We start from the raw sequence: 123,233 nt of genomic DNA on the forward strand, positions 1-123,233 counted from the left end.
CAACACTTTGGCCACCTGATGCGAAGAGCTGACTCATTTGAAAAGACCCTGATGCTGGGAAAGATTGAGGACAGGAGGAGACGGGGACGACAGAGGAAGAAATGGTGGAGGGCATCACCGACTCAATGGACATGGGTTTGGGTGAACTCCCGGAGTTGGTGATGGACAGGGAGGCCTGGTGTGCTGCGGTTCATGGGGTGGCAAACAGTCGCACAAGACTGAGCGACTGAACTGAAATGAATTCATTAGAAAAACCAGATCGAGTCTCTTAAAATAGGACTAAATTCCTCTCCCAACCGCAAAGGCAGCTTCGTTTCTCCTCTCCCAAGCTTTTCTCTCACATATTAGAAAGAAATAACTTTTGAGGTGTTAGGTTGAATCTCTGCAAGGGAAAGGGCAGACGATAAAGTAACTTTTCTAAGAGATCAGATACTTGTGTCCCGAGCATGCGGTAGTTACCAGTTGGAGGTTTGCGGACTGTACGGTGTTAAGGCTTTTCTGAGTTCAGATGTTACCGGCAGAGCTTTAGGCAGCCCACGGTCCCCTTTAAGGTCCTTGTGGACTGTTCTGGGAATGGGAGTGTTGGCCGATTCGGACGCGAGCGGCTGCTCGGCTCGCGCTCAGCCCGGTCGCTCCTCTTGGCACTTCCATTGGCCGGGACCGTTTTCAGCTCTTTGCCGCGCACGGGGAGAGCCGCGAAGCCAACAGCCGCCGGAGCCCAGCGCCCTGCTCGCGGCCCCGGACACGCCGAGCGAGGTGCCGCCTCGGGCCAACAGTCGCGGCTCCTGGCCGGCTGAGGCGGGTCGCAGCTGCTCGCGAGGGGGGATGTGGCAGGGATCGTGGTCCCCCCGCTAATGTGCGGATGGAGACTTAAGACATGGCTCTGGAGCATGAGCCACAGAGGCCGTTAAAAGACACAAACCCGATGTCTTGGAGCCAGGAGCCTAGAGGAAAGGGGCTGAATCCGGAGCTGGGCTCCGGACACCTCGGGCGGAGGAGTAGGGAGTCCCCGGGGCGGTGCCCCCGGCGCAGGTGTGGCGGCGGGCGGGTAAAGCCACGTGGTGAGACCGCGCGTGCGCCAGTGTCAGGGGCCGGGCCCGGGGAAAGACGCGGCCGCCGCTTTGCGGCACCGGCTCTCCTCCGCAATGTCCGCTGGTCGGCCGCGCGCGGAGGTGCTTCTTACAGAAAGGTAATAGTTGCATCCACTCATCCTCTCCTGAGCTCTCTCGAGGAGGGTTTCCGAGTTACGATTTAGAGAATAACTCAAGTCAGGAGATCGATGTGTCTACACTTTAGACTGAGTTCTAGTGGATAGAGGCAGATGTGCAACAGAGTACTAAAAATGTAAAATTCAAGGCCAGTAGTGAATTGGATACGTGCTGGAGCATATATGCTTCCGTTGTGGCTCAGCTGGTAAAGAATCCGCCTGCAATGGGGGAGACCTTGGTTCAATCCCTGGGTTGGGAAGATCCCCTGCAGAAGGGAAAGGCTACCCACTCCAGTATCCTGGCCTGGAGAATTCCATGGACAGCATAGTCCATGGGGTGGGTCGCAGAGAGTCGGACACGACTGAGTGACTTTCACTTAGGACGCTTTTCTCTTTAAATTTCATTTTGACCACGTGTGAAAGAGTAGCTGAAAGCAATTTGAGTGACGTTGAGGGCTTTAATGAAATAGTCACAACTGATAGAACTCTTCAGTTTTAATCCAACTAACAGTAAAAGGAAAGAATGGGTGTTATTGCGTGTGTTTGGTGGAGCGGAAGGCCACTTAGGCTTCCGTAGTTTCTTTGCTATTGTCTGAAGCAGTGCTTCCTGGATACATTCTGTGGGTTAAAGGATACTTTAATGTGGATTAAACGTAAAGAGAAGGGAGAAACCTTGCTCTCTTCCTTCCCAGTGATCTAGGCAGCAGCTACTTAGTCTAGCCTTTCCTGTACAAAACTGATACACTATTTACAGCCTAGTCATTAATGATTCCTAGGGGTTGCAGGAGACAGCTGCACTTCTGTTTCAACGAAACTTGAAAACAAAGGCGGAAAACAACATGGAGGTAAGGCTTCCTTCGTGACCTGCTATATGACTGAAGAGTCATCCCGTGATATCCTGTGAGGTACATTCCTCCCTCGCTAACCCTGGGAGATAGGTTCTAGGACACCGCGTGCACACTAAAATTCGCGGATGCTCAAGTCCTTTTTGTAAAATGGTTGTAATTCACATGGTTATTGAGGACTTAGGATGTGGCTTTAACAACTGAAGAATGGAACTTTAGTAGACTTTAAAATTAATTAAAAATATTTCATTATTGGAAAAAACGGAAGTATGTTTGGAATAACTTCGGTGAATCTTTTTAAAGGTATTTTTTTTTTGACATTCAAATACAGATAAGGCATTTCTGATTTTATCTAGAAATATTTCAGATATATTAATTATACCTTAAATCTATTAAAAATAGGCTATGAGAAGGTTGCATATTTGCATATTTTTTGAACAGCAATGCTCTAGTGCATTTTGGATTCCTTTATAAGACTGTGTGTATAAGTCAAGAAGCAACAGTTAGAGCTGGACATGGAAGAACTGATTGGTTCAAAATTGAGAAATGAGTATGACAAGACTGTATATTGTTATATCTTGCTTATTTAACTTATATACAGAGTACATCACGTGAAATACCTACCTGCATAAATCAGAAGCTGGAATCAAAATCAGTGGGAGAAATAGCAACAGTCTCAGATATACAGATGATATCACTCTAATGGCAGAGAGAAAAGAGGAACTAAAGATCCTCTTGATGAGAGTGAAAGAGGGGAGTGAAAAAGTTGGCTTGAAACTCACCATTCAAAAAACTAAGATCATGGCATCTGGTCCTGTCACTTCATGGCAAATAGAAGGGGAAAAAGTGGAAGCAGTGACCGAATTTTATTTTCTTGGGCTCCAAAATCACTGCAGATGGTGAAAGCAGCCATGAAATTAAAAGATGCTTACTCCTTGGATGAAAAGCTATGATCAACCTAGACAGCATATTAAAAAGCAGAGACATCACTTTGTTGACAAAGGTCCCTATAGTCAAAGCTATGGTTTTTCTGGTAGTTATGTACAGATGTGAGAGTTGGACCATAAAGAAGGCTGAGCACCAAAGAATTGAGGCTTTTGAATTGTGGTGCAGAAGACTCTTGAGAATCCCTTGAATTGCAAGGAGATCAGAGCAGTCAATCCTAAAGGAAATCAGTCCTGAATATTCATTGGAAGGACTAATGCTGAAGCTGAAACTCCAATACTTTGGCCACCTGATGTGAAGAGCTGACTCATTGAAAAAGACACTTGTTGGGAAAGATTGAAGGCAAGATTGAAGGCAAAGGGAGAAAGGTTCAGCAGAGGATGAGGTGGTTCGAAAGCATCACTGACTCAGTGGATATGATTTTGAATTTGAGCAAACTCTAGGAGTTAGTGAAGGACGGGGAGCCTGACATGCTAGTCCATGGGATTGCAAAGAGACAGACATGACTTAGTGACTGAAAGACACCAACAATAATTTAGGAACAACAGTAACAGTAGTTATGGATTAATCATGACATTATTTTGTAATGGGAGTCATGTCAAGGAAATTTTGACATTTGTAAAAGGAAAACTATTTAGGATTATTGCACTAAGAGCATTGCATTAAGGGAGAGAGGTGGGGCCCAACTCTATGCAATAGACAACTGGGGATACATGGCATGTGAACAGAGTAAGGGAATCAATGGATGGAAAAGAAAGGAGAACCCCATCAAGGGTATGGGGTTCTTGCTAAACCTATTTGATAGGATTCTGAAGGTGGGCCAGTGTGATCACATATTGAGGTGGGGGATGAAGTGTGTGATCAGGTATCAAGTGTGGGTGACTTTAGGATACCTGTAAAACTGTGGTAGGCCAGCCAAAGACAGGACAGGGTTCAGGAAGGTGTAGTCAAAAGAGGGCACAGTCTAACTTCAGTTTGGTTAAGGAGAGTCTTTGTCAGTTATAGACAGGTTCTAGCCTCCTGACCACCTGGACCCCAGGGTTTCCCTGGTGGTTGAGTGGTAAAGAAGCTGCCTGCCAATGCAGGATACGAAGGTTCGATCCCTAGGTCTGGAAGATCACCCAGAGAAGGAAGTGGCAACCCACTCCAGTATTCTTGCCTGGAGAATTCCATGGACAGAGGAGCCTGGTGGGCTAGAGTTGGACACAACTTAGCATGTATGCACTAGCTGGACCCTAGGCCTTGTAGTTCAGTGTGGCTAGGAAACTTATGATTGTGTTATTAAATGAATTCATAAGTAATTTTCCCTTCAGCTGACCCTGAGTTACAGGGGGCATTAAAGTCAGATAATAATTTAAAAGACATGAAAGGAGGTTTAGATGAAATGAAGTGTGGAGGAAGTACAGTGCCACCTAATCTTAGGATTTGAGGTGATTCAAGGGTCTATGTATTCTACGAAGTGGTTGGGGGAAATAAAACTTTTCTCTTATTTAATTCCTGAAGTCATGCATGATTAGAACACTTACCTTTTTTTTGTTGTTGTTGTTATTTATAAACTTTCAGTGCAATAGTGTGGTTGATGGAAACGTCGAAGAAGTTACCAGTAAGAAGGTAATTAAGTTTAATCCTCCATTATACAAACAACGTTACCAATTCGTTAAAAATTTAGTGGAGCAACATCAACCCAAGAAGGTAGGTATTTCTCTTTCCAGATATTTGCTAATAATGCCTTCTCTAATGCTTTGTCAAATAAAAATATCTTAATAAGGACCTAGCGAGTAAGTAGAGGCTATACGAGAGGACTTTTGCAAGGAGGGAAAGGGTTTGCAATAGGGAGAGCATCTGTCCTCATGGGCAAAAAGGAATTTTCTTTTATAGAGAGGAGGATGAGGAGAAGTACGATAAAAGAGTGGTGTAATTGGATAGTGGAAGGTGTGAACCCTGAAACCAGCTTATTACCTGGGAGCAGTCCTTGGCTAAATGCAGTCCAGTGTTCAGGGGCCTGGAAGGAGGAGAGAATTTGGAGACAAGTAGTCAAGGTTATCATTCTAAGCAAAGAATGGGAACACTAGGCAACATCTGTGAGTGTGGGCAAGATGGTACCTTCTGAAAACTCTTTGTGGAAATACAAAGCATGGGGGATAGGAGCACAGAGCTCAGGTAAAATTCAACATTGCAAGTTTCAGATGTGAAGGAGATCTTGACATGATACCACTGGATGTGATCTTCATGTGGTTCACATTTCTAGAGCATTTAGTCCACACATCAGGTAGACAAGTCGTGTGGACATAGATACTGTGGTTCTTTTTAACTAGATAATAATGGTGGGGGAAGGCAAGGAACACTTGGCATCCATCTGCTTTCCCTTTGTAGCAGAGGTATGTGATCAGTGTTGGCACTGGATTCTGTCTTAGTAACACTTAGTCCCTTCTGTGTCAGTGTTTGGATTTCTTTTTTTTAAAATATTTTATTTATTGATTTTGCTGTGCCAGGTCTGTCTTAGTTGCATATGGGATCCAATTCCCTGATCAGGGACCAAATCCGGGTTCCATGCATTTGGGAGCATGGAGTCTTAGTCACCGGACCACCAGGGAAGTCCAGTGTTTGGATTTCATAGGACCAGGGAAACTGGCTAGCCCAGTGAACATCTGAAGTCTGTAGGGCCAGTTACAGGCTAAAGGATAATTGACTTCTTAAGAAAACGGTAGCTTCTCTCATGAATTAAGTTAACCTCTACAGACTTCTCTCTGCTATGTGGTTTACAGTTAGTGATAGGTTTATAGTTAGTGACAGTGATCACATACCTCTGCTACGAAGGGAAAACGGATGGATGCCAAGTGATAGGGCTCATATATACTTAGTATAGTTTCAGCTCCATTCTTTCTTTATACTATTATATAGTATATATTATATACTAATACATATATAATATTTATACTGATAATGTATTAGTATATACTAATTTTTAAATAGCATATGATATACTATATTATATAGTATACTATATATTTAAAAATTAGTGCAGCTCAGTGCTTCTGTGATACGCTTTCTGTAGTTAGATTTTCCTTTTTCATTTCTGTGTTCCCCTTCTCCCACCATTCCATAAATGTGCCTGCCGCAAAGAGGAAAATTAGTGAATAACCATGGGTGTAACTCAGATGGTGTATCTTTTTGGGTGTAGGTACTTTTAAGTGTTTGTCATGAATTATCTTCATTTGCCCTTTTCATAAAGTAGAGTTCAGAAATATATAGATAACTCTCTGTGGTTAATGAAGATTATTGTGTGATTAAGAAAGTCAGATATAATAAAAATCTTAAGAATGTATATGAATATAAATTAAGGAGATTAGATTAACAGATTAGACTGTATCCTAGTATGTTTGGTCAGTATCCCTTTTTAAATCTTCAAGCTTCTCGGAGGCACAGACCCCTCTTAGAACACTTGCCTGTCATAGGTGCTGCTCCTATGCCAGGCCCCTAGAATTTACCTTGAAAACTGAATTAGTTTATTTATTTCTAATTATTTAGTTCTGCTTGTGCTGGGTCTTCACTTCTGTGTGGGCTTCTCATTGGGGTGGCTTCTCTTGTTGCAGAACACAGGCTCTAGAGTACGGGTTTAGTACTTGTGGTGCATGGGCTTAGTTGCCCCTGTGGCATGTGGTATCTTCCCAGACCAGGGATCAAATCTGTGTCCCCTGCATTGGCAGGCAGATTCTTAACCACTGGACCACCAGGGAAGTCTATGAATTAGTTTATTGCCCAAACACTGTAGTAGGTCTTGGGAAGTTAACAGGATCTATTTTTTCTCCCAGGTTTTCAATGTATCGGGTTAATTTCCTTTTTATTTTTCTACCAAAAAGATATTATGTAATTTTTCTACCAAAAAGATATTATGTAATTTTTCTACCAAAAAGATACTATGTAATTTTTCTGATACCCAACTCTTTCTGAAGAAAAAGTGCTTGATCATGTGTGATTTCTGGCTATAATGTCTTTGAAATAACATTCTTTCTCATCTACAGGTTGCAGACTTGGGGTGTGGTGATGTTTGCCTCTTAGCGATCTTAAAATACCAAAAGTGCATTGAAGAGCTTGTTGGAGTAGATATCAATGAGGGGAGACTTAAGTGGAGTGGGTAATACTGATTTCTCTAAAATAATTATGCATTAATCTATAACTATTAATTATAGTTAGATGAAGTATTTTTTTTTTCTTGGCCATGCCATGCAACTTATGAGATCTTAGTTCCCCACCCAGGGATTGAATCCAAGCCCTTGGCAGTGGAAGTTTGGATCCTAACCAATGGATTGCCAGGGAATTCCCAGATGAAGTGTTTCCTTACACCAGCTCTGTACAACTTGATTAAAAGAAGGCATTGTGGGAGCTGCAGGCTTACCAAATAGTGCCTTTACCATGACATTCATTGGTTGTATGTTGTGAATAATACCTAGATGTTCTGTTTACCTGTGTAGAAAGTATAGCCTCAGTTCAGTAATTAAAGCCGTCAAAGCATTGCAGATTCAGTTTCAAATGGCAAAGTCCAATGCTGAACACCAAGATAACTTAAAGCAGAGGATTTAAATTGCCACAGCACTGGGACAGAGGCCCAAGGCCTCCTTCAGTTTGAGTGAGTTGCTTGCTCATATATGACTTCCACAGATCGTTTTAAGAATGTTTTTCTTCTAAAGAACAAAACATTTAATATCACTGATCCAAAGTGAGGAGAGAGAACCAAAAGTATTAATAGTGAGAGCAATATCAAGTACTAAAAATCTTGTTCTTGTCGGCCATTTAAAGTCCCATGAGAGAGGAAGTTACCCTATGACCTTGTGCTTAATACAGCAAGTCATGGACACAGGCTGTGTCAGACTTAACCAGTGTAGGCAGGAGATAATTTATCAGGGGATCAGAGTTTCTGTAGCTGGTAAGATATTCTAAATAGATTATATGTGTTCGAGTGTTCCTTCTGCAATAATGCTTTGCAGGTCAAGGCTGTCCCCATGTGTAGGGGATCATCTGGATCCCCGAGAGCTGGATTTAGCGATTACCTTGTATCATGGCTCTGTTTTAGAGAAAGACTGTCGTTTGCTCGGATTTGACTTGGCAGCATGTATTGAATTGTAAGTATGAAACTGGTTCTTACTATACACATTCATTTGAAAAATATGAATTAATCAGTCTCAGTAAAGTTAGTATCCTAAATATTTGTCATAATCTGAGTTATTTGTGGAGAAAATTGCTTGTCAGTTGGGACTGGGTTTTCACTGGCTTTTTCCAACTTTTTGTTTGGAGATGATTTCAAGCTTATAGGTTAAGATACAAAATGTATAGAGTACCATGAACACCCATATCCTTTATCCTGGTTCACAGGTGAACATTTCCCTTATTTTCTTTATCTTATGTATATGTGCTCTCTTGTTGTTTCCCTCAGTCTCCCTCTCCCTCCACACATTTTTCTTCTGAACCACATAAGTGTAGGTTTTACTCTTTGCTCCTAACAAATTCAGTATTAAATAGCCAGTTCCCTTTTTGTTATTGGTGGTGCCTCATGGCTTGCAGGATTTTGGTCTCCTGACCAGGGGTTGAACCCAGGCTATGGGAGTGGAAGCACCGAGTCTTAACCACTGGACCACCAGGTGGTTCCTTGGTTCTCTTTATTTTTAATAGGAGTATTTTTCAGTTTGGGCTCTTAATGATTAGATTCCTGGAATACAGTAGAGCACTGTATTTGGGTCCTCAGGTCATTCCATCTGGAGGCACTAATGTCTGTTTGTCCCTGAGGAGGTTAATTTTGATCTCTCCAGTCAAGGTGTGTTTGTGCTTGCTTAGCTGTATAATTACTGCCTTCCAGCCCCAAATAAGCAGAATGGAGACTGCACACCATGTACATATCTTGTTATTCATCCATATTCCCCCCTAAATTTGCCTGTATTACATGGTGGTAAATATTTTCTGTGGTTTCAGTACTTCTCTGTATTTACTAGTCAGGAGCCCTCTCACCCCAGTTTATTTATCCTCAGTGTGAACTCCGGAATTCCTGTTTTTTTTTTTTAATGGATTGTGACTTACTTTATTTTGTTACTCACATCTTCCCATGATTGGTCAACAGCAGTGGAGGGTCCTTTCAAGCTGGCATCTGTGTCCTTGTGATATGTCTGGTTTTTGGTTTTTTTTTTTTTTTGAGCACTGACTTCCTGTTGTAACAAGATGTACCAAACTGGTTGTCTACTTTTCCTTCCTAATCTGCCACTTCTGGTTCTTTCAATGGGAAATGGTATTCAGAAACCAAAATAGTCTCTAAATGACCTCTTAATAGTAGTTAAGTGTCTTATTCTAGGGTCAGTTTGCCTACTGTCGTGTCCAGATTTCCAAGTGTTTAGTAATGTATTCTCTAGAGCAGTGTTTTTATTTCTTTTGTATTTCCTATTGCCTGGCACACAGTAGGTGCCTAATGTTTGAAATGACTGACGGAGAACATTGGAACATGGGTTGAAGAGCAAGGCACAGCGATCAGTGTCAGCCATGTGTAGCCTGGGTCTGAATGTCATTTTTAAGATTGAATATTCCATTGTATATATCAGTGTGCTTATTCATCATTTGTTTATTTTTAACTGCCTTTTGGCTATTGTGAAAAACGTCAGATCATGTTTCTCTTACCTGGTCTGAGAGGTCCATGGTTAGACACTGTTTTGCTAAATCAGTTAGGGAGCTACTTGCAAGTGAAACTAGGTTTCATTATATCTTTCTCACTGACCACTTTAGAATAGAACATTTTGATTCAGAAGATCTGGCGAAGTTTCCTGAAGTTGTCTTTGGGTACATGTCTCCAGCCATGATTGTCATCAGCACACCAAACTCTGAATTCAATTCCCTGTTTCCTTGTGCAGTCTTTAGAGATTCAGATCACAAATTTGAGTGGAGCAGAATGCAGTTTCAGACCTGGTGAGTTCTTAAGTGTCTTTTTTTTGTGTGTGACTACACTGGAGGTTTAAACCATATGAAATCTTAGTATCTATGGTTACCATAATATGTTATTTCTTACTTTACTCCAATAAAATTGATTCCCAAAATGCAACTTAGCATATAATCATTAAGGAACTACCACCTTTGGGCATTTATTTTCTCTGTCAAGTGTGGAAACGGTGTGTGGGCACTGGTACCTCATGTGAAGGTATCAGGAGTTATCTCCCAGAATGGCATGACAGATGGTCATGTTCTGGCAAAAGTGCAAACCCAAATAGGAGTTGGGATTATAGCCCTTCTGGTTTCCTTGTCCTTGCATGCTGTTCCATATTCTTATGGTTACTGGGAAACTGACACTGTCATTGCCTTAATGCTTTTTGCAGAAATAAGCAAACCCAGTGATATGGCCTTATGTGATGTTGTAGGAATTGCAGTTTATTTTAACTTGTAATTTTTATGTTCTGTCCTACTGGAAATGGTTGTTTTAGTTTAAAAAACCATCTTTTCTCTTTGTTTTTACTCTTAGGGCTTTAGATGTGGCCAGTCGCTACAGTTACTCGGTGGAGTTTACTGGTGTGGGAGAACCACCCACAGGAGCTGAGGATGTTGGCTATTGTACCCAGATAGGAGTCTTCCGGAAAAAAGCAGAAGCAGCTGGATTGGCTGATTTGGAGCATCATGGTGAACATGTTTATGAAGTTGTGAGTGTTCTTTGTTCTCAGAGCAAGTTCACTTACTGGGATGGTGAGATGAGTCCCCACTAGAGAGAAGTGTGAATGACGTTCTTTTGAGGAAAATCCCATGCCCCATGATCTCTCAAAGCATGTTACAGAGATGATCTGCTGGTTTCTTGGAAATACTTCTCCAGCAACTGCGCACCCCACCCCCCCAACTTTGTAATCTGTTAGGAAAGAGGAAAAACAGCAGTAGTTTCTGTGTAGCTTGATTCAGAACATGACTTGAAATTGAGTCTTGAAGCTTGTCAGACCCATTTTGTTTGAGGAGGTGTGCATGGTAAAGAATATGTTGAAGAATATCTATATGCCAGGAATTTTTGACCCTCATAATTGGGACATTCACAGTAGGTAAGGTTTCACATGTTCATATGCCTAATTGTATATACAGGTAATTCTAATGTGCTGAAAAGTTACTAGTGGTTTTGAAAATTTTTCTTCTATTCCAAGTCTTTTTTTTTGCTCCTTCAGGTTTATACAACCTCATACCCAAGTTTACAGCAGATAAATTACCGTAGACGTGTGGTGATTTATCTAGTGTACCGAGAAGTGAGCAGATTGAGACAGAAATACCAAGTGGGTTTGAGACAGCATGAATTGGAGCCTGAGTTCGTAGCCCCTGGCAACCAGACAGGAAAATTCACCTCAGACCTTCCAGTTCCAGTACTCACTGAAGATGACAAAGCCATGGAGATGGCTCCCCAACCTTTCTGTATTGAAGATAAGTTTTACGTACCCCTGCAAAGAATCATTGCTTATCCCAGGCTGGGGCACTTATGCGGTAATGTAGAGAGGCTGAGAGAGTTCCTTGGTGACGTGATTGAACTGAACTGTGATGGTTCTGCGGTGAAGGTTGACTTGAACGATTGTAGTGACTTTTGAGCCATCCTTACTTCCTGAAATTCAGGATCTTCACAATAATTGGGCTCATTTAGAATTTAAACATTGTGCAGTCATAATTGAGGTAGCTTTTCATTTTAAAATCACCTAACTTTTATGGTTTTTGGTGTGTGTGTTGACTGTTGATATTAAAGAGTTTTAAAGAAAACTGAATTATCCAGTAGTGTTTAAAACCTTTTTTCAGGGGGTAGAGCAGCTTTAAAACCTCTCCCTCCTTTGGGCTTAATTCTAACTCGTGATACTTAGCCTAAAACATATATACAATAGGAATGCAGGTATTTGAGAGAACAAAACCTCAACAGTCAAAATATTGCCCATGGTTTTTGAGTTTCGCTCTCTGGAGCTTACTGGCTGGAATTGGGGTGGTAGTAGCAGTAGGAGAAAGAGAAATATAGTTTCTTGTATTGGGCTTCCCTGGTGGCTCAGATGGTAAAGAATCTGCCTGCAATGCAGGGAACATGGGTTCGACTCCTGAGTTGGGAAGATCCCCCGGAGAGGGGAATGGCTACCCACTCCAGTATCCTTGCCTGGAGAATCCCCTGGACAGAGGAGTCTGGCAGGCTGTAGTCCATGGGGTCACAAAATCGGACATGCACGTAATAAGAAAAAAAGTTGTTTAAATGAGACATTTTTTCCTAAAGCATGGGAGTGCAGTGGTTAGCCAACCAAGTGACTGCTATACCACACAGGGACCCCTCTGCAATCATATGTCCATCCTGCCATTCCACTGTATTTCATGTGCACCCTGGGGACAAAGATGGTTGTTTGAGCTTTAGCTACCACTTGGCAACTTCCAAACCAGTGAAAAATAAAAGGGAAGGGACAGAGGGCACGTGCCAGCTGTCTGGTAAGGTTTTTTGCACTGCTCCTGATTCTTGGCCAGATGGAAGTCTCATGGCCAGGTCTTACAGCAAGGGATGCTGGGAAGTGGAGCCTTTTATTTTGGGATGCCATGTGCCCATGTGGTAGGCTTTTGCCAAGGAACTAGGGGGACAGAAGACATTGTGGCAACCTGCCACAGCTGGAATGTCCTGAAACAAGCTCTGGCTAGGCAGACTGGGTACCTGAGAAGGGCTTCCTTGGGGGGCAGGGGGAGGGCTGTAATTCTCAAGCTGAGTTTTGAAGGGTTAATAAGTAGATGGAAAATGGATTTGGTGGGGGATGGTGAGTAAAAAAAAAAGGGATTCTGGGAGAGAACACTATTAATCTGACTGTTCTATCAGATCCCCTCTATGTACTTAACACTGATTTTACTCCCGGAGGCATGCAATCTAGACTTTTGCACCCGCCCCCCCCGCCCCCCCCCCATAGGGCCCTCTGTCCTCACCTTTCTAGGCCTATGCAGCTTTCTAGGGTTTCTTTCTCATTGCTCTTCTATTAGAGCCAAGATCTTCTAGCCAAGACTCCAAAAATCTACTTTATTCAGGCTTAATGACCTCCCAGAAGTGTTTAAATGCCCATGACTGCTATGGGTGATGGGAACACGTTCCCCGCAGCTCCCCCAACCTTCTGTGGCTCCTGTACCTGCTGCCTTCTTGATTTGTCTTTACCTCCCTATCTTGATACAAGCCTTTATTTGCATGTTGAATGGTTCTAAGTTGGGGGTCAGCAAACGTTCCTCTGGGGACAGAGTAACTTTGAGTGTTGCAACGTGCCAACTGCACGAGTTGACTGGAAAAGTGAACACAATAATTCTACATGTTTTTCTGAGACCGAATGATTAAATGTCTGATTTAAAGAAAACAGCACTGGCCACCCTACTCGTATCTGCATACATGATGAGTTGCATGGTACCTCACCAGGTTCTAAGTGTCTGTGATACCCATGGAGTGTGGGTACCTGCTGAGATGCAATATAGTCTCCTCCAGCCACTCCTCAGCTACTCTTGCCTTCTGCTCGCTTTACAGTCTTGCCCAAGGGCAGCCCCCAGCTCTCTGGAAACCAGCTCCCCAGGGTGCAGTGCTGGAAGGCCTGTGGCTTTTCCTGACTACCGAGGATAATTTGCTAGGAGGTTTCTGAGAAGTGACATAATCTTATCTGAAATTTCACAATCATGTCTTACTCCCTCCCACCTCCCAATTTGTGGGCTGCATATTAGTAGGCAATTTGGTGAAGTGTTTTATATAATTTAAAAATCTTTTCATTGATGGAATTTAAAGTAAACTTCATACACTTTTTTTTTTTTTTTGGTCATGCTGCATAGCTTGTGGGATCTTGGTTCCCTGACCAGGGATAGAACCTAGGACCTCAGCAGTGAGAGCACAGAGCCCTAGCCACTGGACCACTAGGGCATTCCCTGAACTTTATTGACTTTAAACTTTATAAACCTTAAAATTTCTCCTTAATGCCTAACTTTGGAAACACCATTGGGAACCCGCTTCCTCTCAAATTCATTGCTTTTCTAAGAGAGTCCACTATTCCTTACAGAAGTCCAGTGGATAAAATATCTATTCTGATATCAATTATTTCATATAAATGGTATTATGCATTTTGATGCAGCTTTATCATTAGTAATATAAAATTCATTTTCATCTATTTGTATCCCATTCTTTTTAATGACTACATATGCTTTTTAATAAAGTGGAAATAATAGTGCAAGTTCATGCTAAAACCCAGACTGCTCATAAAGGTATAAAGAAGAAATCCCTCAACAGTTTGCGCCCAGCCCTTCCATTTCACTCCCTAGAAAACTATTAAAAGTTTTTTGTTCCCCATGAAGTACAAGTAAATTCCAGTTTTGCAAAGACTAGTGGCCTTTTAGGGAGGCAGATTTTTTTTTCTCCTAGGAAAACCATTTGAATGGGCCACACTTTTGTAACTATAAAGGCCTTAAGAATAGCAAACTTTGCTCCACGGAATTAAAGTACACTGTATGCCAGTGAAAAAGGTTGTTGTGTAGGAGGAAGAGTTTTATTTGCAGATTTGCTTGGAAAGTTACCACCACTGCCACCATCATGGCCCACCCACCAGGTTAGATGGAAATTTATGCTACCCGGTATTAGCTGGAACTTACAGGCCCTTGTTCTGAGTGAAATTTGCCTGTAATTCCTATTTGCATGGTCTGGGCAACTCCAAACCCCCTTTAAGAATTTCTGCACAGCTCACAGCACTCCCTTGTAGTGCAGTTGGGATGTGAAACAGCCCCTTCAGTATCTCAAGACATTCTACACAGCCCCAGTCTCAGCGCCCTTCCCTTAGCTTCTCACCTCCTCACCCCTCTCTCCTTCCTAACCCGTCTGTCTGCAGCATACCCAGCAGCTCATCTCTCTTTAAACTGCTCTCAAGCCTCTGGGGCTCATTTCCGTCAGGAAGTTATTCCAAATGAAAGTAATTTCTTTGATTAGAGTTTGGGTACCAACAAAATTACCTCTATATAGCTGGTAGTGTGGAGACTGAGCTGAGCAGCTGGAGGCTGGAGGCCAGGGACTGAGCGCCGCCAGCAGTGCCATGGCGGAGTCTTACCAGATTATACCTTCATGGAGCGTGCAGGTGTTAACCATGGCCAGCATGGTTTATCACTGAATGTGGTGCACATCTTTGGGGATATCCAGAAGTAGGGAATATTTAAGAGTATTGGTAAGATCTAGCAAGCCAGCTGGTAGGAGCTGGAAGTCAAATTTGTACAGTAAATGTTAATTTCACCTCTTTTGCAACTAGTTTTTGATGCCGGCCTCAGTCTAGTTATACACCTGTCTTAACTGTCAATGGCCTCTGCCTGTTTACCTGTTGGGTTCTAAGTTCCTTTTAAACTGTATGTGCTCTGTGCCAGCATTGCTGCCTACTCCACTTAATTCCTGTAATATACTGTGACCAGACCTGAAACTAGTCAAACTCTGGTCATTCTGTTCTTTCCTGGAAGTGCTGCATTGCTTCCTATTTGCACACCTCATCCCACACTCAGGTATTTTGCCTTCATTGAATCAGCTGTGTTTTCCCACTGCCATCTCTTTGTCCAGCCTTGTCCCTCTGGAATCCCTTTATCATGCTGACCTCCCAGTCTTTTCTAGGAGGAATCATGTCATTGAGCTTACTGAATCTTTGGTTAATTCCATACTAAAATCAATTTTGCCTTGTTTAAGCAGAGTATGCAATGCTTTAAAATCTTTTAAAGTGCTTGAAGTTTTTGAATTTAGTACTGAGAACACAGAAAATATGTTTTTCCTTTGGTCTTAATTCCAAAGAATATAGGAATATAGGGGAAAGAAGAGCCAAACACAGGCTCATGTGGGAGAGGCAGTTTGGAATGGAATCACTTAAGTTCAATACCAGAAGGTGGCATAGTTTTCCCACTTAAGAGTAAATGCATTCATTTGCTTTGAGGATTCCCTATAAATGCAAAAAAAATTTTTAGTTATGCCCATTTTCTTTAGATGTTCGAAGCTTTTGCTGTGCATATTCAGGAAAATCACTGCTGAAATGGTTTCAAGATCTAGCAGTGGAGTCAGTTCCTTAAGAGAAATGGTTGAAGAGACATCTCCACTTAGCTGAGCTGTAATGCATAGGGATGGGGTCTAAACTAATTCATACAGAATGATCTTTGCATTTTGTTATTACATGGTCCCTATGGAATAGAGATCACTGATTCATGGAATGTCTAAATTTAAGCCTTTTCTGTTTATGTTTCCTAAATTTGTGTTACATCTTGTGTAATGTGGGATGGGTTAGCTCTACCAAAGATTGCATATGATGCAAAGGAAAAGATAGGTTTCATTCCTTTATATCTGCTGCAACCAGTTATGTATGCTATGTATGTACAGGAAGGAAAAGGTAAAATAAGGTGAAAGAAGGGGGAGGATGTAAGGAGGAAGGGAGAAAAAAACTAGGTGTTGAGGAAAGATGGGGCAAGTCATAAGAAGGCTGGGCCTGGGAACCCCATGCCTGAGACATGGGCAAGAACGTCTGAAGGGACAGGACACAAACAGATTGGAAGAATATTGCTAAAATGAAAACACTACCCAAGGCAATCTACAGATCCAGTGCAGTTCCTAGCAAGATACCAAGGACGTTGTTCACAGAACTAGAACAAAACTTAAAAAATCTGTATGGAAAAAAAAAAGACCCAGAATTGCCAAAGCAATGCTGAGGAAAAACAGCAAAGCTGGAGGCATAACCCTCCCAGAAATCAGGTTGTACTACAGGATCAAAACAGTGTGGTATTGGCATAAAAACAGATATACAGATTAATGGAAGAGAGTAGAGCACCCAGTAATAAATCCACACAACTGTGCTAAATTAACCTTTGACAAAGGAGATGAGAATATATAATGGAGAAAATGTCTTCAACAAGCGGTGCTGTGAGAGCTGGACAGCTACATGTTAATCAATGAAAATAGAACACTCCCTCACAGCATATACAAAGATAAACTCAAAATGGTTTAAATACCTAAATTTAGGACATGATGCCATAAAACTCCTAGAAAAGAACACAGACAAAACATTCTCTGATGTACTCATAGGAATGTTTTCTTAGGCCAGTCTACCAAGGCAACAGAAGTAAAAGCAAAAATAAACAAATGGAACCTAATGAAACTTAAAAGTTATCATGCACAACAAAGAAGCGATCAATAACAAAAAGACAACCTATGGAATGGGAGAAAATATTTGCAAATGATATGACTGATAAGGGGTAAATAGCCAACATAGGTAAAGAGCTCATACTGCTGCTGCTGCTGCTAAGTCGGCTTTAGTCGTGTCCAACTCTGTGCGACCCCATAGACGGCAGCCCATCAGGCTTCTCTGTCCCTGGGATTCTCCAGGCAAGAATACCGGAGTGGGTTGCCATTTTCTTCTCCAATGCATGCATGCATGCTAAGTTGCTTCAGGCATGTCCAACTCTATGCGACCCTATGGATGGCAGCCCACCAGGACTGTCTGTCCACAGGATTCTCTAGGCAAGAATACTGGAGTGGGTTGCCATTTCTTTATCCAAAAGAGCTCATACAACTCAACATAAAAAAAAAAAAAGACAACCTGATTAAAAAATGGGTAGAAGATCTGAATATTTTCTAAAGGAGACATACAGATGGCCAAGAGGCACATGAAAAGATGCTCAATGTTGTTAATCATTGGAGAAACACAAATCAAAACCACAATGAGATAACCACCTCACACCAGTCAGAATGGTATAATTAAGAACTCAAATAACAAATGCTAGTGAGGATATAGAGAAAAGGGAACCCTTGTACACTATTGGTGGGAATGTAAATTATGTGCAGTCACAGTGAGAAAAAAATATGGCAGTTTCTCAAAAAATTAAAAACTACCATATGAACCAGCAATTCCACTCTCGGATATGTATCTGAAAAGAAAAAACGAATTTGAAAAGATATGAACCCTGATTTTCATAGCAGCATTATTTACAAGATGTGGAATCAATCTAACTGCCCATCAACAGATGAATGGATAAAGATGTGGTATATATACATTCAGTGGAACACTGCTGAGTCATAAAAACAAGATTTTGCCATTTCCAACAACATGGATGGACTTGGAGGGTATGGAGTGAAATAAGAGAATGATAAATACTGTATATTTTTACGAATCTAAAAAATAAACTAGTGAATATAACAAACAAATTTACAGATATAGAGAACTTATAGATATATACACTCACAGAAAACCAACTAGTAGTTACCAGAGGGGAGGGGAAAGAGGGGAGGGGCAAGACAGGGGTAGGAAATTATTGTTTTTTAAGTATTGTATTTATTTATTTGGCTGTGCTACATCTCGGCTGCAGCACTGGGGATCCTTGATCTTTGCTGTGGCAAGTGGGATCCAGTTTCCTGACCAGGGATCAAACCTGGGACCCCTACTTTGGAAGCTCTGAGTCCCAGCCACTGGACCACCAGGGAAGCTACGCCCCTGCCCCCCGCCCAGGGGGGTGGTTCAGGATTAAAATTTTCAAATTATTAAGTATAAAATAAGATACAGGATATATTGTACAACAGAGGGAATATAGCCAATGTTTTATAACTATAAATGGAGTATAAGCTTTAAAAATTGTTAGTCACCATGCTGTACACCTGTAATCAACCATATTGAAAGAGTCTGAGGGGACAGATGAGAGGCTCCTGCCAGGTTCCACTGTGATCCGGGACAGAGTCACCTGGATAGCCCTGTGTACTGAGGAGGAGGTCTGAGGGTCTCCCCCAGAGTAGCCATAGCCCCCCCCCCCCCCACTTCTGCCAGCAAGCAAGGTACTTTCTCCTTAACTTATGTAACCTTTCATAATCTGCACTGTCCAGGGAAGTCATGACAGTCTACATGGATCTGGGTTCAAACTCATAGTGAACCATAGTTCTTTCATTAACTTTAAATTGCTGTTATAATTTGATTATCTGCAGGGAGAATGTGTTGACGTTTTCCCTCTCTGTGAGGACATTTTAGTCAAAAAGAACAGTCTGTACAAAGGTGTGATGACCATGAGTATCATTTAAAGCCATGATTTTAACCTCTAATAGTGCCACACTTATTGACCATCTTCTGTCTTAACACTAGAGTTAAGATGTGTATGTAGATGCTACACAAAGACAAATTCTGGCTTGATCAAACACTAAGTGCTACTAAGTGGCATATTCCTAACATTAGCTTTTATGTTCTTCATCACAACCAGAAAGAGTTGGTGGTTTTATCTCCAGGCTAGATTAGAAAACAGGTTCCGAGGGGAGTTTGAATTCAAATTCAGGTCTGTCTTATTCCCAAGTCCATGCTCATGGGACTGTAGAGAAGTCTGTAAACTTGGTATACTACTTGGTCATAAATAAAGGGAAGCCCTTAGGGAGAAGTTATACACTGGTCCTCTCCCTTTGGTTTTCTTTCATTGGCAAGAATCTGGTAGATTTCTGACAGAATCTTAACTGAAATTTTAAAGGATAAACAACATTCTAAACTTTAAGATATGATTTTTATTGAACATGTGTAAGATTCACCTTTACATTACTCAAATATTTTACAATAAAAAATTAGTTTTGGTAAAAAAAACAAAAGGAAAACATTTCCTGGATTAATAGTTGGACAATTAACAAAAAATATAAATATGAAGGTCATTTTCCATGTATTAGAGATTAGAATACTAATGGAATCACTTCAATAAAATCTTATTCATAAGCATTTACATGATTACCCACAACTCTATCAACTTCCAGAGGACCGAGTAAATGTATAACAGGAAGGTGATCCCCAGAATAAGACATATCTCCAAAAAAACCAAACTGAATATACCCTAAATGTCTTCCTGTATGTGGAATTTGGTCAATGAGTATCAATAAGAGAATTCTTTGTTATATATATAGGATGAACATAAACACTTGTAAATGTGGAGTTTGCTGTCCACATAAATTAAAAATGTCGCAAATTCTGTCACATGGAGAGTAGTTAGAGATCACCCACATGACCATTTAAAATATACTGTGTATATATATTATCTTCTAGAAAGTCATATATAAGGGAATAAGGCCTTTATATCCAAAGCAGTCTTAAAACAGGTTAATATAGGCATGTTTCATCCTCTGTATTTTTAGACTTCATATTCTTTAACATCTCAGCTATTAAGACTATGAACAGTACCTAAGCCAACACATCAGTAATGGCATAACCCAATTTCAACTATAGCATAGATTATATTAACATGACGTACCATCCAGGAGAACTGACCAAACATACTTTCTGAACTGCCCCAGTTAAAGATCTGTTAAAATGCAATCCTGTCATATGAGCCCAGTCTCTTTCAGAACATTATCATATATAACGGAAGCCTAACATTTCAGAGAACTTCAGTGAAGTATTTAATAATACTATTAGCATGAACTTGCAAGTAGTCTGTTAGCATGGAAATCTTAAAATTCTAAAGATACTTCTGGATGTTTTAATATATCAAAACTCATTGACAAATGAATATGTTTTGACTGGAAGCTAGATTATTTTCCCTTCTAGCAACAAATGGGTTAAGTGGTAGACACCTGTGGCTTGTGGTTTTTATTTAAAAAACAAAAAGCACATACAGAAGAATCTAGTTTGGACAGCATTACTCTGATAGTATTTTGCTGGAATGGTTTGGTGGACTTAAGGATTCTTGGTCAAGACTTTCTCAGATTCTAAGTAACCAATCTGAATCAGTTGTCTGTATACAGAAGCCTTCACCAGCACCATTGCAAAGGGGAGTCGGCAGTCAGTGTATAAACTAATGGCCTAGGGCCTTCTCTGCCCTTTGCGACCCTTCACATCCTCTCTAATCTTGGTCACCAGCACAAGTCACAGGAAGTTCCCCCCCCAAGGTATCTAAGACACTTCATTACCTGATCAGAAATACTTAGCTTTAAAAATTTAAAAGATCATGAATCCTTTTTTCGAGGGTAAGATTAGAAAAAGAAAACGTTATACATCTGAAAATTCTCCAAGACTAGGTGGTTTAAATATTAGATTTTAATATTAAAAAAATAAAATTTGTAATATTTAAGTTAAAAATTTATTAAGTTTTCAAATTTATTTTCTAAACTCAAAACGGAACCAAAAGTGGACTTGGTATTTAATAAGCAGGTTTTTTTTGAATAGCTACATGGTTAAGATATTAATAGTACAATAGTTTAAGAAAAACTAGAAAATAAGACACATAGGTCCTTCAACAAATATTTTTGAGGACTCTAAAGAAATCTAGTTGCAAAGTATGCTGACAAAACGCAAAACAGAATAAAATAAATCCAGACTTTCACTGACTACAGAGGACACTGTCATCTTTTTTCTTCCTAATGTTTCTACTTATTAAAATAATGGTTATATTTACTGCTACATTAATCAAGATGTATCTGGTGACTGCTCAATCAAAGGCACGATTTTCAAAATCTCTCCACATTTTGTTTTTTAAAAATAATTCTCTATCATCTTAACTACCAAGAGCCAGTCTTGTATTGGGCCAAGGGCAGGTGAGGATGAGTAAGATGGGGGCAGTGTCCTAACCATGGCATCTCTTACGTATCTGAAGAACGTCCTCACGGAGCCTAACTTACAATCTAGTTTTTATAATCACTTTCAAAACTGCAAAATCATCTGTAGAGATGCCAATAAAAAATATAGAACTAATACTTTGAAAATAGAAAAATACGTTTTTAAGACGTCATACTAAATATCTCTCTAAACAGTATCTTCACATCTCTCTTAAAAACTTTGATTTTCTTCTTCCCATAATATATAATGAATGGATCATTCACCTGTTTATTCACAGACAGCAAGTCTTTACCACTTAAGGTAGTATTTTCCTTGATTAGATTAAAATGTTCAGGTCAGTGTTTTTCTTCATAACAAATCTTAATAAGAAAGGTTAACTAATAAGTGAGAAAATTCTATCTTTCAACATTCAAAATATCCCCAAATAGGGTGTTATCTCTTTAAAAAAAAATCAGAATCTATTTATAAAAGTAGTATTGACTTAATTTGGAATAGCCAATCATTGAAATATTAAAAAAAAAACCTTAACATGAATTATTAAAAAACTTTCAAACCTCTAAATTTGGGTATTAAAATAAATTTTCTTAAAAAATAATATTTTTCCCTTATTTTGCCAACATGGAAATAACTAGACCAAAGTAATTCTAACACACTACATTTCTTGAACCTGGTTTTGAAAGTTAAGGACTGGGAGTTACTGGTTCCATAGGAGCAACATTCTTTTTCAGTGACTAATTAAGTCCAACAAAACTGAGATCTTTCCACACAGAAACTGTCACGTAAGACCAGAAAAACTCTTAAGGTTTATCTGCTGTGCTATTTAACTGGATCCAGATCAGATATTCTTTCTTTAAAAGCTCTACCTGATGTATGTTGTTTTCTATTCTTGCCTCAAAATAACTAATTTCTGATGCAGCAAAGAAGAAAACGGAAAACAACAGGTCCATGTCAGTAAGGTCAAGCGGCTATCCCTTGTTCTTTATCCATTACCTCCTTGGAATGATTTTCAGTTTCATGTAAGCCTGAATCTTCAGAGAAAAGGCAGTTTTGTTTCTGACCACATCTCAATTTTCCTCCTGTTGTTCTAAAGTTTGACTCCTAAACCCAGCAGATATTATTGTTAGTTAACAGAGCTCTTACGTTAGGGCATCTTATGAAAGCTTAACATACTGAATCTTACACTTCTCTTAGTCTTTTATATCGCACTAGTGGGAATTCTGCAGCTCATCTAATATTAACAGGTAATGATACATACTGCATAATAATAGCATTATACTCATTCATGTATCTCAGACTTAAATAACACACACTTGTTTTTCAATTTATGACTGATTCGTTTAGAATTAAGCATTTTACATATTTAAACTGTAGTATAACACTTTCCCAAAGCACAAACACCCACATTTTATATCAATTATTGCATCAAGAAGAGTGAATGAATTTAGTACAATACTGTAAGGAGTATAATATGGAAGATTTCCTTCCCAGGAATTATATCTATTCTTGGCATAATTTATAGTTTAAATTATTTTCACTTCTTGTCTCGCAAACACAAAATTTAAAAGCTAGAGCCGAATCTGTTGAACATGTCTATCACAGGTTTGACACTTAAACACTAAAACTATACTCAGATGTATAGTGTTTTTTCCCACTGGATGTTTTGACAGAAAAAGCAGGCTTTTCATTATTATGTGCAGTGACCACAAAGGCCGTGTTCCTGTAAGCACACGTGGCACACTGCTCTGGTACTACCATTTCAACGTCCCTGTTGGTAGGTGTGAAAGGAGAGTGGTGGGCACCTTCAGAGGAGAAATCAGTGTTGGCTTTCCTCTTGACAGACGAACATGCTTCATTTTTTTAATAGGTTCATTTGCTCTAAGTGCTTGAATAAAGTGCCTTAATAGCTCAACTGCCCACATCTTAAACCCACAGGGAAGCTTCAGTTCACCAGCTTGACTTCTAGCGTTTGATCACAACTTGTTCATAAGCTCCAGACCCCACCCTAAAAATAGGGAAAAGACAAAACAAAACTTCAAACTTGTGAGCTGCAGTGTTTGACATTGTTCCAGTTAAACTTGTCCCCAAAGAGACAGTGCATTACACATTTTCTACTTGATTTGATATCCACAAGGCTTACAGGTATCACAGAGAGAAAGTACTTTAAGTCTCCAGTGTTTATTAACTGCTGCACTGGGATTAGTCTGGTCCCTGATCACCTCATACTTATTCCCACGTAATCTAGAAATGTTTCCAAATTCTTACTGTGTCAACATACTGTGGCAAACATGTCTATGTATAAATCCGAAATATATTGACTCTGGTGGTTCAGATCTTGCACTGAGTTAACATATGACAGTTTCTAGTAGCATTAGTAGTGTGGCGGTGTCTTTACATACTTTATTTGGAAGTGCAAAATTTATTTTAGTCAAATGCAAATGTCTTTGTAAGTGGTCCTCTTTGTAAGTGGTCCATATTGTAAATTATATCTATGTAAATGCAGATTAAAAGGGAAAATGATCTTGAAGAGGGATTTATTTCTTTATAAGCTTGGTTTGTCAGACCTCGGGTTGTCTCCTACATCTACTCTCCCCCTTTCCATGGTTTTAGCTAGGTACAGGTTGCTTGGCTTGAGAGCACATTTCCTAAACTCTTGGTCTGTAAGTGTGGCCTTGTGACTAAGTTTCCCCCCAGGGGGCATGAATGGAGACATGCCAACTTCTTCCTCATTTGCTTAAAGGGAAAATTGCCTTGAACGAGTGGCAATTTTGACAACACAGGTTAAGGAGAATGGTAAAGGATAAAACAGAAGTACCTGCATCAATGAATCACTTCTGGGGCAAATCTGTCCCTCCAGGCTGGTCATTTTATTTTGGAGTCTCTTTATTACAGCAGCTTAGCCTTTGCCCTAATATGCCAGGTACTATCTGACCTCTATTAATGAAACATGGTGAATAATAAAAGACTTAAAATTTGCAAGCTTTGTGAATAAAAGTATTAAGAAATACTTAAAGGCCTCATCAACAGATTTTCTTTTTTTGCCTTTTTTTTTTTTTGCTATTTTTGATGCACCTGGTGCCTTAGCTTTATGTTACAATGGAATAAACATGCATGTTCCTTCTATTGTTTCTTGGTCTAGGAGGATAAGGTTTGTGTGTGTGTAGTGAAGGAAAGCATACATAGCATTTATCGCAAGGTACCAAGCAAGGAGTCCAGGGCAGGTAATACTTAAAACACCCAAGCTAGGAATTCCCTGGTGGCCCAGTGGTTAGGGTTGGACTTCCCAGGTTGCGCAGTTGGTAAAGAATCCGCTGCCAATGCAGGAGATGCAAGTTTGATCCCTGGGTCTGGAAGATCCCTTGGAGAAGGGAATGGCCACCCACTCCAGTGTTCTTGCCTGGAGAATTCCATGGACAGAGGAGCCTGGTAGGCCACAGTCCACAGAGTCACAAAGAGTCAGAAAGTCAGAGTTGTGAGCACACATACTCACTCCAGTGGTTAGGACTCTGCCGACTGCATGGGTACAATTTCAGTCCCTTTTGGGGAGCTAGGATCTCACAAGCTGTGAGGTGCAGCAAAAAAACAAAAAACCAAAAACCACAAACAAAAAGCCCACCTGAACTCCCCTGATAAAAGTTTCCATAGCACTGTAAACAGGGTCTTTCTGCTGGCACTGGTTTATTTTTGGGTGAGGATCTTTCTACCCCTTCCATGATCCCTCCTGAATGAGCAGGAGGAAAGCTAAAGTGGAGGTGCATGGATGGAGGGTATCACTGCTCAAAGTTAACACCAGGCTCCAATCTCCTCACTGGTCAAGATAACAGGGGCTACCACCTGACATTTCACTCTGAGCATGCCAGAGATCAGGAAGACCAGAAGTTACTACCATGACTGGTCTCTGCCCTTAATGGCATTTTAAGAGGAAATTTTAAAATTATAAAAAATGGAAGTAGTAGTAACCACTGGTAATGGTGGTTACTAGTTCACCATGGACTGAACTGGAGTTCTCAGTTGCTTGCTCAGGGACTTCTCTTCTAACGGATTCATTCTAAAGAAGAAATAGGAACATCTTCAACAGAACACCAGTGAACACTCTTTCATGTCTGCAGATAATCAGAATTTGAAGGAACCCTGGTAAGCACCACTACACAGTGGCTTTCAGATGACCTAAAATGGTTCTGTTTCTTGAAGTGATGGAATAATAGGAACCAGACAACTGGATAGAATATATGAAACAACAGTTTTCACACATTGGACAACAGGCAGCATGGAATTGGTCCTGAGATAAGGGAAAGAAAGCAAGCAAGCCAGACAAACTGCCCCAGCATGCTTCCTGAAGCCATTTCCTTTTGGATCCTCCAAGCCTACAGTGCAGCGAGGGAGAACCCAGTACAGTGAGGTGGTCTCTTAGAGTGGAGGAATCATGTCAGAGCTCAGGGATGCCACAGACTAGAATTTGTAAGTCCAGGGTATCAGAAGAAGTGGAGAAAAATAATGGCTGGAGTACTCCCAATTTTGAAGAAAATTATAAACCCACAGATTCAAGAGGCTCAATGAACCCTAAGCAGAATACATGCAAAGAAAAACACACCAAGGCACATCACAACCAAATGCTAAAAACCAGTGACAAAGAGAAAAGCATAAAAGCAGTCAGAGATGAGAGATAAATCACAGAGGAATGGAAACAGACTACTTGACAGAAATTAAATGTCCTAAGGGCAAGCAAGGAGGTGCATGCAGGGTTCTGTAAATAGCTCTGAGCCAGCCAGGCTGTATCTGCTAGACTTATAAAGGATTACGGCAGACAGTCCTCCCCAAGTCTCTATCACTTGTCGCTCTGTTCTCTTCAATCTCACAGGTTCCCTGTTGGAACTTTGGTTCACTTGTGCCTCTTCTGTGCCCTAGGTAAATGATTCTGGTTTTATCCTGTGCTACAAGTTTATCTTACATAATATATCTAACACTAACACATTAGCTTCTCTGATGAATACCCACTATTTATGGACAGACCTATGTGTGTAAGTACCTGCTGGACAGTTCAAACAGATTAATTGCCATAGTAACTGTGAAAGACAGACCTTTAATTAGTAGGAGAGGACAGAGGATGAGAGATGGTTGGATGGCATCATCAACTCAATGGACATGAGTTTGAGCAACCTCCAGGAGTTGGTGATGGACAGGGAAGCCTGATGTGGGGGTCACAAAGAGTTGGCCACGACTGAGCAACTGAACTGAACTGATTGAGTACTAAAGTGCTTACTGCATGCCAGATTTTGTCCTAAGCATTACCGTGTCTTATATCATTTAAACAGTATAACTCTTATGAAATAGGTTGTATTATCATCACTATTTTAGATGTGAGGACACTGAGGCAGAGAGAAGTGAAGTAACTTACCAAAGACACACAGCTCATGAATGGTGGAGCTTGGGACTAAACCCAACCCAGGCAGCCCATGTGTGTTGGGGTGTGTGTGTTATTCTTCCAGGGATGCAGCTGTCTTTTTTGTAGCAAGTGAGAGATGCAATATGTCAAGATCACTAAGGCTAAGCTGGGCAATCATGGCTAAGCCAGGACAGTGGCGCTAGTGGTGAAGAATTTGCCTGCCAATGCAGGAGACATAAGAGATGCGGGTTTGATCCCTGTATTGGGAAGATTCCCTGTAGTGGGAAGTGGCAACCACTCCAGTATTCTTGCCTGGAGAATCCCCATGGACAGAGGAGCCTGGCGGGCTACAGTCCATGGGGCTGTAAAGAGTCAGACACAACTGAAGTGACTGAGCATGCATAGGAACAGAACCCATGTCTGACTCTGGCCCATTCCCTTTTCACCACGACACACTGTCCCTGATGTTCTTCAGCATGTAATATGAATCTACTTCAACCCCAATGGTCCCTTTAGGCTTCCAAGTACTGGGTGATAATATTATAACATTTGGAAGGAGGATAGGAGCCAGAATTCTTAACTACACAAAACCTTTGTATTTGGTTTTAAAGAATTAAAAGAATTCTTTAATTTAAAGAATTAAAAGCTAAATTCTTTCTCAACTAGAAATTATCTTTCTTTTCTCCGCATAACAACACAAATAGCTAGCATATATTGAGAGCTTTCTATGTGCCAGGTACTGTGTTAAACAACTTTACATCAGTGATCTAACCCTCACAAAAAGCCTGTGAGTTAGGTAACTTATTTATCATCCCCATTGTACAGGTGAGGAAACTGAGGCTTACAGGGAGGTTATTAACATTGTAAAGTCAATAGTGGTGGCCCCTGGGCAGTCTAATGAAACAGCCCATGCTTCTGAGCATTTATTAATCTGGTTGCAACAGAGTCTTTTGCTGCCGCTCCTAAATAATACAGTGAGGGCTTAGTGAGTATAATCTAAAATAATAATAGCTAGGGCTTAGTGAGTATAATCATGCCATTTATATTTTAAAACAACTCCACGAAGTACTTATATGATTGCATTTTTCAAGAGTTAAGTTCAATTGAAGTTAAATGGCTTACTCCAAAAGTGGTCTGGTTAGGATGTGAACTTGTCTCTTTAATTCAGAAATACATTTTTCTCTACCATACATATCACTGTCCTCATAAATTTTATTCTTCTATCTGTTCCCTACTACTAGACTCTGCTTGCTCCAATCTACCCTCAAAATCACGGCCAGTTACTTTTCTAAAATGCCAATCTGCCAGATCTCTGTTGAAGAATGACCAGTGGCTCCCTAGTGTATACAAGAAGGTTAAACATTCTCTTATGGCAATAGAGGCCCTTTATAACCTGTCTTAAGATACTTCCCAGCCTCATGTCTCACAACTCCATTTCACATGCCCCACCTCCTCAGAAAAACCTGTTCACTGGCAATTCTTTACATAGGTTATATTAATCATGAGCCAGTAAGGTAAAATGATTAAGTATAATGAATGGGCTTTAGACTCAAAAGAGACATGGGTGTGAGTCCTGGTTTTCCCACTAACTAGCTTTAAGGCTTTCCTTGGGTAAATTACCTTAACCTCTTTTTATCTTTTTTCCCTCTTTTAAAAAACTAATAGTGGTATTTTTTTGAGCATTGAAAGAGATAAGACTTGAATGAAATATATATATGGTGCTCAGCACATAACTAATAAATGCTCAGTAAGTACCACCTATAATTATTATATATTCACTATTATATAGTTATATATTATAATTATTATGCCTGTAAGTTCTTTCTATTTGTTCCTACCACCAGGAATATTTGTCTTCCACATACTCCCTGGCAACTGCTCACTTATTTTATTCTCCCAGTGCTCTACCAGTTCTCTACTAATACATTCTAAAAACACATCTAAGGAAATCAACAAATAAACTTACAAAATACAAATTGTATTTTGTACATACTCAGGATAAGGAAACATACTCACAGGATATGGAAAACTAAGCTACACTAAGAGCTGTAATTTTTCTCATGGAACTACTAATACTTTGCTTTCTAGACTCAATCTGATACAAACTTTGTAACTTTCATCTTCCACTCATGAACATTTAAAAAAAAAAGTCACTCTACTCTTTAGTAAGATACTCTTTGGTCTACATACCTGTTTGGAAGATGACGACTTCCAAAGGTTGTTCTTCCTCCAGGACCCACAAATAACCTTAGTCCTTCTTCTGCAAGACACATTGACAATATTTGTTATACATATGATTATTACTGTCAAATAATATTCATATTTCAATAAGTTAACATTTTACATTTCAGTTTTGTTAAAGAAATAAAAACTTGAAGAGCTACACACATGTTTTAAAACAGGCAGTTTAAAAGAAATCCTAATAGTTACTTCTCATTAACTTTCTGTAAGCTATTTTTCTTAAAGCTGAGTAAAGAAGACAGCTGTTCCTACAAATTTCCTCAAGTGGGGTTTAATTATTTCTCTTCACAACCAGTTACATAATGAAACTAAGGCCACTGTTAACTGGTCTCTAGTCACACCAGCATGAATAATTATACTTTTCAAATCGGTGGCATGTAAATTTTCAGCTTCAGTGAAAATGCTAAGGAGCGAATGAGGGACTACCACTCAACCTCCCAAACTGCAGCAGTGACCTGAGGTACTTATGCCCTGTTATGACAAAGCAGATGACGGTACCTATTATAAAGCAGACGTTGATGCATAGTTTAAAAGTACAATAAAAGCTTTCTTAAAAATTGATATTTTTAAAGTTAATTCTTTCCCAAATTTAATGTCCATTAGCAAATAAATTATAAAGTTGTTGTTTAGTCACAAAGTTGTGTCTGACTTTTTGTGACCCCCCATGGACTGTAGCCTGCCATGCTCCTCTGTCCACGGGATTTCCCAGGAAAGAATACTGGAGTGGGTTGCCGTTTTCCCCTCCAGAGGATCTTCCTGACCCAAGGAATGAACTCGTGTCTTCTACTTGGCAGGTGGATTCTTTATCACTGAGCCACCTGGGAAGCCCAAGTTATACAGTTATCTTCAGATTTTTAATGAGTGTTAAGTTTATTTTACAAATATGCAACACTATCACGATGTACTGCCTATTCACTACTGACCACATGGATTATACAAACCTGGATCACATATATCTATATATGCGTGCTAAGTCGCCTTGGTCATGTCTGACTCTTTGCGACCCTATGGACCATAGGTCTGCCAGGCTCATCTGTCCATGGGATTTTTCCAGGCAAGAATACTGGAGTGGACTGCCATGCCCTCCTCCAGGGGATCTTCCCAACCAACCCAGGAATCGAACCCACATCTCTTACATTTCCTGCACTGGCAAGCAGGTTCTTTACCACTAGCACCACCTGGGAAGTCCATATTTACATATACTTAATGGCTATCTACACACCTTCTGCACTGGAATCTAGGCTGAAGTCTTGACTCTGTAATATTTTCTCCACAATATCATCTGCATCCACTCTGGTATCATCAACTCGCTTCAGCTGAGATTCTACAGAATCTTGCTTCACTGGGCATCTTTGAAAATAATTAAAAAAAAAAAATTTCTCCCTTTATTATGTCATTAAAATGAAGTTTTAAAAAAATTTTTCCCATTTAAAGTGAGTTCAAAATGATACCTGTTGAGTATTTCTAAAGCTGTATCTTCTTTATCTGCTATATCAAGACTTGGTTCAGCTGTCTTTTGCTCAACTTCATCACATGGCTCTAGAATACTTTCAACTCCTGTTGATGTACTTCCCACTGAGGTGTTTCTCCTGTGGCAGAGCTCAGAGAAACTAGATGACCGGGAGTGGCAGGAGCTATACCCTGTCAGAGAAAATCACGCTGGTGGTCAACACTAGTGTCAAATACACTGCAACCAAACATGTCTTCCCTGCACCGCTCTTAGCCTCTACCTGATACTTTCGATTGCTGGCTCGCATAGCTTGATGTTCTAGAATGTCCACAGGCACCGAGTTCGTCTGGAACAGAGGCACTCTTTGCTGAGAGATCTGCAATATGTCATAACGTGATGTTACTTTTATTGTCAACAAGTCAACGGTTGATATGTATTTTAATCTATGGATTTTGTTGTTGTTTAGTCGCTAAGTTATGTCCAACTCTTTTGCGACCCTGTGGGCTGTAGCCTACCAGGCTCCTCTGTCCGAGGATTCTCCAGGCAAGAATACTGGAGTGGGATTACCATTTCCTTCTCCACAGGATCTTCCTGACACAGGGATCGAACCTGGGTCTCCTGCATTGCAGGTGGATTCTTTGCCACTGAGCCTCCAGGGAAGCCCAATCTATGGACTTGAGAAGCTGCTAAATTCATTATCAAGAGTGAAATCCTTTAAATCAGTACAATGTAAATAACTGTTGCAAGAAATACTGTACAAAGAACTTAAATACCTCAGTTTACCAAAGTGCTATGGTACCTTCATAAGATTTAATAGCATTCTATCTTAAATAAAACTATTTCAGTTTTTATATTTAGTATTTCTCTGATAAAAAGGAGTCAAATGACTCCTGGTGGTCCAGTGGTTGAGACTCCGTGCTCCTGATGCAGGGGGCCCAGGTTTGATCCTTGGTCAGGGAACTAGATCCCACATGCCACAACTAAGGCCTGGCATAGCCAAATAAATAAATAATAATTTTTTTAAAAAAGGGAGTCAGATGGATTCTTCTAAATTCTCACAGAATTTCCAGGTTTCTGTATGGTGTTTGAGGAAATCTTGCTTCCCAAATCTATCACAACGGGAGGCTAAAGAGTACTTTGTGACTTTTGCATTAGAGATGCCAGTGCTAGGCTATAATTTGTACAAATGTCTGTGGTTTAAAACGACACAGCATGTGATATACCACTGAGAATAAGGTTCTGCAGAAATTGATTATAGTATTCAGTTTCAAAGTAAATGTACCAAAAAAGCAGTGTCAAAGCCACTTCTACTATTTCCCTAATAATGTGCATATTCCAGATGCCAACTGTGTATTTTCAGAACTAGGCTTCTTCTACAGAATGCAGAACTGTGGCCATTTTCATGAGGGTGAAATATTTGAAAACTAGAACTGTTTTTCACTTACAGGCAAAATAAAACCCAACTGAGTAATATAACAATTATAACAACAGCTCTATAAATGATATTGAACACAGATGGGCCAACAAATGCTGCCAAATAAGTAAGCTACTGGAGTGACCTGGACCTTCTGCAAAGGGTTTTTCATTTCTGGACAGACTGTAAGGTACAAATGCAAACCAGCATCCCTAGTCCTGCTTGACAGTGGTTCTAAGCCCTAGTACAGCAAATTCCGAATGCAAAGAGTTGGTTCATATCAAGAATTATACACTTTACTCCTAGGGTTAGCTCAGATCTTAATTCATCCATTTACTGGTTTACTGGTTTTCAAAATATGTTCATTCAATAAATATTTATTAAGTTCTTACCAGGTCAATGCCCAATACTGTACAAGATATAAGGGTACAAAATAAATAAAATATATGCTTCATGTGCCAAGTACCAAAATACAAGCACCAAAAAGAAGCTATCCAGCACTCCAAAGGACAAACACATCGAACACTATGTGGTAATAGGGAAAAGACCTCTATTGGAGATTAACTCCAGGTTTTTAACAACATATAGGAATTTCTTGGCTAGACTAGGCAGGGAAAAAGCATGCCTTATCTGTAGAAAGGCAAATAGTTCCATAAAGCTGGCATATACCCAACTATGATTGAAGGAAAGAGAGATGAGCAGATACCTGATAATGAAGGACTTATCTCTATGAGTTTCAGGAAGGAGATAATCCAGTGGCTTTAAGCAAGGGTGTGACTTGACTAGATTAACATTTTGGGAAGATCATTTTGGCAGCAGGATGAATAGAAGGTGAAGGAGTGAAGATTTTCATAATAATTCAGCTGAGAGATGCTGAGCAGGCACAAATGATAGTACTTCACTACTAACTAGAAGTGTGTGCCAGGATAACTGCGACAGAAAATACAGGAGGAAGAGTTAGGAAGATGCGCTGGGCATGTGGAATTTAAGACATCTGAGGACGCCCGTTCACTGGTCACAGATTTCTACTGTGTCCCTGGCCGTTATGCTGTTGATCCAAAGATAAATTAAGACCTGATCATGAGGAACTTAGAGGTTTGCTGAGAAAAAAGTTAAACAGATGGGTTTTAGTCTAATGTGATATGAAGTGGATGTTTCCAAAAAGCATTTGGAAACATGTGCCTGGAGTCAGGATGAAGCTTTGGAGGCAACACAAATTGTAAATCAAATACACTAACTCATATTTACATGATAGTTAAACTGAAGGTACAGATGACATTGCCCAGGGTGGGGTGAATGGAGAGAACCAAATCCTGGTGAGCATCAATATTTTAAGAGGAAGGAGGAAGAAGATAAGCCTCCAAGAAGTTAGAGAAGAGAAGCGGAAGCCAAAGGAAGAGAAAGTTTCCAGAAAGAATAAATGGCCAATTTATTCAAATGAGAACAGAAAAAATGCCCACAAGATTTGACAGTCATATCCTTGGAGACATCATCAAAATAGGGCAGAATGCAGAAGCCAGAATCCTGTGTGTTTAGGAATAAATGGGCAGTACATTATTCCTAGAAATTTGGCTGTGAAAAGTGTGAGAGAACGAGGGTGGGCATGGAGGGAGGAGGCGAGTACGTGCCCAAGGAGGAACAGGCGACAGAGAATGATGTAGGGCTGATGAGTGTTTGGTTTCCAATATGAGAAACAATTCAGAATATTTAAATATTGAAGAGAAGGAGCCAACAGGAGAGTTAAAAGTCACAAAGAATTCACTGATCTCAAATCAGGAAATATCATAACCCTCATTATGTATAAGAAAGCTTATCTTTGCAATCTAAGGAGTGCTGAAAACATTAATTGTATCACTACACCTTTCTTCTTCTTCTTTCAAATAATAACCCTGGGGATTGCAGGGGATAAAAAAGGAAGCTCATGAGTGCTTTTTCCCCGGCCAACTTGACATTCCCCTTACCCACTTTACACTTGGGGGGCAGCCTATGACTGGGAGTTTGCCTGGAGAAGTGATCCCAGCAGCAGCATCACCTGGGCACTTACCCATGCAGTTTTCAGGCTCCAATCTGGATTTACTTAATCAAAAACTCTGACTGCAGTGTCAGCGATCTATGGTTTAACAAGCCCACCAGGTGATTCTGATGTGCACTAATATTTGGGACCCACTGACAGAGGGCACATGATTCACGGAAGAGAAGCACCACCTGAAAGGTGACTGGCAGAAGCTACTGGGCATGTGGACGCTCCCCTAGCGTCCTATTGGATCTGTGGGCCGCAGAGGCACACAGTGGTGGGACCGGGAGGGTCACTGCAACATTGAGCTTTTAATTCATCACAGCATGACATACCCTTTGGACAAAATGAAGCCCTGGTTTAAGCAAAAACTGCATGATTAAAACTCTGCTAATACTTATTGGCTCATTTCTAGTCGCATATACTCACAGAATTACAAGTCTGGGAGGGGCTTTGGGAATCTTTTCGGGTAGTACCATGACTCACAACCTAGAAAACGAGTAAGCGACACATCCATACCTGCTATCCCAAGATGAATTTTGAGAGTCTCTCCACCTTTTCTATCTTCTTCCAGAGATTCAGATTCACCAGCAATTGGTATACACATTGATGTAGAAGGAGGCCTGCAAACAAACATTCCTAAGGATCAGAACTTAATGGGTGGTGAATGTGAAAGTTTGAAATGTTAAGGGATGGATTATGTAGTCAGTGCACAGCCTCAGTCAAGGTGTCTGGTAATGTCCCCTCTTTGAGGATGAAAGTGACAAAAATCAACAAAATAATGTACGAGCATTCCTCAAAACTTGATTAAAATTCATGAGGGAAAAAAGTTTTTTACACAACAAAAGAAGTGAGACCAGAAAGGACACTGCCTCCACAGAGTCGGATGGGAAATCAGAGGAGGTGTATTCTCAGGAGAGTGGTGCAGGGGCTCCAAATGTCAGCTTGATCCTCAGGCCAGGCAGGGATGTGTCTGTGCCGTGGAGGTGGCGGCACAAGCCCCTCTGTAGCTGAGGCTGCAGGGGATACCTCACACCTCCGACGGTAAGATCTCTTGTCGGCTCCATCTACTTAAATTATCTATGGTTTTATCTTCCATCTGCTTCTTGTGTACACAGGCCACCTGCTTGAGGAAGAGTCAATAAAGAGCCTCGTTGTTTAGATTTGATTTTGAGGGCTGGATTCTTCGGGAGTAGATGATGAATATAGTTTCATTCGTTCACTCAAGGCTCCTGTCTCCATATAGAAGCTGTGAAGCAGGGAGGGACGAGACTAATTTCTAACAACAATTTTTTTTTTTTTTTAAAGGAAACATTCTTAATCTTTTGAGGCTGATATCTAGAGGAAAATCACGTATCTCTAGAGACCATCCCTTGGTGACCTGAAATAAAATAGGAAGGTGGTTGAAGGGGGATCATGAAGCTGACCCATTAAGTGGCAACTTAAATACCTTACTGTGTTAGTTCACAGGAATCCTCATGCTATTTAGGTCCTCATGCTATTAGGTCCATGTTATTTAGGATACAGACATTTAAGATCTGCATTCAGTTCACTTCAGTTGCTCAGTCATGTCCGACTCTTTGCGACTCCATGGACTGCAGCACGCCAGGCTTTCCTGTCCATCACCAGCTCCAGAGACTGCTCAAACTCATGTCCATTGAGTCGGTGATGACCTCCAACCATCTCATCCTCTGTTATCCCCATCTCCTCCTGCCTTCAATCTTCCCAGCATTAGCGTCTTTTCAAATGAGCCAGTTCTTCACATCAGGTGGCCAAAGTATTGGAGCTTCAGCTTCAGCATCAGTCCTTCCAATGAATATTCAGGACTGATTTCCTTTAGGATGGACTGGTTGATCTCCTTGTAGTCCAAGGGACTCTCAAGAGTCTTCTCCAACACCACAGTTCAAAAGCACCAATTCTTTGGTGCTCAGTGTTCTTTCTCATTCAACTCTCACATCTATACATGACCACTGGAAAAACCATAGCTTTGGCTAGACGGACCATTGTTGGTAAAGTAATGTCTCTGCTTTTTAATATGCTTTCTGGGTTGATCATAGCTTTTCTTCCAAGGAACAAGTGTCCTTTAGTTTCATGGCTGCAGTTACCATCTGTGGTGATTTTGGACCCCCCCAAAAATAAAGTCTCTCACTGTTTTCATTGTTTCCCCATCTATTTGCCATAAAGTGATGGGACGGAATGCCATGATCTTATGTTTTCTGAATGTTGAGTTTTAAGCCAACTTTTTCACTCCCCTCTTTCATTTTTATCAAGAAGCTCTTTAGTTCTTCTTTGCTTTCTGCCATAAGGGTGGTGTCATCTGCATATCTGAGGTTATTGATATTTCTCCCCGTAATCTTGATTCCAGCTTGTGATTCATCCAGCCCAGCATTTTGCATGATGTACTCTGCATATAAGTTAAATAAGCAGGGTGACAATATACAGCCTTGACATACTCCTTTTCTGATTTGGAACCCCGTCTGTTGTTCCGTGTCCAGTTCTAACTGTTGCTTCTTGACCTGCATGCAGATTTCTCAGGCAGCAGGTCAGGTGGTCTGGTATTCCCATCTCTTTAACAATTTTCCAGTTTGTTGTGATCCACAAAGGCTTTGGTGTAGTCAATAAAGCAGAAATAGATGTTTTTCTGGAACTCTCTTGCTTTTTTGATGATCCAACGGTTGTTGGTAATTTGATCGCTAGTTCCTCTGCCTTTTCTAAATCCAGCTTGAACATCTGGAAGTTCATGGTTCACATACTGTTGAAGCCTGGCTTGGAGAATTTTGAGCATTACTTTGCTAGCATATGAGATGAGTGCAATTGTGTGGTAGTTTGAACATTCTTTGGGACTGGAATGAAAACTGACCTTTTCCAGTGCTGTGGCCACTGCTGAGTTTTCCAAATTTGCTGGCATATTGAGTGCAGCACTTTCACAGCATCATCTTTTAGGATTTGAAATGGCTCAACTGGAATTCCATCACCCCCACTAGCTTTGTTTGTAAGTGATGCTTCCTGAGGCCCACCTGACTTCACATTCCAGGATGTCCGGCTCTAGTCCACTGATCACACTATCACAGTTATCTGGGTCATGAAGATCTTTTTTGTATAGTCTTCTGTGTATTCTTGCCACCTCTTCTTAATAGCTTCTGCTTCTGTTAGGTCCATACCATTTCTGTCCTTTATTGTGCCTATCTTTGCATGAAAGATTTGCATTAAACCTATTTAATTGATAGGTTATTCCTATTCCAGGGTCTCCTAAATTCCAAAACTGCATATTCTATTAGGATATCTAACTATTTATTCTGCAATTTTTTGTCCAATTAAACTCATATTCTTTCCCCAAATCTGTCTTCTTCTTATATTCCCTGTGAATGCCATCATAATCCAAAACTCACCAAACTAGAATCTTAGGTTTTGCCTCTGTCTCCACAAAAAAACTATTAGACCTAATAAATTAATTCAAGAAGGTAGCAGGATACAAGATTAATATACAGAATTCACTGTTTTACACTAACAATGAAATACAGAAAACTAAAAAAAAAAAAAAAAAAAAAAATCCCACTTAAAATTGGATAAAAAATAAACAAACCTAGAAATAAACTTAACCAAGGAAGTGAAAGAACTATTCACTGAAAACTAAAACACTGATAAAGGAAACTGAAGGTGATTGAAAGAAATCCAAAGATATACCATGCTCTTGGATGGGAAGAATATTGTTAAAATGGCCATACTACCCAAAGCAATCTACAGATTTAAAACAATCTGTATCAAATTACCCGTAATATTTTCCATAGAATTAGAACAAATATTAATAATCTTTAAATTTATATGGAAAAACAAAGACTCAAAATTGCCAAAGCAGTCCTGAGGAAAAAGAACAAAGGTGGAGGTATAACACCTCCAGACTTTAGATCATACTACAAAGCTACATTAATCAAAACAGTGTGGTACTGGCACAAAAACAGATATATAGGCTAATGAAACGGAACAAAGAGCCCAGAAATAAACCCACACACCTACAGTCAATTAACCTATGACAAAGGAGGCAGGAATATATGATGGAGAAAAGACAGACCCTTCAACAAGTGGTCTTGGGAATGCTGGGGAGCTATATGTTAGTCAGTGAAATTAGAACACTCCCTCACATCACATACAAAGATAAACTCAAAATGTTTTAAGGACCTAAATGTAAGACATGCTGTCATAAAACTCCTAGAAGAGAACATAGGCAAAACATTCTCTGACATAATAAGCATCCCAATGTTCATAGCAGCACTATTTATTTACATTAGCCAAGACATGGAAACAACACAAGTACCCATCAACAGATGACTGGCTAAAGAAGATATGGTACATAAGTACAATGGAGTATCACTCAACCAAAAAAAATGAAATATTGTCATTTGTAGCAACATGGATGAACTTGGAGACTGTAACACTCAGTGAAGACAGATACAGAAAGACAAACATTATGATATCACTTATATGTGGAATCTAAAAAAATAAAACAAAGTGAGTCTATATAAAAAAAGACTCAGAGACATAGAAAACAAATTTATGGTTATCAAAGGGGAAGGGGAGGGATAAATTAGGAGTATGGGATTAACAGATACATACGATTATATACACAAAATAGGTAAGCAATAAGAATTTATTGTATGGCAAGGGAATAATATTCAGTATCATAATAATCTGTGGAAAAACTATATAATACATAAAAGAAATGCAAAGAATGGAGTGTATAGCCACAGTCACTAATCACTGATGGTGACTCATGCCTGCCTATCTAAATTCTTATCTTTTTAAAGCCAGGTCCTTTGTTTTGCCTTTCATAGGTGGCCAGCTTGCAGTGTCTCCACCCCTCTACCTCTTAGGCCTGCTTTCCAACCCTTCAAAACTCTCAGCCTGCAGCCTCCTTTCCTTCTCTTTCTCTATCCGTCTCCCTCTGGCTCTGCGCCTTCCTGTCCAGGCTGACTTCACAACCATAATATTTTGAGCTATTCCTTCAACTTGGCACCACTTGCTCTGCAGTCTCAAAAAATCTGAAGACCCCCTACCCTGGATAATTTCAGCCATCTGTACCAACTGCTCTAATACTGGGGCAACTAGGCATTATGGAGAAAATTCATCAACCACAGGGACTGACGTTAGGCAAATTGAGAATCTGAAATCTCAGTCTCCCTAGACGACTCAGTTGTGTTAAATACATAATCAGTGAGTGCAGATCATGTGCCACATTTTTATTTTAAGTTACCCCTTTTGTTCTGAAAATGTTTTTGTGTTTCTTATCAAAAACTGTTTAATGTGGTTCAATTTCAGAATGAAAGGAATGGGATTATTTTGTGTGCTCCGTTGCTCAGTTGTGTCTGAATTTCAAGTAATGTAAGAGTGGGCTTCCCTGGTGGCTCAGTGGTAAAGAATCCACCTGCCAGTGCAGGAGACGCAGGTTTGATCCCTGGATCGGGAAGATCCTGGAAAATCCCATAGACAGAGGAGCCTGGTAGGCTACAGTCCAAGGGATTACAGAAGAGTCAGACACACTCAACAACCAACCAACAACAACAATGTTAAAAGTATGTGAAAAATGATCTCCTAAAATGACACTACTACCTGTTTGGTATTTCATAAATATTCTCTCCATGCCCTGTAACAATGCTATAAACTTATGCAAGCTATTTTCTCTTCCTGAAATGTCTCTACCTACCTCCCCTGCTTCGTGGTTTTCCCATTCATCCTTTAAAACTTAGCCCAGTGTCATCCCCTCAGTGAAGACTTTCCTGGCTTTCAAAGAAGAAGAGTTAAGGACTCTATCCTCTATGCCTCAATAACATCCTATGTTGTGTGTCTGTCACCCATATAAATAGTGAATCCTTCAGAGCAAGGGGTTAGTCTTAACTGAGTTTGGTAAATGTTAGCACATGGTAGGCAATCAATACACGTGTACTGAATCAGTGAATCCTGGGGCCATGGACAACTTGGTTCCTTAATCTCTGACATGTCCTGACATCACAGAGTTAATAATATCACATCATAGAGTTCTTTCAAGAAATAAATTGGGAGACTAATATTCATTAAATCATTTTGAGAAATGGAAAACTGCCTTCCTTCTAAAATATGAACTCTCTAAAGCCCTAAGCTATTCAAGAGGGTTACATCGTCCCTAGATCTGCTTTACCACCAAATCATTAAATGCCAATACAGTACATAACTTCTCTCTCCAAGTATCTTTTTCATCAGCATTAGAGGTTGGCTTTCTTTTCAGAGTCAGCTTCATTCTTTTATGAAAGCTGGTGGATATTTGATGAATTGTAGAGAATTATAAAATGGAGTTTAGGGCAAGTTGTTAGAGACTGATTTACCAGCTGTCTTCTTCACACATACTGGCTTTAGTATAAAATTTGTTTCTGAAAAACTGTTTGATCTAAGTCACAGATCTTCTGCTCATAAAATATAAAAACTAGAATTTAACTCAGAGTGCTAAGGATCTGTATACTCATTTATTTCTCTAGTAGGTTTTTGAAAACTTATAAAAAATTCAAAGACAGACAAAAGCAGATAGAATAGCACAATGACCCTCTCCCGAAGTTATTTATATCTTTGTCCTGCAGACAAATAGTCAAGTTTCTCAACTGCTCTGTCTGTGCCTTAGGGTCCTCATTAGTAAAAAGTGAACTTGGATTATACTCATACTTTTAAAACTGGCTTCATGAAGCTCTCTTAGCAACTTCGGGGTAGTAAGGTACTACATCTTTTTCCCCTCAACAGGAAGATGGTATATAGGGGACTCATATTTCTGCCAAGGATTTCTGTGGATAGGTATTCTGGGAAAAAAAGTCACCAGACAATTTCCAACACTTGTTTCAGCTCTGAAGTACTGTCATTTTACATATTTAATAAACACTGAAATACAACCTGGTAAAAATAATTCACTTTTCTCATCAGGAGTTCAAACATTTTTCTGTTCAATCCATACTCAATATAAGAAGAACACGGATGTGTTACAGTGGCTCCTTTTTCATAGAAAGTTGCACAATTTCAGATACTCAAAGGGAAAACATTAGGGGTGTGAGTCTTCTGAAAAATACTTTTATGTATTTTAGGATTAGGTAAAGTTTGTTTATTCTAGTGAGTCATGAAAGTCTTTCTCTATAAACTCTAGATTACCAGAATTACAATTGTGGAGATAATACAGAATATAAGATGATCTATTTTGGACATCTCCAGTACTTGAGTTTCACAAATAGGTGAAATGGCAGAGAAAGGGACGGAAAGGGAACAGCCATTAAAAAGCTCCTAAGAAGGAATAATGAATGTATTTTCTTCTACTAAATTTTGCTGCTCTTTTTCTCATTTCACTCTAAACTGATTACATTAGGAAAACATATTGTCACCTAAGAAATCAAAAATTGTTAGTCCCCAAAGAACAGGAAATAAGGAAAGAAACCAGGAAATTATCATTTGGGAGCAAATAGCATAGGAAGGCTAAATTATTGGAAGATGCATAATTTTAATCAAGAACTGATTTGTGTTGTTGCTGCTGTTCAGTTGCTGAGTCACGTCTGACTCTTTGCAACCCCAGGGACTGTAGCCCGCCAGACTTCCTGTCCTTCACCATCTCCTGGAGCTTGCTCAAACTCATGTCCATTGAATTGGTGATGCCATCCAACCACCTCATCCTCACCCTTCTTCTCCTGCCTTCAATCCTTCCCAACATCAGAGTCTGCTAACAAGTCTTTCTAACAAGTCTGCTCTTCGCATCAGGTGGCCAAAGTATTGGAACTTCAGCTTCAGCATTAGTCCTTCCAATGAATATTCAGGATTGATGTCCATTAGGATTGACTGGTTTGATCTCCTTGCAGTCCATGGGACTCTCAAGAATCTTCTCCAACACCACAGTTCAAAAGCACCAATTCTTTTGTGCTCAGTGTTCTTTCTGCTCCAACTCTCATATCCATACATGACTACTAGATAAAGCATTGACCATAATACAGACCTTAATGTAAAGTAATGTCTCTGCTTTTAAATATGCTGTCTAGGTTTGTCATAGTTTTTCTTCTAAGGAGCAAGTGTCTTTTAATTTCACGGCTGCAGTCACCATCTGCAGTGATTTTGGAGCCCAAGAAAAGAAAGTCTGTCACTGGTTCCATTGTTTCCCCATCTATGTACCATGAAGTGATGGGACTGGATGCCATGATCTTAGCTTTTTGAATGCTGAGTTTTATGCCAGTTTTTTCATTCTCCTCTTTTACCTTCATCAGGGGCTCTTTAGTTCCTCTTTGCTTTCTGCCATAAAGGCGGTATCATCTGCATATCTGAGATTATTGATATTTCTCCCAGCAATCTTGAGTCCAGCTTGTGATTCATCCAGCCAGGCATTCTGCCTGATGCACTCTGTGTATATTTTCATCTTTATAAAATATATATGCCATGGTGTGGTTTGTGTATGCTCAGTTGTGTCTGATTCTTTGCAAGCCCGTGGACTGTAGCCTGCCAGGCTCCTCTGTCTATGGAAATTTCCAGGCAAGAAATACTGGAGTCGTTTCCATTTCCTTCTTCAGGGGATCTTTCCAACCCTATATATATATATTAATATATATATTATATGTATATATATATATATTATATGTATATATAAAATCTTTAGATATAAGTAGAGAACTATACGAATGTTACTATTAAAAACATGAAGTTGATGCATAGTGAAGTAATTGTTTACTTTTCTAAACATATTTTTTCTCAGATTTTAAATGCTATCTGGTTAACTTTCATTTTTAATTATTAAGTGTTTTTAAGATTGCTAACAGGCATCCTGCTGCCTTTTCCCATTCAGCTCACTCTCCTACTCCCTGAGAAGACTTTTACACATATTTTCCTCTTTCCTCAAACCCCCACCTCCATCTTTCCCATCCTTGCTTTTCAATGATTACCTTGTTTCCTATATTATTAGGAAATCAGGAATAATTCAATAGATACTTCTGTATGTTTCCACTTCTCATATATCTGCATCTGTAGCCATATTCTCTGCTTTCATCCCTCTTGATAATCCAAGGACACTATTCTAGCAATTGTCCTTTTTCTCTTCAAAAGCATGTTTCTCCTTGTCTACTGGACTATTCATGTCAGGATACAAGTGTGCCGCACTATCTCCCATCTTTAAAAAAGAAACCAAACAGAAACCTGCCCTGAACTCCACATTCCTCTTATTTAAGACCCCATTTTTTTCTGTTCCTTTTTCACAGCAAAAGTCCTCTTAAGAATTGTTTATACTATCTCCAGTGTTTCTCTTCCAAAACTTTAACCTCTCCAGTGTGGCTGTAGTCTAAATGCACTCCACAGTGCTTGTCAGAGTCACCAGTAGTCAACTCTCAGCCCTCATTTTCCTTCACCTGCTTCAGTAGTGTGAGACACAGACGATTACTCCTTCCTTTTTTCCTACATGCTTGTCATTTGGTTTCAGGACAGTGCTCTCCACTGGCTCCTTCTTCCTGTCTGTCTGGTTGCTACTTTGCTGGTGCTTCCCTACCTCCCCAGCCTCTAACAGGCAGGAGAGTCCCATACCGCGGTCTGTGGTCCTTTTCTTTATCTAAACTCATTTCCTCTAGGTCACTTAATCGAAGCTCATGGCTTTAACTCGTATCTATGTACTGATGATATGATGATTTCTGAATTTACATCTCTAGTCTGGGCCTCCCTACTGGACTCTGTAGTGATATACCCAACTGCCTACTCAGAAAGCCTGGCCGGATGATAAATAGGGATCTCACACTTAACACGTCCAACATCCAAGCTCCCAACTTGCTCCTCTTGTAGGCACTCTCATTTCAATAAATGTCCACCATTCTTCTCGTTACTCAGGCCCCAAGCCTTGAATTCTGAAACAGCCTCCTAACTCATGTACCTATTTCTACCCTTGGCCCCTTTGCTGGTCCCACAAATTGTCTACTCTCCACCTACTAGCCAAAAGTCTGATGATTTTACTCCTGGTTTTAAACGCTCCAGTAGCCTTTTATCTCACTCAGATTATAAGTGGCCTATGAGACCATTATTATAATGGCTTACAAGACCTTTATCATCTAGTCTCATCTCCTATCATCATATTCTTCATTCAGTCTCTCCTAGACATACCGGTCTCCTGAAAGTTACTTGAACCTGCCAAACACACTTCTATCTCAAGGCTTTTGTCCTTGTTACTGCTGTCTCAAATGCTCTTTCCCCAAATATCTGCATGGCGTGCTTCCCACCTCCCTCAGGTCTCTGCTCAAATACCACCCTAACCAGGAAGGTAATATATAAAACAGCAACACTTCTCCTCACCACGGCCTTCCTACCCAGCTTTACATTTCTTCAAAATACTCATTGCCATCTTTATATCATATATTTACTTGTTTGCTTATTGTCTGTTTTTCCTCTTAGAATATAAGCTCCAAGATGTCAGGGACTTGATCTATTTTTTTTCACTGCGGTTTGTCTAGTGTCTAAATTAGGGCCTAGCACGTGGCACCTAATAGGTATTTACTGAAGAAATGATAAGTTCATAGAGGTCAAATTAATAATTCTACTTTGTAATAATTACACCCAAAGCCTGAAGATGACAAAAAACCCATAGCTTAATTAATTTAGAAAGTGGAGAGTTTGTTTGGTAAGAAGTAAGAGTAACTTCTATGAGGCTCAGGTCAGTCTCCTAAAAGAGGAACTATTCCTTCACTGGTATTACTCTACGAACACTACAAAATAAGAATGTGCAAATGTAAATAAATATATGACCATTACACTTTCAGACAAATAACTCATTTACTGAGCACCAACTTACGTTTTGAAACATGGGTCACCAGACATCAGTTGCATACTAATCCAAACCTAAACATGAAAAAAAGAAATACTGTAATTATAAAAATCTCAAGAGGAAAAGCCACATCCTGCTAATCTATGTACCTTCCATAGTACCTAATCCAGTATTTCCTGTTTTAGAAGGTATTAAATAAAATGATTACTGAATTTGGTTATATCCAATATTGAATTTCTACTTTATACAGACATGGGTTAAAAATAATTTTTAACATTCAAAACTTTGCAAAAATAAGAGTGGAAAAGGTAGAAATGAAAAGCACAGACTTCAAGGAACTTCCCTATAGGTCCAGTGGCTAAGACTTCACCTTCCAGTGCAAGGAGTGATCGCCAAATAGGATCCCACAGGCTTCACGACCAAAAAACCCAAACATAAAACAGAAATGATACTGTATCAAATTCAATAAAGACTTTAAAAATGATCCATGTTAAAAAAAATCTTAAAAAAAGGCAAGGGTTTCACCAGTAATTATCCTCTGTGCTGTTCTGGTCTATTTTATATGTCTTTCCTCTCAGATTCCTGTGTTGTTTAAATGTCTAGAATGTTTTCCTCCAACACGTTTGCCATATGATGCTTCTAGGAGTGCTGCTGGTAGCCTGTTAAGAGAAGAATGCTTCTGGCCTTTGCTCTAGATTTGCACCTGAACGAATTCACTAATGTACTTTAAAAAAAATTTTATTCATTCATGCAGCAATTATTTTGTAAAGCTTGTACATTATGTGAGGCTTAGAAATATCTGATCTTCCTGACATTCGAAGCTATTCAATGCTTTTCACCAACAGTAAAGGCATTTCCTCTGGAGGATCTCTGTACAAGTTTATCCTGAAGACTAAATGCTTAATGCAAGTCTCCACATGCCTATTAGCAGCATCTGAAATATGAAATGCACAGGGTCATCTATGAAGTCCCCCATTCTAAGAAGCTAAAGAATAAAAGGGCTCAATATTTGGAGAAATCTAGACTCCCATATACTCTGCTGATGGGAATGTAAAGTGTTTCAGCCACTTGAAAAAGTCAGGTAGTTCAGTGAAAAGTTAAAAGCAGAGTTACCATGTGGCCTAAGAATTCTGCTCCAAGCATATATACTCTTGAATGTATGCCCAACCCAAGAGAAAAGAAAAACATATGCCCACACTGAAACTTGTATATGAATGCCCACAGCAGCACTGTTTATAACAGCTAAAAAGTGAAGGACCATTAACTGATAAACAAAATATGGTATAGCCATACAATGGAGTATTATTTAGCCATAAAAAGGAGCACAGTACTGATACATACTACAGCATGGATGCACCTTGAAAAACATTATGCTAAGTTCAAAGAAGCTAGAAACAAAATACTACTTATTCTATAATCCCACTTATATGAAATGTTCAGAATAGGCAAATCCAGAGACAGAGTAGGTTAGTGGTTGCTGAGGGCTATGGGGAAGGGCAGAGAGTTGGGAGAAAGTGGGAAGTGACTCCTATTGGGCACATACGAGGTTTCTTTTTTGGGGTAATGAAGATGTTCTAAAACTGATTATGGCAATAGTTGGACACACCTTTGAATATACTAAAAACCATTCAACTGTGTACTTTAACTGGGTGAAATGTATGGCAAGTGAATCACAGCTCAATAAAGCTATAAAAATTTAAAAGTATTCAAAGTCCTTGTCTACCTACCAGATGGATCAGCTTCTCTTTCAAGGTACTAAGTGACTTAAACTAATGTTCTTGCCACTTTCTGGAAAGGAGGAGTTAGCATCTTACTGAACATCCACCCTGTCCTGAAGCATACCATGAGGCTACTATTGCAAACATATTTTGGGAAACGTACCAGGCCAAGACCTTTTAGACAAGGTGTCTAAAAACAGCCTCCTCCACCTCCCAGATTTTGCTGACATCATAGCAAGCCAACGCCACTTAGCAGCTGAAGTTCTCAGGAGGGCAGGCAGGCTGTGAGTAAGCACAGGAAGCTGGTCTGCAGACAGAAATTATAATGCAGAGAGCCAAGAACAGTCCCTAGAAAGGTCCTTCAGTTCCTGGGAGTTCAGGTCTGGTTGTAACTTCCCATCCTACGGCTCTGTGAAATGTCCCTGCATTTGACCTAAAGCTCTCTTTTACAGGAGCTAACCTAAGGGATTTCTATTTCATACAACTAAAGCGTGTTGGCAAAATCACATACAGTAACTCTTTCAGACCTCAGGATCAGCCCCCCGGGGCAACTATTGAAATTCCCCTTTTATAGAGGAGGAAAGAGTGGGGCAGAGGTGAAGTGCTTACACAGGGCTCCAGCGATCTAAGAACAAACACAGAGCCCTGATGTCACAATCCACCCTCCTGCTATGTGGCTGTAATTATGTTCCTTAAGTTCCCTAAGCCTCTGGCTACTCAAATTCTGGCTGAAAGCTGAAAGAATGAAGGAATGAATACCTACAGTACCATTATTTGGAAATGGTGTTTTTCTGTTTTGTTGGACCAGAACTTAAAAGCTTTGCTAATGCTTTTTGAAATGCTATTCTCTAGCTGCTGACTGCCTTTTAAGAATCAGCCATACTGCTATCAAAAAGTCTACAAACAATAAACGCTGGAGAGGGTGTGGAGAAAAGGGAACCCTCTTACACTGTTGATGGGAATGCAAACTAGTACAGCCACTATGGACAACAGGGTGGAGATTCCTTAAAAAACTGGAAATAGAACTGCCATACAACTCAGCAATCCCACTGCTGGGCATCCACACTGAGGAAACCAGAACTGAAAGAGACACGTGTACCCCAACGTTCATTGCAGCTAGATGTCCATCAGCAGATGAATGGGTAAGGAAGCTGTGGTACATATATACAATGGAATATCACTCAGCTATTAAAAAGAATGCATTTGAATCAGTTCTAATGAGGTGGATGAAACTGGAGCCTATTATACAGAGTGAAGTAAGTCAGGAAAAAAAACAGCAATACAGTATATTAACATATATATATATATGGAATTTAGAAAGATGGTTAACGATAACCCTGTATGAGAGACAGCAAAAGAGACACAGATGTAAAGAACAGGTTTTTGGACTCTGTGGGAGGAGAGGGTGGGATGATTTGAGAGAATAGCATTGAAACATGTATATTACCATATGTGAAACAGATCACCAGTCCAGGTTCAATGCATGAGACAGGGCTCTCAGGGCCATGCACTGGGACGGCCCTGAGGGATGGGATGGGGAGGGAGGCGGGAGGGGGGATCGGGATGGGGAACACATGTAAATCCATGGCTGATTCATGTCAATGTATGGCAAAAACCACTACAATATTGCAAAGTAATTAGCCTCCAATTTAAATAAATAATTAATTTAAAAAATCAGCCATAGGATCTTATTACGTTCTTCTGGAAATAGCAGTGATAATGGTAATAGCAACACCTTTAACAACAGTCATGATTTGAGAATCTATTATGTGCTAGGCTAAGTGAGTTTGAAAAGTGTCAGGTATAGGTTATTCTTTGTCTGCTAACTTCTGACTATTTAGTTTTACTCAGGATTATTTTCCTTTCTTATCATTCGGTAACTTGCCGTAAGAGGGTAAAAGTTTCATCCAGTTTTACTAGATCCAAGTACTTTCCAGACATTTTCTCTACTGGTCTCATTTAATACTGGCACCAACTCTCTGAAGTGTGTCTTCCCTCTGGGTTCCCCGGGGTATAGAGCTTCTTGGAAACAGTAGGGCAGATGTCCAAAGTGAGTTCCACCTGTCTCTTCACTTGTCAGAGTACCCAGTGACTTCTATATGCCCACCACAGCTGTGCTGGCAGTCACCTTTTGGGAGCTGTAAACAGGGAAAGGTGTTCATTTATGACGTTCCTTCTGCTCCGTAAGCTCTCAGGCTGTAGTGGTTGTATGTATTCTTCCCTGAATGTTCTCAGCACCAGAGAGAAACACCTTAGGATCATGAAGGTGAACATCTGTTACTTTTCAGTGCTTCTGTAATTTGGATTGTTTTTTCCTCCCAGGTGCTGTGTATCTCAGTGGTGTGGCCAGCTTATGATCCTAGTACTGATTCCCATCTTGACCTTATATGTTTGTTGTTGTCTAGTCGCTAAGTCATGTCCAACTCTTTGTGACTCTGGGCTGTAGCCCACCTGGCTCCTCTGTTCACTGAATTTCCCAGGCAAAAATACTGGAGTGGGTTGCTCCTGGGGATCTTCCTGACATAGGTAATCAAACCCATGTCCCCTGCATTGGCAGGAGAGTTCTTTACCACTGAGCCACCTGAGAAGCCTCACAATATACACCTATGATTATTTAAAGGCTGAGAATCTCATTTGTTGAACATGTAAATCTGGAAATCTGCTTACTTTAAGAATGGAATTGTCTTGTCTTGTATTTTTGGTATCATAGCCTTCCAGTAAACAGCGACGGGTGGTATTTCCTGATCCAGCAAACTCTGCCAGGTTTAGATCTGCAAAGCCCAGCTATGAAAAGAAAAGAGAATTATATTAATAGAATATCTATTAGGCTTCTATCATATTCTCTTTAAAGAAGACATTCAACCCATGTTCTAGCCAAGTTGTCTCAAACTTTGGTTATTTGCAGTTTTTGCCAACTTAACAACATCTGTTTTTCTTTGCCTAATATGTCTTAAAAATTGACTCACTTTTTGTAAAAACATATGGTTGAGCTTGTAAAGAATCTGCCTGCAATGCGGGAGACCTGGGTTCGATCCCTGGGTTGGGAAGATTCCCTGGAGAAGGGAAAGGTTACCCACTCCAGTATTCTGGCCTGGAGAATTCCATGGACTATACCCTGAATTCCATGGGGGTCACAAAGAGTTGGACATGACTGAGTGACTTTCACTTTCATTACTTAATTTAACTCTCTTGTCTGGAGTAATATGATCTCTGAAATAACAGATTTGTTTACTCCATATATTGTTCTCTACCCATTAAAACACATAACTGTTGATGTAAAAATGTATATTAAACAATGGAAATCACTGCAAGTAGCACACCGCATTACAGGAAATACTAGCAGACCAACCTTGATTACTTGCACACACACACAGAAAACTGATCAGACTTGCCTCTCTCTGTTCTGGTTTGGCTATATTCCCAGTTAAACACTGGTGACTACACATAGTTGCAGATTATTAAGTTCTCACTCTCCACCTGAGAGCAAAATGACTTAAGTGTATCACACACTTTCTTTGGTACAAGCTCCCGCTCCTTCACCACCTTCTACAATATTTGCCTCACTGGTCTCCCTTGAGCTAAATCACTCTTTATGAATGAAGCCTTCTTCTTTCCTTCCCCAAACCAGCCTTCTCTGCTGTTAACCCAAAAGCGTGGCTCAAACCCATTCCTCCCTCTTATTACTACTCAGGTTTGGGCCCCATTTTCTGCAGCTACCAAAGATTACTGTCTGTTCTTTCCTCTGATGTGGCTCAACTTTATTTCTCATTCTCAACTGGTAAAAAAAAAAAATTATCCCCCTTATATCATTATTTTTTGAACAAACAAAATCAATTCTACATCACTAAGTGTATATAGTCTTTTAGTAACAAAGAGTGTTTTGAGTTTGTAATTAATTAAACACATCTCCCTGAATATAAAATAAAAAGTATTTCAAATTTCAAATCCTGCTGTGATTTTTTTAAAAAGGTTCCTGGGATTCTTTTTCCTTTTTTTTAAATCATATTTATTTTTGGCTGTGCTGGGTCTTCACTGCTGCATGGGCTTTTCTCTAGTTGCGGTGTGCGGGCTTCTCGTTGTGGTGACTTCTCTTATTGTAGAGCCCAGGCTACAGGTTCACAGGCTTCAGCAGACATGGCTCCTGGGCTCTAGAACAAAGGCTCAATAGTTGGGGTGCATGGGCTTAGTTGGGCTTCCCTGGTGGCTCAGATGGTAAAGAATTCGCCTGCAATGCAGGAGACCTGGGTTCAATCCCTAGGTTGTGAAGATCCCCTGGAGGAGGGCATGGCAACCCACTCCAGTATTCTTGCCTGGAGAATCCCATGGACAGAGGAGCCTGGCGGGCTACAGTCCATTGGGCTGCAGAGTCAAACACGGCTGAGTGACTGAGCACAGCACAGCACATGGGCTTAGCTGCTCTGAGGCACGTGGACTCTTCCCGGACCAGGACGGAACCCATGTCTCCTGCATTGGCAGGCGGATTCTTTACCACTAAGCCACCAGCAAAGCCCCCTGCTGTGATTTTTAAATGCCTGCTTTAACACTTTAAAGTGCATATAAATGCATGTATGAATGGCATTCAAGAGGAAGATTATACTTGTAGGCTGAAGCACTATTTTAGCAGTTTTTAATTGGTACAAAAAGAATGAAGGAAAGAACTTAAGAGATCAGTTGTAGAACACAAGCTCCAAAGTCTGTGAGTCAGAAACACGTTAAGCCACAAGTAACATCTACCTAATCTTCATGTGATTACTCTGACCCAAGAGATCAGCAAAAAGCCGGGAGATGTCCAGGGCAAAGCCACACCCAGATGAACATGTGAGGGCTCCTGAGGCGGTGTGATCACACATCATTCACATGCCCTATCATATCATGCCTATCACATTCTGTCATTTCACATACGATCCTTTCTCTTTGAACCTCTAATATCTTTTCCACCCACAGTTTTTGCTGATGTCTTGCCTCCTATTTCATTTACAAATAAAAGCAATCAAAAGAGCACTCAGCCCCATCTGTGCCCATGTACCCGCCTTCCCACTTACTCTAAGTGAGCTGGCTGTGCTCCCATCTGAGGTCAAGCACTCTGCTCTTGTCTATTCAAGTTCAATGTGTCAGGGATTCTTCCCTCTCTACTGGATCATTCCCATCAGCACACAAACGTGCTGGATTTTCTCCCATCTTAATGAACAGAAGGAAACAAAACCTCACCCCACATCTGTCTCCAGTCCACTGTACCATTCTGCTGCTCCCCCTCACAGCAAAACTCCTTGAAAGACATTTGCACTGACTGTCTTGATTCCCCTGTCCACGGCCACCTTGTCATTTCCCCTCCACCTCCTTATCTACTCTTCCAGCCACAAGATCCTTTTCCTTGAAAATGCCAAGACCACCTCAAGGTCTTTAGTACTTACTGTTCTTTTGCCTGATGCATTCTTTCTTAAATCTTCTCTTAGCAGTCTTTCTCACTCCATTAGGGTCTATGTTCAAATGTCATCTCTCTAAAGGGGGCTTCCATGACCATTCTAGAGCATGCCTGCCTCCTCCCTCCCCTGCCCTCTAACCTTCATCTGCATTATTCTTCTGAGTAGTTATCATCACATCATGTATGTACATACTTCATATCTATTATATATTGTCTGTCCTCCTCACTCAATCCCTCATCAGAATGTAAGCTCCCCAAAGGCAGGGGTTTTTGTCTGTTTTAGCTTACTGCTGTACCTCTTACACTTAGAGTAGTGCTAGGAACAATGCTTACACAAGGTAGGCAATTATATATATTTTTTTGAATAAAAAACAGCCTTAAGGCTTACCATCCACTGCCAGAATGCTGGTATTATAGTGTCACTAAGCATAAAGCAAATTAAAAAAAAAAAAAAGAATCTGGTCAGCTCCATGAAGAAAAGCATACTAAGGTCAACGTTTACTGAATACTTTTTATGCGTTTGGCCTTGCTCTAGATACTGAAAACCAGTCATGAACAACACGGTTAAGAACTGTCTCGGGACTTCTCTAGCGGTCTGGGCTTCCACTACAGGAGGTACGGGTTCAAACCTTGGTTGGGGAACTAAAATCCCACAAGCCGTACAACGCAGCCTTAAAAAAAAAAATCCAACTGTCTTGAAAGAGCTTACATTCTAATGAGATACAAGAGTCCATATTTCCTTGTGATTTTCTCTTTGGTTTCACTGAGATAACTGTCTCATTAAAATGGCATAAATACATACATTCTAGGTATAACTGTGATAGGTCTTGTGCTGGATCAAGGAAGGCACAATTACAAGAAAGAGTGAAAAAGAACATTTCTCAGTGGGGAGGGATGACTAAGCTGAGTTCTTAATGATACATGAGTTGACAGAAGCACATGCATGGTAGGGAAAACATCAAGTCACAAGGCACAAATGCTAAAACAGCACAGCACACCCCAGGAACGTTCTGAGGGCAGTATGTCTGAAGCATAAGGATGAGTGAGTGTGTGTGGGTGGGTGCATGTATAGACGGAAGATCTGTAAACCAACATGAGTCTAATATGCTAGATTGAGGACTTTGCATTTTGTTGTCCTTTACAGGCAATAGAGAGCTGCTGGAGGACTAAAAGTGGAGGAAGGATATGATATCTTTGAATTTTAGAATGATCCCCCTGGCAATAATACAGAGAATGAACTGGAGAGAGACAACAGAGGAAGAGGACAAAAGATAGGAGGCCAATGTGCGTTTTAAGTAAGAAATAATGAAGGCATAATCTAAGGCAGTGGTCTTGGGACTAGACAGAAGAGATGGTTTCAAAAGCTTTTTATAGAGAAATGAAGAAGATTTGTCAATCACAGCAGACTCTTTTTTTTTTTTTTTTTGCCTACCCGCCATTTAATGCCTTGATATTCCTTGCTAGCAAGCCCTGATTTTATTCAAGTATCCACTCTTAGCTCATCCATGTGCACAAGGAAAGTAACCCAACTCCAGATGACTGTTCAATTGTGATTAGTCTAAGCTAACCATGGCAATCCATTCCTGCTGCCCATAACTAGTTTAGTAGCGGGCATATGATCCAGTTGTTGCCAATCAGAGGTACGGGGAAATCCTCTGGTGGCCATCTAGGAAGTTTTCTCACTCAAAAAAAGACATAAATGGAGAAGAAGCTGGGCTTTGTTATATGTGAATATGTTGACTAAAACCTGAGCAGCTAGCTACCTCCTGATCATGAAGGCACGAGTCAAGGACAAAGCCATCGCATAGAGAATGTAAAACAAACAAACAAACAAAAATAAAACAAAAAGTAACATGGGTTCTTGATATTCTCTAGTCAGTGAATCCTGGAGAAGCTCTATCTCATATCTGCCTGTTTCGTGAGATGAAAAAAGCCTCTATGTGAGGGGCCTTTTCTGTTACTTGTAGCAAAGAGCATCTGAATTGACATTGCAACCAACCAGTTTTAGGGAGTCAGGTCATTTGACAGTTGCAACTAGTGCCCTGGTTCTTGGCTTAGGTGACTGGATTGAAGGAGACACCATCACAGAGGCTGGAAATACAAGAGGAGAGTGGGGAGCTCCCTGGTCGCCTCATGGTGAGGATTCTGGGCTTTCACTGCCGTGGCCAGAGTTCAGTCCTTGGTGGGGGAACTGAGAACCCACAAGCATCATGGTGTGACCAGAAAAAACAGAGGAGTATGTGGTTTAGAGAACAAAGAGGTTTAGAAATAAAAGAGAGCATGTCGGTTTCTGGTAGTATTATTACTTACTAATTCCTTCTATCTAGCAAAAAGTGAGCACATTCATTTGTAATTCCATATAAAAGGATAAAAGACAGTATAGAGGGTGCTAAAAGAGAACAGGGTGGGGAGTCCTATTCCACTGGGGGTTGGGTGGGAATGATACTATCTCCCGGGGAAACCGAATGAACAGTTGCTATTGTTTAATGCAAACCAGAAATTGTCTTCTAGCAAGGAAGTTTAAACTTAATGACATCCCATAATCAGCATTTAGAAAGAATATGCCTATAATTTACTGTTAGATCCAACTGTTCAATCTCCAAATTGCTCTATTTAAAAACATCCGTGCTTGAACTGCAATTAGAAAAGCAAACCATTTAATTTTTAGGCTTATGAATAGCAATGAGGGATATTACAAATTCCAAAAGAGTTAAAGAAGACCAACTTACCTTTGCATAAGCTTTTCCACCTTTTAATTCCTGCCAAAGATAAAAAAACACTATCAGGATATCATATGACTAATGATTTAAAATTAAATATATGTCAAATAGTCTTGAGGTAGGTATTTATATGCTGGCAAATCCACTCCAGTATTCTTGCCTAGAGGATTCCATGGACAGAGGAGCCTGGTGGGCTAAAGTTCATGGAGTCAAAAAGAGCTGGACATGACTGAGCAACTACACTTTCACTTCAAGTATAATGTAAAATTTTGACGATCTTAAATCTATTTGGATGTCCCCCACCCCCCTCTGGCAAGTAACCAGAGTTTTTATTTAGAATTTAACTTAAATTTGAAGGAGACAAATGGTGAGAAGACAAACTAACATTTAATCTATTTGCTGAAGAAGAAACTGCCAAAAAGTATCCCGGACACATTGCAATAACCTGAATCACCAAAGAAAGGTTAAATTATTTACTTAGTTAAGCATATTAATAATACATTCACAAAGATTTCAACAAGAGTGGAGATCCCCACCCCAGAGACAACCACTGTTACCAATTTTTAGATGTGTATATGTATATGTGTGTGTATATATATTTACTCCCCCTTTACTCAGATAATAACACTACATATACCTTCCTTTTTCTCACCTAAAACATATGACATTGTTCCATGGTAATACAGTAGAAACTTCCTTATCTCTTATCTAATGTGAACAAAACTGGCAAAAGTGAAAAATAATAAAAAAATATATAGATGCTTTACTATAAATGCTTTACTTTAAAATATATAAACTACATTAATTTGCCAAATCCCTCAATTTGAGACATCACACAGATACAAGAATTAACACGCTTAGACACTGCATATCACACAGTATATACTCCGTACATGTGTTTGCTGAATGGAGTTATCGTCTTATCTTTCTTTCATAAACCAAGATGCACAATGCATTATGTACCATTTCCATCTTCAAAGAGGTGAATTTAAATAAGTTGAGAGCTAATCTATGGTAAACTCTATTGTTCATGAATATCTGCTATCCCTCCCCTTCTCTGGCCCTTTAGTCATGCCACCAGATGTACTCCATTATGAATTACCAAGTTTTCCTTTATTATAAGGTTACTGTCATATCTTTAATAGTGTCTTTCTTTAAACAAAGCAAAACTTTTCCAGATAATCCTAGTCTCTACTAGCTAATTCTTTTCTTTGCTCCCCTCTACAGCCAGATTTTCCAAAAGACTTACCAAAATTTGCTGTACCCCACTCTCTCTTCAAAGTTAACTCTAATTGGGTTTTTGCTCTCATTTTCCCTCTGCAGTGGCTCTTAGGATTACCAATGATCTCCATTTTTATTAAAGTCCAAGGCTTTGGCTTCATCTTACTTAATTCCAAAACAGCACAGGACAAACTTGACCTCCTTCTCTGCCTCCTTCCTAATAAGATTTTTTTCTATAAACTTCCAAGGTGCTACAATTGTCTACTTTTCTTTCTACCTCCCTGGCTATTTCTCACTCTCCTGTGCAAGACCTACTACTCCTTTATTCAGCCTCTGTGGAAGGTATGCTAGCTGCATCTCAAATATCCATTCTTTCCCTCTCCATCATAACAGAATCCTCTATTTTTAGCTGGGCTTTGGCTACCCAAAATAAAGTAACCGACTACATTTTTCACTTTCTTTTGTACGATGGCCGTATGATTAAGATGTGGCCAAAAGTATGAGAAGTGATATATATGAATTCTTGCTCCTTTCTTGTACTTGCTAAGCAATTTAATACCACTTCTAAGTGTTTGGTCTAGGGCCTCTTGTTTTCTCTATCTACACTTTCTCGCTGACCTATCCCATTCAGGTCTACGGCTTTAAATTAAGAATTGTATGCTGACAACTCAAATCTTTAGTCTGAACTTCTCCTCTGAGTTCCATATTTTTGGAGTTCCATGTAGGCATATTTAAATGCCTACATGACATGTCCACTTGAGGTCTCATGTGTGCTCAGCCACCTCAGTCACCTTCAACTCTTTGTGACCCTATGGGCTACAGCCCGCCAGGCTCCGCTGTCTATGGAATTTTCCCGGCAAGAATACTGGAGTGAGTTGCTATACCCTCCACCAGGGGATCTTTCTGACCCAGGGATGGAACCCAAGTCTCCTATGTTGCAGGCAGGCTCTTTACCTGCTGAGCCATTGCGGAAGCCCCTGACGTCTCATAGACACTTCAAGTTTAACATGGTCAAAATAGGTCTACTGATCTCTATTTATCTGCCCCCCCTAAATTGCTCCAATGCATGTCTTTGCTATTTCAATAAACAGCAGAATCATCTACCCATATGCTCAGGAAAAAGATCTAAGAGTTATTCTCAATTTTGTTTCCCACATTCACCATATCCAATCCATTAGTAGGGGGGCTACCTCCAAAATACATCCTGAATCATACCACCTCCAACTGTTATAACTCCATGCCAAAACATAAGCATTCCTCATCCAAACTATCCCAATCACTTAAGTGGTTTCTGCAATTCATCCTCCACACAGCAGCAAAAGTCATCTTAGAAGATCATGTCTCTCCTTTTTAAAATCCTCAAATTGATTTCAAATTCCAAACAAATTGATTCCAAATATACAACTGGAATAAAATCTAAACTCCTATAAAGCTCCACCTGATCCAGTACCTCCAATCTCATCACCAAGAACTTCCATTTCCATGTGTTCTATGTTTCAGCTAGGCTGGTGGTCTATCTTTAAACATGCTAGATTTGTTGTTTATCCTGCATGAGGTTCACAAGACTTTTGAATATGTGGCTCAATATCTTTCATCAGTTTTAGAAGATTCTCAGCCACAATCTCCACAAACTCTCACCTCTTTTTTCAGGGCTCCATTGATACATATATACATGTCAGACCTTTATATTGTTTTCTGTGTCTTACACTCTCTTCTGTGTGTCCCACACTTATATTTTCTTTCTTAAAATAAAAGTTTAAAAACTTTTATTAAGTAAAATTTCAAACATACACAAAAGTGGAAGAAGTAGTATAATAAATCCCCATGAACCCATCAATTAGCTTTAAGAATTATCAACACATGGCCAATTTCATCTTATCTGTATCATTCCTTATCTACCTCTTGTTGTCTCTCCAGTTTTTAAAAATAGTAGGTCCTTGTTGCGTTATTTATTTTAAATATAGCAGTGTGCACAAGTCAATCCCAAACTCCCTACTGATATTTTCTTTTGTCTTATTTTCCAAAGTGTGCTTCAGTTGTGACAGACCTGCAGTTAAATATATCTGTTGAGATTTAGTTTCATTTACTTAGCTTTAAATTTTAGTTACTGCATTTTTCAGTTCTAAAATTCAATTGAATTTTTAAAATAGTTTCAAGGTTTCTTATTTCCCATACTGTTCACTAATAACAATTATTGTAAAAGGTTTATTAGATCTTCTCCAAATCTGTATCTTCCAAGGGTTTGTTTTTATAATCTCGTTTTCCTTTTGATTTTGGTCATGCAGTCATGTCTTTTCGTATGCTTGGTAATTTTTTGTGCGTGATAACCTGAAGAAATAATTTTAGGCTCAGAGTAATGTTATTCTTCTCCAGAGAAGATACACATTTTTTTTTCTGGCAAGTAGAAAGGTCAGGACCTATCACTTTCATTTAAGCACTGACTAAGCTGATTGGAAGCTGAATGTCAATTTTTGTAAGGGTTGATCTACAGCCATTTTACTCATTTTTCTAGGCTGAAACTCTTACAGAGTCCTAACTAGAAATTCAGGGTATTTATCAAGGCTCCTTCTGCGAGTGGGCTCTGGACTCCATTTTTGTCCCCTTAGTCCTGTAAAATTGCCAGAATCTCAGCTCAGCTCCTTAGCCTCTCCATCACTGCTTTTGGCTCAGCTCCTTAGCTACTGCTTACAAATTAGCAACTGCTTTGAGGGTAAAACCAAGACCAAATGTCAGGCTTATCTCTTTATGCTTCCCTGGTCTTTGATTCTAAACCTCTTAAATCCTTGCTGAAGACAGCTTCTAATGCCTTCAAGCAGCTATTTTTAATATTTTGTATAGTTTTTCGGAAAAGTTCACCCTTCTAAGAGGGAAGGGTGGCCTGTAACTAGCTAGTCCATTAATCTGAGAAGCATAAATCCCCAAGTTTATTATAATTTTAGGGCCTGTTATGGGTTTAACTGTGCTCTCCCAAAAGAAATGCTGAAATCTTAATACGCAGAACCTCAGAATATGACCCTATTTGAAAGCAGAGGAGGCTTTACACAGATAATCAAGTTAAAAATGCAGTCCTAATCCAATATGACTGGTGTCCTAAGAAAAAACAGGAAATTTGAACACAGACATGCACAGCAGGTGGATGATATAAAGACTCAAAGGGAGAAGACAGCCATGTAACTGGAGTGATACAGCTCCAGGTCAAGGAAAGCCTCAGACTAAGAAACTAAGAAAAAGGCATGGATCAGTTTCTTCCCTTCTTGCCTTCAGAGAGAACATGGCCCTACTGACATCTTGATTTTGGACTTCTGGCCTCCAGAACTGTGAGATAATAAATTGTTTTAAGCAACTCAGTTTGTGATACTTTGTTGTAGCAGCCCTAGCAATCTAATGAAGGGGTTTTTTACTTTCAGGGCTTCCCTGGTGGCTTAGATGGTAAAGAATCTGCCTGCAATGCAGGAGGGTACAGGTTCAATCCCTGGATTAGGAAGATCCCCTGGAAAAGGGAATGGCTATCCACTCTAGTATTCTTGCCTAGAGAATTTCACAGACAGAGAAGCCTGGCGGGCTACAGTCTATGGGGTTGCAAAGAGTCAGACATGACTGAGTGACTAACAAACAATCTGTGACAGTTAATTTTATTTAGTTAATTTTCAACTTGACTGGGTTAATTTTAATTAATTAAACTAGTTAATTAAATTTAAATTTAACTAGTTAAATTAAATTTTAACTGGTTAAAATTTTAATTTCAACTAGACTGGGTCATGGGGTGCCAGATATTTGGTTAAACATTATATCTTAAAGTATGTTTTGCAATGCAGATAGTATTTATACAGTTGGGTTTACTAATTTTTCTTTATGGGTTCTCATGTTTACACAATAATTAGATAGGATAAGGTACAGTAAGTTCAGTAAGTACTTCCATATCCCAAGGTAAGAGAATACTAGTGGTTCACCAATATCTGTTCTTTCCTTCTTTAATTTTGGAATCTGACAAAGTCACTCAGCTAGAGACTACATTCACAGCTTTTCTTCTAGTTTCGTGTGATCATGTAACTAAGTTCTAACAAGTATGAGCACTTTTGAGTCATGCCCTAAAAAGGAATGCATTTGTTCTCATGTTGCTTTTTCTTCTTTCTCACTGGTGGAGAGATAACAAGACTAGAGCAACTTCCTTGGATCTAAAAATGATGAAGATGGCAAAGCTGCTCTACCATCCCTGGATCCCCTGGCTATTACCTGAGAGAGACATACACTTCTATTTTAAGTTTACAATGTATTACATTGAAACAATCTGAGATTACAATTTTTATAGATTATTGGTAATATGCTTCAACTTAGTAAGCAGAAAGGAAATTAAAAAAAACCATGGGTTTAAAGTCAGAAAGATTTGTGCTTGAGTTTCTGATTTATCATTTTATTAGCAAAGTGAGTTTGTGCAAGTAACAACCTCTTTGAGCCTTGGTTTTCCTGAAAATGGAAAAGATAACACATTTTCAGGGCTGTTATTAGACACAAAATATGCAAAGTCCCCTAAAAGACAGTGCCTAATAAAGAAGAGAAACAATGAATGGCAGGATAAAGACCTATTATGGCCCCTAAACTAATAGAAATAAGATGAATAATTATATGCATAGTGATAATGAGATGAAGGTTCTTGATAACATTTTAATTTATTTCTTCAGATTCCGCATCCTATTTATCACAGCAATTTAAATTATGCTGCAGGTATGAAGTGAAATTACATATAACAGTTCTAACAGTAAAGCAGAGCTAACTAAAGTGAGTCAGTGACTGTGGAAGTAACCACGGCCTCTGAAAGCAGAGAAGTGACAGGCTGTTTTGATACCTTCCTCACAGACACTCTGTAGATACAAGGGTCCAGGACACCTGTGGTGGCACTCGCACTCATTTTGCACATAAATGAGAACTTCTTCCTCCAGTGAACACAGTTTGCTTGCACCACCTCCCTGAGGGGGGAAAAAAAAAGAAACAGTTAATTAACTATGATAGTACTGATGACATGTTAAAAAGCACACACACTATTTCACTCAAGTTCATAATGTAAATATTTGGAAACAGTGAAATATGAAGAAAACAAATTCCTAACCATGTGATCTGAAAATCTTCAGAAAGTTTTAATTATTCACAGGCAACTGAAAAATAGTGAATTTACTTATCAATTCAATTAATATAGAATGATGCTTCATCATTCATTCAACACACAATACACATTTGTTTATATTAGATGTGATGAGTATGTGCTAGGTGATTAAAATATGAAGATCAGAATAACTGTTTTTTAACCTGATTGGGCTTAGAGTTTAGTTAGGGTAAAAGACAGAAATATAAAAATACTTATTCTAAAACAACTACTGTCACAGCTTTACTCCTATTCCAGCCACAAGAGCTACCACTAATGGACAGTTCACCACATGTTATTTAATCTCACAACAACCTCAGGGGTAACAACCGAGGCAGCTGACACTATCCTCACTTTATAGGTAAGGAAGTGAAGAAGAACTAAAGACCCTCTTGATGAAAGTGAAAGAGGAGAGTGAAAAAGTTGGCTTAAAACTCAACATTCAGAAAACTAAGATCATGGCATCTGGTCCCATCACCTCATGGGAAATAGATGGGGAAACCATGGAAACAGTGAGAGACTTTTATTTTTGGGAGGGGGGAGCTCCAAAATCACTGCAGATGGTGACTGCAGCCATGAAATTAACAGATGCTTGCTCCTTGAAAGAAAAGCTATGACCAACCTAGACAGCCTATTAAAAAGCAGAGACATTACTTTGCCAACAAAGGTCCATCTAGTCAAAGCTATGCTTTTTCCAGTAGTCATGTATGGATGTGAGAGCTGGACTATAAAGAAAGCTGAGCGCCGAAGAATTGATGCTTTTGAACTGTGGTGTAGGAAAGACTCTTGAGAGTCCCTTGGACTGCAAGGAGATCCGACCAGTCCATCCTAAAGGAAGTCAACCCTGAATATTCATTGGAAGCACTGATGCTGAAACTGAAGCTCCAGTACTTTGGCCACCTGGTGCGAAGAGCTGGCTCATTGGAAAAGACCCTGATGCTGGGAGGGATTGGGGGCAGGAGGAGAAGGGGATGACAGAGGATGAGATGGCTGATGGTATCACCGACTCTATGGATATGAGTTTGAGTAAGCTCTGGGAGTTGGTGATGGACAGAGAGGCCTGGTGGGCTGCAGTCCACGGGGTCGAAAAGAGTTGGACACAATTGAGTGACTGAACTGAAATGTGCATAAGGAGAGATGTTAACTCTAGGTCATTTAGGTAGGAAGCAGCACCACTAGCATTCAAACCAGGCTCATTTAACTCGAAAGTCCTCGTGCCCATTTTTTTCAACTCCTCCTCCCTTTCAAGTTTCCAGATCTCTCTGTACATGCTGTTCCCTCTACCATTCTCTTAGAAAGGAAGGATAATGATTCCTCTAACATCAGAAGAAAAGAAAGGCAGTGGGCAAAAACAGAGCTGGAGAAAGCAGAAAGGAAAGGCAAGAGAGCTCAGGTTAAACAGTTTTTATTTTCTTTGGAAAGTAATAATGAGGTGACTTCTATAGGATGATAGGAGCTGATGGGTGGCTTGTAAGGCTGAGGATGGTGAATGTGACAGGGAGTCAACTTGTAGCTGCCTTAGTGAATAAAATGTATTTCTACTGGGACCAATCGATTTGGTTTTATAGATTTTTCTATCAATGCACAGACATCCAAAAACAAGAAGTGCAAAAACAAATATAATTTAAAAGCCAACTATGTGTTTATGTGTTGTATGTGCATGTTATATATAAACAGAGACGAGGGTGTGTATTTTATCATAGATTTAACTGTAGTAACTTTAGCTTTTTTTTTTTTCATTAAGAAGCTTTAGCTGATTTAAGAAATTATATGAAGAGAATGCATGTGTTCTTAGGGGAATTTCCCTAGAAGTCCAGCAGGTGTGCAATTTATCTGTATAAATTTGTCTGTATACAGCACAGGCAGAATGAGAGTTGCTTGGCAAAGGATAGGTCTGAAGGTATTTGTCAGGCAACCAGAGGCACCCCCAGTAAGATGAGAAGCAGCTAATCTGTATACTCAAAAATAAGTGAATTTGAAAAATCAGTGAATAATGAGATAACAAATTTTCCTCTAAACATCTCTTAGCCTAAACACTTGATCAAGGCACCAGCCATGGTCTCTGGAGCTTCCCCCTTAAGGTATGCAGACAAACAAGTCCCAGTACTCCTGGACTCTTCCGGAATATTTTGAGCTTCAAGGCTTGGTAGTTCCTATCATTGAGACCACTGATAAATGATCAAGAACCAGAAATAACATTAAAAAACACATGTTATTTTACTTTTCTGATAAAATTAAATAAAAACTTCTGATCAAGGATGGCAGTATGGGTACCTGTATTAACTTCAGCTTTCTCCCCAAAACTGTCTAAATAAAAACAATTTTTTTTTTAAGTCACCATCATACAAGGACAAAGAAAAACCAGACAGGAGACAAGGAAAAAAAAAAAAAAAAAAGGCAGTGATAGACAAGTAATGTCTGACTAAGCAAATCAAAGAATGCTGAACCTTAAGCTGGTAACACTGAAAGCCAAGAGCAAGAATTTAAAATTGATCTTGAAGTAGAATGAAGGAAAGACAAAAGGCAGAGTCAATGAGCACCCTCCACATGCACAAAGCTTTTACTCAACTTTTAGTGCTCCACAGTTAAATATGAGTAGATACTTAAGGAAAATCCCTTAATATGAAAGCCAGAACAATAAATAGCAAAAAAAAAAAAAAAAAACCCAAACAAAAAACAACTTGAACAAAACAAAGTCTACACTGGAAGAAGAAAAGAATATCAGAGAGAAAGAAAGTACATCTACCATACAGGAATAGGATGCTGTTATTAAAAAAGGAACATACAGGAAACTAACATGGTAACAAATAGGAGCACCCAGAGGAAATCAGTGAATTCTTAGAAACACACAACTTACCAAAACAATCAAGAAGAAAACTTGAACAAACCAATACAAAATAAGGAGACTGAGTCAGTAATCAAACCTCCCAACAACAACCAAAAAGCCCAGGATCAGCTAGTTTCAGGGGTGAATTCTACTAAATACTCAAAGAATAATATAAATCCTTCTTAAACTTTTCCCAAAAAACAGAAAAGAAGGAACAACACTTTGAAACTCATTTTATAAGCAGCAGCATCCTGATACCAAAGCCAGATAAAACCACCACAAGAAAATAAAACTATGGACCAATATCTCTGATAAAGATAGATACAAAAATTCTCAATAAAAATACTGGCAAACTGAATTTAACAACATATTAAAAGGATCAATGCAAGCAAAATCAACATGATATATATACCACAGTAACAGAATTAAAGATAAAAACCACATGATTATCTCAATTTAGTTCAGTTCAGTCACTCAGTTGTGTCCGACTCTTTTCCATCCCATGGGCTGCAGCACGACAGGCTTCCCTGTCTATCACCAACTCCCAGAGCTTACTCAAACTCATGTCCATCGAGTCAGTGATGCCATCCAACCATCGCACCCTCTGTTGTTCCCTTCTCCTCCTGCCTTCAATCTTTCCCAGCATCAGGGTCTTTTCCAATGAGCCAGCTCTTAGCACCAGGTGGCCAAAGTATTGGAGCTTCAGTTTCAGCATCAGTGCTTCCAATGAATATTCAGGACTGACTTCCTTTAGGATGGACTGGTTGGTTCTCCTTGCAGTCCAAGGGACTCTCAAGAGTCTTCTCCAACACCACAGTTCAAAAGCATCAATTCTTCGGCGCTCAGCTTTCTTTATAGTCCAGCTCTCACATCCATACATGACTACTGGAAAAAGCATAGCTTTGACTAGACGGACCTTTGTTGGCAAAGTAATGTCTCTGCTTTTTAATAGGCTGTCTAGGTTGATCATAGCTTTTCTTTCAAGGAGCAAGCATCTTTTAATTTCATGGCTGCAATCACTATCTGCAGTGATTTTGGAGGCCCCCCCAAAATAAAGTCTCTCACTGTTTCCATGGTTTCCCCATCTATTTACCATGAAGTGATGGGACTGGATGCCATGATCTTAGTTTTCTGAATGTTGAGTTTTAAGCCAACTTTTTCACTCTCTTTCACTTTCATCAAGAGGCTCTTTACTTCTTCTTCACTTTCTGCCATAAGGGTTGTTGTTATCTGCATATCTGAGGTTACTGATATTTCTCCCAGCAATCCTGATTTCAGCTTGTGGTTCATCCAGCCCAGCATTTTTCATGATGTACTCTGCATATAAGTTAAATAAGCAGGGCAACAATATACAGCCTTGACATACTCCTTTTCTGATTTGGAACCAGTCTCTTGTTCCATGTCCAGTTCTAACTGTTTCTTCTTGACCTGCACACAAATTTCTCAGGTGGCAGGTCAGGTGGTCTGGTATTCCCATCTCTTTAAGAATTTTCCAAAAAAAAAAAAAAAGAATTTTCCAGTTTGTTGTGATCCACATAGTCAAAGGCTTTGGCATAGTCAATAAATCAGAAGTAGATGTGTTTCTGAAACTCTCTTGCTTTTTCAATGATCCAGCAGATGTTGGCAATTTGATCTCTGGTTGCTCTGTCTTTTCTAAATCCAGCTTTAACATCTGGAAGTTCATGGTTCACGTACTGTTGAAGTCTGGCTTGGAGAATTTTGAACATTACTTTGCTAGCATACGAGATGAGTGCAATTGTGCAGTAGTTAGAACATTCTTTGGCATTGCCTTTCTTTGGGATTGGAATGAAATGATCATCTCGACAGATGTAGACAAAAGTATCTCACAAAATCCAACATCCATTCATGATCAAGACTCTTTTAACAAAATAGGTAGACCAGAAACTTACCTGAATACAGTAAGGACCATATATGAAAAGTCTATAGCTAATAGCATAATCAGTGGGGAAAAACAGGTAATGCTTCCTCTAAGTACAAGGCAAGAATGTTAACTTTCTAGGGATTAAGACACTATCCAGACACATGAATACAACCTCCCAAGGAGTAGACTGACACATGAACTAGGACTCTGGGTCAGGTTCTCATGTGAGAGTAAGAAAGTCTAATAATGAGCCAAGAGACCAGGCTGGGATGAAATGGGCTATGAAAAGTGTACTCACCTATTAATTAACTCACAACATGGCACAATCAAGAATCCTTATTGGAGGAGAAATCCAAAAACGAAGGCAGAGTAAGACCCTCATATAATACTCTGCATAATATACTGCCAACCACAGTAAACACTCAATAAACATTTGTGGACTAAACACATAAATGTCATTCATGGGCCACAAACAAACAGTCTCAATTACCAGTTCCTGTCTATATTACTTCACAACTATTCCTAACTCAATCTCTTTTCCTGTGTCTAGTCCCACTACCCTAATTTTGTCCCTCAACAATTCTTCGCTGAAATATGGCAACATTTTCCTAAATGGCCCCCACTCAAATCTACCCTCCTCATGTTACCACAGAGCTCCTTCTAAAATACAGAAGGTGACATCCTTCCTCTGTTTAAACTCTGTCACTGTTTCCCCATTTCAGATTCGGCCCTACCTCCTTAACATGGCATCTCCATGATGAGACCCCTAAGTCTTATCGCTTGACTCTTTCGGTCTCATACTGATTGTCATTCCCCACTTACTTCACACTATTTCTCATTTGTATGCCTTTCTTCATGATGTTTTCTTTACCTCGTCCACCATCTACTCTCCCTTTCAACTACCACATTCCCCAGTTTAATTCTGACTCACTTGTAGACTAGTCATTATCCCCTCGAGGAATCTTTCCCCAACTCAGCCTCCAGGTGAAAGCCTGGCGTCCTGTCTGACCTGGCCTGCCTCGGTCCCTGAATACCGCAGCGTCCACATTCTCTCTCCTGGAGCACTGCCACTCCATGCTCCAGGGTGGCAGAAACTGGCTGAGGTGGCCTCCTCCATCACTCCACTTAGTCCTCATCCCCCAGGATGTGGTCCTAATTTCCTTTATCCTTGCTTTGTTTCTGGCAGATTCTTAAACAATATATATTTGAAAGGAGTCAATATTGCAAATGAATTTTTTAAATTTATAAGCCTAAGGTACCCCTGACCATGCTCTTTCTTAATAGGAATTCAAATAGAATATATTAATTTAAATAATCTTTTAGATTTTTTTACTATCAAAATAATAGCCTTGGAGTTTCAATTTCTCCAAACAAAAAAATCTTTGTGTGCCTTCAACAATTACTCAATTTTTGTGTGTGATAATCTTTAATGAACACACACACAGCTGTCAGAAAATGGTCCAGACCACACAAACAAAAAAAAAGTAGCCAAGTTAGTAGTGACAGTTTGTTATACTGATGAGTTACTATGGAAACAAACTCAGACTACTTGACAACTGAGACAAAAGTCACATTAGTAAATGCTTTCCGTTATGTGACTCACTAATTTCCTATGAGTCTTATGTAGTTGCTTAACCATTTTCAAGAAACAAAGCAACAGAATATGATTTGTGTTGATACTGTGGAAAACCAAGTATTTGTAAGATAAAATGATAAAGCTGCTGATTGTGAAATATGTAAACAGGGGACTTACTTAACAGAAGATAAATGTTGCCATGGCCATTGTTTATGCTTCAAGAGAGTCAAAGAAAATCTAAAAAGTCTTAAACAAATACAAATAATATAAAATGAAATTAACATTATGGATCCATTTTTTACAACTTAGAACTGCATTATTTAATATTCTAAGAATAACTTGCACATGTGTACTCTAGGCACATACTAAAATTATGCCATATTTTGGTACCTCAAAGCATTTTTAACTTGTTAAAAACAGTAGTAAAAAACGGTCATGAAGAATGCAAGCTTTCTGCCAGACAGCATTACTGCATGGACCTTAAGAGCTTATCTCCGGAGCCAGTTTGACTGGGTTCAAATCCTATGCGTTCTTCTTGCCAGTTATCACCCTGACACAATCCTTAAACTCTGCATTTCCATTTCCTCCTTTATGAAACAGAGATGGTAACAGTATTTATACCTCAAGAAAATTTTGGGAAACCAAGTGAATTATTACACTTGGTATTTGGAACAATGCCTGATTTATAATGGGCCTCAACAATAGATGTTAGAAATTGTTACTATCAAGGATATAAATAGTTCAAGTCCACTTACATTTGCCTTCCAGAGAGAAATAATGGTTAAATTTTATTGAGAATTTTCTTCAACAATAAAGGAGATTTCTGTTTTATAAAAGATACAGATTCCTGAAAAAAAATGAACCTTTGGGAACTGAGGTAAAAACAGCATTTTGAGACTCCAGGGATAAATTAGCTCTATAAAGTTGTGACTTTAACATACAACACTAAGGATCAGTGAATGTCTCTTACCCCACAAGTTATTTCTGGCTTGAGGAGCTGAGTGCACTGTACTATCTATCATTCAGTGGAAAAAACTGAACGCAAGATTTTTTTCATTTATTCATTCACTCAATTATACATTCATTCATTCTGCTAGTAGTGTTAGTGAGGGAAATGACAATACAGTTTTGGACATTTTGAGGCTGAGGAGCCTGAGAGTCCCTGTGACAATATAACTTAGCAGAAATACATACTTGTTCAGATAACCAAAATATATTTATCATATATAGTTGGTCTTCATGGACTGTTCCTGGCTCACAGCTCCCCAAACCCTTGGAATTTCCTAATTGTTGATAATAAAGGTGTCTTTTGTTATGTGAATGAAGTGACTTTTAGATCCCGCCCTAGGGTGGAGGCTGGTAGCCAGGAGAACCAACCATGAGAATAGAGGATTGGAACTTTCAGTCCTACCCCATGATTTCTGTGGAGGGGAGAGAGGCTTTACGGTTGAATCAATAGCCACAGAGCAATGATTTAGACAAACTGGACTAAACAATGAAGGCTTCATAAAAACCCAAAAGGATAGTTTTCTGGTCCTTTTTCAAAGAGCTTCTACATCAGGGAACCAGATCACTCCCATATGCCACCATGCTAGCGTCTGGAACTCTGTGGAACACTGATACAGAAGATACAGGATAAGAAGGGGGGACAGGCAAAGGAGACTCCAGTGTCAACAGAGAGAAACAAAGGAGATCATGTTACTACCAAAAGATTTTTAAGAAGGAAGAGTTCAACAAAATCAAAAGTGTTAGAGAGGTCAGGTAAGATGAAAATGAAAAAGAAGCAACAATGAAGTCACTGATTGCTGGGAGCCATTATGGGGGGTCCCACCCGTGACGAGGTCATAAAGAAAATACCGGGCAGGCAAGGCTGTCCGGGACCCCATCCATGACGAGGTCACCAGGAAAGAACCTGACAGGCAAGGCCGTCTAGGATAAGGGACCCTCCAGGTTGGCCTCAGCCTCTACCCCACCCTGTATCCTCCCCCCTTTTTCTGCTGCTGTTCTTGTTTGCCCTGTTGCAGATTCTTGTGTTGCCTGCTGAGAGCTCTCCTGCTCCTCTTTCACTGAATGAGGACCAACTTAAAACCCTAATTAATAAATCTCCTGGACACTGGTACCCTATGAAGAGACCAGAGATGAAGGAAATGCTTCCATTCATTTTGCTGGCATTCTGGCTTGTTTGATAAATGTGTGATCTCATTGCACAAAATGCTCTTGATTGTTCTAAACATCCTCAGCACAGTACGCTAACAAAAGCATATTTGTGAGAAAAGCTCCACAAATATGATAGCCACAAATATGCCTAATAGAAAATACTTTAGAGATTAGCTGGCGACTTCTTGCAGGTAGTTAACTTTTAGACTAAGAGCCTGTTTTGTGCCATATCTACTGTTTCTGCAGTCCTTCGCATTTCTGTTCTGTAAAAATGTACTCCTATCTAGTTCCCATAAAGATGACGCTTATTAGAAAGAAAATAGATTAATTATAAGAAAAACAGGGTCGGCTACTGAAGTTGCTTAAGTCACACCAGGTGCAAGCCATAAAATGTTAGCAGGCCTGAAGGCCAAACGATAAGACTCTTATGAACGAAAAAGTATGTGGGTGACATCCTGTTTCTGTTGAAGGTCAAGTTGCTGTAATGTTTTGAGATGACCTGTGTGTAAGCAATATGCACTTCCCCCAAAGATGTTGTTAAGGGTATAAAGAAGCCATGCAAAAATAAACTTCAGACTCAGCCCCGAGCTTTGTCTCACTGTCTCTCTCATTCGCCGACGCGGTTCATCCTGAGGGTTCCCCTGGATCCGGGGCTGGACCCCGGCAACTGATGCTGTGTAGTTCGGTAAAAAGGTGAAGGCAGGTGACTATGGGAGGTAGACACAGGGAACACAGACAATGGATTTAAAACATTTTAGTAATACAGTGGAAAAAATTAGGGAGGCAGCTCATATGGCGTAGAACAAGGATTTCATTTTAACATGCTTAGTGTTACAGGAGAGAACCAGTAAAGAGAAAAAGTCAGAGTTGAGAGGGTATGAAAGTCAGAGGGGATGGGACTCAAACAATAGCTGGAGGGAGTGGCCCTGAATAGATGAGGCTCCTCCTGCATCATGAGGAGGGGTAGAGAAACGACCAAGCTCTAATGCTGGCAAGTTTGTCAACAGATCATTGTTCATTGCCAGAACTGTTCTAGAGAAAAATTCCATGTAAGAAACAGTACTATTTGATATATAGTAGCCAGATTTTGCCAAATACTTGCTTGCTGATAATCTGCTGTACATATTATAAAAAACTGAAGGCTCATGCAAGAAAGACCGCCAATCAGTGACCTGGCAGACAGCCTAATGAGAAATTTCATTTTTAAAAAAGTATGTAAAGCTATGCCCCATTTTTATAGTATGATAATTGACTAATTGTTTTTATGAGTAAAAAGTGTTTAAACTCAAAAATATGAATTGATGTTTATCTAAAGAGAGATGTATTCTTTAAGTTCCCTCACATAAACTCACAGGTCATTCTTTCTACATACTTTTGGATCATATTTTTAAACAATGAATACAATTAGAATAGCATAAAAAAAGAAGACTAGCACCCAGGTCACCTCTCAGTTTAACCTACAGTTTTCTTTCTTTTTTTAATTGAAATATAGTTGACTTACAATGTTGTGTCAGTTTCTGGTGTACAGCAAAGTGATTCAGTCATATATATACTTTTTCATATTCTTTTCTGTTATGGTTTTATATGATATTGAATACAGTTCACTGTGCTATACAATAGGACCTTGTTTATCCATTTCTATATATAATAATTTGCATCTGCTAATCCAAATTTCCTAATCCAACCCTCCTCCCACCCCCAGCAACTACAGATCTATTCTCTAACATATACTTTTCTATTCATAACTTTTCAGCTTATTAGCCAGCCAAAGGAAAGCTGGATGGCATAATGGAAAGAGAAAAAGATAAAGTATCAAGACCTTTTCTAGCATAAACTATATTGACTTTGGACAAGTCATTTAACCTGCTGGGGCATCAGTTTCTTCACTGAGAAACAAGTGTTGACCTAAGTACTATGTAGAATCAAAATGAATATTTTTGACACATATTTTATCATACAGGAAAAATAGTTTATTTTTCTGTAACTACATAGCAGCACTTCTTTACTTTCTAGAAAGGACTGTACAGATGAAAATGGCACAATAAAAACAAGAAATAATAGGGAAAAAAATCTTAATTTAAGGAAGGACCTATACTAAAAATTTAAGAATACACACAGTCTAAGGAATTTTAAAGAAAACTACACAAAACTTCCCAATTTTCATCAGGTAAAAGTCCTTTGAGATAGCGAAAATTAAAATCAAGTTATATACATAAGAATGAAAATATGTCCTCCACAACCCTTATAAACAAAGGTACAAGGGACTAACTACAGAATTCAGAAGCTGATGTGAACTACTGATTCTGTATTGAGCCAATAAACTGTATTGTGTATGAAGGAAAAAGAAATATTTTGTCAGGCATGCAAGGACTAAACTAAACAAAAAGCAAAAAACTATCACAGGTACCATTTCTGATTAAGACATGATGAACTGCACAAGAAAAAAAGAATTAAAAGTTGTATCTTCAGAACAAGAAAAAGGTCAGAAACCAATTCAGAGGTTACCTGTTCTCTAAAAAATATTTTACTTTGAACAGGAGGACTTTTTTCCCCCTGCCTGAATTGTCTAAAGGCATATGTGAAAATAACAGATACAGTTTCTTCAGTCGCTTATTTAGTTAGCCAGTGTCCAGATCAAGAAATGAATGGCTCCTTTTAGTTTCCAGATTAAGAAATGAATGACTCCTTTTTGTCTGAAGACCAGAGGCCAAATTCTTCAACTATGCATTCATCCCTCCAAGGTCTACCTCTCAGCCTCTCAAACTTGACCCCCTCTGATTACCTTCATTAGCTTCACCTAACTGAATTATACACTACTCCCTATCCAAGCTCTATGTACGTATGCCTGCCTAATGCTGTTCTATTCCTTTAGGATGCCCTCCTAAATGCTTTCTATCCTTTTCCTATGATCCAACCTCATCCACATAATATAGGAAAAGGAACAAGTCTGAGACTCAAGAGGACCTAGGCTCAAGTCTAATTTCAACACTGAATGATGTTGCACAAATTACTTTCCTTTACATAAATTTTCTCTTATGAAATGCTTTGATTTTAGCTAAACATATTAGTATCAATTATATCTATCTAGATATTTATATATTATATAGATTGGCAAACATGTTGCCTGAATCTATAAAATCTATAAAAATTTACAGTAAGGGGTAATTTAGAAACACAAAGGATGCAGGCACACAGAGAAGCCATGTGAGAACACCGCAAGAAGGCAGGGATCTGCAAAATAGGACCGAACTTGACCACACCTTGACCTTGAACATCCAGCCTCCAGAACTGTGAGAATATAGATTTCCATTGTTTAAGCGACTCAAAAACCACAGTAATTTAAAATTAAATGCACACACACACACACACACACACACACACACACACACACACATATATAGTTGTTGTGGAGTCACTAAGTCGTGTCTAACTCTTGGTGGACTATAGCCCACCAGGTTAATCTGTCCATGGGATTTTCCAGGCAAGAATACCGGAGTGGGTTGCTATTTCCCTCTCCAGGTTATCTTCCCAACTCAGTGATAGTACACGAGTCTCCTGTATCACTGGCTCTGAATCTGCAGGCAGATTCTTTACCGCTTTATATATATCTGTGTAAACTACAAAGTGTTAACAAATCAAGACTTCACTCAAAAACTTATTCTATGATGCCATTTCCTGAGCCCTGGACAAAATTATTCTCTTGTTCCTATAAACTCCTGGGACATTTTACATCTACGTTTGGAGCTGCCTTACAAGTGAAAGATACTGAGAGCAAGAGAAATAGGACTTTAACAAAGTTTTGCTGTGTGTTAAAAAAGTACTCTGATATTTTCGTAAGCGTAATTATTGAAAGGGAAATCTAAAGTATCAGAAGAGGTTTTCTGGTACAGTGATATTAAATAGTGAATTCCAAAGAACATGCATTGGCCATCAGAACCTATTTGGAGATATAGATAAGGAGGAGAAAACTGCAGAATGCTTACATTCTTGAGATCAGAGGGAAATAGGCCAGTGACTCAGCTGGTATGTGACAAAATGAAAAAAAAAAGTGAAAGCGTTAAGTCACTCAGTCACGTCTGACTCTTTGCAACCCCAAGAACTGTAGCCCACCAGGCTCCTCTGTCCACTGAATTCTCCAGATAAAAATACTGGAGTGGGAGTGGGTAGCCATTCCCTTCTTGAGGGGATCTTCCCAACCCAGGGATTGACCCTGGGTCTCCTGCATTGCAGGCAGATCCTTTACCATCTGAGCCACCAGGAAAGCCCCTATGTGATGAAATAGTACAAAATAATATTAAAAATGGACTTTAAAAGTTCTACTCTGGCTATCTTGGTTATCCTTAATATAATGATACAATAATCAGGAAAAACTCATTCAAGTGAAGTAAATTAAAATCAAAGGCACAGCAACACACTCTGGCTAACTCTACTTGAAGGGAGGTATGGGGGATAGACTGGGAGAGATCTGTGCAGCAATGAAAAAATGAGACTACAAGGAGGCTGCATATGAAAGGACTGTAGTGAGAATACATGGTGGGATATTTCTTGAGTGGCAGAGACCCACTGCAGTATCTCCTGATGACTCTGATCACAGTCACGTAAGCTTCAGTTTATGCATCACATTGCATCACTTGCCATGTCTGACACCATTCATCACATGGAAGGAAACCACAGTGGAAGCAGAGTAGCTGAGTTAGAGAAACTGCCATAAATATTTTACACAGCCTCTCAATTGTTCTGTGTGCTGGTTTTTAAGGATTACCTTAGCAGATTCTTGACTTACTATCAGTTGGTACTAATTTACAGTTTCTCAAATTAGGAAGCAGCCAGTGCTAACTAACAATGTAATTATTACTGAGTTCCTGGTTGCTTCAGGAAGCCTTACACTATACAATGAGAGAGTTTACAATTCTCAACTGCATATAATTACAAATGCATATTATCTACATTGTTAACAATGATTGCTTATTGTTCCATTAACAGAAATTATGAAGGTAATTTATAATTGATTATAAAACATTCTTTACTGATTTAGCCTACAAGCAAAACTTTAGGACCAATCCCCTTGTTAGGCAAGGACCATGAACAATCTTTTCTAACTACCTTCCTGGGGCTGTTATTTCTAAAACTGCTTCTGCCTTGTACATAGTGTAAATAATAACATCCACAGGACAGACCAAGTAAGATATTTATTTGAAATGGAAGTCATTCCTCAACCATAAGGAATGACCAAAATGGGGAGACCTTCATGACCAGATGGTACCCAGAGGTTATAATAAAAAAATACCGTTAGGGACTCTGAATTGGCCTCAAAAGATAACAGAAGATAAAATATTAATAACTTTATGCTTAAACACCAGCACCAGAGAATTCCCAGAAACTGCTATAGAAATGTGGCTGCAGTCTATGAACAAGGAAATATATAAAACTATAACTAGAAAGAAAATGTCACTAAATAAGTTCACTTGAGAGCGACGTGAGTGATGACTCACTATGAAAAAATGAAGCAAATATGTGAAGTCCAAAATCAAAACTATGGGTTGTTTCTCATTTGATTAAGATAAAATAAATCTTGGGAGTAAGCTAGTTTCTAAGCCACAATGCTTAGAGATAGAATTTGATCACTAAAAGCCCTAGAATTTCTTCTGAAACCAGTAAACAGATTTCAGGACAGAAAAAAAAATATTTTTCTTTAAGACAAAAGAAAGACTTTCAGTCTTGGTTTTGTTTTTAATATCTGTATCCCTATTGTCTTTTACACTATTCTTTTGCCCCAACCTATAATCATTTTCAAATCTCTACCCTAAAAATAAAAACACAAAATTGTTTGTTCCGCTTTCCCCTCCTTTACCTAATTCCACTTTTCTCCTTTTCTTCATTAACAAACTTCGCAAAAAAAAAAAAAATTACACTCACTGCTTCCAGTGCTTCACCACCTGCTCACTCCCTAATCCCTTAAAAGTGAAAGTGAAAGTCGCTCTTTGTGACTCCACAGACTACAATTCATGGAATTCTCCAGGCCAGAATACTGGAGTGGGTAGTCTTTCTCTTCTCCAGGGGATCTTCCCATCCTAGGGATGGAACCCAGGTCTCCCGCATTGCAGGTGGATTCTTTACCAGCTGAGCCACAATGGAAGCCATGTAAGGGAAGCCACAAGGGAATCCCTTAAGACCTGGCATCTATTCCTATGACTCCAATAAAACTACTCTCCTAACTTTATCACTGGATTTGCTGTGCTTAGTAGCTCAGTCGTGTCCAACTCTATGCAAGCCCATGGACTGTGGCCCGCCAGGCTCCTCTGTCCATGGGATTCTCCAGGCAAGAATGCTGGAGTGGGGTTGCCATGCCCTCCTCCAGGGGATCTCCCCAACTCAGGGGTCAAACCCAGGTCTCCTGCATTGCAGTAGGATGCTTTACTGTCCAAGCCACAAGGGAAGCCTAAGAATATTGGAGTGGGTAGCCTATCCCTTCTCCAGGGGATCTTCCTGACCCAGGAATTGAACTGGGGTCTCCTGCATTGCAGGTGGATTCTCTACCAGCTGAGCTACCAGGGAAGCACTGGATAGTCACACTCAAAAGAAGGTAACCAGACCACTATCTTACACCATACACAAAAATTAACTCTAATTGGATTAAATTGAATGTAAGACATGAAACCCTAAACGTTATTGAGGAAAACAGGTGGTAGGCTCCTTGTCATTGGTCTTGCCCATTATTTTTTGATTTAACACCAAAAGCAAAAGGAAATAAAAGCAAAAATAAGCAAATGGGACTACATCAAACAGAAGGACTTCTGCACAGCAAAGGGAACTATCAACAAAATGAAATGACAACCTCCTGAATGAAGAGAGAAAATATTTGCAAATCATATCTGGTAAAGGATTGATACCCAAAATACAAAAAACGCACACAATCTGATTAAAAACAAACAATCCAACAAAAAAATGGGCAGAGGATCTCAACAGACATTTCCCCAAAGACATCCAGGTTCATGAAAAAATGCTCAACATTTTTTCATCATTATCAGGGAACTACAAACCAAAACCACTGTTAGAATGGCTATCATCAAAAAGACAAGAAATAACAAGTGTTGATGAGCATGTGGAGAAAAGAGAACCCTTGTGCACTGCTGGTGAGAGGGTAAACTGGTACAACCACTATAGAAAACAGTGAGGAGTTCTTAAAAAAAATAAAAAACAGAACTACCATATGATCCAACAATTCCATTTCAGGGTATTTATCTGGGGTGGGGAGGAGGGAAAAAAGGAAACACTAATTCTGCATACACAGTCCCCTGCCATGTTCACTGTTCATTATTTACAATAGCCAAGATACAGAAACAACCTGTGTCCATCAATAAATTAATGGATAAAGAAAAATGTGAAATACACACATGCACAATGGAATATTATTCAGCCAAAAGATGGAAATATTGCCATTTTTTTTCACAGCATGGATGGACCCCAAGGGTATTATGCTAAGTGAAATAAGTCAGAGACATATGGACCAACAGTATATGCTCTCACTGATATGTGGGTGGGTGAAATTGGTGAGGGGATCAAAATGTACAAACTTTCAGTTATAAAATAAATAAGTCATGAGGTCATACTGACTACAATTAATAATACTGTATTGCACATTGGAAAGCTACCAAGAGAGTAGGTCTTAAAAGTTCTCATCACAAGAAAAAAAAGTTTTCTGTAACTATGTATGACGATGAATGTTAACTAAACTGATGTGGTAATCACTTCGTAGTATATACAAATATCAAATGATTATGTTGTACATCTAAAGGTAATACAATGTTATATCAATTATGCCTCAATAATTTATAAAAAAGTTCACCAAATACTTGCTGACCAGCAAATAAAGAGCACAGCTCTCACATGACTCCGTCTCTCCACTCTAGGGCAGGGCTGAACACCCTCTCCTCAAGTTTTTTTTTCTTGTTTAGCTTCTGTGATGTTAAACCCTCTCCAATGTTTTGTTCTCATTTGTCTTCATTATGTCTTCTTCTACCAAAGTTCTATCCTTTGACTCTTGTGTTTTGTTCCATAGGCTATCTCAGGTTTTAAATAGCTTGCCCATGTGGATTACCCTAAGAGCTAGGTATGGAAGAAGTTCTGACTACTGTGCTCAGTTTTAGACAAAATCTCAGCTGCCTATCACACACCTTGCCTGCACCTCACATTCAGATATTCACAAGAAGGAGCCTGGTACTGGCAAGAGAAGGCATAAACTGGAACAAATAGGAATATCTAAAATAGAATTGTTACTTAATATACAGCCCATTCTTAAAAGATTACATTGTATGGCACTACTAAAATAACATGTTAAAGAGTTTATTTTTTTCTAGAGACATTTCATAACAAGGAAAATGCTTATAATGTTCAGTTTAAAAAAAAAAGTGGGATAAAAGACTGTGTATGTAATTTGGCTTCAATTGTGTAAAAAGTGAATTAGAAGAAACTAGAAAGGTATATTTCAAAATGTTAACAATGATTCTCTCTGATGGGTAACATTTTCTCCTTCATAATTTTAAGTATTTTTCCAAATGTTCTACAGAAATCTTGAATTAATTTTAGAATCAGAAAAAATGGGGGATTCAAGGTCATATTGCCAACAGAATAAAACCTAGTCTTCACAGAATGGCACCCCAGGCCTGCCAAAATCTGACCTCCAAAGCAGTCTTGTCCTTAAATACAGGCCCCGAATGTTTTCTGTTCTGCTCCACCACCTAGCCACCATGTTCTTAATGCGATCCATTTTTATGGTTCTGTGCTCCTGCTTATCAGGTCCATTCTTCTCCTACCACAAAGCAAGATATGTTGTTGACTTTGAACATTTTTGATCCCTAAACCACAATACAAAGTAGGAAAGTAATGCTCAAAGTCTGTTCTATTAGCTAAGAAAGAAAAATTTTACAAGTCTTTTATACAACTCATAATGAATACTAATGGTAGCAACAATAAACATAAAATTAGCTAAAATAACTCACTGACTAAATAACACAAGATAAAGACTGTTTTTGACTATAAATTGCCACAAATTAAAAATTCTTAACAAAATTTAGATAATATAAAATCTGATCCTGAAAAATTGGAACTTAATAAAAATAATAGCTACTATATAGATTATGGCAGATTAATATAAATTAAGATAGCTATTATAATCTTTGCAGTTGATTTATACCTCATGTTCATTGTAAAATATACAGAGAAGAGAATAAACACCAAAGAAAATAATTTCACACAACAAAAAGTGAAGTGAGAACAGAAATAGTTCAGTTGCATGGAATAGTGCCTGGCACATACACACAACAGATATTTGTTAAATGAAAGAATAAACTGATACAGAAAACTGTCCAAGGAGTTAATTAGATTGGCTTAATGGAGTTGTGTCAGAAAGTGCTTTTAAAAATACCATTATTGAAATATAATTCACACACTATGCAATTCATCCATTTAAAAGTACAATTCAATGGATATTCATAGTGTGTGAAACCACCACTACAATCAATTTTTGAACATCTTCATCACTTCGGGAAGAAAAACCTCATACCCATGAGTAGTAAGTCCTCATTTCCCTCCAACCTCCCAAACCTAGGCAACTTCTAATCTACTTTCTGTCTCTGTAGACTTTGCCTATTCTGGACATTTCATACAAATGGAAACATATAACAGGTGGTCTTTTGTGACTGACTTCTTTCACTTAGCACAAAGTTTTAAAGTTTCATCCATGTTGTAGCATGTATCGGGACTTTCTTCACATTGCCAAATGTTTCACTGTATGGATAGTCCACATTTCACTGATCTTTATCAGCTGACAGACAGTGGAGATATTTGGATTTTTTGGTTATTATAAATAATGAACAATTCATGTATAGTTTGGATAAGATGGTTTGGAACCTCGTGAGTCTACTTACACACAGGTATTTTCAATAGTAAATACTATAGTACTATACACAGTCTATGCCTGGCTGAATCTCAGAATGCAGAACTGTGGACATGGAGGAAAGGGAGAGCTGACAAATATAGGTGGGTCTTTGGCTGTGCAGACTCTGCATGTAATAGAAAAAAAAAAACAACAACAAACCAATACAAATCTGACTCTATTAGATCTGTTCCTTCTGCTTTAACCCTTGAGCTTTGTTGCCTGTGCTTAGCCATGCTGGCTCTGCCCCTTTTGTAAAAAGAATGTTGCTTGTTACCTGAAATATACAGGATAGCCCATTCTCAGGTACTGATCTTTAAGAGTCCATTCACACAGAGATAAAAAGTTGCAGAATAGAGAATATTTGTTTTGTCCTAGGTTTCCAAAAACATTGCAACCCAACCTACCTAGACAGCTTCAAGAACAAAGGATTTCTATACCAAGAAGTTTGCAACAACTAACCACATCCCTCCCTCACCCAGCCTTTAGAAAGGCTTTGCTGAAACCTTTGGAGGAATTTGGGGTTTGGGGGCATGGGCCACCCACCCCCTTACATGGCCCTGCAATAAACCTTTTCCTGCTTTTAACTCAAGTTTCAGTTTGGCCTCATTGTGCACAGGGCAAGCACTGCTAACTCCCATGCCCCATGTTGTTCAAGGGTTCACTGTACATAGTATTTTACAGAACAAACTTGTGTTGACATGTTTTCATTTCTCTTGGGGTACATTAGCGGAACTGTCAGATCATATGGTAACTGTTTAACACTTGAGGCATTACCAGTGTTTTTTAAAGCAGTTGCACTAGAAAATGCTTTCTTGATGAAGATTCAGTATTGATGTGTGTGTGTGTGTGTGTGTGCGCACGCGCACGCGCTGAGTCCCTTCAGTCATATCCAACTCTTTGTGACCCTGTGGACTGTAGCCCACCAGGTTCCTCAGTCCATGGGATTCTCCAGACAAGAATACTGGCATGGGTAGCTATTCCTTTCTCCAGGGGATCTTCCTAACCCAGGAACTGAACCCGTGTCTCCTGTATCTCCTGCACCGCAGGAGGATTCTTGACTGTGGAACCACCGGCGAAGCCGCCAGTATTGAGCAGTATTGATGTATCACTCTTAAAAATAGCTTTTGATAATAAACACAAGTAAAAATAACATTAAGAGTCAAAATGACATTTTCATCCCTTTCCCCCCACTCCTATTGGTTAAATCCTACTAATCTTTCAAAGCTCAGTTCACATGCTACCTCTTCTAAGCAGTCTTCTCTACCTTCTCAGTAAGAATTGATAGCTCCCTTTCTCCCCTGAACTGCCATACAATTTTATTTACTGTATTTACTGCTACTCTGGACTTTGTCATTCTGCCCTATATTGCATGTGACAGTATTTCCCACTAAACTTCACACTCCTGGATGGTAAAAATTATACTTAATTCCTATTTACAGTAATGATTATTATAAAGAATATATCATTTGAAATGATGAAAAGTGCTAACACAAAAGATGAAAGTAAGCATTATACATAGTATTTTACAGAAATTTTTTTTTCTGTAAAATACTATGCGCAACAAATAAGATATATCTTTCAGACTTACAAGCAAAAATAATGGCTTAAATAAGCAGAAATCCAAGTTGGGGGAAAAGAGGGACTTTCCTAAAACTGTTTAATAAAAATTACTATATAAGCCCATGTCTGTATTTTGTTAAATCATATTAGTTGGTAGAATGGCTTAAACGTACTCATCAAGGCTATTGCAGAAAATTCAGGGTGCAATTTCCCTAAATTACAAATTTTTTAAAAGAGAAAACTTTAACACTTTCACTTTATTTAAATGTGTGCTCAGCTGTTTCAGTTGTGTCCAACTCTTGCAACCCCATGGGCTGGAGCCCTCCAGGCTCCTCTGTCCATAAGATTAAACTGGCAAGAATACTGGAGTAGGTTGTCATTTTCTTCTCCACTATGTGAATATTTTTGTTACTCAGTTGCTTAGTTGTGTCCAACCCTTTGCGACCCCATGGACTGCAGCACACCAGGCCTTCCTGTCCCTCACCATCTCCCAAAGTTTTCCCAAGTTCATGTTCACTGCATCAGTGACGCCATACAGCCATCTCATCCTCTGATGCCCTCAATCTTTCCCAGCATCAGAGACTTTTCCAATGTGTTGCCTGTTCGCATCAGATGACCAAAATACTGGAGCTTCAGCAATAATCCGTCCAGGGACTATTCAGGGTTATCTCCCTTAAGATTGACTGGTTTGATCTCCTTGCTGTCCAGGGACTTTCAGGAGTCTTCTCCAGCACCACAGTTCAAAGGCATCAATTCTTTGGCGTTCTGCCTTCTTTACAGTCCAGCTTTCACAACCATACATGACCACTGGGAAGACCATAGCCTTGACTATATGGACCTTTGTCAGCAGAGTAATGTCTCTGCTTTTCAACACACTGTCTAGGTTTGTCATTGCTTTCCTGCCAAGAAGCAATCGTCTTCTGATTTCAAGGCTGCAGTCACCATCTGCAGTGACTTTGCAGCCCAAGAAGAGGAAATCTGTCACTATTTCCACTTTTCCTCTTCTATTTGCCTCACCAGTAATAGGGCCCAGATGCCATGATCTTAGTTTTTTTAATATTTAGTCTTAAGCTGGCTGTTTCATTCTCCTCCTTCACCCTCATCAAGAGGCTCTTCAGTTCCTCTCCGATTTCGGCCATTAAGAGTGGTGTCATCTGCATAGCTGAGGTTGTTGGTGTTTCTCCCATCTATCTTGATCCCTGCTTGTAATTCATCCAGCCTGGCATTTCTCATGATGTACTCAGCGTATAGGTTAAACAAACAGGGTGAAAGCAGACAGCTCTGTCATAGTCCTTTCTTGATCTTGAACAGATCAGTTTTATATAGGGTTCTAACTGTTGCTTCTTGACCCACACACAGGTTTCTCAGGAGACAGGTAAGATGGTCTGGTATTCCCATCTCTCCAAGAGCTTTCCACAGTTTGTCATGTTTCACACAGTCAATCATAGGCTAAAGCCTATGAGTGGAACATGACAAACTGTGGAAAGCTCTTATTTGAATGTACTAACATGTAAATAATCAGCTTGGCCTAATAAAAATTGGGGGGGGGGTGTAATATATTTATTCATGTTTTTAAAATGTGGAAAAATATGTAACAAAATGTACTTTCTTAACCACTTTTAAGTGTACAGTTCAAATACATTCATACTGTTGTGTACCAAATCTCCAAAAACCCCTTTCATTTTATAAAACTGAAATCTATACCCATTATACAAAAACTCCCCAATCCTCCCTCCCCTTAGCCCCTGGCAACCATCATTTTACTTTGTCTCTGTAGATGTGACCACTCTAGGTACCATGTGAGTGGAATCACACAGCAAATGGTAGGTGAATAGATAAATGATGGTATGTCAAGAAAACAGAATACTATTCACTGGGAAAAAGAAATGAGCTATCAAGTCATGAAGACATGGAAAAATCTTAAATGTGTATTACTAAATGAAAGAAGTCTACTTACTGAATCTGAGTATGGCTACCTACTATATGACTCCAACTATATATCGAGCTGCTGCTGCTGCTTCTACTAAGTTGCTTCAGTCATGTCCAACTCTGTGCGACCCCACACTGGGCAGCCCACCAGGCTCCTCTGCCCATGGGACTCTGCAGGCAGGAACACTGGACTGGGTTGCCATTTCCTTCTCCAATGCACTCATGCATGCTAAGTCACTTCAGTTGCGTCTGACTCTGTGCGACCCCATGGACAGCAGCCCATCAGGTTCCTTTGTCCACGGGATTCTCCAGGCAAGAACACTGGAGTGGGTTGCCATTTCCTTCTCCAATGCACGCATGCATGCTAAGTCGCTTCAGTTGTGTCTGACTCTGTGTGACCCCATGGACCTCACCAGGCTCCTCTGTCCATGGGACTCTCCAGGCAGGAACACTGGAGTGGGGTGCCATTTCCTTCTCCCTAATACACCAAGAGTGAATCCTAATTCAAGCCATAGACTTTGGGTGATGATAATGTGCCAATGCAGGTTCTTCAATTGAAGCAAATGTACCACTCTGGTATATGATGTTTACAGCAGGGAAGGCTGTGTGCATGTGTGTATGTGTGTGCAGGTGTGTATGTGTGTGCATGCGTGGAGGCAAGGGATACCCAGGAACTCTGTACTTTCATTCAGTTTTGCTATGAACCTAATACTGCTCTTAAAGTTTGCTTTTAAAAGAGGAGGGTGGGCAGAAGTGCCCTCACAGAATTCAGTGAAGGAATCAGAGAAATGGGAGGTTAAAGTAGAGAAAAAGGTTCCTGGATACCAAGATAGTCAAGTTTTAAGAAATAGCTAATTATCACAGAGTTCAGAATAGAGCACCAAGGCACAAATGAGAAAACAACGACTAGCTATTATACATGGTTGATAAAACGAGCAAGGATAATTTCTGCTAAGAGCTGGAGTAGAATTCAAAGTGTGGGGTTGAGAGGAGAAGAACACTTAAGAGATGGCAAATGTAGATTATTCTCTCATAAAGTATGGGTCAACTTAAGAGGAGAGGGATATATGTATATTTATGGCTGATTCACACTGTTGTATAGCAGATACCAACACAACATTGTAAAGCAATTATCCTCCAATCAAAAAGAAATTTAAAATTAAAAAAAATAAAATTTGAATCAGGATTGTACAGAAAGGGAGAGAAAAAAGGAAGTTAGATGAAGACAGGATCAAAGGGAAATGACTTGGCATCTAAAAGAAAGAAGTTTGTTCTCTGAAATGAGAGTGAAAAGATCAGTGTGGATGAAGACTAAATTTGTAGTGGGAGGATGTCAGACAGACACAGACAATAAAAGCAGGCAAGGACTCCTAGGTAGTAAAAGGCATGACCTAACACGGCCTCATTCTTGCTCTCCTAGAAGGAGAAGCTGGGGAACGTGTCCTGTATTACCTCATCCTTGGATACAATCCTAATTTATTTTATACCCACACTGGAAATCTTAAGGCCATTCAGTTCTGTGTATACCGTTCATTCCTGCAATCCACAGGCAAAGACTACAGTGCAAGTACTGGTCGTTTATTCTCCCTACTTCTTCAGAATGCTCTTTCCTACAGTTCTGATGCTGCTCTCTTCCCCAACGCATTCTACCACATCACATGAAACCCTGGTTCCAGGGCTACACAAACTCCTACATTCTCTTCACTTAACAGTCCACTGCCTAACTGAACCCTGGCTGTCTCGCGAGCACACTACTTGTGTGGAAGCCCTGGAGGGTAGATATTTATTCTCTACTCCCATCTTCCACAGGAAGCAGTGCGAGCGTTTCCCCAAATCCTTGGTGCCACTTACAGGCTCTAACTCGACTACTTCCAGCATGAGGCACATGACATCTGGCTATGTAACACTCTTAATTATTCTCTGGCTGTTTTAACATTATGCAAATAACCTAACATCCCAGACCCAGAGTCCTTTGCCTTATGCCTATCCTCACACCATTTCAGTAACACCTATACACTGGACCTTGCCCACTCTATAGAATTTCTCCAGAGAAAGATGCACAAACATGAATGTTGCCATCACTAAAATTCATGTTTGAAATTTCAGTTGGACCTTGTCTTTGATCATCTGCCTCTCCCATTCCTTACAGAAGATTTTCTGGTCTTTAATCATTATCCTCATATCCCTCATCTTTTTGGATTCCTACTGAGAAAGCTAAGGTCATCAGATGAGAATTCTCTTAAACTCCAGCCCTAAGCTAACCTACTAACTTTGCATAAGTCACTCCTCTGCTCTTGGTTCCCTGGACCTTACAATATTCAAGCAAGCCCACTCTCTCCTGTTTCTTATGTGGCAGCAGTAATAAGCACTGTACTAACAGGGCTTCCAGCACACTCCATGCTGCTGTTACTTGCCACCGTGCACAGTGTTCCTTCTGCTGCTGCTAAGTCGCTTCAGTCGTGTCCGACTCTGTGCGACCCCACAGACAGCAGCCCACCAGGCTCCCCCGTCCCTGGGATTCTCCAGGCAAGAACACTGAGTGGGTTGCCATTTCCTTCTCCAATGCATGAAAGTGAAAAGTGAAAGTGAAGTCACTCAGTCATGTCTGACTCTTCACGACCCCATGGACTGCAGCCTACCACGCTCCTCTGTCCATGGGATTTTCCAGGCAAGAGTACTGGAGTGGGTTGCCATTGCCTTCTCCGAGTGTTCCTTCCACTGTTCCATTTATTCTCCAGCTAGACTTTTTTCAAAATCTTGCTAAGGAATTATCTTTTATGATACTTCCCCTGACACCCCCACCCAAAACAAACCAGGTGAACACTTTTCCTACCCTTTCTTGTATTTATTTCTACTAAAGAGATGGGAATGTTAAACACACATCTACTTCTGTTTCACTGACTACGCTAAAGCCTTTGACTGTGTGGATCACGACAAACTGGAAAATTCTTCAAGAGATGGCAATACCAGATCACCTTACCTGCCTCCTGAAAATCTGTATGCAGATCAAGAAGCAACAGTTAGAACCAGACATAGAACAACAGATTGGTTCAAACTGAGAAAGGAGTACGTCAAGGCTGTATTTTGTTACCCCGTTTATTTAACTTATAAGCAGAGTACATCATGCAAAATGCGTGGCTGGATGAAGCACAAGCTGGATTCAAGGTTGCTAGGAGAAATATCAACAACCTCAGATATGCAGATAATACCTATCTAATGGCAGAAAGAGAAGAGGAACTAAAAAGCTTCTTGATGAGCATGAAAAGAGGAGTGAAAAAGCTGGCTTAAAATTCAACATTCATAAAACGAAAATTATGGCACCCAGTCTCAACATTTCCTGGCAAACAGAAGAGGGAAAAGTGGAAGCAGTGAGAGATTTCATTTTTGGGGGGTTCCAAAATCACTGCGGATGGTGACTGTAGTCATGAAATTAAGACACTTGCTCCTTGGAAGAAAAACTATGACAAACCTAGACAGCACATTAAAAAACAGAGACATTACTTTGCCAACAAAGGTCTAGTCAAAGCAATGGTTTTTCCAGTAGTCATGTACGGATGTGAGAGTCAGATCATAAAGAAGGCTGAGTGCTAAAGAACTGAGGCTTTTGAATTGTGGTGCTGGATAAGACTCTTGAGAGTCCCCTGAAAAGCAAGGAGATCCAACCAGTCAATCCTTAAGGAAATCAACCCTGAATATTCATTGGAAGGACTGATGCTGAAGTTGAAGCTCCAGTACTTTGGCCACCTGATGTGAAGAGCTGACTCACTGGAAAAGACCCTGATGCTGGGAAATATTAAGGTCAGGAGGAGAGGGGGTGACAGAAGATGAGAGGGTTGGATGGCATCACTGACTTAATGGACATGAGTTTGAGCAAGCTCCAGGAGATAGTGAAGGGCAGGGAAGGCTGGTGTGCTGCAGTCCATGGAGTCGCAAAGAGTTGAACACAACTTAGCAACTGAACAGCAACTGAATATTTTACACTGCATGGAACTCTTTATAGGTAATTAAAAGAATGAATTTGGGTGAAATGAATGGTAGAAACAAGAACTACAGGAATTGAGTAAGTCAGTTCAGTTGCTCAGTGGTGTCTGACTCTTTGAAACCCCATGAACTGCAGCATGCCAGGCCTCCCTGTCCATCACCAACTCCCGGAGTCCACCCAAACCCATGTCCATCGAGTCAATGATGCCATCCAACCATCTCATCCTGTCATCCCCTTCTCATCCTGCCCTCAGTCTTTCCCAGCATCAGGGTCTTTTCAAATGAGTCAGCTCTTCGCATCAGGTGGCCAAAGTACTGGAGTTTCAGCTTCAACATCAGACCTTCAAATGAACACCCAGGACTGATCTCCTTTAGGATGGACCGGTTGGATCTCCTTGCAGTCCAAGGGACTCTCCAGAGTCTTCTCCAACACCACAGTTCAAAAGCATCAATTCTTTGGCGTTCAGCTTTGTTCATAGTCCAACTCTCACATCCATACACGACCACTGGAAAAATCATAGCCTTGACTAGACGGACCTTTGTTGGCAAAGTAATGTCTCTGCTTTTTAATATGCTGTCTAGGTTGGTCATAACTTTCCTTCCAAGGATTAAGCGTCTTTTAATTTCATGGCTGCAATCACCATCTGCAGTGATTCTGGAGCCCAGAAAAATAAAGTCAGCCACTGTTCCCACTGTTTCTCCATCTATCTGCCATGTAAGAGGTGAAATCATATTGGGGATGGTGAGAAAAGATTTCATTTATTCAACAAATAATAAATATTTATTAAGAACACAGTATGTGAAATAAGTGTTGGAAAAAAGCAGTGGGTGGACAGTAGTATGGGACAGATGTGGGCATAAAGCCAATGAGACATTTGATCTAGATCTTGAAGAATGCCTGGAATTTCAATCAACTAAAAGAATGGTAAAGAAGAGGTGAAAATAGGAAAGAGGATCAAGGAGACAGAAACACACACACATTTGGCACACATAGGAAGAGAAGTTTATTAGGAAATAAAATACTTAATCACATTGAGTTAGCCAAAAAGTTCCTTTGGGTTCTTCCATAAGATCATACAGGACCCTAAACAAACTTTTTGGGGTCCTGTATGATAGAAATCCTGGAGTTAAGAGTTGTAAGAATAATCTAGGGTCACCCATCCTTCCAATGAAGGATAACATTCCTGACAAATGGACAAGGTAGGCTATTCACTAACTACTATATTCCTTTAAATGTTGGAGATTATTTTTTCTGTTATTATATTAAATAGAAACATGGTGCCTTTAACATCTCCCCACTGGTCCTTGGTTCTCTTCTCTGATCTACCCAGCCTAAGTCTGTTCTCTTTTTATGGGATAGTCTTTCAGATATTTTTCATTTAACTGATGTGTGACCTTGAACAAATTAGGTTGCTTTCCTGCAGATTAACTTTCTCTTCTCTAAACGAGGAGAATGGCAGAGGCTCACTGTCCCCTGATAACTGTCTTCCCCTTCTCTCTATCGTAACTGAATCTTCTGCAGGGGAAATGGACAGCCAGCAGAGATGACATTTCTCTACCTTCGTGGGGCTGGATGTATTCTGCTCAAGTTCTGGTCAATGGGCTATGAGCAAAAAAGACCTCCCCTTCCCCTTTCCTCCTTCCCGGTGGCTGGAATTCGGATGTAGGGTGAGCCAACTTAGTCCCTGTGGAAGAGAACAATACCCTGGACCTGAAAGAGCAACAAGATAAAGAGTCAGGGCCCCTGATAACTTGACAGATCAGAGAAAACACATCAGCTTGAACTTCATATGTGAAAAAATAAATTTCTATACAGTTTAAGCCACTTGTTATTTTTCAAATATATGTGTTACAGAACTTGATATATATCCTAATCCAGTAGGAGGCAAAAGGGATTTTACCTCTATAACAGGGATTTTGTAATAAATAAAATTAGGAATGTAAAATATATAAATATATATGCTCATTTCTTAGTATCTGAACACCATTGTTTGCTCCTGAAACTCGCTCTCAGAATCTTAATAGTTCCCTGGAACTCTACTTGATAATATCCCTCAAAGGCTGACACCCCAAAGTGAATATCAATTCTTATAAGTTGTGTATAGAGAACAGCATCTATTTCCCCATCAGTTCAGTCAGTTCAGTCGCTCAGTTGTGTCCAACTCTTTGCAACTCCACGAACCGCAGCACGCCAGGCCTCCCTGTCCATCATCAACTCCCGGAGTTTACCCAAACTCATGTTCATTGAGTCGATGATACCATTTAACCATCTCATCCTTTGTCATCCCCTTCTCCTGCCCTCAATCTTTCCCAACATCAGGGTCTTTTCAAATGAGTTTTCACATGAGGCCTTTCAAATGAGGCCACTCTTCGCATCAGGTGGCCAAAATACTGGAGTTTCAGCTTCAACATCAGTCCTTCCAATGAACACCCAGGACTGATCTCCTTTAGGATGTACTGACTGGATCTCCTTGCAGTTCAAGGGACTCTCAAGAGTCTTCTCCAACACCACAGTTCAAAAGCATCAATTCTTCGGCACTCAGCTTTCTTTATAGTCCAACTCTCACATCCATACATGACCACTGGAAAAACCATAGCCTTGCCTAGACAGACCTTTGTTGGCAAAGTAATGTCTCTGCTTTTTAATATGCTGTCTAGGTTGGTCATAACTTTCCTTCCAAGGAGTAAGTGTCTTTTAATTTCAGGGCTGCAATCACCATCTGCAGTGATTTCCCCCTATGACTTCCCTATATATATGATTTGGGAATCTCAGAGTATTTGTCATTCTTAGCAAAGCTATAATTGATTTTTTCTCCAAGTATCTGCATTCTTCCAATAAACATTTATAAACTGCCTAGTGTGCAAGACTCAGTGATACAACAGTGACTATTAACTTCCTAGTGTAAAATGGCATTAATAACAATTTTACAACTATCCACTAATGAAACAATTTTGAGGACTTATAGCTGCAAAGTCACACCTTGAGAAAACTACCAGTATGTGCCTGAGTACTACGTTTCTCATCTTTCACATACAATAACCTTGGGCAAACCTAAACAGGCCAGGTCTAAAGACTTGTTTAGAGGTGTGGCACGCTGGAACCAGTTTTCTGAAACTAGCATTCAGAAAACATATTATATATATTATTACTGGTTTGTTAAAACATAAGATGTTTAACACATAACATAAAAATTGAGAGACAGCAGAGTTCTGTGACTAATAGCATACCCTGAAGCCAGACTGACTCCCTGCTTGGCCACTTACTAGCTGTGTTCATCTTCAGCACCTCTTTGGCTTATGTTTCCTTAGGAATAAAATGAGAGTAATAGCAGTAGGAATAGTGATAATGTAATAATAGTACTATCCTCCTAGGATTCTTTTGAGGATGTGAAGGCTTAGAGAAGTTCTTGTGTGTGTGTGTTAGTCATTCAGTTGTGTCCAACTCTTTGTAACCCCATGGACTGTAGCTCACCAGGCTCCTCTGTCCATGGAATTCTAGTCTAGGCAAGAATACTGGAGTGCATTGCCATTTGCTTCTCCAGTGGTTCTTCCCAACCCAGGGATTGAACCTGTGTCTCCTGCATTGCAGGCAGATTCTTTTACTGTCTGAGCCACCAGAGAAGCCCAGAAAAGTTCCTGACACATGAGTAACGTTCTAGCCACTGCTATGAAGTGAACAGATAATGTCATTTCTGGTCAGTGTATAAATAATTTTGTGCCATATGGTCAAAGAGCATTTTCTAATGCTGGTTATTTTTTGCATTTGCTACTTATTAGTAATTCTTGCATCTTAAAGTCAATTTAATGTACCAAAGGGCAAGTTAGTAATACATTGATATATAAATCAAGAGCCTTAAAAGTGCCCTGTGACTCAATAATTTCATTTCTAAGTGTTAATCTTTAAAAAATAACAATGTGTGCAAAATTTGACTTTAAAGATGCTCAATTTAGTGTGTTTATAAAAATGTTAATAAAAAAAAAAAGCAAAGAAGAAAGACTTTCAAAAAGGGCTTTGTTCAGCAAACTAACTGCACACATTTATACAATGGAATGGTATACATCTATTAAAAATAAATTATGGGAAGAATTATTAAATGAAAAGAATGTAAGAATGGTATGACTGTACTTTGGCTTTAAAAATAAAGTATGTGATAAGTGTGTGGAGGGTGTGTGTGTGTGTATATGTGTGTGTGTATCAATAAAGACTCCTAGGTTATACATCAAAATACTAATAATAGTGATTATCTCTAGTTGGTTCACTTATTTTTCTCTTCTATTTTCTAAGTTTTCCACATGAGTATGTATTATTTTTGCAATAAGGGAAAAGTTTACTAAAAAGAAGTACACAATGTGCAGAGAATTAAAATCTTGAAAACATGAAAATATACTCTGGCCAAACAGAAAAAAACCCCTTCAGTTTGTTTACAAAGTAAAAGATCCGATACAGATGTGCTCATTAGCTTCCCAGACACTCCCTGGATTCACGTGGTTTTCTGCCACAAGTTCATGTGAAACTTAGAAAAATATTTAGCTATGAGCACACACACACACACACACACACACACACACACACACGCACAAAAGAAAAAAATAAAGCAAACTTAGAAATCCTAAAAAATACAGGAAAATTTTCCTATTATATTCTTTATTAAAGCAGACCAGAAATTAAATCTGTTCTGATAGTCTCAGTAAACCTTAAAAGTGATTTGAATGCTTTTACAAAGTTAAGAGTGTTCTGAAAAGATTTTAATGTAATATTCTCTTTTTGAAAGATCTTCAAAAATATTTTATTAGGCAATAATTTGGTTTCAGTTTATTAGATCACTATAATCATACAATTTATTTTTATAGTATATAAATAGCTGATCATTTTAATAACATTTATTACAAATAAATACCTTTTAATCTTTATATTTTTTCCTAACCTCTTCACTGGATGAGGATGTTGCTCAGTTGCTAAGTCATGTCCAACTTTTTAATGACCCCATGGACTGTAGCCCGCGAGATTCCTCTGTCCATGGGAATTCCCAGGCAAGAAGACTGGACAGGTTGCCATTTCCTTCTTCTAGGGATCTTCTCAATCCAGGGATTGAACCCGGGTCTCCTGTGTCTCCTACATTGGCAAGCGGGTTCTTTACCACTGAGCCACCTAGGAAGCCCCTTCACTGGATACACCTTCTTTAAGAAGCTGGATCCTTTTAAGAATAATTTTCGATAACAATCTTTTTTTTTCATTGGAGGATAATTGCTTTACAATGTTGTGTTGGTTTCTGCCTTATAACAACGGGGAATCAGTCATAATTTCCCTCCCTGTTGAGCTTCCCTCCCTGCTCCCATTCCACAGAGCACAATAATAATCTTTAAAAGGGCAAAATCATGTAAGGAAATTCTAGATGAAAAATTTAGTAAGCAGGCTTACCAGAACCTAAGAAATCCACACTAAAAATGTCTCCAACTGCTTATCAGGCTATCACTCAATGTAGTATGTTAAACATACAACTGACCTCTTCGACCCTCCCTAACAATATATATATATATATTCCCCTCAACAAAACGAAACAAAGATTTTTCTTGACTTCTTTACTCTGTCTTGTCATCAAGTCATTTGCCATAGCATTATCGTTTCATCAGTGACTTATTAATACATGAGAAGCCTCCATGTTCATTTTCTTAATCACTTCGCCTGGGTTATTTTAATAGACTTGTAATTTGTCTCCTCATTTCTAATCTATTCCTATCTGAACACAAAGAACATCAGCCCAACAGCCAGCTTAAAAGCAGTTTAATCACATTACGACTTACTGTAAGAATCTTAGATCGACTTTTATCCTATGAGCAGTGCAAAGTAAATTCTTTATAATGGCACTCAAAGTCTCTATATTCTGCCAGAAGTTTAATGTGAACTCTTTGAACAATCAGGCTGATCTATCACCAACTCCCATTGCCAACTTGCTCCATTAGTCCTCCCCACCCACACTTCCTCAACACAAATTCATCCTCCCAGCATGCACAACTGAAAAGCTGATGTGGTTTTCATAACCTTTACAGCTGTAAATAAACTCTTTACCTTCAGAATTTCAACAACATTCACATACTGTCTGACTCATTGATTAGGCACTATATCATACTGTCTCCTGTCAAGCAATTATACATGTATGATCTAATTTCCTTAAGTAGAGGTAACTGCCTTATGGGCCTTTATATTTGTTGTATTTTTCATAGCCCCTGACAGACAGCTAGAAACTTGTTAAAAGCAAAATTAGTATTTGGTAAACAATGAATGATCTACAGCTTTAATTTTTGCAGAAAACCAAGTATATTTATAATTTGCTGTGTCCCTCCAAAGCTTTTCTTTAACAAAATGAATTATTAGTTCATGCATCCAATCAGGAGGTCCCCACAACCATCTCCAGGCTCAGTGATCCATTAGGAGGATTCACAGGACTCAGCAGATAGTCATACTCATGTCTAAGATGAACTATAGCAAAAGGATACAAATAGAATCAGTAAAGGAGAAAAGTGCGTGGAACAAAGCCCTGAGCAGCCAAGTGCAAGCTTCCAAGAGCTCTCTCCCAGTGGAGTGACCAAGGACCAACTTCTCAGGTATCAAACTGGGACAACACATGTGTATACCAAAGGAAGCTCATTAGAGATGCAGTACCTAAGGGTCCCCCCCACCCCCCTCCCTGAGCTGGTCATGTGGGCACCCTCTGCCCAGCACAGGCCAAAATCCCAGACTCCCAGAAAGTACTCAGCACCAATCACACTGTAGTTCAGGCACAATGAGCCACTCTAAAGTTTTATGTCAGTGTAGGCAACTACTGATCATTGAGTTTCCCAGATGCCAACAAAAACACTATAAGCAGGCCTTTCTATGGAAAGCAGTCTTGGGTCTGCTAAGTTAACCCTTTTTCTATGCGGTCCAGTGAATATTTTTATGGCAGAAATGTTAGATGTTAACTATATTTGATTTTTGCCAAAGCTCAGGTAATCTTTTAAACAATTAAAATCTAGCATTTATTTAGAGATACACTGCCTAGACTGGTATCCACAAATAAAAAGTTACACAATTTTTAAATAATTCACATCCTTTAAGTATTTCTGGTTTTCTTTCTTTTTTCTTCTAAAATGAGGTTATCTTTTTCAAGTCAACATTTTCATAGTTGCCAGAAGAAAAGAAGTATAACATGTAATGAAAACAAACCCTCTTAGATAAGCTCCTTGTCTTCTCTTTAAATGTCAGTTGGGTGCCAGAGCATTGTGGTAGCTGTTTTAGGTGCATCATCTTACTAAATCCTCACAACACCCACATAAGCCAGCAATGGTTTCTATTTTATAGATGTGCCATGGTGGAGCTAGGATTTAGGTTCAGATCCGCCTCATTCCATACTCTTGGTCTTAGATTTATGTCAACTACCTCTACCTAATAAGGAACAGCCTCCTTATTATAAATTGCTTCCCTTCAAACTACATGGGTGTTGTCTGGTTGGTTATACACAGCATTATTTTCAATTTAACTGACTCCGATTACAGTCACATTTTAGTTGGAAAAGAAAGGGGTAAATTTCATACAGGATACTCTACTTTTTCTTTTTCGATCTTGCTAATTCCAAATCAAATTACACCCCTTGCTTGTTAACTACAATGGGAAACTCCCTATTCAGCACAGCACACAACTTTCTACTTTATCTGACATTAATCTGCTTGAAATTAGACAGACCTGAATTCCAATTTTGGCATTTCACTTACCAGATGTGGGGACCTCAGGAAAGCTATCTCAGGTCATTCATCTACAAAATGGGGATTCCTACCTCACAAACTTGCAGTAAGAGAAGATAATATATTTAAAAGGTTTGCGTGCGTGCTTGCTCTATCGCTTCAGTTGTGTCAGACTCTTTGTGACCCTATGGACTGTAGCCCACCAGGCTCCTCTGGGTTCCCCATGCAAGGCTACTGCAGTGGACTGCCATGCCCTCTTCCAGGGGATCTTCCCAACCCAGGTATAGAACCTGCTTCTCTTAAGTCTCCTGCATTGGCATGCAGGTTCTTTACCACTCATACCACTTGGGAAGCCCACTTAAAGGGTTTAGGCTATTCATATTTGTCAAATAAACAACTGCCTAAACACCTGGATAACTGATTCATAACTGATAGGAATCAAGCCAATGAGGGAGAAAGCAGGGAGTAGAGAAGTACCCTGACCACCAGGTGTCATCACTGGCCCAGGAGAGCTGGTCTAACTGCCAGAAGCCAGGGGTGGGACTGTCACAGGACAGGGTAAGACTGACACTTGCACCTACAGAAACATTCAAAAATTGGCTTTGGCTTTCACCCTTAAGAGCTGGTACAATGTTTATTCCATCATTCTCAGTAAAACCGTTCTCTTACCAGTGTGTTAAAAATGACTGCAGTGGATGTATCATCATATTAGTTTAATTAATTAAAAAAAAAAAAAAACCTGGGACTTCCCCGGTGGCTCAGACAGTAAGGAATCTGCCTGAAGACCTGGGCTTGATCCCTGGGTCTGGAAGATCCCCTGGAGAAGGAAATGGCAATCCACTCCAGTATTCTTGCCTGGAGAATTCCAAGGACAGAAGAGCCTGGCGAGCTACAGTCCATGGGGTCACAAAGAGTTGGACACAACTGAGTGACTAACACACACACACACTTAAAAAAAAAAACTCCTCAGCTGATCTTTAAAAAAAAAAAATTCTGAGAATCAATATTGCTTCATAACTCTTTTGCTTTAGTCAACAAGACATTTTCTGGCTTCCACAGGCTTCAATATTGCTACCTTGGACAATTTTCTCATCCCAACTCCACAACCCATGGACATTATTTCTTTTACATAATTAATAGAGATGACAAAAGGAAAACAGAGTATGTTTTAGGATAAAGTCCATGTACAGCACTAATGGCAAAATAAGCATTAACTAAAAGCCTTATTCCTTAAAAGTTCATTTTTTTAAATTCCACAAATTTTCTCTTTTCCTAAGGAACACTTACCCTACGGGAGATCTGTCAACCTACAAATAGTCTGACATGACTCAAGGAACACTTACCACTCCTGACTTCATTCTGTAATCTGCCAACAACGCTCCCTGAGAGGCCCAGGGGCGCATTTCAAAATGAGAGCAATAAAACGAAAACACACACACACACAAAAACCCAAAGTGAGAACAGCTTCTGGTTCTAAGTCCTCCACACTGAGAGAGACAGGTCACTTCAAGACCGGTCACTGAGTGAGTGTTAGGGCGTAACTGGACACGCAGCTCTGAGATGAGACCCAGACTTGTCCTGTCTCCAGGGAACACTTGACTCAAGTCTGACCAGGCCTGGGCATCCCGGGCGCCCGAGCCCTCCAGCAACCGACAGGCATAAAGAGAAATGCTAAATGCACAGGCAGATTCTGTTTAGAGCGGGCGCTCCTGGAACTCGAGCGGTTTGGGTTATTTTTGTTCTAACAGCAGCTCAAGTTCCACTCTGCATCTCACATACATGGAAAGGTCTGAAGAGAAACCAGAAGCATCCTCTCCCTTCTGACCATCGTTCCCATTCCTGGAGAACTGAGGAGGGAAGAGCAGATACCAGGAACCATCTGGAATCATAAGCGCAGGTGGCTACCCCAGCCGAAAACCTACTTGCGAAGCACTTTATGCAGATCGATACACTCAGACTGGTCCCCAGAGAAAGAAAAGCTCCCGAGGCTGGCCGCCCTCCTAGAGTAAAGGGGCTGCATCAAGAGATGTTGCCCATCCAGCTGCTCCGGAGCGGCGGGCGGCGCGGCGGGCGCGTTACCTGGGGGACTCGGCGGTGAAGCTGCCGCCGTCCAGCAGCCGCATCTTGCAGAAGAGGACCCCGTTGACGAAGGGCACTGAGGAGAGCTCCTCGAGCTCGAAGTCCACCTTAAACTTGAACTTCTTCTTCTTCATCATCATGAGAGCCAGACGCCGGCGAGCGGGGTGCGGGGGCGGCCCCAAGGGGCGCGCGGGCCGGCGCCGCCGCTTCAACTCGGCCGAGCCCCGGGCCCTCCCAGCCCCATGGCCCGCGCCGCGAGCTGCGCGCGGGGGCGCGGCCGGGGGGCGCCGAGGTCCGGCCGCCGCCGCCTCCTCTTGCGGCAACTCGGGCCCGAGCGCGGCGGCGGCCGCAGCGCGGACCCCGCCCGCCCGCGGGGAGTGGTCGTGCTGCAGCTCGCCTGAGCGCTGGGAGCCCTGTCCGTGTGCAGCTTGCCGCCGCCGCCGCCGCCCGTCTGGGAGGAGGAGAGGCGAAGCTGGGAGAGCCGCCGCTGCCGCCGCCGCCGCCCGTCTGGGAGGAGGAGAGGCGAAGCTGGGAGAGCCGCCGCTGCCGCCGCCTCCTCAGCGCCACGGGGCCAGAGGCGCCCCCAGCGGCCGCGGCCGGCAGCGCACCGCCGGGCGGAAGTGGGGAGGGCGGGCGAGGAAATTCGGGGCGGGCGGGCGCTTCGCCGGGAAACTGACCCGCGACGGCAGTTAGGGTGTCACGCCTCTCTGGGGGTTAAAAGAAAACAAATCCTACCAGAAAGGAACTTCCTTCTACAGCTTCCTCTCGGCCTTTCTTTAGTTATTTTGCTCCGCCTCCTTTCTCCCCCTCCCCCTTCAGCGATATTTTTTCCCCCTTGGGTTTGAGAGTCATGGGTTAATAGAGTGAATCAGAATCTCCACGACGTTCTTTTCGTCAATTTGAAATCCTAAAACTAAAATTCACGAGCCTCCTCATATAAAATGAGGAAGGAAAAGAAAGGATTAAAATGTGCTGAGGACTCAGGCCCTGACTGCTACAGACGTTTTCTCTTGTTTATTCTTTAATTCCTGTCATCCAGGATAAAAGCGTACAGAAAAGATTAAAATAATACCTTTCTTTCTAAAATTTAGTCTGTCCAAACCGAGACTGTAAAGCCTAAAAATAGTGTCCACAGATGCATAGCAACTACCTGCCCTCTATAGGCATGTGTATGTTGTTGCAATGTGTCTTCCCTGCTTACTTACATAATATTCCTGTTTTCAGTCTAAATTATAACCCTCGCAGTAATCTTTCTGAAAGGCTGCAACTGAAAAAATCCTCGTTTCCAGTTCTCTCATTTATCCATGCATTCATTCACATAAAAATATTTTTAATCACCTAAAATGTTGGTCACTATCAAGACCCAATGATTTATTTCAAAAAAAATAACAACAAAACAAAAAACCACATAAAAACCCTGACCTCAACGGTTTTATGAGTTAGTGAGTTGTATATACATGTATACGTGTATACATATATACACACACACACACATATATATAAATCGGTCGTTAAAAAAGAAAACCTACCACGTGTGTTTGTTTAGCCTGAAGACTCAGTTTGTCTCCAAATCAGAAGGGAAAGCAATTAAAGTAATTGATATTAACCAGTGTTCCGAATTTCAAAGAAGGAACAGAATTTGGTACAGAGTGGGCTGTGGGAATAGGGTGTGTTCCGGGCAGAGGAAATGAAGGTAAAAACCCAGGGGCAGAGTTTAGGAGTCTGGGGTTGGGAGTTGGTAGTGAATATAGCTGGCTGGCCGTCAGGACAAGGAAAGGCAGTGGGAAGAGTTAAAGGGAACTTTGCGGTTTGTAACTTGAAAAACTAGATGGAAGCAGGAGAGGGCAGATTGGGAATGGAAGAGATAATGAGTCTTTAAGCTGTGAGACATCAGGGAGAGAAGGGCAGCCTTGGCTCACGGGAAAGGTTAAAGCTGAAACCATGTATTTGGGAATTAGAATATGCCTTGATGGCTGAAGCCCCAAGAATGGATTAAAAATGAGTTACGATGAAGAATATTTAATGGGTAGATGGAGGAACAGGAGCTTGTGAAGGCACCTGAGAACAGACAAAGAAGAGGTCAAGGAAGATAAATGGCCTGGAAGCCAAAGAAGAGTTTTAATTATTTAACATTCATATTTATTAAGACCTACTGTGTGCCAGGCACTGTGCTGGGGACTAGAGATACAAATGAACAAGGCACAGAGGGGCTTATAATACAGATGTGCACGCAGATCAATTAGAGAGAGGGAGAGGGAGGGAGGTCTACGATCTATGGAGAGCGGAGGAGGGGAGTCTGCATTGCTGCAGAGCAATCCTGGAGGATTTGGACTGAAAAGAAGCTATTAAACTGCAGCTCTAGGAAGTTATTGGTAATCTAGGCAAGTGAAGCCTCCATAAAAGGTGATGGCAAAATAAGATTAAAATGGTCTAATAAGCAGATAGGGTAGGGAGTTCCTGGAGAAAGAGAACCAGGCATTGTTTTCTGGACATAAGAGAAACCTCTTTTTTGGCCTAAGTCATTTTGGGATCTAAGCCTGGTGACTATACTTGCCCTTGAACAGATGTCAGTAATTAATGATCTTAAGGGAAGTGAGGGAATGCAAAAACAAAGGGAAAGCAATCAAGAAACAACAGTTTAGCAATAAAAGAGTCCTGGTTCCTCCTCAAGGGATATATGTTACAATCTAATACACATTTTTGAGTTGAGCAGGATGTAAGCCACCCCCCCCCCTTCCCACCACCCCCACCCCTACCCCCCCACACCCAGGTGGAGGACAATAACTACATGCTGGGACCCCAGACTGCTCAGAACCTAAGGAATGATGACATAGACTTTTTCTGACTTCAACCAGCTAAAGCCTGGACTCTGATCACCTTTGGCCCAAATCTACACTAAATTCTCCTCTGCTCAAGCCCCTTCATGAATAGGCATATACCTTTAGCTTAAAACTTCTTCAAATTTGCAACTGGGGAGACACTGCTTCAGGAAAGATCCCCAGTGTTTTCCTTACTTGTTGCAAGTAATAAATTCTTCCCTCTCTTTGTGTCTTTTGGCTTGACACCTCCAAGAAGCAAACCCAGTTTTAGGGTAGCAGTCTGGGAAGTGAATGGTAGTTAGTCATGAGGAAAGTGTGACAAATTTTTTTCCTGACTTTTGCCAGTGAACGAAAAGAGAGAAAACAGTAGTAGCTAGGAGAGGAAGATTCAAACTTTTTCAATGACATTCTGGAACTATCCAACATTTGTCAAGTGCTTAGTATCTGCCAAGCACCTTTGTAAGTCCTAGCTATCTAAGATGCGGTTTCTATTCCAAATCTTAGAGTCTCTTGGAGGACATAGGTAAGTAAGCAAGCTGTTGCAGTACAATGTAATATTGAATCTGTCTTCCTGTGACAGTAGGTATGAATAGAGTCTTCTGTGGGAATGTTGTTCAGTTGTCAAGTTGTGTCTGACTGTGGGAATACCGTACATCTAACGAGGATAAGTAGGGTTGTGGAAAACTTTCTAGGGTAAGTGACATTCGAGCTTCTGTCAGAATGGTGAGAGTGGGGGTGGAGAGCAGTTTCCAGGAAGAAGGTCCTGCATGTGCAAAGGCTTGGAGGAAGAGAGACCGTGTTGCAGGAGGAACTGAAAGAAGTTCAGTCTGGCTGCAACTTAGAGTGGGGTGTGGTGACAGGGATATAATACGGAGCCACTGAAGTTTTAAAACGGGAATGATATACTAGAATTTGAGGTATATAAAGATCTCTCGCTTCACTAAAACTGAAGGAAGGAAGAGAGTCTAGTATTCTTATTTAGACTTCATTATTAAACACTGTGCGTGAGTCAGGGTCCAGACAAGAAACAGACATCATACTTAAAGTGTTTAAATAAGGAAATTTTAATGAAAGGATTCTTTACAGAACTGCAGACTAAGGAAAGCACAGACTGGTGGGATGTTGAAAGGAGGGGGATTAAATATCCTGACCTCTTTCATCTCCTGCTTTCTGATCTCCTGCTGCTTACTTCCCATGATCCAAAACCAACCAAAGTGAGAGGGCAAAGAAACCTGGAAGATGCAGTTGGTAGAAGATGGCCTCCTGAGGCACAGAAGAAGGCACCAAAGGGTGGAGAGTGATGGAGTTTAGGGGATAGAAAGCTATCAGTGCACATCTGGTTAAGCCAGGGTTCACTGTAGAAACCTGAAACAAACAGCTCTCAGTCAAGCAGTTCAGAGTCCTTGGAAGGGCTGGTGGAGTAGACGTTAACAGACTATTGAATTCATTTGTGGCAAACATCAGATGCCACTATTATCCAGTCCTTTTTTACTTCTTGGGCATATGGGAGTTTACATTTACCAATCCCCTTGCAGTTCAGTAGGGCCATGTGACTAGCTCTAGCCAATAAGATATGAGAAGTAATACATCATTTCCAGAATGAGACAGTGACAAGCTTTTGAGCAATTCTCTAGCCTTTCTCTGCCCTGCTACAATTTTCATGGAGGAAACCGTGTGCTCAGATGTAGTAGCCACAATATTGAAGTAGCCCAGATCACTGAGTAAGCACCTGGAGAACAGCTGCCCACATTTGCAATAAATTTTTGTCCCTCAGTTTTATTGAGATACAATCAATATGTAACATTGTATTAGTTCAGGATGTACAACATAATGATTTGGTAGAGGTAAATATTGTGAAATGATTACCATGATAAGTTTAGTTAACATCAATCACCTCATATAGTTACAATTTTTTTGTGTTTTTAATGAGAACTTATAAGATCTACTTAGCAACTTTCAAATACACAATACATTATTATTAACTATAGTCATGATATTGCACACTACATCCCCAGAACTTATTTATAAGTGGAAGTTTGTACATTCTGACCCTCTTTATCCATTTTTCCCAGCCCTCCAAACCTTTCCTCTGTCAACTACCAATCTGTTCTCTGTATCTATGAATTTGGTTTTTTTAGAGTTCCACATATAAGTCTTTCACTATTTGACTTATTCACTTATGATGAATAAGTGAATTCATACCTAGATGTTCATCCATGTTGTTTCAAAAGGCAAAGTGTCATTCTTTTATATGACTGAATATACATTCGTATACATATATGTATGTGTGTGTGTGTATGTGTGTGTAAGACATATGGCTTCCTAATATGGCATATGGCAGTGCTAATGGTACAGAATCTGCCTGCCAATACAGGAGATGCAAAAGATGTGGGTTCGATCCCTGGGTTGGAAAGATCCCTTGGAGTAAGAAATGGCAACCCCACTCCAGCATTCTTGCCTGGAAAATTCCATGGACAGAAGAGCCTGGTGGTCTACAGTCCATGGGACTGCAAAGAGTTGGACTGAGCATATTTTGTTAGTTTGTTTTCTTTATATGTTCATCCACTGATGGACACTGAGTTTCCATGAGTTGGCTATTATAAATAATGCTGCAATGAATACGTGGGTGCAGATGTCTCTCCAGGATGGTGATTTTCTTTCCTTCAAATATAGACCCAGAAGTGGGTTCACTGGATCATATGGTAGATCTATTTTTAATTTTTTGAGGAACCTCCATACTGTTTTCCATAATAGCTGAATCAATTTACCTTCCCATCAACAGTGTACAAAGGTTCCCTTTTCTCCACATCCTTGTTAGCACTTGTTATTTCTTGTCTTATGATAACCATTCTAAGTATGAGGTGATATCTCATTGTGCTTTTGATTTGCATTTCCCTGATGCTTAGTGATGTTGAGTACCTTTCCGTGTAACTGTTGGCCATCTGTATATCTTCTTTGGAAAAATGTCTATTTGAGTCCTCTGCCCATTTTTTTGTTTGTTTGTTTCATTTTGTTGTTTGCTATTGAGTTGTATGAGCTCTTCATATATTTTGGATATTGATTCCAAATCAGATATGTGATTTGCAAATGTTTCTCTCATTCCATAGGTTGCCTTCTCGTTTTATTGGTGGTTTTCTTTGCTTTGCATGCAGTTAACTTCTGTCAGTGAGAAAGAAAGTTTTATTGTATTTAGTCACTGAGATTTGGGGGATTGCTTGTTACTACAGCATTAGGCTAGCCAATTATGACTAATTTGCAATGTAACTGGAATGAGAAGCTGACAATAGTACACACTATTGCTGCTGCCACCACTATGGAGCCCATGTGAAGAGTCTAGATGCTGCAAACACATTATCATACCTTGCTTGCAAGTGGCCACAGCAGCAGGAAGATAGCCTCCAATTCACTTGCACCTATTTTTTTCATAAGTGCATCTATTTGGCAGAACTTATTTGCACCTAGAATTCAAGTGATAAAGGAGTCTTAGGAATGTAAGTTTTAGCTTTTCAACTTCTTCGAATAGAATAATGGATTGAACATTGAAGCAGCAGATGTAAGTCCCTACCCCAATACCTATAATAAATTCCCTCAAAGGCAGGAATGATTTGTTAATCATCTTTGTATCTCTTCTGTCTAGCCTGATACCTGGCATTAGTTGGTGTTCAATTAGTGTTTCTTGAAATGATATGAATTTCATTTCTGGTGACTCAGATGGTTAAGAATCTGCCTGTAGTGCAAGAGACCCACGTTCAATCCTGGGTCGGGAAGATCCTCTGGAGAAGGGAATGTCTACACACTCTAGTATTCTTGCCTAGAGATATTCTTGCCTCTATCCATGGAGAGAGAAGCCTGCTGGGTTACAGTCTGTGGGGTCACAAAGAGTTGGACACAACTGAGCAACTAACACTTTCACACTTTCAAGTGCTTCGCTTCTCAGGTAAAACAGTAAAGGTGCTAGACATGTGCTAAGACTACTTGTATCAGAGATTTGACAGATCTTGTGATATCCTCTTCTATGAGAAGGGAGTATTAGTAGTCTCCAACTAAACGGAATGGGCAGAAGAAAAAGTAAACATACCAAACAGTTAAAGAATAGGTATGTAAGTTAAAGTTAGGTTCAGCTCCAAATAAAAGAAAACTTAAAACAATAGATGCTTAAATATGACAGGCTCATTTCTCTCTTAATTAAGTAAAGACAGGAGATAGAAGCCCAGAGCTGGTAGAAGAGCTCCATGAGCATCAGGAACCCAAGTTTTGTTGCTCCACTGTCTTTAAAATGTGGTTTTCACCCTGTGGTCTAAGGTGGCTGCTCAAGCTCTAGTCACCTCTCAATTCCAGCCAGCAAGAAGATAGAAGGAAGAAAGGTGTGCTCAGAAAGAAGAAAGGTAGAAAGGTAGGCTCCCTCCCTCTTGAGAACACTTCCTGGAATACGTACACTCTACTTTTACTTAAGCCCATCAGCCAATGGAATGTGATCAGAAGTGATGGCACCAATTCCAGGTCTGGCCCATAAAACCTCCCACAGATGATTCTCCCTCTTTTCTGTCATCTGCTGTTCAGAATTTGATGTCAAGGGAAACTTCTGAAGTTATGTGTTGAGGATAACAGAGCTTGTATAAGAGCTTGTATAAGCCTACATCCCTAGGTGACTATATGGCAAAGATTTATTCTCTTGCTCCTCCACCCTTAAACAGGAACACTAACATGGAACTGTTATGTGACCAAGAAGCAAACTTTTGTGACCTTTGAGGTATGTTTGCCACAACAGCTAGCTTTACCTTAATTCAGAAATTGTTACAGAAGTAGAGTACTATTGTTTAAAACTAGTCAGACAGGCAGTGGGCAACAAGGAAACTATGGTTAGGAGCTAGAAAATGGAAACCCATGGCAAAACGTTTGATGAAAGAGTTACCTGTGATAATTCAGAAGGCAAAAAAGGTTGCTACAATGCCCATAGTTCTAGAAGAGGTTGGAAAATGAAATGTTTGTAGGTTATGTTTGAACCAGTTGGGCAGAGCTCAGTGTAAAGGATCTGCCTGCTATGCAGGAGCCACAGGAGATGCGGGTTCAATCCCTGGATTGGGGAGATCCTCTGGAGAAGGAAATGGCAACCCACTCCAGTATTCTTGCCTGGAAAATTCCATGGATAGAGAAGCCTGGCTGGTTATAGTCCATGGGGTCACAAAGAGTCGGACATGCCTGAAGGACTTAGCACACACGGGCAGAGGTTATGTTTACTGGCTGCATTTAGCAAGATATTAAAAGTGAGACACGCTCATGCAATAATAAACAGGTTTGCAAGCATAACTGAAGAGGAATATAGAGAGTACAGCCATTTGGAGACTCAAGGGATTGGAAGAGTCTACTACTCTGTACTTCAAAGAATAGGAAATAAGACTTAAAAAAAAGCTTTTGCGCAACAAGGGCCCATTAAAACTCAGCCATGCAGCAAAGATTAGATTTAGGGTGTGGCCTCCACATTTAGGTCTGATGGCCTCTCATGTTGAGAGGATGAGAAGCATGGGGTGAAAATGCAAGAAAATCAATTAGGATAACAAATTATCTCTAGGAAAGAGCTTTAGTGTTAGTGGCATTATGAAACTGACTGGATGCAAACAGATCAGAAAGTCTTTCCATTTTTGAGGAATTGTATTGCTAAAGAAATCATGAGCCTGTATTAAAAGCTGTAATTTCCACAAGGAAGTCATAATTCTGGACACCCACTTCACATGTGGCCTTAGAAGAAAAACTTCAGAAGGCAGAGTCGGTGACCAAAGAGGACAATGCACAAGGGGAAGTGGGCTCTTTGCAGAAAAGAGTAATATGGTCCAACCTAGGAGCTCTACCCACTGCCAGTTCAGGGCCATCACAAAGCCTCCATGCAGAATTTCATCTTTGCAATGGGCCAGTGCCTCCCCTTCTCCCTTTTTCCACCTGGAAGTATTTATTGCAATACATTTGTTCCATCATTATATACTGGGTGTGACTAGTGAAGATATCTTATTCCATAGGTCACAGTGAGTTTCTCATCACTATTGACATGTTGGACCAGACAGTTCTAGGGTGGGTATGGTGCTGTCCTGTGTATTGTACAATTTTAGTAGCATCCCTGGCCTTTATCCACAACATACCAGTAGCATATTCCTCCTTCCCAGTTGTGACAATCAAAAATTTCTCTAGAACTTGCCTATTGTTTCCTGGGGGACAAAATCACCCATGGGTGAGAATCACTAGGCCACAAAATGATGTGGAGTTACATCCAGACCTGATGGAGAAGCCTGTGTGGTTACCTGGAGATCCTGTACTTTGAACTGGATGAAGTAACCAGGTGAGATTTGAAATTAATTATTCAAAAATAATTTGAAATTAATTATCTGTTTGGAGGAAAAGGATGAAATGGATATCTTATGACCAAGTGGTGAGGCTATGGCCTAGAGTGCTAGGTCATCACCAAAACTGTTTTCTCTTCTTCCTGAGTATTTTCCAGTCTCCTTTGCAACTAGACACTGCTGCAGACTGACTCCCAGCCAATGAAATAAGTGCATCTTCCAGACCTGGTCCATACAAATCTCCTGAATGTGATTCTTTCACTCTTAACCCATCTAATGGCTGGATGTTGATTTAAGCTAGCCTTGGAAGCCAAGTGTTGAAAATGAGAAAGCCTCTATCAGCCCGTGCATTTCTATTAGCAGCTTATAGCAGAGTCCCTCACTCACTCTCCCAAATCCACTGACCAGGATATTGGTTTGTGAGGTGTGAGAATTTAACATCTAATTTGTGTGTGTGTGTGTGTGTGTGTGTGTGATTTTTAAAAACTGTGATAAAATACATATAACATTTACCATCTTTATCATTTTTAAGTATACAGTCCAGTGATATGAAGTACGTTCACACTGTTGTATAACCATCACCACCATTCATCTACAGAACTTTTCTGTCATCCCAAACTGGAACTCTTTACCCATTAAACAATATCTCCCTATGTTCCTGTCCCCCAGCCCCTGGCCACCACCATTCTACTTCCTGTATCTATGAATTTGACTCTTCTAGGTACCTCATGTGAATGTACTCTTACGGTATTTGTCCTTGGGTGAGTGGCTTATTTCACTACATTTAATTTCTAAAACCACGGAAATTTGGGGTACATTTGTTCTACCAGCTAGTATTATATACTCTGTGTCTGGAACAGAGTAGATCCTCAAATAAATGTTTGCTGAATGAATATTCAACTATTGTCATTAATTTGAGATATTTGTTTAGCATATTATGATGCATTTAATTTGTAAATTATGTTGTTTTATAGTTATATAAAGTTACAAGGTCTAATTTTATGTTTAAAATACATTTATAAAATCTTTTAATTATAGTAATTTACATTACCATTGAGAGTTCATGACATCTTTTTTCTATATTATCCATTTCAGGGAAGCACTCCTATACTGGGTTGTTTGCAAAAGCATATATTCTAAGAATGGTAAATCAAATACTTGTCTTAATTTTCCGTTGTCTAAAACAAACCATGCTAGCATTATTGAGGAGTGATCATAGGAGAGTATGACACAGGAGTTTGGATAACAACTTTCCCAGCCAAGCAAAATGGTTTTAAGGAAAATGGTTTCAAAGGAAATATGACAATAAAAACACATCCTCCTTTTTTGGTTCTGTGGTTAAATAAGGTCATTATTGATATCTAAGTACTGACATTTGACTCTCTTGACTACTTGACTTGTCTGCCTGATGAAAGGATAAAAGCTTTCAATGAAAGAATCAGATTACTTTCTGAAGTGCCTCCATTAATTCTAGAACTTGATCTCATCAGTAGTACTTTTTACCTTTTTTCGAGTTTCTATGGAAAGACAGCAAATTGCCTTTGTGGTTCTTTTAAAAACAAGCGCTAGATTGTACACTTTTCTATCAGAAACTACAATGTTTGTTCAGCAGCTCCTTGCCAGTCAGAATATAACTAGAGTGGATTGAGAAGGGTTTTTTAACTGAGCCAGTGTGATAAGCCTAAGTGTTCTAAACTGATAGCATTTGGGGACTCCTTAAATTTTCATTTGGTCCTTCCTTTCCTTGTCACCTTGATAGCCTAATGTTAAGGTAACCACATGAATGATTATTTCTTCACCTCTTTATAATTATTCTTACTGGGTAGAACTAGATTTTTCTTTCCAGAGAATACTAAATACTAATTTCACAAACAAATACATTACGGAAGTTATAGAAAATAAGGTTCTTTCTCTAAGAGCATTTTAGAAATTACTGATGCTCTCAAAACAGGTAGAAAGTCTTCTAAAAATTCAAGCCAAATCAACCTTGAATCTTAAATCTGAGCAAACTTTATTAATTTGTTGATTTAGATCCCAGTAATTTTTATAAATTAGTAAATCAAAGAGGAATGCTTTAAAGAAATGAAACCAAAAAGCAAACATTAAACCAGAACCTATCCTATGCATTTTCTAATTAAATTGGCATAGGACCAGAGTATTGTATTTTTTTAGATAGGCACCCAGAAAACATTTTAAAAATTGGTGTTATTTTCTCCTTTATGTCAGAGGTATGTAGAACTTCTACATACAAACAGTTTTGTTTATAAAACCTGCAAATTGATCAATTACAATACGAAAATCTAATAACTTCCATGACAACCATAAGTTAAAGACTATGCTTGCTGTATCACTGGCCCTAAGTTAGAATGGATCATAGTTATGACTTAACAACAATGAACAGTGAGTGATTTAGGAGTTTCAGATTTTAATCCCAGTTCTGCTTCTGATGGTTTAACTTCCCTGAGCTCATTTTGTTCTGCAAAATGAGGGAAATAGTCTGGACCAGCATAGTTCAATAGAACTTTCTGCAATGATGGAAATTTCTCTGTTCTATTCAGTAATGGTAGTCAATAACCACATGTGGTTACTGAAGACTTGACATATGGCTGGGATGATTAAAGAATTGAATTTTAATTTTTATTTAATTATAAGTAATTTAAATAGCCACATGTGGCTAAGTGCTGCCATGTTGGGTGTCAGAGGTCTAGATTCACTCTTAGTCACTCAGCAAGTATCTGAGTGCCTACAACCTGCCAAGCATCAGGCTACCTGGGGAAGTTGGGTCATCCTAAGGTCTTTGCCTTCAAGGAGTTAACATGGAGAAAAACTAAATAAATATTTGCTAATACTGTGCTTCAATAAACTATGCAAAAAAGCACTGGAGCTCATAGAGGAAAAAGCAATTACCAGAAAGCAGATCATCTTTAAGACCCTCTCCAGCTCTAAAATTATATTAAGTGAGTGAGTGACTACATCAAAGTCAATCAGTCGTGTCCAACTCTTTGCGACCCCATGGACTGTAACCTGACAGGCTGCTCTGTCCTTGAAATTCTTCAAGCAGGAATACTGGCATGGGTAGCTCGTCCCTTCTCCAGGGGATCTTCCTAACCCAGGTCTCCCACATTACATGTGCATGCTTTACCGTCTGAGCCGCCAGGGAAGCCCAGGAATACTGGAGTGGGTAGCATATCCCTTCTCCAGGGGATCTTCCCGACCCAGGAATTGAATCAGGGTCTCCTGCATTGCAGGCAGATTCTTTACCAGCTGAGCTACCAGGGAAGCTCCCACATTAATTAAACTCAACATATTTACAGAGCAGCTATTTTCTGTCCAGCTTATTATTGACTTGATTTCTGAGTAGAGCATTATCACTCAGAGTTAGTAGATGACAAATAATATTAGCACTCTAATTTTGAAGATTCATTCATTCAATATTTAGCGAGGGGTTCTCTATGTACTAAGCTCTTTGCTGGGCAAGTGAGGAAAAAAAGGAATTGGATGATGTTTTAAAGGTGATCTCAAAGGTGTACAGTAAAACAAAAACAGACTTTGACTTATTTCAGGAAATAAATCACCAGGTGATGGGTTTGGTTATGTTTGGATTGATAATATTTCAATTCAGTTCAATTCAATTTTGTTCTTGTTGGTCTCAATAGGAATTGATGATGTTTCAAATGTTATTTCAACTACCTAGAGCCATATCAGCAGCGCTAGTTGGTATTAATAATAAAGAAAGTATAGAAGTGAAGAATTAGGCATGGTTGTCCACTAAAAATGCCTCATAAATTTTGCATCAGTGAGAATAAATACTTTGAGGAGATATTTCTTAGAAAAGATTACTGTATATTATTGCTTAGATACAATTTTTAAAAAAAGACTTATTTGTTTTTATGTTTTCTGGCTGTGGTCGGTCTTCCCTGATGTGCTCAGGCTCTCTCTACTTGCGATGAGCAGGGGCTACTCTTGGTTGTGGTGTGCAGGCTTCTCCTTGCAGTGACTTCTTCTGTTGGAGAGCACCAGTTCTAGGGCATGCCTGCTTCAGTAGTTGTGGTACCTGGGCCCAGTAGTTGGGGTGCTGGGCTTAGTTGTTCCATGGCATGTGGGATCTTCTCAGATCAGGGATCGAACTGATTCCCTTGCAGTGCAAGGTGGATTCTTAACCGTTGGGGATCACCGGGGAAACCCTAGATATAAATATTTATTCCTTTTCAGTGTTCTTTTTTTTTTTTATTGGTATCTAGCTATAATATCGCCCAGTGTTTTTCTATGCATTAGATCATGTCTTATTTTACATGAAACTCGTGCTTATCTTAAATATGTCTTTTTTATTGGATATATATATGTATCCAACATGCAACCATTCAATTGGAGGATTAAAAAAGCAAATAAGAATTGGATCTTCTCAAGGAGTTCAGAGCAGGCAAAATTAAAACAGAACAAAGTTGAGAAAGAGACATTTTCATACCTACCAGTGTACCTCAGAGGAAGCAGTTACTTCCACATGAGACATTAAGAGAAGGCTTTGTGGAGCATGTGGCAATGAGCTAGACCTTGAGTCTTGAAGGAAGCGTAAGATCTGCAGATGCAGAGGAGGAAGGAAAGGCATTTCCGACGAGCCAATGGAGAGAGGAAGGGAAGCACAAAGTTAGGGAGGAGAAAAGTCTGAGCTGAAACACATAAAAAAGTAGCTATAAAAAGGAGTAGGAAAAAACAAAACAGAACAAAATGGGTTCAAAACACAGACTGTGGCCAGAACCTGGTTTTAAATGCTAGGCTGGGTAGTCTACACTTCACTTTGTAGATTGTGAAGCATTTGAACAAGGGTATGAAAAATCAGAGTTGTTCATTAGGAACATTAAGCTGACAGGCACATATAAGATAGATCGGAGTAGGAGGGGGCTAATGCAGGGGCCAATAGAAGGCTAGTTACTACAGCAGTGTGGACAACAGGTTATGAGGCTCTGAGTTAGGACATTAACAGAGTCGTTAGAGAAAAGAAGACTCACAAGAGGTTATTGTAAAGCTAGAATCAGTAGGACCTGGCAACTCATTGCGTATGGTGATGGAATAAGGAAAGAAGTGAAAAAAAAAAGACTAGGGTGTTATAAACCTCCTTGACAGAGAGGATGGTGATACTTTAAGCAGATTTAGGGAAGGAAGGAATAAGATTGATATAAAAAATATGTTCTTGTAGGAAAGAAATATATTTATACTATATTCTGGAAATTTATATATTCAACTCACTTTAACAGTCTAGTGATGAAAATGTGAAGTACACTAGGGGACACCTTGAATTTTGCATTATGGTAATAATGAGTGTCTAGGTTACTTATATTCAATGTTGTTTCCTTTATTACTTAAGTGTATTATGTTCTCAGATTGATGAGTTGGAGAAATGTCTCTTGCAACCTTAACCTGACCTTCTTGGCTAGCCAAGTGTCTGAGGTGTATAGATTTTTCACTGTGTTCAAAATCTTTAACCAAGGAGATTCTTAAAATAGCACAGCAGATTTTTATTTTTAACAACAAAAGAAGCACCCATCCTTGGATGGACTGGACATAGATTTTAGCTTATATATTCTTTGAACACTTAAACAAGGGCTTTCTAGATTAAATGTCATGTAGTTAATATATTTCAAATAAATGGCCCCCAAACAACTACTGTCATTATCATGACAAATGGGATCCAATATAATTTCCCAGTTGGAAAGTGTAATTTTTATTTGTACAATCTAAGAAGGAAAATTCAGGTTTCAATATAATTGTTTAAGATTAAAAAAAAATTTTAAAGGCTTTAACAATTGTTTTACCAGAATACCTCCAAAGAATGTGGATAAGGAAGATCCATCATGAAAAGTGCATCTATTTATAGCACAAATTGTTCTAAGCAGAACCTTACTCCCTATCTGGTTTTTCACTTTCAAACTGAAAAGAATTATGGTAGGAATATGCAGTGGGCCTATTTAGTCTCATATTTTAAAGTTATATTTATCTTTACTCATTTCAAATTCTCTTTTAAATCCTAAAAGCTATCTTTATAAAAAGCCCCTCTTATTTTTTTTTTTTTTGAGGCGGGAGCCAAGATTTAAGATACATTGAGACATGCAGTATCATTTCCTTTCTTTGGCACAATTCAAAATACTAGCTAAGAGAAGATGGGAAGTTGCATTGTAGGAACAAGAAGACTGCTGTGTACATGGCAAATCAGTTTGGCCAAAGGAGATTGTGTCAAAATCTCACCCAGGTGGTTTTACTGTGAAGCAAGCAAAATAAAACAAAACAAGACCAACCCCTCTCTCAAACAAACCCATAATAACACTGTGGATAATAAAAAATAAAAGAAAAAAAATTTTTTATTTGCAATAACATGAAAGAAAGGAAACCGAGATGAATGCACAAACAACTGATTTAAAAGTAACTTTTATCAAAATTATCCAGTGATTTGCTTCAAACTTTGGCTTTATCTTTAGAGCAGATGATTTCTTAACACATATCTTAACTAACCAAGCACCTGCAGTTGTGGAAACCCTGTTTTGGGTCAAATATATCAGCTGTGCACTAGTTTGATAAGCCTCGGCTCCAGTAAGAATGATGGTGCTGACTTCCAGATAGAAGTCGTCAGTAGCAGGGGATATTGTGATTATGTGGCATAGCGGGACAGAGGCAGGAGGGAAAGGCTCCCATCTGTCTTTGCTGATTAGAGGTGCTTAGGTATTGAAAAACACAGATGTGCTTTAACTTCACACTGATGTATTCTTGAAAAGTGGTATATAAACTGATTTTGGGGCTATCAATCAAATCTGAATGACTCTGTTATATTTTCAGAGTTCTTTTACTTTCATTCTGGTTAATCTTTAATTGGCAGAGCTTTCTAAGACTTTAACTCTAAATTTCTGTACTATCTCTTACCTCTTACATAGTCAAATCCATGTTTATTGGTTATGATTTTTAAAATTCCTTTATAATGTGAAAAATGTCTGCTTTCTCTACCTTATCAATTTAAGGCTGGTGAACCTGTCTCTTATTGCATATATTTATGGCTATTAATAGTTATTCTATGATAATAAAATTACATTATAACAATAATATCAGCATTTATTGAGCACTTACTATGTACTAGTCACTGTTCTAGTCTAAGCACCTTCATTTATTCACTTATTTAAACTTTATAGATGAAGAGAGTGAGGCACAGGGAGATTAAGCAACTTTCTCAAGATTACACAGTCAGTAAGGGGCAGAACCCCTGTCAACCCAGGTTTTCTAGATGAGGTTCACAACTGTAATCAACTCAAACTTGGAAGGCTTCCAGGCCTGGAAGTGGTCTTTTTCTGCCAACATTCTATTGGCTAGAACTTAGTCACTTGGTTGCATCTAACTGCAGGGGAGGCTGGGAAATGCAGTCCAATCGTATGCCCAGGAGGAAAATGGAAATGCTTGGTAAACAGATAAGCAGTCTCTGGCCATATATCCACAAAGTAGTACATGCAATTATACTGTGCCATCAGATTCAGAGGCAGAAAGTGAGGTTGAGGTTGGGGTGGGGGTGGAAGTGTCCAGCTAAGATGGAGGCTTTGCCTTGCTTCAAGGAAGCTATGGTCAGAAGAACCCACAGGGGTATATCCAAGGTGCTCACAAAAACATCCCTGAGAGCAAGAGTTAATTTTAAACACCTGCTGCAGCCAGAGTATACCAACACTAGGTTACATCTGTACCTGTCAAATAAGGAATTTCCTTATCTCCCTTTTCTGGCTCCTCCACCCCTAGCTGACCCAAGGCCTGCTGAGAGAATGAGAAGGAAAAGGGCAAGAAGAAAAGAGCTGACCCTCCCTATTCCCCACCACCACCAAAGCCCCCAGACTAAGCAGTTTGGGTGGATGGTGGGAGGACGTGTTGACTGTAATGAAATTCAGGTTTTGACAAACACACTGGACTGGGTATTTTTATTATTGAAATGAGACTATTTTGTCACTAAAAAGAAGAATTTTTATTAACTGAGAGCACCAAAAAAAGTCAAGGCATTTCTCCTAGGTACTAAGAAAGAATCTGTCCTCCAGAGCTGGTTTGATCAGGCTTTTGGGAAGAAAAGAATAAAACTCGTCTCTGTTCTCACCTTGAGAGAGTTTCTGATTCTGGTAAGGGTTAAGTGTTTCAGACAATCACACAGGCTGCTGAGGTGGGCGTGAGATCAGAGGATGACAGGTGTGAACGCAGAGTGTGAGTTGGGAAGTGATTGCTGGCTTCTCCACTTTGCAGATGTGTGACTTTGGGCAAGTCATTTATTCTCTGTGCATGTTTCCTCATCCTAAAGTGGTAATGTACTGGAATGCCTTATAAGGTTGTGAGAGGAACAAATGAGCTAATATATGTAAAGTACTCAGAGGAGTGCCTGACCCACAGCAAGTATTATGAAGTGTTTGTGACTATTTTCACTTTAAAAGTATTATTATAGCAGCCCAACTGAGAGACAGGAATATGTGTAACTAGGGAGTGTGAAAGGTTCATGATGTATTTTAGAATTATAGTCTAGGACTTCCTAGAGGACGACTGGCTAGGGAGAGTGAGGTAGAGGAAGAAGGCAAGTCTTCGGGGCTCTATGAGAGTGGGAAGAAGCAGGTTGTTCCCTGAGACCGTGGTGTCTAATGTCACACCATCCACTGGGCTGGGCCTCATCCTGGTTTAATGATTATAGTATTTCTGTTCTAACATTCTTTTATGTGAAAGTAATAAATCTCCTGCTGTTGAGTTACAGATATTTGGTTTGGCTTGTTGCTTTTGCTTTTGGCAAACCCACAAAGGGGCAACACCAACCCACATGATCCAGAAAGGAGAAAATAAGGCAAATGCTAAAATATTGGAGTAATTTCTCTAGTAATGGACAGGTGCATGTGAAAGGAAGCCTTTGATTTCAAAGAAGAGACTATTTGAGATAATAGAGGAACATTTGGAAATCCATACATGTAGAAACTGAAAATTATTAAAGCCAAGTGTTTAGTGTTATTTCATCTCATTTTATTTTTCCTGACCATGGTGGTCAGTTGGTGATCATCTTGGCCATGATGGTGTTTGCAGAATCTGTTGGGTGTTTGTCCATGTGCTGGAGTAAAACTAAAACTGTTTATTCTTTTCTTCTTTTAAAAAAAATTAATTTTCTCTTTCAGTTTTATCACAGTTATACATATACATGATAAAAATAAAATATTATTGAAGAATTTACACTGAAAAACAACAGCTGTCTGCCCCACTTCTCAATCTCACTTTCCAGAGACAAACAACTTTCCTTTATTTTGTAATAGGTTTAAAATCATTTTAAATAATTACTGATTTTTACCCTTTTATTACTTTTAATTTTATTATATACCCCTTTGTTTTCTGAGAAGTTACAATGGCAAGTTATCTGGTATATAGCCTTCAAGTCTTTGTTTCTGTGTTTATACTATACACACACACACCGAAGTAGCAGCCACGTCTTAGGAACTTTTTCTTTTCAGAATTCTAGTAATTGTCTCCAGGCTTTCAATTTATATGCTGTTGCTGCCATTTCTTAGTTTCTCCATTTAAAAGACATTATCTATTCACTATCCACAATAAAAAGAAGAATTTAGCTATCCCTTCTGGGTTTTGATATTTACTATTATAGCTTTATTTTTGGTTGCTTTTATATTTCTGAATAATATACTTAAGGCTTTAGGCTTTGTCCCATCAGTCTCATATAATCTCATGATGCCTAAGCTATATTTACTCATTTCACGATTACTTACTGAATACCTACTATGGTGACAGGCGGTATCCTAAGTGCTCAGTGAACAAACAAAGATCTCAGCCTCATTGGCACTTACATTCAGCTGAGGAGCTGGATGCTGAGACCCTTAGATTATACTGGAACCAGTGATAAGTTCAGTGAAAAAGAAAAGTAGAACAAGGTGAAAAGGGATCAGGAGTCAGACAGGTAGGAGTGACAATTTTAAACAGTGTGGTCAGATTTGGCCTCATTGAGAGGTGTGTGCATGTGTGCTAAGTCATTTCATTCACGTCTGACTCTTTACAACCCTATGGACTGTAGTCCGCCAGGCCCCTCTGTCCATGGAGTTCTCCAAGCAAGAGTACTAAAATGGGTTGCCATGCCCTCCTCCAAGGAATCTTCCCAACTCAGGGATCGAACCGTGTTTCTTATGTCTACACTGGCAGGTGAGTTCTTTACCACCAGCACCATATGACATTTGAGCAAAGACTGAGAGGCAGGGAGGGAGTTCTGCAAGTGAATTATTTTAGGGAAGAGCATTCTGGGCAGAGGAAATAGCAAAAGCCCCCCAAAATTGGAGTGTGCCTGGCACATTCAAGGATTGGCTGTGGAGGCTTGCATAGCTGAAATGGAGTGAGTAAAGGGCAAGGTGATAGACAAGGAGGTCTGAGAGATGACAGAGGATGAGATGATGTAGGGCCATATGGACCAATAGAAGGAACTTCACTGTACTCTGGGTGCAATGGGAAGCCATTGCAGGATTTTGAGCAGAGAAGTAACCATGGTCTGACTTGTATTTAGAAGAATTTGTATAGCTTCTATGTTGAGAATAAGTGTAGGGAGATGTTGTTGGAAGCAGAGAGACTAGTTAGAGAGGCTCGAAAATCACTGCAGATGCTGACCATAGCCATGAAATTAAAAGATGCTTGCTCTTTGGAAGAAAAACTGTGACAAACCTAGATAGCATATTGAAAAGCAGAGACGCCACTTTGCTGACAAAGGTCTGTATAGTCGAAGTGAAAAGTGAAAATGAAAGTCACTTAGTTGGGTCCGACTCTTTGTGACCTCGTGGACTATACAGGCCGTGGAATTCTCCAGGCCAGAATACTGGTGTGGGTAGCCTTTCCCTTCTCCAGGGGATCTTTCCAACCCAGGGATCGAACCCAGGTCTCCTGCATTGCAGACAGATTCTTTACCAACTGAGCTATCAGGGAAGCCCATATTAGTCAAAGCTATAGTTTTTTCTAGTAGTCATGTACAGTGGGACCATAAAGAAGTCTGAGTGCTGAAGAATTGATGGTTTTGAACTGTGGTGTTGGAGAAGACTCTTGAGAGTCCCTTGGACAGAAGGAGATCAAACCAGTCAATTCTAAAGGACATCAACCTGAATGTTCACTGGGAGGACTGGGGCTGAAGCTGAAGCTCCAATACTTTGGCCACCTGACGGAAAGAGCCAACTCATTGGAAAAGACCCGGGTGCTGAGAAAGATTGAGAGCAGGAGGAGAAAGGAGGGACAGAGGATTAGATTGGTTGAATGGCATCACTGATTCAATGGACATGAGTTTGAGCAAACCTCTGGGAAATGATGTAGGACAGGGAAGCTTGGCATGCTGTAGTCCATGGGTTTGCAAAGAGTTGGATGTGACTGAGCAACTGAACAACACCTATTACAGTAACACAGACAGAGATGATGGGAGTTCTGAGCAGGGAGTGCTCATGGAATTGGTAAGAAGCAGTCACGTTCTGGATTTATTTTGATGAGACTAGTAACTCATTTTTTTCAACTTTCTGCTCTTCTACCTATCATACTCCGTCAACTATACTTCTGTTTTAGCATGTATATTATCTATAGGGAAACAGATCACCAGCCCAGGTGGGATGCATGAGACAAGCGCTCGGGCCTGGTGCACTGGGAAGACCCAGAGGAATCGGGTGGAGAGGGAGGTGGGAGGGGGGATCGGGATGGGGAATACGTGTAACTCCATGGCTGATTCATGTCAATGTATGACAAAACCCACTGCAATGTTGTGAAGTAATTAGCCTCCAAGTAATAAAAATAAATGAAAAAAAAAACAAAAAACAAAAAAACTATACTTCTGTTTTTACATTTACAAGGTTAATGCTGAGTTAATTTTTTATTGTAACCCACCTTTCATGTATTTTAAAATTAATTTTTGTTTGAGTATAGTTATTTTACAGTGTTGTGTTTCTGCTGTACATTAAAGTGAATCAGCTGTATGTTTACATATATCCCCTCTTTTTTTGGATTTCCGTCCCATTTAGGAGTAGAGTTCCCAGTGCTACACAGTAAATCCTCATTAGTTATCTGTTCTATACACAGTATTAATGGTGTATATATGTCAATCCCCATCTCACAATTCATCCCACCTCCTTGCTTGGTATCCATACATTTGTTCTCTACGTCTATGTCTCTATTCAGCTTTGCAAGTAAGATCTCATCTGTTGTTTACAGGTTGATTCTGAAAGTTAAAATTCAACTTTTTTTTCAATTTATATTATTATGGTTATTTAATTATTGTTCACTGCATAGCCAAGTAATGTACACAAATTGTTTCTTTTTTCAGAGGTCCAAGGTCATGATCTCTGGGCTTCTTGAAGAAGAATGTTCTAGTGTCCAAATTCAGTCATTCTTTTATAATTTCATAAATTGTGTAAAATTTTGCCACATTTTATCTGATTCCATATTTGAATCATGAGTTTTTAGAAATGCAATTTTTCTTTGTCTCCCTTTGAATTCCCAAAAGTCTTTCTTTTATCTTGTTGAAAAAAATATTTTCTTTACCATATTTCTGATTTCATCTATTTCCATGGTCATTCTATCTTTTGCAAAGACTAAATTTCATTTTTCTTCTTGAAGACATTGTGCTTGAGGCCCACTGACTTCTTACTATGATTTAAATTGTTTTGTAAACAGTCTCACCCTGGAATTGTTTGTCATTAGACTCCTGGGTTAATTCTACTCTTTTTTATGTTCTATATCTCCTATTTGTTGGTTTACACTTCATTTCTCTGGAATATATATATAAAAACCTGCATCATAAAGAACAGATGGGAGATGAAATCTCTGAGTACTTGTAAATATGAAAATGTCTTTAGTATGCCTTTGTATTGATTTATAGTTTGGCAGAGCATGGAATTTTGTATTCAAACTTCCCTCCACCCCCAGAACTATGGAGGTATTGCTCCACTATCTTCTAGCACAGGAACTCCTGATAAGAAGTTAGATGTTAGTTTATTATTGTTCCTTGCTGCTAAATCACTTCAGTCGTGTCCGACTCTGTGCGACCCCATAGACAACAGCCGACTAGGCTCCCCCATCCCTGGGATTCTCCAGGCAAGAGCAATGGAGTGGGCTGCCATTTCCTTCTCCAATGCAGGAAAGTAAAAAGTGAAAGCGAAGTCGCCCAGTCGTGTCCGACTCTTAGCGACCCCATGGTCTGCAGGCTACCAGGCTCCTCTGTCCATGGGATTTTCCAGGCAAGAGTACTGGAGTGGGGTGCCATTGCCTTCTCCGATTGTTCCTTGGTTAGTTACTTTTTCCCTCTTCCTCTCTTTTGTTGTTGTTTAGTCTCTAAGTCATATCTGATTCTTTTGTGACCTCATGTACTGTAGCCCACCAGGCTCCACTGTCCATGGGATTTTCCAGGCAAAAATACTGGAGTGGGTTGCCATTTCCTTCTCCAAGGGATTTTCCCCATGCAGGGATTTAACCTGTATCTCCTGTACACATCTCCTGTTTTGCAGGTGGATTCTTTACCACTGAGCCACCAGGGAAGCCCTCTTGCTCTCTAAACGCTTTAGAAATCTTCTCTTCTTATGTTCATTGTAGCATTATTCATGATAGGCAAGATGTGGAAAGACCTTAATGTCCATTAATGGATTAAAAAATATAATAATACTATGGAATATTATTTAGCAGTAAAAGAAGGAATTCCTGCCAAATGTAACAACATGAATGAATCTTGAGGACATTATGCTAAGGGAAATAAGCCAGTCACAAAAGGACAAATGCTGCAAGATTTCACTTATATTGCTGCTGCTACTGCTAAGTCACTTCAGTCGTGTCCAACTCTGTGTAACCCCATAGACGGCAGCCCACCAGGCTCTGCCGTCCCTGGGATTCTCCAGGCAAGTACACTTATATTAGGTATCTAAAATAGTTAAATGCATAGAAGCAGAGAATAGGATGGTGGTTACCAGAGGGTAGTGGGAGGGGAAAATGGGGAGCTGCTGTTCAATGGGTATAAAGTTTCAGTTATGCAAGATGAATGAATTCTAGAGATCTGCTCTACAACAGTGTGTCTGTAAGTTAACGATTTGCTAAAAAGGTAGATCTTGTATTATGTGTTCTTACTACAATAAAAATCATTAATTAATTAATTAAAAATCTCAATATTTTTTGTTCTAAAGTTTTATGATATTGTGTCCGGATGGTCTTTTTTCATTCATTTTGCTTGGCAATCATTTCTCTCCTTTACTAGGAATACTTATGATCTTATGATTTTCTTTAACTCTGGAGGATATATACATGTGTGTGCGTGTTCAGTCGTGTCTGACTCTTTGCAACCCTATGGACTATAACCCACCAGGCTCTGTCTGTCCATGGCATTCTCCAGGCAAGAATACTGGAGTGGGATGCCTTGTCCTCCTCCACGGGGTCTTCCTGACTCAGGGATTGAACCCACGTCTCTTATGTCTCCTGCATCAGCGGCCGGGTTCTTTACTGCTAGCGTCACCTGGGAAGCCTGGATATATGTACATATATATGTAAATATACTCATATATATGTATAAGCAAAACTTTGATTTTGCTCAAAACTTTAATTTTGCTTAAAAAATAAAAGTTTTGCTTACACACATATATACAAGCAAAACTTTAATTATATACAGCATATGCTGTTGAAGAGCTAAAAATTTGACTACTTGTTTTCTATTAATTTTTTTGCTTAACAAAGTGGGATTCACTGTATTGAATATTTGATATTATGTGATTATCTAAGTGTTTTTTAAAAATTAGGATGAAATCTAGTGCGATCATGGTTATTGAATGGATTTGTTTTGAAAGTTATATTTTATTTGTATTTTAAAAAAGTCAAGGTGGTTATGAACTTGACTGGTTTATTCAACTTTTCATTATGTTGTTTGTTATAGTTATAATTGTGACCCATAGAGACTTACATTGACTAATATGATAAATTCCACATGCGTTTTATTTTCAGGTGAATTGTGTAAACTTTATCCTTATTGAAGCTTGTATGTTAAATCAATGTTGTAACCTCATACCACTTCTTGAGAAGGAAGTTCCAGTTTGAAACTGTATTTCCTTTAAATGAATCACAGTTCTTAGCTAAATAAAAGATTGATGACGTCTTTTGAACCATTTCCTCTTTACTATGTCTTGTTAAAATAAAACCTGTTAAGCCCTTTTGAAGAACTCTATGAGGGGTTCCAATAAACCATCTATTACAGTTAGCAGAATTAATTAATATATTTTTTCTACTGACATTTTTGATCCAAATCCAAGCTACTCAGCCTATCTGTAATTTTTCTGAGAATATTAGTATGTATCATCTTTACATTGCTCAGTAAACATTCTAATAAGTTCATTTAGTGACTGAAAGCCCTCCTTGCATTTACTGGGTGAGAACTAATCATCTATTGCTTCTAGGCAAATATATATACTAATATACTTATTAATATATACATTAATTCTTCCCTTTTTTTTTTTGAACTTCTATTTGCTGGATATTGGACCTTCTGGATTTTGTTTCATCTCTTCTCTAAAGTTTTCTTGCATTTTGTCTTTTGCTTTATGTTCTAGGAGAGGTCCTAAACTTTGTTTTTCAAGTCTCTACTGATTTTTAAAACTTCAGCAATTATATGCTTAATTTCCAAGAACTCTTTCTCCTTTTGGATTTTTATTCTGGTGTGTGGGAGAGATCAGGATGAGAGCTCAGAGCATTCAATTCTAACTTTCTGGAAGCAGTATCTTTTCAAATCTCTCTGATAATGCTAATTTTAAAATCTTAAAGTTTCTATCTATTCCATAGATAGTCTGTGCTTTTCTATTAAGAGCAGTACTATTTATGTTGGTCTTTCTCTTTTTTTAAATTTTTTGATGTGGACCATTTTTAAGCCTTTATTGAATTTGTTATAATACTGCTTTTATGTTTTGGTTTTTTGGCTGCAAGGCATGTGGGATCTTAACTTCCTAACCAGGGATCAAACCCACAACCCCTGCATTGGAAGGCAAAGTCTCAACCACTAGCACGCCAGGGGAGTCCCCTGGTCTTTCTCCTTTAATGTTGTTTGTTTTCTTTCTTGTGATCTTGTGATCTTTAGTTGCCCATTATATTTACAAATGGGACTCTTCTAGATAGCTTTGGGGAGTTTCTTACTGTTGTGTATATAGGTGTGTCCTCCTATGGGATAGCTCTGTGCATATAGAAGGGATAACTGATTATTGCATTACCCAATAATCATTATTGCTTTGTGCAATATATGTTTGTTTCTCATCTGTCACACAGTCCAATGCAAGTTTTCTTATTGAAAGGTGGCTTTCCTCCTTGTGGTGATTCAGAGTCCCAGGCTTCTTCCATTGGTGCTGTCAGCATCACGCTGGGGCCTGGGGGCTTCTGCTGCCTGTTGCAGAAGGTTAAACAGGTAACTGAAAAGGTACACCTGCTTTCTCAAAAGCTCTGGCCTGGAAGTGACACACATCCCTCCTACCCACGTTCACTAGTTAGGGGACTACACCTGAGTCCGAGAGAGCCTGTAAAATGAAGTCCCTGGCTGGGCAGTGTCTTCCCAGAGGAAGTATCACACTAAGGAATGAGGAGCGCAAATTCTTGGTAGGCAGCCAGCTGCTGCCTCTATAAATAGACTTATCCACTGGTTGCCTTCATTTTAGGCTAAGAATGCTGGAGTCTTTTAGCTTTTGTGGGGGAGATTTGGCACTCCAAAATGCAGGAATGGGGAGAGCTTTACTTGTGGCACTGGCTTCCAACTTTAGCATTCCTAATTTGCCACAGTTTATTCAATTTTTCAAGATAAATTTTTTTGGGTGGTTGGGGGCAGAAGTCAAATGCTAGTTGGTATTCCATGCATTTAGGAATGGTAGAAGAGGGGAGGGAGTGTAGGCAGGTGTCTGGCACAGTCTTGTACTATGTACTAGACACATTTTCAAGCAGTCCTTCTGGTGTAGCTCTCCCTTTACCTCCTGTCCCCGAGGTACCCGCCACTCCACCTGAAGCGTCTGTGGGTTTGCCGTGGAGACTGACCCCTCTTCCACTGACATTCCCTTCCTGCATATTCTGTGCTATCCGCTTTTTCTTATCTAACCACAGGCTTCTAGGCTTTTTCCATCTTCCACATATTTGTTTTAACCCCTCATCCACTAGCAACTTTTCTGTTCTCTTTATCACTCCAGGTTTGTTCCTGTGTTATCATTAAGTATCAGAAGGTAGGGAGGTAGAGAAGATAAAGGTTTTCGCTGGATTTACTGTACTGAACCTGAAGCCCCGAGAACTGTTTCTTGAGGAAAATCCTATTTCCCTGCAGGAACCATTGGAGTATTTGTCCTGGTTTCTATTTCAAGTCTTTAATTTTCTTAAGAAATCTAACCTTACTATCTGCTCACTTGTTTTTAAAA

The 123,233-nt window shown here is 39.7% G+C and overlaps 2 protein-coding genes across 2 annotated transcripts; one reads left to right on the forward strand and one right to left on the reverse strand.

Annotated features, from left to right (window-relative positions):
* The first annotated feature begins 1,112 nt into the window (after window positions 1-1,112).
* HENMT1 (HEN methyltransferase 1) lies at window positions 1,113-11,724 on the forward strand. Its single transcript, XM_061119969.1, has 8 exons — window positions 1,113-1,189; window positions 1,984-2,052; window positions 4,561-4,689; window positions 7,020-7,132; window positions 7,983-8,117; window positions 9,760-9,939; window positions 10,487-10,661; window positions 11,166-11,724. Exons 2-8 carry the CDS (start codon window positions 2,047-2,049, stop codon window positions 11,574-11,576), a joined length of 1,149 nt encoding a protein of 382 aa, XP_060975952.1. The 5' UTR covers window positions 1,113-1,189; window positions 1,984-2,046; the 3' UTR covers window positions 11,577-11,724.
* A 9,878-nt stretch (window positions 11,725-21,602) lies between these two features.
* On the reverse strand, window positions 21,603-96,861 carry EEIG2 (EEIG family member 2). Its single transcript, XM_061121258.1, has 11 exons — window positions 96,675-96,861; window positions 60,734-60,854; window positions 54,679-54,708; window positions 49,195-49,311; window positions 44,837-44,883; window positions 34,552-34,655; window positions 30,885-30,980; window positions 30,606-30,795; window positions 30,377-30,504; window positions 29,104-29,173; window positions 21,603-23,535 (listed from the first exon to the last, which is right to left on the reverse strand). The coding sequence occupies exons 1-11, from the start codon at window positions 96,812-96,814 to the stop codon at window positions 23,493-23,495; spliced, it is 1,086 nt and encodes a 361-aa protein (XP_060977241.1). The 5' UTR covers window positions 96,815-96,861; the 3' UTR covers window positions 21,603-23,492.
* Window positions 96,862-123,233: the final 26,372 nt, after the last annotated feature.

This window comes from Dama dama, chromosome 20, assembly GCF_033118175.1.
Source record: "Dama dama isolate Ldn47 chromosome 20, ASM3311817v1, whole genome shotgun sequence".
NCBI classification, from domain to species: domain Eukaryota; kingdom Metazoa; phylum Chordata; class Mammalia; order Artiodactyla; family Cervidae; genus Dama; species Dama dama.

Bases quoted from the DNA above. Each gene is read 5' to 3' on its own strand.
- HENMT1 (XM_061119969.1), top strand. The intron at 9,940-10,486 runs GTGAGTTCTTAA...TTTTACTCTTAG, and splicing joins AGAATGCAGTTTCAGACCTG to GGCTTTAGATGTGGCCAGTC. The intron at 10,662-11,165 runs GTGAGTGTTCTT...TTGCTCCTTCAG, and splicing joins GTGAACATGTTTATGAAGTT to GTTTATACAACCTCATACCC.
- EEIG2 (XM_061121258.1), bottom strand. From the start codon at position 96,814: ATGATGATGAAGAAGAAGAAGTTCAAGTTTAAGGTGGACTTCGAGCTC. The intron at 44,884-49,194 runs GTAAGCAGATTT...TTTCATGTTTAG, and splicing joins AAGACAATTCCATTCTTAAA to GTTTGGATTAGTATGCAACT. The intron at 30,796-30,884 runs GTAGAGGCTAAG...TTTCTCTGACAG, and splicing joins CCAGCAATCGAAAGTATCAG to GGTATAGCTCCTGCCACTCC.